Raw genomic sequence first — 144,179 nt, 5'->3', positions numbered from 1 at the left:
AAAGAACCGCCAGCACCTCACAGCGTCCTCATCCTCTGTAATAAGTTCAACTTCTTCACACTGGCCACACTCTCAGGAACAACACCTTGGCATGGCATACTTGTCATTTAATCTAATAGGCGCTGTGCCATCCTTAATCTTCAGTGGAAACAAACACTGATTGACGTAGTCAGACACCGACAGGCTGTCAGTGACAGCCGAGCCATCCTACCCTTCAAGCCGCAAACCGATGTCACCGGGGCAGGGCAAGAGGCCAGCGCACGTGCGACAGGAGTTTAATCTTTACCCTGCTAAATAATGTCACGGCAGCTCTCGCAATGACCTCCTTTGATCTGTCTGAAGAAGTCTTTGCTTGTCTTCACCTGGCCTAGTGAGACAAGAGGCAAAGATGTAATCCCCAAACAAAGTAGAATGCCACCCATCTTCTTCAGTACTGATTTGATTAAAAGGATCAGACAGGGAGACTATTGACAAGGGAAACTAAATTAGGTGTAACCGCATGCGCCAAGTGCTGCACTGTACAGTAGCTTTGGTGGCTCATTGCCAGAGCTACAAGAATGTACAGTATCATTCTTTCTCTTTCTTTCTTTGGATTAGCAATCAGAACTGGGCAACATTTTAATGTCACTGTCCTGGAAACGTTGCCAGGACAGAGGATCCAGTCATTGTTACTGACTCAGTGACTGGAAGGGACAATGGTGGGGGTCCCGTGTCCAAACAGCTGACTATGAACAAGCCTGTTAGTGTAAGAAGCAGCTTGTTGCTGCTAGCTCGTTAGGCTTAGCTTGTTAAGGAAAATCTCTTAGACTTAACTGTGTTCAGTGGGCACAGTTGTGTTTTATCCAATCGATACGCTGGCGCCAATACAACAGTGAAAGCCTCCGTGGCAACAGGGTCTGGTATATATTCAACACAACCAATCAAAAGGTCACAAGGAATTGTCAGATGAGGTATCTAGTCTACAATATATGTATTACATGTAGGCTACACACTGAAATCCAGATTGTTAGAATGTTAATAAAAATTATTTTGCACACCTACAAAGGTGACAGGTGCTCAGGAGAAGACCAGGCGGGAGCCTAAACAACAAGGAAAAAGCTTCAGCACACTGTATTCAAATGCAAGAAATTACTTGAATGGGAATATAACAACATTTCATCAGCCGTTTATCCTTACGATAACCTGCTGAAGGTCTAATAGACGAAAATGTTATATATTCCCATAGAAATGTGTTCTTGCAGTTGAAGACAATGTGCTGGAGCTGTGTCTGTTGTTAACTCTGACAATGTACAAATGGGCCCTTACAGGTCAATATAACACTCCACATGTTACTGTGTATTAAAAACCACTACCAACAGCTCAGCTGGGTTGAGGGTTCCCACACTGGGTTCACACACTTTCACTTTTTTTGCTTATAGTTGTCCATCGCAGTGAGTTCTTTAGTGGCTTTTCATGTATGCAAGCAGGGTGTCACAAGGGGGGGGGGGAATGGGACTGAGTTACTAGGGCCAAAGGTGGAGGGGCCTTAATTATTTTATACTTTAGCTATTGAAAAATAGCAGATCTACAAGCTCACAGTGTGGCACTGCAAGCTTGTAGATCTGCTATTTTTGAAAAGTCATAAAAATTTCTGCAAATCTAAATACTTTGAGATGGGGGTCCGTGGCCAAATGCATATCATTTTGGAGGTCCTTCAAATGAAAAGATTTGACCACCACTGACATTAGAAACATACGTTTTTCAAAAGAACCTTTGAAGGATTTGAAATATTCAAAGACTTTTGTGAGCTTGTATATCTGCTATTTTTCAATAGTTAAAGCACAAAATACCGGTAATGTGTTCCCAGTCTAAATGGGTTAAACCCCCTCCCCCTATGAAGAACATTCATGGGGGGCCCACAGTGAACCCTTGTACCCAGGGCCCAGAATTTGGTGGACACCCCTGTATGCAAGATACAAAGTAAAGGAGAGAATACAGAGAGACAGAAGAAGAGAGAGAGGGGTTGAAAGGGCAGAGAGAGGAAGCCAGAGGACCGCTATCCTGCATTGACATGAGCTGGCAGTGCAAATTGCTGTACTCACCACAGGCCTGGGTTTCCCTTGGCCGTTTCACAGAAGAAATGGTTGAAAAGGTCTCTGGAGTTGAAGTTGCTCAGCATGGTTGCAGAATGAGAACATGAAGCCTGTTGTCGGCCAACCCATGACTGTTGTAGGTAGGGAACCACTAATCCCCTGTCACATGATCCCACACACACCAATAATCCCCTCAGAGTCTCACAGCACCGGGTCCAAATGGGTCACAGGCCAAACAATGTGGATGGACACAGTCACCCTTAAGATGAAGGCGGCTCAGTCCATCCCTATTGGACTGAGATCTGTGGTTTGGAGCGACTCTCCCTAGGTTCCCACCATGAGAGGGCCAATCACGAGTAGGCATTTCAAGTGCACGCCTCTTCTCCACCATGTGAATCCAAAATGGGATGTGAGTGTGACATGATTTTTGACATGAGTTAACTATACGTGTACTGGTACAATGACTTTCATCAAATTCATCTGCTATCTTTATTATTCACCTGAATGACATTTAGCATGCTGTTTTCACACCTGAATTAAGAGCTACTTGAAGAGTGAAAAGTGTTACATTCTCACACACATTCATATACTGATGCCAACCATGCAAGATGCCAGCCTGCTCTAATGGGGTTTCATCTGCATGATGCCAGGAGGAGCAGGAATCAAACACCGAATTTTCTGATTCCTTAGACACCCACTCCGCCTCCAGAGTCGTTACCATCCACAAGATTACATCTACGTGTAAAACATACCTTGTATATACTGTACCTGTGTTTGAGATGTGCCTCCAGGTCGCAGCGGGGCATGTTGAGGGAGCAGGCCAGGCTTAAGGGGCAAGACACCGAGAGTTTATCCAGCAGCTTGTGGACCAGGATGCTGGACCTGCGACACAACTGCAACTGGAGGCGAGTCCTGTCCAGCGGGCAGAAGTCCCTCTCCTTCAAGAAGCTGCGGAGGCAGCGGGCGCAGAAGGTGTGCCCGCATGGCGTGTCCAGCGGCTGGACCAGAGGCTGTAGGCATATGTGGCACACCAGGTCGTCGTCCACGTCCAGGCGGTAGTTGTAGAGGTGGTTCTCCCAGGTCCGGTGGATCTGCCCACACTCAGGACACAGCACCTCCGACACAGGAGGCTCCACTGGCCCGGCAGGTCCCACCTCACAGCCTGGACTGCCCATCGCTGATCCTCCGACCCAAGATAGGCGTTTGGCACAAATGACTCCAGCGGGGGCTGTGGCTGTGGCGGGGCTGGGGAGGGAATGTTCTTCTATGCCATAAGCTTCAGAGGAAGAGCAGGTTACAGAGAGGACATCTGCCCCCCAGTGGTGGATGGCACATCACCCTGCGGGTCACAGGTAGAAGACACAGGGTTAAACAGCTGTATAAATAAAACATGGGTCTACCTTGTGCTTGTCTGTTAATTCATGGGGCAAATGCTGTGTGCATGTGCGTTTAAGTGTCTAGGTATGAATGAGTGCATTGGACATGGTGTGTGTAAATGGCAAAAGGTAAATGGTGCATTTATATAGCGCATTTATCCAAGGCGCTTCACAGAGATTGTGCATTACATTCACCTATATCACAAACACATTCATACACCGATGGCAGAGGAAACCATGCAAGGCACCAACCTGCTCACCGGGAGCAACTAGGGGTTCAGAGTCTTGCTCAAGGACTCTTCGACACTGACTCTGGAGGAGCCGAGATCGAACTGGGAACCCTTCGGGAACCCTCCGGTTTCCCTACCCCTGAGCCACTGCCGCTGTGTGTGTGCATTTGTGCATGTATGTGCGCATGCTTGGTATAAAGAGCGAGTTTGTTGAGATTAAGCATTGCTGCTCCTGACCACTAATCTGGCAAAATAATCTCCCTTTTGCTCTCAACTGCTGCAATCTTCCAATTCCACAGAGAAGGAATTATCTGGGATTGAGTTGAAGAGGGGATGCAGATCAAAGGAAGAGGGATTGGAAAAGCAAGGGAAAGAAAAAAAGCCTAATTCATAAATCATCACATGACATTGTGGCACTAGCCCAAAATAATTGATTGTCAAGCTAACAATTTTCAGCGAACGACAGGTAGAGTGGAGATGGGGTACAAAATGAGAAAGTTGATAGTGTGAGACACAGAGAGGAGGAGCTTGGCATAAAAGAAGGAAACATTAGAGATGGGGAAAGATAAAGGCAGCTACAGCCACCATGAAAGCAGTAATTGTTTAAATACTCTCCACCGACTCCACGGCAAACTATCCTCTGGTTTGACACTCTGAACACAATGAGGCAGGGCTGGCAACCATTCCTCAGCAGGGGAACATCGCTCACTGATCTTAGCTCATATAGCTCACTTAAACATAGCTCACACACTCCCTGGATGTGCCAATTCAGAACCTCTGACCCACACTTTTCAAATGGGCCTATTCTAGCGCCACCATGAGGCCGATGTTCGCAAAACACATTTCTGTACACTACTCTTACAGATTTTGCTATAACAGGCCGATTCGTGTTTTTACCTATAACTCCACCGATCAGTGTCAACGCTGTTTTTACGCACACTCCCTAGAGGCCAAAGAAAAACCTTTGCCCTGCATTATTCACATCATTCTTTTATGTAAAACACATTTTTGGAATTACTCCTTCAGATTTTATCCAAAAATAACACAAATCAGTACACACAATCTCTACAGTCATGTGATCAAGACGGATCTGTCCGATATTTCATATTCAATCCTGATTGGCTAAGATTGGCCTCCAAACTTTGCAGGATTGGTCCGTTTTAAACAAAATGCCTCAAATCATTAACGCAGCTTGCGCTTACCGTGAAACTTTGCATGCACATTCCCACTAGGTAGAGGAACAAATGCCACCCTTTCACATTGGCCTGTTATAGCGCCACCATCAGGTCGACCTTTTTAAACAAAATCATGCATGCAGCGTCCGTGAAACGGCCGTGAAAGACCTGGCACCATTTTCACGCCACCAGGAGGACAGAATAACCTTCCTGACCTGGTGGAGACCTGTGCTCAGAAGAGCACTGCTTCTAGTTCTACTTATTTTGTTTTAAGCGTCCTAATATCATTGTATAATTGTGTTTACTTTGCTTGATGTTCTGTGCAAAGAACAATGAATTGCCTCGTTGTTGAGAAGTGCTGCTATACAGATAAAACTGCCTTGCCATGCCTTGATCCCTCAGGCACAGCACCCAGATCCTGAGAGCTAATATATATTACGGTACAGACTGGTCACTTCCACTGTGCTTTCACGTGCAAAGCCATTTAAATCTGCACCCGCCTCCTAGTCCCTCTGGGGCTAATAAATAGCGATCAGCAGACAGTAGGGGGAGTGCTTAAGCACAGAAGCAGGCCAGTGACTACCTGCCTCTGTTCCACAGATGGAGGGTCTGCTCTTGTCTCCATGACGACCTGGAGCCTGTTCAGCGGGGCTTGACATTCAGAGTGTAGCTGCTGAAGGATGCAGCGGAGCCACACAACAGATGCACTTCCCTCTGCAGGTCACTCCTCTCTCTCTCTCTCTCTCTCTCTCTCTCTCTCTCTCTTAGAGCAGTGATTCCCAACTTGTGGGTCGGGCCCCGCTGGTGGGCCGTGTGGATATTGCACGTGGCCCCCAAATAATTACCAAAACACTAAGTTTTAATATAACATCAATATAAAAAATATATATATATATATTTGTGTTTTGGTAATGTGTTTTCTTTGTGATACTGATGTATAGGAACTCAAAGTATACTATGTTGGTTCCACTGATCCAAGCCGGAACACAATAGATCGATTGATCATTAATCGGCTGCCGTGTTAAGTGGTTATAGATGGGGTGGGCCAGGAATGCTTTGGAGATTTCCAAGTGGGCCCTGATCCAGATAAAGGTTGGGAACCGCTGTCTTACAGGCTGAAAGCTTGTCAGAGAGCAGACAGCACCAGAAGCCCTGCTTTTATTTATTGTATTTTTAACCCCTTCACCGCCTACCCTCTTGCTTTGACATGTGCCTTGAAAGTGCTTGTCTCTGCTGCGTCTACCCATCATTTCACTAACAACTTGTCTCTGTCTCCTCGACTAGCGGACCGGTAGTACTTATTGGAGTCTCCTTAAAGTACGTGATCCTGTCTCCGTGTGACTGGCTGCTTCTGTCTCTATCCCGCAGCTGGACATGAATTAATCATGAGGATACAAGGCTTCTCTGTTCCTGTAACAAAGCTCTGACATCACCACAACATGCACACACACACACACACACACACACACACACACACACACACACACGCACACACACACACACACACACACACACACACACACACACACACACACACACAGTTGCATGCTTGCATGCACGGATACATACATGGAAGACTATAAACATACATTCTTACAGCATCTGCACATACAGAGTGACTCAGTCTGTACACAATAAAGAGTGACTCTGTAAGTACCCAAAAGGCATCATGTGTGAGTCACACATGTTGCCTTTTGGGTACAAAACCTTGTGCATGCCAAAAAGGCTAAATCTTCATGTTCTCACTTCTCACTGTGCCTGCAATTTAGTTTGCCACCCACATACAGTACGCGCTTAAATCTATTTAAAAACCTTTTTGGAGCAACAGATTCCTGTACACACAGCACCATTTTAAGACGGGTAAATATTTAATAGCTCCCGGCCAGGACATAACGTCTTTCTTTTAATCCCAGAAGAGACTGTGTGCATGTGAGTGTGTCCAAGGCCACAGAGTTATGTCATTGCATTTATTGCCCCTTATTGCTCCCCTTGCTATTGAGAAATAACAGATATGGGCTGGTCCCCTTCAGCTTTTGTTGTTTGTGCTACATCAGTTATTTACATATGACACCAGTCGGTCCTAACAATATAAAATAAATGGAAAATGAAGCATGTAAAACTGACAGTTTTCTAGTAAAACAAAAACAGTGCTAAACCATGGATTCAGATTCTGGGGTGCTGTGCTGCTCTCTTTAGCCTACATTTGTATTGACCTCTTACTGTCTCCCATTTGAGCAACTGTTCACAAGGCTACTTGGATGAACATAGGCCTCCTTCACGAGGTCTGTTACAATAAGCTGATTTTTCAAAACAGTCAAAAAACATAATCAAAATCACATGTTTTATAAATATAATTGTAAATTGCAATATTTTTGTTCAACCCGCAGTTTGTCTTAGCTGTAGGCCTACTGTACCAACAAGCCCCCTGTTCTGCAGGCCTCAAAGAATATGTTTGATCATTAGACCAGTGGTTTTTAACCAGTGGTCCGGGGACCACCAGTGGTCCTTGGGGGGGTTCCAGGTGGTCCCCAGCTAAATGATGGAGAGTTGGTAACCAAATGGACCCTTGTAGATCTTTAACTGTGTGTAAAATGGGTCCATTTGGTTCCATTTTACGTTCTCAAGACTTACATTATTGTTAAACATCTGCATTACTTAAAAGAAATATTACAGAATGTAGAAGAATTCTTATTTTGATCAACGTTTGCCTGTCATCTCTCCTATGGCACCACATCAATAAGCATGGAATTGTGGACAAAATCCCTATCCAACGATAACGAAAATATTCTATATTTTGGGTAGAGTCTAAATCTCTTCAAATGGTGGTCCGTGGCTCAGATGCCCAATAAATAATAGACCTTGACGTGGTGACAAGGGTTTAAAACCACTGTTCTACACGCCGCTCAAAAACGTTCAATATGTTTGAATTACTAGGCGAAAAGCATATTTTTATCATCAGCCTGATGATTGCATCCCATGCAGCCCACCCTCCAGGAGCGGTGGACGGTGGGGGGGCAGTCAGTCAGTCAGATGAAGAAGCGACAATAGCCATCATTCCCATTCTAAGCCTAGACATGGTGTCACCGATGACGTGCAGAACAGAAACACATGCAATGTAATATTACCTATTTTTCGGCTTCTCCTTTGTGCACGGTGCACTCCGGCCCCGAGAGGGGACAATTAAAGCTAACGGGACCTCAATGATGATCATCACACATTCACCACCGCAACGGAGGAGCGTTCCATCCGCAGACACACGAAAACACACGGCACGCCCCCCGAGCCTTTAGCGGTGGAGGCCCGCCCACAGTGGTGGAAAAAGCACTCACATTCTTTAGTATCAAAAGTATCAATACTGTAATGTAGATGTACTCTCTGTTACAAGTAAAAATCCAGAATTCTAAATGCAAGCCTACTTGAATAAAAGTATGAAAGCGTTGGCATCAAAAAGAACTTAAAGTAGCTGTTGAAATAAGCTTAGTCTTTTCATGGATCTCCTTTTAGTAGACCTTGTACCAGTGAACTGTACCGTCATGAATCTGTACATTTTCCTATGCAAACTTCTAATAAAGCCTTCAATCAATCAATCAATAGCTACCAAATGTAAAAGTACAAAATGTTTGAAAATAGCAGATCTACAAGCTCACAACGCGTTGCGGTAATGTAGGCTATATTTTGTATACCGGTAATCAAAATCTAAAAAGTAACTTGTAAACTAAAGCTTTCAGATAATTGTAGGCCTACAATATTTGCCTCTGAGATGTAGTGGAGTAAAAGTAAAAGTGAGTACTGAACATTGGAAATACTCCAATAAAGTAAAAATACCTCAATTGTAAAGTACTTAAGTAAATGTACTTTAGTTACTTTCCACCACTGCCCGCCCACCGCTGTCCGTCGAAACAAAATGGGCGTGGCCAGGCTCTGTCAGGCCAAAGACAAGACGTGGGTGTTTCCTAAACTGCCTGACTGAAAAAAACACATGGACAGGGTGTTGATTTTTATTCGCAAGCAAAAAGAAGAAGGAAATCAAACAAACAAAACAAATCGAAATCCAACGTTTTTTCTTTCAAAGGCAGTTTTTCAACATGTCACGGAAATTGTTTTCAATAAGTCATCGGGCGTTGCTAAGGCTACACAATAACCGGGGTCCTTTTCTTGAAAGTCCCCGTGGAGATGTAAACAAAGATGTCACGTTAACTCTTAGGAGAATCACAATCAATCTTGTGTTTTATTTCATCACTCCGCGATGGCAGACGACAGTGAATTGGAGAAGTATGTTACTACTAATAATTAACATTATTATTGGGTATAGTAGGCTACACAGCTACTCGGCATCAAGTCTCTGTGAATCATCAAACTCTTCTCTTTAATCCCTTTCCCCTTCTATTTGAAGGAATGCTAAAATCTGCTGTAATTTGTCTTGTTTGCACATGCACCTAAATATGAGCGAGACATTGGTGGAAAAGTACTCAAATGTTTTACTTTAATTAAAAGTATCAATACTGCAATATAGAAATACAATTCATTCTAAATTTACTTGAGTAAAAGTATAACAACTAATAGTATCAGTATCAACATGTACTACTAATTGTATAAAGTACTCTTTATGCAGAATGTCTCATTTCAAGTTTTCATAGTGCAAACGTCTTTTGAAAAATGCTATGAGCTTGTAGATCGGCTATTTTCAAATGGCCGAAATGTGTATCTACAAGGTAATTAGTAATTCAAGTTGTCAAATAATTTTAGTGGAGTAAAAGTAGGCCTACAACATTTGCCACTGCGATGTAGTGGAGTAAAAGTACTGAAAACTGGAAATACTCCAATAAAGTAAGTACAGTACTTGAGTAAATGTACTAAGTTGCAGTGTTTTTATTGTAATTTTAAGTAGTAATACCATTACCACCTCCACCTGACCACACACCGGCGCAGTTCTTTGCTTTATATGTGGACAAAGGTCGACTAAAACGGTCTCTTCCACCGAGGCTGTGCTGAATCAGCAGCACAGGTCAAACCAGGACACACAAACACAAACTAATGATTCACCCTCCCTTCTCCTCCTCCTCCTCCCACTGCCTGTCTCTCTCACTCTGGTTTCTCTCACTTAATTAAATTATCCTCTCCAATTGGCTCTCTTCCTTTGCTCTTTGTGGCATCGCTATCCTCTGTTTCTCACTCATAGAGCCTACACACACACACTTTCTCTCCCTCTGTCTTTACTGTATTTCCTGCAGAGTTTTTGACTCATCAGTTGTTGTTTTTTTCTTTTCTTTCCTTTTCTTTTTTCCTGTCCCTACTCCCTAGGCGTGCAGTAGAAGAGCTCTTGAGGGAGACTAACAGAGCCAAGATGAGAGCTGAGACCATGGGCCCTACAGGATGGTGAGTGTGGCTGGATGATCAACCTGACTAACCTTTCCATTGGACCACCAGCTGCTAGTAAATAATACAGATATGCAATATGCAAAATATTACATTTGCTGGGGCAGAAATATAGAACCAATAGCTGACTTAATCTGCCCATGTAGGTTAATTTAATAATCGTGAAGCAGCATTTTGTATTTCTTATATTATATCAATGACAAGGAACAAATTCGAATAGATTTCTTCCCCCGCCCCGACTAAATCAATTAGTCTGATTAACAACTTGTAACCATTTGTATGATTAACCCTTTGTTGTACAGTGGTGGTCTAGGAAAACAAGCTCACACTATGCGTTGCGATACATTGTGAGCTTGTAGATCTGCTCTTTTCTTTTTTTTAATCTATTGTGTTTTTTTTGTAATTTTCAAATAGCAAGTAATCATACAAAAGGTGTGCCCCTTCCTCCACCCCCACTTTACCACCCTCACTTGCCTACAGCAGAGATGACACAAAAGTTAAAAATAACAATAAAATACAATTTAGGCATTTAGCAGACGCTCTTAATCCAGAGCGATGTACAATAAGCAAGGTAATACATCAACATCAATACATAAAATGCATAGAAATAGTAACATAGTTAGACCAAGCACCTATTTAGTCAAAACTATACAAATATACATATAATAAATGCTGTCTAAAAATGACATGTATGGTCATTGAGAGTAGGCAGGTGCTACGGTAAGTGCTATGGACTAAGGTGCATGGAGTCTGAAGAGGTGAGTCTTCAGACCATGGCGGAATGCTAGGGAGTGAGTCTGCATTTCTAATTGCACTAAATAATAATATAAATGAATGAAATAATAAGTAAACAGGGCAGACATCTATGGATGACCTTCAGAAAATCATCATTTTCATGGCAGGAAAATCAGTCTGTCAAAGGGAAAGAAATATATTAATAATTAGATAGATCTGCTATTTTCATGTTTGTTTTATAATAATTAATTTATTGTAATCAAGACAAACGTTTGAAATAAACTTGACATTGATTTGAAGTCATCGCCCAGCCCTATTGTGATATGTCCTAGTAGTTAGTTAAGTCAGGAGCCTATCTCTAGTTTCCATATAAGGCAGCTTGATGTACAGGACAATACACCCCCTGGACATCACGCTATAATATGTTACAGAGACTTGATGTGTGATGCTGCCATGTAACTCTGTTGAAAGGTTGTTATTCGCTGTTGTCTGCCAGGATGAAGTGTCCTCTTCGTGGCACCAATAAACGCTTCTTGCTCAACACACTACGCTCAACTGGCCTGCACCATGGCAACACAGCTGAAAACTCCACCACAAGAGGGCGTCCAGCAGGAACTGAGTCCCGTTCCCGCCACCGCAGCCGCAGCAGAACGCCTACCAGAGATCACAAGAGGAACGGAGACCACAGAGGAGGCCATAAATGTCACAGCAACAACCACAACGATAAGAGACCAGATAGGGACACGGATGCGAGGGATTGCCACAAAGACAGAGGCTCCAGAGACCAGAGACACAGAAAGGGTGCCCATAAGAGAGATGGCGAAAAGTTCAGATTCCAATCTAAAGACCACTCTCCACGTGAGGCACACACCTCCCCCCTAAGCCAATCTCTCTCCAAGGAATAATCCATATTCACACATTATGCTCTTAACTTCATATTAGGGGAGGGTCCCTCTGCGGGAAGAAGTAACCCAAATGGGTGCCGCGTGAATATGGTCGATGTGGTCAACACGCTCATGCCTCTTCTTCCAGCTGCTCCCCACCCACAGGACAATGGATGAGGTCACTTTTCCAGTGATGCAATAGGAACGTTCACACTCACCTTTCGGGGACACGCACTCTGCCACTGTAGGAGGAACCAGAAATGATTTCCTGGTTACTATCAAGGAGAATATTTAACAAGGAGATATACAGTAGATAACTCAAGAAAATGATATTGTCTAAAACAAGAGATCAGAAAAAAATGTTTGATATGTCTTCTTTTATTTTTCTGAATTGCTTGCTTTTCAAAGGTTGCAATAATTAAAACATGTTGTTTATTCATATGCATGTCCACTCGGTTCTCAGTGTGTTAATCGAACTTCCGGCTCCTCTTAGCATCCCAGTGCCTAAAACGTGTTCTGTGTGACCTCTCCTTGTTCAATATACTCCTTGGTTGTTTAACTTGTTTTATTACAAAGGCTGGCTCACAGTGAGTGGCTGTGGAAAAGAGGAGGAACACTGCTTCACAGGGAGGAGGGATAAAGGACAGTGTTTGTGTTGTTAAAGGTTTGACTTGAGTGTTTTCGGTTTGAGTTAAATCATCTTTTTCCACCCTCTTGTGTACCAGACTGTATAGCCTGACTTCCTGCCTGAATTGCCATTTGTAATTCAACCCTTGAATACCCCTTGAATTGCAGCAAAGATTGTTTTATTTTCTTATTTATAGCCATTGCTAGCAATTCAGGGGCTTTAGCCAGGCTAAGACTGTTAAGATATTATCTCTTAGTATAACTGCATTCCCGTTTGCTTGCCCTTGGACTTTGCTACAGTTTTTTGTATTTGAGAAAACAAATCATTTTGAAATCACACCCATATTTAAAAGTTTACAGATGTTTCAAGTACAAGTAGTCATTTACCTGTTCTTTGTACCGATAGCTAAAATAAACTTGTTTGTACCAAAACATATTACTCTTTCATGTAATACATTTCTGCTTGCAACTACACCAGATTTAAATTTGTGAATTATTTAGTTTAAATGTTAATTGTTATGACTCACGTAACAGTCGACCTCAGACCAGTATTGATTTTAGTTGGGGCTCTTGTGTGAACCATAACATACAACGTTGTTCTCTTCTCTCCCACACTGAGTGATTAATGCTGCATTTTTTCACCTAGTGGTGGTTTGATTCCAATTATAATGTCATTAGCATTCTTCTGTCATTACTATAGCTGCTGGTAATGTTTACATAAGCCATGCTGTCGCCACTGTGCAAGCACATTTTATCGTGTCTTAAACCTTTTGACATGTATATACCGCCTACCTGAAATAGCTTTGTTAGTGAAAGAAAGAAAATATAGTAGTGTTTCCGTGACACTCCTAGTTCTTGACAGCTCTTACAATACAGGCCCACTGGGCCTCTGCACAGAATTAGTGATAGCTTGTAACAATATAATGACACTTTTTTAATAGTAACAATAATGCAAAGCAAATTTAGAAATATTGTTAAATAATCATTGGTTACTTGTTTACACGTTTTTTGTATGTGTATGCTGTCTACCTGACACAAATCCTGATTGCTAAGTAGTTATTAGAGTTGTTGTTTTTTGTTTGATATGATATTGTTTGTCTATACTTCTCATTACATTCTCTTGGCACTGTACTTACTTACTTGACCGTTGTTGGTGCATGGTGTGAAATAATCTATGGAGATTGTGTGTCCCACTAAAAGATTTAGGGTATTTGTCATTCAGTAGCCAGTGAAAGGCTTGTATAGTCTTACTCTTAATTCATCATAGTCAGACTTATTTTTGGAAGATTTAGGAAATTCGGTTCAGTGTTTGTTGTTGATCACGGGGACTTCCAACAGCTGGACATTTGCTCAAGCGTCCTAAGTATCAACGTCGTGGTGAGGCTGTCTGTTCCATCTGCTGTTTATAGTCTACCTGTTGCTGGGTCCATTGTCCTTTATCCACGCATATTAAGCTTACCACTTTAGCAAGAGCCGTTAGAAACCTTGCCAATTGCCGGTGTTGTATCATTTTGTCTGTTTGGTCAGTATTGTATGATAACGCATTGGCATATTATTGCGTTAAAGTGTCACTTAAGCCATTATGTACGGCTGGAAAGTTGACCAAATATCATTTTACGCACATAACGCTTCATAACCCCCATGGTGAATCTCCACTTCGGTTGACCGTTTCTCTTTCAAAAAATTATCAGGTATAAACACCATTAAGTCACATTGTGTGTAATTTGTATAGAATTGGTTTACTTGAACTTTATTGCAGCGCTTATTGCCCCATTAAGATACTGTACATTGTGTACAATGTGCCATAACTGTTTTTGAAGAACTCCGCGCAAATAGTCTGTTGACTTATAGGCCTACTTTGGTGAAAGCAAAGGCACAGCTTTAGTTCAGCATTGCACACAAATGTCAGGTTGTTAACCACTTCAGTTCAGCCTTATATTACCAACACTTTTGTACCTTTACTCAAGTATGTTTTAATACTGGACTTTTACTTTCAACAGAGTATTTCCACATTGCAGTATTGATACTTTTACTTAAGTAAAACATTTGAGTACTTTTTCCACTTAAGGGCTGAGTGTGAAGACGTCCCACGCGCTCCGCTTGTTAATTGAGTTCTGTTCCTCACTCCAACATAATTGGTTTGCCAAGAGGAGTGCTGTTTAATGGGGCGAACGCATGTCTGCGTAATGGCCAGCAAACATGGCGAGAGTGCACATGGAGACGGAGAGGAGTTCCATTTTGGTTATTTGCAGGGACTCTTCGTGCGACCCAGCCCAGTGTTAAATGATGCATTTGCGGAGCTAGCCTATAGGCCTAATGCACTGTTTCCCAAACCATGGGTCGGGACCCATGATGTGTGGGTCACGGTCATGGACATGTTTTTATGGGTCCCTTTATCCCTACATATTTTTGAAGCGGTGAAAACCGCTTCCAATGAATGGCTTTGTGTGTATCACGCCCATATATGGTCATTTCAGTCCAGAATGAACAGGCTTTTTCAAAAACAGAATGTCCGTTTAATTACCATATATGGTGATGTCAGTCCAGAATGAACAGGGTTCTTCAAAAACACAAAGTATGTTACCTTATGTCCATATATGGTCACTCCAGGCCAGAATGAACAGGTTTTTCCTGTCCCACAGAATGTCCGTTTAATTACCATATATGGTGATCTCAGTCCAGAATGAACAGGGTTTTTCAAAAACACAAAGTATGTTACCTTATGTCCATATATGGTCACTCCAGGCCAGAATGAACAGGTTTTTCCTGTCCCGTACGTGTAAAATATTAGTCCAGAATGAATAGGCTTTTTCAAAAAGCAAAATGTGTGGTGTCCCTCCCGGTTAGATGAAATGGATACTTTGAGGATTGGTCAAGCTTCACATGATAATTTGGCCTTCAGGGTTTATCTGTCTTGTACACGCAGTATCTATTGCAGATTATCAAAACAGATGAAAAATACATTCAGAATAGAGGTTTTATCTGTCCACCGCTTCACTTCGAACCGAGGTTTGATTTTTAATTATTATTTCAAAACAATAATAAATAAATAAAACATTCCCAAAAAAGCAAAATCTTTCATGAATTAAAAACAAATTGATGATTTCTTCAGTAATTTAATGAAGAAAAAATCTGCTGTTTTCACTAGTTTGTGCATGGTGTTTGAGCTATAGTTTGAGAACAACTGCTATAATCGGTATAGGCTATACATTTTAAAAGTTTGCCGGTCCAATTGGGGAAAAAAGAAAAAAGCTTAGGAAGGCATGGTGTTAGAAATTAACCCCAGTTTCCTAGACAACTCTCCATCAAGGTAGCTCTCTTATCTCGGAGGTCAGTGAATGCTTTTGCCCATATAGGATATCGATTTCCCCATATCCTGTATTGCCACATATGTTGACAGAAGATATATATATAACCCATACCTATATAAATTGTCCATGTTGACCAATTTATAATGCGAATTTATTTATTTTTTGCGTATAATCTAGGACAGTGGTTCTTATAGCCCGCGGACCCCCATTTGAAAAGATGCCAAGGACCCCCATAGAGAACCATTTTCTCGACCATTTTAATTTCAAGGACCCCCAGTTTGACATGCATTATAGGCTACGGACGGACCCCCCATTTAATGGCATTTCTATCTCCACCCCATGTGTAAAATCAACAATTTAACTCCATTTGTACACTCTGAGTTATACACACTTATACATATAGGCCTACCTATAATAATTATAGTTCCTCATAACTATCATTTAGCTGGGGACCCCCTGGAACTCCCTCAAGGACCGGTGAGGGTCCCCAGACCCCACTTTGAGAAGCAATGATCTATAGGGCCTATAGGCCACAATCTGCTCATAATGTTTCTGTTCGCATATTCGCATTGCCATATATTTTCCCGCAAAGCATGGCACCTGTCCATTGTGCTGCCGTTGTGGCGAGGAGTGCAGGTGGAGCCAGGCAGTGCATTGCGGGGCAAACAGTGGGGCCTGTCTAGGCCTAGAGTAGCAGGGCTGTTTGCTGAGGGCATTGATTCGCGCACGGACGGCCAATTCCGTTCGATTACTGTAAAACCGAGACGCTTGCATTGCTTACCCAAGGCGAACATCCTACGTGGGACAGGCGCTGTAGTTTTTAAGTAAACAGTGAAACCAATGGCTTGGCCGCAGCAGGGTCACATGGTAAGTGTGTGACACACCTGCATGCGAAGCTGTGGGGTCTATAGTGGCGCCAGACGGAGCGGCCACAGGTAGGTTCACTCCGCAGGAGGAGGGCACAGGTACATGTGTGCGCACACCGCTCCTCCAGAGCCTCGGCCCCCGGCAGCCATGAACCGAGAAGAGCTTTATTACCCCTCAGCGCAGGTGTTTAAGGACTCCTGCGCCTACCAGAGATCACTACCAGAGATCAGAGATCAGGACTACAGCCACAGCCCGCCGCCCTGCCTCTACATGAGCAGACAGGTCCACTCCGTCTACAGCACGCCGTCCATGGGAGGCTTGGTGGAGCAGGCCGGCCTCAATCCTGACATTACCCCATACAGTATGCCTATGCGAGAAAACCCATCAGGCGGGTCACATCTCCAACATCCACAGGCGGCCATCCAGCAGCAGCTTCCACCTGCCGGAGGTTATGGAGGGGACGCGGGGGAGCTGACCCTGTGCGCCGATAGGAACAGGTACCACCTCCCCTTCCCCTGGATGAAAACAACCAAATCCCACGCGCACGCCTGGAAGGGGCAATGGGCAGGTAATTTATCTCTCAAAATTGTATATGCCTTCTTGTCAAACTAGAGAGCAAAAGCAGACTGAAGAACAGTTTATAGGCCTACCCCAGGCAAGACGAAGCCGAATTAAGAAGCGTTGACCTTTTAAACTGTTTTAGATACGTTTTGTATTGTTATAGGCTACTATTTTTATCCTGTATATTATGGAACACCCCCAACACTTGCCAGGCCTACTGACATCTTTGTGACAAACATCTTGAATCTATAGTAAAATATCTAAGAATCATATTATGAAGCCTTTTGCGGAACTACCGTATTAAGAAATCACATGAGTTTACAGCAGTCTTCTTTGTTTCCTTTAATCATTTTGGTATTTAAGTTCACAACTGTGTGAATTCCACACGTTAAAACAGTGCCTGCATACTAACATGTTAAGAAGATTGAATTGGCTCGTACTGAGGCCTATATGACATCATGTTCCGAACAATATTATTCTGGGTGTTTCAGTTTACAGTATCAGTCATTCTGGGCCGGGAAGGTCAATGCTTACTTTCTTCAACCCTCATTGTTCTATATGTATAGGCTACTATGTGCTGTTTTATATTACAAAGAACTCCCATAGGCTATGGCAACCGCAGGACCATAAGCTAATCTCTCGTGGGGTTGATGTAAAAAAAAACATTTGAATAACCTATTAAATCAATAATAGAAATTAAACTACCCATTGGGCATTATCGGTCATATAGGCTTTGTGATACAGCCACAGACCTCTAAACAACATCATTCTATTCAATTGTGCATGTTGTTGGGCATTTGGAGTCAACTTATTTTGTTTCTATTTAATGTGGTTTGACTCGTCGTTGCCTATAACCCCGTTTCTGATTAAGCTTAAAAGTTTACCTCAGCCAATCAATGCCTCATATTCTTAAATGTAGGCTACATGTTATACGATTTAAGTCAGCAATGTGGCCTAGGCTACTACGAAGTTGAGGCAGGTCATTTCTGTCAATTGGTCAGTTTTGAGTAGTCAGGTTATAGTAAGTCTATAGGCTCTAGCCTCTGTAGGCGATATATTCAAAGTCCAAACCAATGAAATTAATATATTTTTACATTGAGATTCTCTAGGCTACAAAAAAATGAATCGGTTATCAACATGTTTACTTTCTTAGGCCCACAGAGACAGAACAGCCACATAATGTGCATGCGTAAAATGCGCTATATTGAAATTGGACGGCATGGCATATTGTTACAATTATGCCAAATGAATGCATGTGAGCTATGATGACTAAACCTGATCTTGGGCTTTGAAAAAAGTTAGTTTCATTCCCCTCAAAGTTAATCAAGGCTATATGTTTTATAGGCTATACCGTAACAAACAAGCTGCATTTGGCATATTAAATATTATAAGAATAATGTAATAATAATTAAAATTGCCTTTAGTTTTATTTAGACATTAAGAATAAATTAAAAATTACACATTATTTATAGGAGTCATTTTAGATTTAGAAACTATTATCAAAATGTTATTGCCAAATTATTATTTATAATTTCAATCCGAGCGCGTTTGCTGTTTTTCTAAACTGTTGCTCTATATATAAAATGATCATACAACCAAACGTGTTAAAAGTTTCCTTTTTTCCTGCCAGGACCCTACATGATGGCAGAGGCCGAGGAGAACAAGCGCACGCGGACGGCCTACACGCGCGCGCAGCTGCTGGAGCTGGAGAAGGAGTTCCTGTTCAACCGCTACATCTCCAGGCCGCGGCGCGTGGAGCTGGCGCTGACGCTCAGCCTCACCGAGAGACACATCAAGATCTGGTTCCAGAACAGACGCATGAAGTGGAAGAAAGAGGAGGACCGGAGGAGGGTGCGGGGAGGAGGAGGAGCGGGTGATCACCCCGACCAGGACTCCTCCATCACCTCCGGGGATCACCTGAGAGACGAGACGGGTGGGGTCAGCTCCACGGCCACAGCGGGGTCGTCGACGGGAGGCGGAGGACCCCACGCTACACCACCCCTTTCTCCCATGCACGGCCACTCTCTCTCTGGCTCCAGGGAGCCCGCGTAAACCCTCTGAGGGATCAAGCAAGGGGAACATTATTCAGACTGTCCAAACCGCGGGCAGCTAAACTCACAGGACCGAAGGCCATGCAGGGACACTATGTGATGTTTAGTCTGCCATTTCTACCCAATGACAATGACACGAAAATAATCTGAGTGATGAGCCTATAGGCCTATGTGTGAGCATACTGGACCTCTACGTTTGCCACAAAGAGACATAGCCTACCTACATGGATTCAGTTCAGTCAGCGCACACCATCTTTCTTATAATAACCACAGAAAACATGCACTCTGGTTTCGTTTATTAATGTGTACACCTAAACGACCGGCAATAAGGTTATACAGCCTAACATCATATTGCTTAAAGATATAGACCCATTGATTCATAATAATGGATGGATTACTTTACAATAACACTATGCGTAATGCGTAATTGTGAATAGAGACCGTCCGTTTTTTCCATGGAGGTAGGTAGTGCATCAGCAACACAAGGGACAGAGGGTAGCATATTGTAAATTCCTAATTTTAGTCCCAATTTAGTATAGTTTATAATTTATTGACAGCGTCGGTGAGCACGAGGGCTTGGAGGCGCAAGTGGCAGATCTTTTTCACCTCCTCGACGGCGCGCGCCCTCTCCTCCGCGCGCTCGTTCCCCAGACGTCCGATCAGCTGCTGGAGGATGGTAGTCTTGTTGTTCATCCGCGCGCAGATGACGAACGGGAAGCCGAAGCGCTCCTTGTATTCCGAGTTGAGTCGGGCCATGCGCGACACCTCGGCGGCCTCCAGCGCGTCCAGGCCGGCCTGGCCCTGCTCCGCACGGGACTCTGTGGTCAGCGTGCCGCTCTGCAGGTCCCTGCCCGCCAGGTCCGGGTGACACCGGAGGATTCCCTCTTTGCCTTTAAAACACAACATCATCATGACAGGGTTCACTCATCAATATGTCCGTACACGGACAAATGTGTCCGAGGCAAAGACTTGTAGGCCTACTTGTTGTCTGTGTCAAATTTTAGATTTTCTGTTTTACACATCATTATAGGCCTAATGTTCTTTTTTTCAGAATATCTAGCCTTTATTACCACGACGCTATTGTATATGGCACAACATTAGACCTATGAGTCCACTAGTTACCAACGTTTTATTTGCAAGGAGGACCACCATAACTCTGAAAGTGTACAAAATGGAACCAAATGAGTTAATGGACCCATAACAAACCTGTTATTATAGTCTCTATGTTTGTGGTAATATTATTGCCAGCCAGGTCAAAAAGTCATTTTGACATAAATGTCCACTCCACATGATCACATCCACAAGCGAACGTGACGATTAACCAAAAACACTGATCATGGGGTGAACGGCTACACAATGCCGCCTCGGCCTTTGAAAAACATGACCCCACAACAACCTGACAGTTAAATCCACATGATTAATAGGCTACACAGATTAGATATGGAAATTAATTAAATAGGCTAATCCAGCACACACCATCGTCTATATGTTTTACATACCGGATTCTGGCAGAGCCTCGATGAATTCATTTATGGCTGCCTCTAGGGCTGTCAAATTCGCAAATGGACGGCTTGACCACACTGCGGCAGTTATAATTGGACATTTCTCCACTACATTACCGAGATAATCCACGAAATCCTCATATGAAAGAACATTTATTGTGTGAATGTCCATATTGCCAGTAGCAGAGACCCTCTCCAAAAATTGGACAGTCTGACCTTTGGACATTAATGCAGTGAAAAACAGGTGAATGCACTGTTGGCTAATAATGTGGTTTGACCGTGGTTCATATTCTTCCTCACGCTTTGACAGTTTTCTAATTATCCATTTTTTGTAAAAGTAACCAAATAGTTTTAAGGTGACTTTGGCTTACTATAAACACAAACAAAAATAGTCTATATGCAAATTTAGTTGGCAACATTTTCAGAATGCAAACTTTGGCCTCTGGCGTCATCTAGTGCACAAAGACTTAATGTACTGTAAATGTAGGCTACATAATTCTAAATACATCCATGATTCTATATGTTCGGTTAATCGGATCCTCCACACCATCCATTTTCCCCCTTATTTCAAGATGAAAACTCAAGAGGATTTGAAACACTTTATTGAAATTATAATCAGAAGAAAAAAATCATCACAAAGTAATATAAATCACATCTTTCAAAGTTATTAAATATATAATTTAGATATGAAATATGTGTGTTAAACATTGCAACCTGGCCTGAAGTTAGGTGCTGATTTAATTTTAGAAAACCCATGAAACACTGAAATTGAACTAAATGTTGTATTCCTATAAAGTGCTATAGGCGACAAGGCCTACTATAAATGAAATATAAAGAAAGAGAAGATTAATTGTGAAATAGAAAAATATAATGTATAATACAAGTCTACTTAGAATGACTTATCATGTTGCTTAACTTAAAAGTAGATTTAGTTCTACAGACAAAATTCAATCACTGTGTGTTTGTGTTATTGCAGTGATGTAAAATAAAACTTAAACTTAACTTAAAAATCAGTATGAATATAATATTAATATTTCATTTCAGTACACAACCCCAAAGGATACCTCGAGAATACTGACGTTTTATACATGATAAATAAAAGCAAGCACATTCTAAAGCCTCCACTGGGCAAGTGGAGATTAATATGAATAAAATGCCAAATAAATTGCATGAATATAAAAGCTCGATGAGACTTGTTTCCATGAACATATAGCTACATTTGGCGACCTCCATCGGTCATACAAATTACCCGGGTCTCAATTCCATCCTGGACTCTATAATCTCACTCTGACCCAGTGGGTTTTATGCATTCATCATCAGCTGCTGTGGACTGTGATGTGGGTGGTGGTTTCATTGCTTCAGTGCCATAGGCCAGACAGTACTGGTTTTGTGACTGATCATCATCCTTCTCTTTAGTCAAGGCTGAGATGTCCAACACAGCAGGCGCGTTCTGGTAGAGTGAATCACCTGAGTTCTGCTGCTCCAGTGTGTTATGATAGAGCTGAGAGAGGAGGGATCATATAGTTAGGAACTGATTTTGGATAAAATATTTCTGCTACTGTTGTGACCAATGGTGTTGTTGAAGGCCAGTGCTAATGTTAAATCAATTGTTACAACATCGTCAAATGAGTATATACTCTGCCCAAAATGTCTTCATGTACTGTTTGCCTGCAGCCAGTAGTTGCTATTCAGACAGCACAATGCTAAGTGTTAGTTTGAATCTTGAGGGTAAGATTCAAACTAACACTCAGGATAAAAAAATAAGTTACCACAGCCCTGTTTCTAAAATAGCAAACACAGTGGATCTACAAGCTCTCAACGCGTCACCAAAGTGAAACATTGAGAGCTTGTAGATCAACTATTTTGACTATTTGTTTTGGGTGTATTTCTTTTGAGAATGTTTTTTTTTTTTTTTCTTTTTTTTTAATGTTCACCTATAATGACATTTCCAAAATAGGGGTGCCACATTGAACGTGGTTAATAAATGAATGGTTGCAATAACGATAAAAAGGCTTATCTAAATTATAGCACGTGTCACATGTAGATGGGTATCAGATTAATCTGCTAATGCAATTCAGAGTTGGGAGACAAATGCATAAAATAACTGAATTTAAATGTGAACACTAGGGGATTGCCATCCCCTGATGACCCAAACGAGGCCCCAGCTCAGGATATTACTGATTTTCCTGTATGCTTTGAGTGAGTCTTCTGTAGAAAAGGCCTACCTTCTCTTCCATGGCCATTAGTTGGTCATCCATGAAGCTCACCAATTTGGAGAACGGCGGTCGATTGCAAGGCTCCAGGTCCCAGCACATGCACATCATCCCATACCTGGAACAGACAATGAATGACAATGAGCTCATGCATCGACATATCTTTGGGCATCTGTATCTGAAGAGCTATAATACCCTTGAGGTTAGTGGCTGCTAACATGCTTTTATCATATACGTAGCCATTTATTGATACGCCAGCACTCGGTCCATAACCTTGGACATATTCCTCACATATCCAGCCTTTCGTTCCCTGTTATCAGATACGTCATACTTCCCATTCTGCACAAGCTAAAATGCCACCGCACATTGGACTGTCACGATGAGTGATCTCGCTGTGTAAGGACCTCCTCAACATGTCAACCATGGACTCAAATTGGTCGCAAAGCACAGTTGCTGTGCCAGATGTAATTCAGGTGCAAAAGAACCAAAACAACAGAAGTGGAAATCTGTGAACGGCGACAGTTCCAAATATCAACAGTGGCAAGGCCAACAGCACCTGACCTGCCAAGTTCTCAGCCATCTCTTTCCCTACACTGTTGGGAAATACTAATACTGTACCTACCGGTAATACAAATACCTTTTCATTTGTGGGTGCAGTTCCTTGTTGACAGTAATGTTGATCTATTTATTAAATTAAAGTGGTGATCAAATGCTATCATCTTCTTGTATGGTGAATAAACAGGGCTATGGGTATGTGATAAACAAACTATCACCTGTCATTTGCCATATGCAACCTTTCGGCCTGGCTATATCATTAAGCTGGTCCTCGATTTTTGTATGTGTATTTATTTATCACATATCAGGGGCGTTTTCAGGAATTAGATTCAGGGTAGGCGAAATGCCAACCCCCCCTGAAATGCCAGCCGCAAGCAGACATTTGCATTCCTATGAGCGAGTGTCGCTCTATTGAATGGATGCGGTGGCTGCCTGCCCGTGAATGGACAAGGAACTGGACGACTCGGGACGAGCAACTTTTGTTGTCGAGTTGGGGATTTCTTACAGTGTTTTTGTAATTAAAGGACAACTTTGTTTTTTTTACAACAAGGGTTTATATTTTAGATAGTCATTAGAGAGAAAAATAAAATAAAAGTTTTCATTTACTGCTTTCTATCGTTTTAGTGATTTTAACGATTTTGATTTGCATGCATGCAAGTGGATAAATATGTATTTTAACTCATCTGGTGCCGATCCCGAACTAGTTCGGCTTTATATCAATCCAATACAATCTTTTTTTTATTAATTCACTTACCCCGAGCTGCTTGTAGAGTCGTGGGTGGTCCTGGCTCGCTAGCCGCTAGCCAGCTAGCCGTTCTACTCTGTCCGACGATATATTCCATTAAAAATGGTTTAAAATACATTTTTGAGCTCCCCAATGTTCACCCGATGTTCGGCGCCGCTTCCGATGAGTACACGAGTGTGCCGATCCCGAAGTAGTTCGGCTTTATTTAATTAAATGAATAAAATGATAAGAGGCCTTCTGAAGCCTGGCTTGATTTTTGTAGCTACTAGCCGAAAGCTAACAACGTCCCGGCCGGCCGTAATTTGCGAACGCAATCGCCAATCTCCGCCTAATCCAATGAAAGACCGCATCTTTAAAGGCTTATATCTCTTTTTTGTGTTTTAGGAAAGCGGCGCGAGGTTTATTTACGGCGAAATCGCCCAAAAATGATCTTTTAGATGACAAAATGGGAATAGCCATTCTGTTAGCATCTTCATCCGGGACATTTCCATGCCGTGCATGAACGTGAGGACGTCAGGTCCTGGAAGCTGAAGTCCTGGAAGCTAAAGCGCTCGCCTATGAGAGATGCGCTGGCATTCTTTGGCCCCTAGAGGGCGCTGGCGCTCAAAGAGTTAAGACAAAATAAGTCCATTCCCAAGATGCACCGCAATCTTTCATGGGCAGATGTGACTTATGGGGGTTGGTGTAAATAGTAACAAAGAAATTGCCAGCTTATTGTATCTAAAAAGACATATTTAGCCACTTGTACGCATGCCCCTACCCACTGAAATCAAAATACTAAAATCACTAAAACAATAGAAAGCAGTTAATGAAAACATTTTAACACTCATCTTATCATTTCTCTAATTTATTAAAATATGAACCCTTGTTGTAAAAAAAACGAAGTTGTCCTTTAAGGCGAGATCAGATCACACTTGGATAGGCGACCGCCTGTCCCTGGCTTATGCCCTCACATTTCTCTTTATATATTTTCGCTGTTATTATTCACTTTATCTTCCAAAAAGATAGCCAAGTTGTGACAATAGAATACATAGTTAATTATTAACAAATTAATTTGGGACAGATGGGTTACTTATGGATTGATAATACTTACACAGACTCATTGGCATAGTATGGACACTCCATCTTAAACCCTCTCTCAATCATGGAGTAGAATTTGTTGTCCACCTTTACACCAGGATATGGAGTGACACCTGAGATGGCCAGAGAAAAATATATGAATATATTATTATTTCTCCAAGTGTATGTTGTTGTAATCCACTTGGATACAAGTTTGTCTATGCTTGTATTTATTGTTCATGGATGCAGCTTGAGTCGTCTACCAAGAGAGAAGATTTCCCAGAGCAGTATTCCGTAGGCCCAGATGTCACTCTGCATGGTGTACATGCCCTGGAAGATACTTTCTGGAGCCATCCACTTCACTGGCAGACGCACCTAGAGAACAGCACATTTCACTCACACATAGGGATGTCACGATATGACATTTTACATGACGATTAATTGTCACTCAAATAATTGCCGATTAACGATTTAATTGTGTATTTGTCGTTGATAATTACATTTCTGTTTGGCTTTTAGGCTTTGAAGTTGCATAATAGATATGACACATAACCTAAATATACAAAATACATTACTGACATATTTGACAACTTATGTCAAATATGTAACTTAACTTACTACGGCTATTTCCATTGATAGTGGAAATAGCCGATCTACAAGCTCACAACGCGTCACGATGCGACGGGTTGTGAGCTTGTAGATCTGCTATTTCCACTATTTCTATCATTTTTCAATATTCACGATTATGACAAAATAATTGTGATAATGTCAAATAATCACGATTAGACGATTATGTAATAATTGTGACAGCCCTACTCACACATGCATAAGATTATTATTATGTTAAAGGACAACTTTGGGTTCATAATTTAGATAGTGATTAGAGAAAAGAAAAGATGAGTGTTAAAATGTTTTCATTTACTTCTTTATATCATTTGAGTGATTTTAACAATTTTGATTTGCATGCATGCCCCCAGGTTGTATTGGGGGCATGCATGCAAGTGGCTAAATATTAATTTTTAGACACAATAAGCCCATTCCCAAGATGCACCGCAATCTTTCATGGGCAGATGTGACTTATGGGCGCTGGTGTAAATAGTAACAAAGAAATTGCTGGCTTATTGTGTCTAAAAATACATATTTAGCCACTTGTACACATGCCCCCAACCACTGAAATCAAAATACTAAAATCGCTAAAACAATAGAAAGCAGTAAATGAAAACATTGTAACACTTATCTTTTCTTTTCACTAATTACAATCTAAAATATGAACCCTTGTTCTAAAAAAAAAGGTTGTCCTTTAAGCAAGAGATAAGAAGTCACTAACATTCCCTTTCACGACATAGTTGGAGTCATTGTCGATGTCCCGGGCCAGTCCAAAATCGGCAATCTTCACCAGTCTGCCCTTGGTCACCAAAATGTTCCGGGCTGCCAGGTCTCGATGGATACACTAACAGGAGCAATGAACCGTTATGTTTGTCAGTCGTGGCCCCCTTCATATAAAGGTTCAATATACACGTGTATGAAACACCATAATCTCACTGCCAGTTTTGTCTTTCATAGTGATTGTCTGAACTTCTTTTATAGGGACAACAACAATATATGACAGCTTAATATTAATTTATTTCGTGTACATACAGAATTTTACATGATACAGTATGTTATACTAGGGTTATTTACCTCTTGATTGTTTAAAACATATATAGAGATTGGATTAAAATGGTCTCTTTCAATTTACAACAAATAAACGAATGAATGAAAAAAGAATAAATGGTCAAATAGATTCGGAATCAACCTACAATATATGGGGCAGCAAATGCTAAATGCATTTGTGTGTGTGTGTGTGTGTGTGTGTGTGTGTGTGTGTGTGTGTGTGTGTGTGTGTGTGTGTGTGTGTGTGTGTGTGTGTGTGTGTGTGTGTGTGTGTCCTTATGAAAGGAGTGCTTACATTCTTAGAGGAGAGGAAATCCATGCCCTTGGCTACCTGGTAGGCAAAGTTCAGCAGATCATTGTATGTCAGGACATGTAAGTCTTCTGGCTGATCTTTTGACTCCTCATACAGCATGATGCTCTCTGGGTCTGAATACAAACAGGGATCAGTTGATTTATACAGCCTCTAACAGTCCTGCAATACATGGTTTCTCTGGTTTTGAGGTTCACACATTAACCAGGGTGTCCCTATTTTATGTATGTCATTATAGGTGAACGTAAAAAAGGAACATTCAATCAAAAATACAGCAACAATAGCAGAACTAAAAGCACACAACACTTCTCAATCACTATTTTAGAAAAAAAGTTTTAAGTGGGTAATTGTAAAATTACCATCACTCATGTTGTCCATGGGAGTAGAGTTGAGGTTGAGGAGAGCGAGGCTTTCCTGCCCCCTGGTGGTAGCGGGGTACATAGGAACATAATTTCCATCTGGTCTCTGGAATTCACTAGGAAAAGGCAAAGAGAGAGGTGTAAGCCAAGGTCTCTCAAACTTTAAAATGTCAAGGTCTCCCCATAACTCTGACGGTGTACAAATGGAACCTATTTGGTTCCATTTGTACAGCGATTACAGACTTGTATGGGTCAATTTAGACCCCCCTAAAGGAACCCACAGAGTTCCTGGAATCCATTTTGAGAACCACTGGTTTAGTCCATCCTATACTATAGATTAACTCTTTAATGGATAGATTCACCCAAGACCCCCAGGTTCGTACCCAGGGCTTTTCTCGGGCTGCAGGTTGTGGTAAAGGTTACTGAAACAGTCCTTGTTGAAGGCATCTGTCACAGACTTGTGGTAGAGGTCTCTGTTGTTCTTAAGGTAGTTCAACAGGTCTCCATAACAACAGTACTGGAAGATCAGGTATGCAGGCCCTATAAGAAAAGAAAAAGAAAAAAAGAAAGACATTCTGCATGTCATAACAAAGGAAACTTAACTTCCTTTACCTACCTGATAGATGTAATGAGAAATATATTTTAAATATTATTTTACTTATGCAAAGGCGTTTTGATTAATTATGTTGTAAGCTATTTAGAAGAAGATGGCGATTTATCAATAAGCTGCCAGTTCCAGAGCTGAGGAGTCATGTCAGCAAAGGCCTTTGTCCTCAGCCTGGACTCAGGAACAACCAGCTGGTTCTTGCGTGACAACGAGGCTCTTCATATAGCTTGAGCTGTAACTGTTTAATAACTCTAAAATGTAATTAAACCAGACCATGTAGTGCCTCAAAAGTAATAAGCAATCAAATCTAAAACGGGATTTAGTTTGAAGCCAAGGAGCAGTGTTGTGTACAATTAGGGGCTTATTCATTGTTTTTTTGTTGTTGTTGCTTATAAGACACGTGGAAAACACAGTTCAGAAATTGTATATATTTGTGCTGAAATTACTTCTATATACTTTCATGTGATTATCTATAATTTCATGGTATCCTGACCTGGATACCATGAACCTGTATGCTATTATTCAGGTATAAGTACAAAAATAAGCCATAACATATCTAAAAATATCATTTATCATCTACTGCATGACAACAACACATAAATCACAAAGGTGCTTTGCTTGTTCTTAAACACATTTGAAGAGCAGTCTGTTGAATTTTGTTTATGGTTCTGGTTGGCAGTTTCTCTTTGTAAACGAGTACATTTGTTGTGCCTATGTCTACACTACAGTAATTGGGTCTGGTACCTGAGCCAGTGCATGCCCCCAGCAGGTTGACAATGTTGCTATGGTTACCGATGTGAGTCAGCATCTTCAGTTCTGACATCAGAGCATCCTTCTCCTCTGCCTGATGTTTCTCTGCAGAACAAAGCGCCACATCGGTTTGACTTACTGTATTACAAAACGTTTTAAAAGGTTACACGTGGTATAGAGAGCATCCCAAACACTGACCTTTAAGCATCTTGACGGCCACCTGCTGTGAGACCCCAGGCTTGTTGATGCCATAGGCTGTAGCTTGGACCACCATGCCAAAGGCCCCAGAGCCCAGCTCCTTGCCTTGGTAACATAGACATACAGCATATCGTCGTTGTCAGGTGGAAACCTTGTATGACCAAAACTCTTCGTTTTGCATTTATTATTTTAAAAATGATTTAAACTGGTGAAAACAGCCGATCTACAAGCTACCTGTGCGACGGCCTTGTATGATGAAGCAGGGCTTTACTTCGCGAAAAGACGTACACATTTGAAACTTGGAGAATGGAGATACAAGGTTTCTGCCCGACAGTGACAATATGTGAGGCTGTTTCTAATGGACTCTAATACAAATGGTATATTCTTAAAATTAAGTGCTACGAACAGCTATGTGCTAATAGTACTAAGAGAAACAAAGAAAGGCAACTGTCATTATTGTATTTGTTGTATAACAAATCAGGGCAGACTTCATGCCTTTGCGGACTGCAGACTCCATTAGCCTGCATGCACACATCACCAGACAGCAAAGACTTTTGCATACATTAGGTTACTGAAACAGTCATACCCAATTCTAGGTTTTCCCTTGGAAACTCCCATTTCTGGTCATATTGAAAGTCCTTGAAGTTGATGTAGATGTAGTCATTGTCATTAGGCCCAACCATCTGGATCATCTGCAGCTGGCTCTGGTACTTAGGTTTCTATTGAGAAGGGTTTTGGTGTAATGAGTTTGTGTGTGTGTGTGTGTGTGTGTGTGTGTGTGTGTGTGTGTGTGTGTGTGTGTGTGTGTGTGTGTGTGTGTGTGTGTGTGTGTGTGTGTGTGTGTGTGTGTGTGTGTGTGTGTGTGTGTGTGTGTGTGCGTGCGTGCGTGCGTGCGTGCGTGCGTGCGTGCGTGCATGTAAATTGTATTTTTCTTTACAGGTGCATACCTTCTTCTTCACAAAGTACATGAGCACAATAGTCACTGCCATCAGAGCGACTAGCAGGAAAACACTGCAGGCTTTCAGGACAGAAGGGTTGTTGTCGACATTATCCGAACCTGAAAGAGTAAGCGCTACAGAACAGCGATTTATGACCATCACTTTCTAACAACACTCATCGTAGTAGCACATTAAATACATTATAAATTGCAATGCAAAACAGGGTCTCACCAATGGACTGCACCACTGGACAGTACAACTTATCACTGCACTGAGTGCCTACTGAATTGGTGAGGCAAAGCTTGACATAGTGGCCTTCATTCTCTACAGGTATGGTTAGAGAGATGCTCAGCTTCTTGTTGCACTGCAGATCCGAGTCTTTTTTAGTGGCATCTGGTATCTCTTTCCAGAGAGTGGATTCTGGCTGACAGCTGTAAGGAGACAAAGTAACGTTTTGTCATTTGGATTTGGTGGAGGGAGAGGACGTTATGAATCTATTTTCACTGACAGCCAGAAGGAAGAAGAAACAGAGAAGGAAGGAAATGCATGAGGTGGACACTAGGGGTGGATATTGGCAAGAATCCCGCGATGCAAAACGTATCACAATACTTGGGTCACGATGCAATAGTATCACGATATATTGTGAATCTTTGCGATACGATACTATTGCGATATATCAGCTTTAAAAGCTGAAGACGCTGCTCTAATGTTGTTTTTTCACCGTTCGCAACGATTTTCTCGAGACCTCACTTACTGAACCATGGGAAGGGGAAGTAGCTACTATAGTACAGCGACATCTAGAGGCAGCGGAGTGTCAGGACCGGACTTCTACCATTGGTTCCTATGCATGGGAACATATTTTATTTTCGTCAAAGTATCGCGATACTATGGCCTGAAGTATTGATACAGTATTGGCAAATAAACTATTGCGATGTATTGCCATATCGATTATATTGCCCACCCCTAGTGGACACACATCACACATTTTCTCACACATTTTTGATTGGTTGATAAGACGATCTATCGTCTTTTCAACCAAGAAACATATGCAACATTCTATGACAGTATCTGCGACAGGTGACGGTCTTCTGCGGCGCGTTTTTCAATTTGACATCTCGTATGACTCTTGTTGTGCACAACATAAATTGACCTCAAGCGTGTTATATCCCCTGCATGTTATTCCAGCAAAGTAATACCCTCTGACCTGGGTAGCACTGCGGACAAACCTACCTGTCATTGGCAGGAGGGCAGGACATCCAAGTCATGGTCGCTGGGACAGGACTTACAGCCTCACAGGAGCTGGTCATAGCATCCTGGTGACAATGGCAATTGATCCTTGATTCATCTGAAATTAAGGCAAAGTCACTGAATTGACTGACATATAATAGATACTGTATGCAGATTGTATTTGATCCATAAGAAAACATGCATGCACTCACGCACACATGCATACGCACGCACGCACATACACACGCACACACAGTCTCCATCTTACCTGCCACACACACTGACATGACCTTTGTTTCTGTTTTTCTTCCTGCCTTCAGGTGTAATTTATATTCTCCAGATTTGGTTTGATGACACAGCTTCAGAGTGCTGAGGAAAGAGCCAGCCATGTACACACACCCGTTTGATTATACAATCCATATCATCATTTGACATGACGGTTCTTATTCATTAGTTACTGTATGCAAAGCAACATATTGATTATGTATGTTTCTTTTATCATTATCCAGCCGTTCCCCCATCCATTCCTTCATTCTACAGTACACCTCAGGTGTCATATTTATTACACCTGTCCACATAGAATATAGGCCTACAGCCTTTTCTCAATTATACCTCATATTTATATAGTGCTTTTCTAAGTCTTCCAAGTTGCTTATATGAGGGCGGGGACCATAAAACTACGGGAACTGTACTTTACTTGCATCTCAGTAAGAAGCATTTTGATTTAATTACCTGTTGTTCTTCCATAACCTTGTGGGCCTGCCACAGTCAGTCTTGTTGTTTTCTGGGTCCTCCCAGGCACAATTCTGAAGTACAGGGTGAGAGCTGACATCGGCTTGTAAGCAGAAGGGTGTGTCCTTGACCACCGACATGGTTTTATTGTGCACCTGAACAAAGAGGAACTCCTCAGCTGAGGAAACATAAGAATAAGACTGTCAAATGGAAGAAGTAGTTCTATGACATCTTCAGGGATGATTTATATTCCATCTCTTTGTCTTGCACTGGCAAGGGATTGCATTCTCTGTATTGTCAACAAGGTGGGAAATGGATACCCGCCACCAACCAAATGCTGCATGGTTCATTTAGTCAGCGTTTGAGTTCTACATTGTAGAGTAGAATAAAGGGAATCTTGAAGCAAGTTCAACAACTTGAAGCGATGTTGAACTTTGGTAGAACCATGGGTTTTATACTGCAGCTACCTGGGCTATAACTAAGTTTAAACATTCATCGTCTTTTATCTGTTGATTATGTGCTCCAGGAACCAAAAGTAGTAATTCCCCCCCCCTTTCTCTGTTTACTTGAAACACTTCTCAAAATCACACTTTTTTGTGAAAACTAATGCATACAAATGCGAACAAAGCAGATTCTGCTGATATATATAAAAAAAATAGATAGCTGGCTGAGAAGGTAGTTGTTTTGTTTTTTCCAGATTTGTCTTATAAGAGAGTAAACACATGAATAGGTAATGACTACATATACACCAGTAAGTAAGTATGTATATACAGTATGCATATGAATTATACATTATATATATACATGTCTGAACTAAAACATACCATGACCATATGGCAAACGATAAGGGATCAAGTACTCAGTTACACAAAGACAAAGTCGTGACATCATGAAACAAGGAATGTATCTCTACAAACCCAGGACTTGAACACGGACAGCCTTGGTTTTGGCTTGTGTCTTGCAGGTATAGGTTCCACTGTGGTTTCCAGTAACCGAGTCAATGAACAGGTAGAGCATACTTCTGCTGTCATGGCTATCTTCGAATATGCAGATCTAAAGGGCAGAGATAGAGTTGCATTCAAAATGTAGGATTGGGAAATTGCCTTTTTTTGTCAGTGGTGCTCAAGCATTTTCATGTGAAGGACTCCCAAAATTATATGTATTTGGCCCACGGACCCCCATCTCAAAATATTAGTTTCAGGGACCCACCAGCAGCAAAATCTTAGTTACAAAAAGAAATACATATATTCAAGATTTGCACACATTTTCACAACTTTTCAAAAATAGAAGATCTAAAAGCTCGCAGCGCGGCACTGAGCTGTACTGTGAGCTTGTATATCTGCTATTTTTCAACCTTGGGCCCTTGTAACTCAGCCCCCCCCCCTTGTGACGCCCCTGTGGATTCTCCCCTCAGCAAATTGAACCATGTGTTCATGTGATGTGACAGAAGACCAGAGAAACTGCTGATACTGGTACTAGTTACTGTACCTCCTCCATGTTGTTCTCAAAACATTTAGCTGTGCTGATATTTATTATTTTACTGTCTCTATCGACTATTGGTGGTCGCCAGGCTTTGGTTTTGCAGCGAAGCAGCAGGGGTTGACCAGGGCTGAGAGTCAAACTCTCAGGCTCTTCATCTGGGCGCCAGTCACTATCCATGTCTGAAAGACAAGCAGCCAAGTAGCTCATGTCAAAAACAATCCATGTTATTCACAACTTTTCACTCAGTGTACTGCCGAGTATACAGTAGGTCCAATGTTTTTTCCTGTATAATGAAAACTAGATGTGGCCCAGAGTAAAATACTCACAAACCACTAGATCCAAATATACGGTATAATTATATGCTTTAGTTATTATACTGCATATGGACAAGTCGAATTGATTGTGCGTGTGTGTGCATGTGTGTGTGTATCTAGAGGTGATTGATTAAATGTATGTGAAAATGGATTAATCTTTATTTAAAAAAAAGAATTGCGTTTGGCATTTTGCAGGTAGAATTCTATGGTTATGGTCATTTTATTGACTATAATTGCATTACCATAGTCATACAGCTGGGAGCATACATTCCCCTCTGTGTTGTTGGCACAGCACATCACTGTTGTTTTGACATATTTTGTACTTTTAATGATGCTCTGTGCCTCGTTGTATGTGTCACGATTCGTCCCTTCAACACCACCGCTGTTGAATAAGGTACGTTTCATGGGTCATTATACGGGGGAGTGATGAAATATGAACATTTTCATTAAAAGATTAACATTGACAGAGAGACTACATTTTAAATCAATTAAAAACGATTTTGCGAGCAAATATTATGTGTGTTGCCTTTCCCAGACCTCTCCAAGTCGTTGAACCATTTTATTGTAGGCTTGGGGCAGCCGGATGAGACACACCGGAACTCCACAGAAAACCTAGGTTTAGGGGCTTTCAGTTTCAGCTTTGGTATGGTGGGGCTTTCTGGAAATAATCAGACAGGAAATGTTACATTACGGTAAAAGTTGTCTATCATAGGTTACTTTGTTTTCTTCCAGCATTCAAAACTCAAAATTTAAAATATGGTATTCTGACATGCTGTGTGCTTGCTGAGCAACAATATACCGTTTTTTTACATGGTAAATTTTAAGCCTTGGTGACACGGTATCATGTTATGTGAGCATATATTAGGCTTGAGAGACCTATGCGGTATACTTACTGTGCACATTGAGAACATTGAGATTTATAACCAGGGATGATTTGGTGCCATTGGTTGTTTCCCATTTCAAAGTATATTCCCCAGTATCCCTCTCCGACAGTTGTGGTAGGATATTTTCATAACTCCCATTGCTGCAAAGAGATGCCGTTGTCATAGCAGTCGAAGCATACGTCTATGCAGCACACACGCGTGTCGCGCGCGCGCACACACACACACACACACACACACACACACACACAAACTTACATTGTCAGTGCAGGATTCATTCCTTGGCTCCACTTGTAGGCAGGATCACCAGAGAAGTTTTGTAGGATGATTTTGAGATTCTTACCAGCACACACATCCAAATTGCCAGAGGAATTCGGATAAAGATACAGTACCTAAAATACAAGCGTCACCTGGTCATCATTCTACATTCATTATTATTCCGTGTGATTTTAGAATCCGATTCAATACTGTTGACGTGTCTGTTTTGCTATCTTTAGTGTTCACTGTATTTTAGCAAGCAACATAATAAACGGATGTTTGGCATTTTGTATTATTGAAAAGACTAACACAGAATTAAAGCTGCAAGAAGCAATGCCCGGGCCACACACCACAAAAGAGAATGCATCTGTAAGTGTTAACAATGATGGTATGTGGATTATAAAACTGTATTTTAGATATACAGTGAAATGACTGGTTGTGTCTATTTAAAAAAGGGGAAGTAAAGCTTGGACTAGTCTCAGTAAACCTAGTACAGTGTCAAAGGTTCTGCTTTCAAACATTAAGGCTACCTGTAGATATTCCTTATGTGAACTCTGACAGGCATAATGGTATAGATATCAATATGACCGCATTGTTTGTAGTTTCCTTTTATGTATGCTGCTGTTGAGGCCAGCTGTGTTCACAGCCTTCATGTATCTGAATTTTGTAGATATAATGTATAAACTTATAGAGTTAGAATTCCATGCTGTGCTTAACACCAAAACATTTTTTTTTTAAATATTTTTCCCCCATATCTCTGTCACTGCCAACCACTGTTGGTCTAGGGAGGGTGCGAAGACAATCATATGTCTCTTCTGGTATGGAGTTGTGAACTTCTAATAACTACTTATTCTTTTTTTTCCCTTCTTCTTTTTTGCTTCATCTATTTTATTCTGTCGATTGTGGTGGCTACTCAGTTCCATTAGGGCGGTACACCAGTACACCATACTTAGATGCCACAGACTCACATATTTCACAACATCTTTATCTGACTGTGAGGAACGGCAATTCGTTCAGCCGTATTCTTTCTATGTGTAAGAATTGCAATAAAATGTACTTAATTCCCCGCCCCCCGTTTATTTCTGTATAGGCCTATATACTGTATACTGTAAATGCTGCATACTGTATCTGTGACCAAAACATTGATCTGGAAGGTGGTTACCTGCTGGCAGGGTAAACAGGACAGGTTCTGGTCTGCATCTCCATCGTAGCCATCAACTGTGGCAGCGCACAGTAGCACAGCTTGAAAGACAGGAATACTTTATTTAATGGTCTTGAATATTTAGTTATGTTTAGGGTGTTGTTGTGTGCGCAAACACTTTTATAAAGTGAAACGCTCAATATGGCAAGTCAAAACTAATTTAGTTATAAGATGTTCTCCATAATGTTCTTTGTGTTGTGTATGTTTTTAATCTTATTCTAGGTTGAGACTAAAATGACTTAGGTTATGAGTTGAAGGACTCACTCCTATTCCAAACGGTTTCACTCTGCTAGTTGAACAGTTCAACTTCTTCTACGCAGTATTAAAAGTGGTTTCATTACTTTAACGGTGTACTAATACAGAAGTACAGTATACCATAATAGCAAATTCATGTGCTGTAGGTTACGTTTTGTATGTTAGTGTCATTGCTTCTAGTCTATGTATCTGTTCTGACTCTTTGTCTTTGGCATATATATCTATAGGTAGTATTACCCTTTCATCTTTGGAATATGTTTGCCATTATTGATATGTTCAAAACCTCAATGTTTTAATAATATATTTAATATATTATAGGTTAAAGTTATGGTAGTATATTAGTAGTAGTAGTAATAATAACATCAATAATAACAATAATAAACCAAATTCAAATAGCACCTTTAAAAACATTTTACTTTGACAGATAAAAGCAGGATAGGCCTACAAAGAAAGAAATAACAAGAGCCATATAAAAATTCAAGAACAAGTTAAAACAAGAACACAAAGCAAAAACACAGTAGAGAGAAAACAGAAGGATACTGATAGATTAAAATTGTGGAACAGATGAAAAATCTGCATTAATAAATGTAGATATAGACTACAAATACAAAAATAACTAAATAAAAAGACATAGTCTAATCAAATAAAGATTCAAACGACTCATACTGATTATATGCAAAGAGCCCTACTCAAATCAAGTCAACCATGCAGCACAATCATGCACTATTAATATTAATATAAATACAAATTCATTATGGAAAAGATGGTATATAGGTATACTGCTGAATCCAATTATAGATGTTAAATCAGGCTTTAAAGTTAGACGAAGTAATTTGCTATTAGGCTACAATTACAAATCAGCCATCACAGACATTCTCATCCACGACCCCCCAATGTAGGCTATCAGTTGCGTTCCTAATTATTGTTACTATTTGTACGCAGTAGGGTACCAAAGACCGGACTCACCGACGAATAGTGTCCCCTTTCCTCGCATTGCAAAAACTTCTGTCGCTTGCAAATTGTCACATAGCCTATCAGGATGGATGGGCCCTAAGAAATTATGAATATGATTGCGCGACGACGAATGATGAGTGGCGTCGAGAGTGCCTTTAAACAAGAGAAGTTGGCAATGCAATAGTGATGTCATCAAGTTAATTAGGCCTATGATTAGATAGCTACAACACTCTTATTACAACTCTATGGCTACAAAAGAAAAAAAAGAGACGTCACGTTATGAATGTGAAAGGGGAAACGGGAGTGAAATAAATTCAAAGCAATGGACATTCAATGCATTATTTTTCTTTTAAAATATCTGTAGGCCTATGTTTTTGTTTACAGGTTTGTAATTTCGAACCATTTGTTTTACTATTTCAAATGTATTATTTAAAATCTATAATATCTTCGATAATTTTGTATTACATCACTGATAGCCTAATTAAATGAGACTGTATTTTGATGCATGTGATAGTTTTATTTTATTTATGCTATATATCAGACGACGTCAAATGTAGCAGGTTCAAATAGAAGATGTTAACTTATGGATGATCTGTTTGACAGTTGGTTTTATTTCCCACCACAGCCTGCTGCAGTTTCTACAATGGCTACACAGCCCAGCAGGTGATCACAGCCTCACAGGACAGGAAGCCACACCATTCATTTAGGCTACTTTTAACCTCGCCTACCAGGCTTTCTCCCGGGAGGCTACTTTGTAAAGTTGCCTGACGTTCTCATATCCCAGAACAGGTGCAGACTTGCGCGCCAGGCACCATCTAATAGATGTCATATTTGTTTTCGTTCAGAAAAACTATGCTGTGGGTGCAAACTTGTGTTAATTATGCAATTTGTCAATGTAGATTGTTGTAGCCAATGCCAAGCATTGTAATTTGTGGCAAAATATATATATAGTATGCCCACAATGCAAAGCCAGTGGTGGAAAGTAACTAAGTAGATTTACTTAAGTACAACTTTGAGGTATTTGTATTTTACTTGAGTATTTCCAATTTCCAATAGGCCTACTTTTACGTCTACTAACTCCACTACATCCCAAGAGTCAAATAGTCTACTTTTACTCCACTACAATATTAACATTAGTTTAATACTAGTTACTTTGTAGATTTTGATTATTATTACAAAACATATTTTCAAAAGATTTTCATACATTTGAAAACCTGAAATGGGACATTCTGCACAATGAGTACTTTTACTTTTGGTACTTGTCTTTAAGTACATTATGATGCCAACACTTTCATACTTTTACACAAGTAGACTACATTTTGAATTCCGGAGTAGGCTATTTTTTTATATCGCAGTATTGATACTTTTACTTAGATAAAACATACGAGTACTTTTTCCCACCAGTGCACAATGCAAAGCCAATGCTAGCAGGGTAGCCTGCTGCTCTGCTCTGCACGGATCATAGAAAACAACAACAGCATGAGTTCAGCTCAACAACAGGCTACATCGTGAGGCCAGCTGCATGGATATAGCGACGACAACAACAACGACAACCACCAGGATCTCACACATGCAATGCCGTTTTTCCTCGAAAACTCGCGTTCTAGCCTTATAATGTGAGCACTAACAGTGTTGTAGCCATTTCTTTTGGACCATCCGAAGTCATATTAATCTGTTTTAGGTTTAGGGAAACCTGATTTCGAGAAGGGAGAGAGCCAGCAGCTAGCAGCTAGCTCGCTGGCTATCCGCTATCCCTCTATGTGTGAGGGTCTTCCGGAGGCAGAAGCGGCAGCCTCAGCGGCGGTGCCATGAACAGTGGACTCCCAGCTTCAGCTGCTCCGCTCGGGGGTGTCGGATCGGCGATCATACCCAACGTCAAGGTGAAGTTCTGCCGATACTACGCCAAGGACAAGACCTGCTTCTATGGGGACGAGTGTCAGTTCCTGCACGAGGATCCGTCCATGGCGAGCCTGTCGTCGCTGCACGGCGGCGGCGGCAGCCCCGTCCCGCTGTCATCGCTGACCGGGGGACCGGTGGCTCCGGCAGGGTATCCATCACTCAGCGGTCCCGCGGTGTCCTGTAGCGGCGGAGGAGGCGCGGGAGTCCCCGGCGTCTCCAAGAAGAACCAAGAGTCCATGCAGGGGCCTGCAGGCACGCCTCTAGAGGGACAGTTGTTGACCAGTGAGTGTGTTTATATTCATAAGTGTTTCTCAAACTTTCACCTTTTCAAACAAAGGTGTTCCCCTTAACTCTGCCAGTGTACAAATAGAACCAAATGATCCCGCCAGGGTTCATTTGGTTCCATTTGTTACACTGCCAGAGTTACAGACTTGTACGGGTCAATTTAGATCCACCTAAAGGAACCCACAGAGGACCGCTGATATTCAGTCTTCCAAGAAGTGCACCGGGACAAAGGCCCCAAACGCGGTCTGTGTACGCTCTGCACTCTACTTTAGTGGCCCCGTGTGTGGGCTTTGTCAAAATCGAGGTCGGGGATTTCAGCGAGGCCCTGGTCTCCTTTCTTTTCCTCCACGAAAACACAACGGCGCGTGGTGCATTTACTCGGCATTATGCGTATGTGTTCGGATAGGACATAATGCTCATTATGTGTGACTGGCTCTTGCATCTGTGATCTAAAGTTCTGTGATCTAAAGTTCTGGTTTATTAGCAAACGTTCATAGTTGGTGGGCTAGAATGAAGACGCCAAGGAGCCGTCAGTGACGACACCGTCACGCGGAAGTGTTTCCGACTCGACCGCTATTCCACGCCGTCCGGCGATGGGTTGTGACGTCACTAACGTGTCCTTGATGTCTAGGTGTTAACGTTAGCTGTTTTTGTACTAGCCTAACGCGAAGAAGGCCCGCAGTGTTTGACAGCTGTGACTGAGGGGGTGAGTGGGCAGAAATTGACCAGCTCCTTTTATAGCTAGCTTATAATCGGCTATGGTAGATGGTCGCTTAAATCGTAGCCGCTTGCTTTTTTGCTTTATTTTAGTCGGTTTTAGTTGGAGGAAAAAAGTGTGACCGAGACGAGCTGCAGCGTTAATGTGTCTGGAGTGTTGGCTAACCGCAGCTAGCGGCTAAGCTAGTCATGCACCAGGGCATTGTTGTTGCTTTGCTTCTATCCGTTTCAGAGTAAACATGTGGCTAACACCAACACGCAGCCAATAACAGTAAACATAGCCTAGTGTGAGCTGGAACATACAAATGTGACCTAAATATAAATGGGGAAAACTCGTGTTGCCTAGAAGTAGCATGCTTTGCTGCAGACCTGTTTATATTATACTCCCTTCCCAGTAAGCTCTGTGATTGGCCAGGCAGATCTCCGTATAGCTTTGGCATCAGCCGCGTTACTATTTTATTGTTTGTTTTGGAGTGGTTTGTTGCATGCATGCCAATCACGTTATGATGTAGTAGTAGTAGTAGTAGTTAAACTTTGCTTCCTCTCATCCACAGTCCCAGGGATGGAAGGCGGGACCTTAAATGATGCCAATTTGACCAACTCATACTTCAGCAGCAGCTTTATTGGGGTCAATGGGTTTGGAAGCCCCGCAGAGTCTAAATATTCTATGATGCAGGTACACTAAACACGTTAAAGTCAGATTAAGGGCACCATCTTGCACGCTGCCTTGCCCCGTATTATGCCTAAACGTTTTAAATAGTTCAAATAGCTGATAATACAAGCTCGGCTATTTACACTATTTTTTAAATATTCTTTCAAAATAGTAAAAAATGGCAAAAAACTCAAGTGGTATAAGGGGTAAGGCAGCACACAAGATAGGGCCCCCTGTCTACACCAGTGATTCTCAACACTTTTCATTTAAATGACCCACAATTTGATGTGCATTAGGCCATAGATGCCCATTTTAAAGGAAGTTTATTATTATCTCTGGGACACCAATCTAAGAACATTCTATATTGTTAGAGATGATTTGGTCCAATATGGTCAAATGGTCCATATACATTATTTGTATATAAAGAAGATTTAACTATCATTCATTTAGCTGGGGACACCCTCAAGGACTCCTGGGGGTCGAGGACCCCATGTTAAGAACCACTGGTCAACACATCAAATAGTTTTTTACATTTATAAATAATAATTGGTTTCGTTTATAATCTGTAACTTGTCTTGCGTATTCCTGCAATTTCTAGCGAATGACCACCAGCAGTAGTTCTCCCAGTCTCCTCAATGATGGTGCCAAGAACTTCAGCCACAGCACCCTTGGTAAGAATCATCCATTTGAGCTGAGGTTCTCTAAAGGCTAGTACACAAGATATTTGCTCAGATTATAATAATAATAATAATAAAGCTTTATTTGTATAGCACCTTTCATGACATGAAATGCAGCTCAAAGTGCTTTACAGAGCAGAAAATGAAGCACAGTTACTTAACAGAAAAAATAAAATACACATGAATACAATAAAGCAGAACAATAAAAACATAAAACATTGAAGAACAATTTCAGAACAGTGTGGACGTCAATAGCATCAAAGAGATAAAAAAAATAATTCAGCTAAAAGCAAGAGTAAAGAAATAGGTCTTTATGCTCTCGCAGACCATTTTTGGGGCTCGCCGACAAAACCCCCGTTCTGACGGAAGCTTGGGCTTTCGAGCAGAGGTTTTACTCACTGTGTGTGATAGCCCCTGCGAGAAGATAATTGTGCGATTCCAGCGCAAGGCGAGAGCTTCCTGAGCATATCTGAATATCCGTCAGGTTTGATATTTAGCTCTGTTTTGGACTGGGCTGCGATAAGCACTGCGAGGAGCGAGTAATCAGTTTCAACCAGTGAGATAACGGTACCAGCTAATCCCCTTTCCTTGGGTCCTTGTGTTATTTATTGTGTTGTACTTCAAAACCAAAACAAACAGCGGAGACGACAACAGCATGGCTCCAAAGAAAGCGACACAGAAAACAAAAAACACACAAAACACAATAACACATGGACCCAAGAAGAGGAGGATCGACTGGTTGACCTCTGGCAGAGACCTAATACTCACTTACTCAGTTTATAGTTCCAACTTTATTCTCTGGTTTCACAAACTCAAAGCAGCGCAATGAGCGCACACATAGATATAAAAAGCTAGATGCCTCAGTTCATTGGAGCGACGAGCAACAACTGGAGTGCGGACGTCTGTGATTTCCGGGGACCACACTGCCAGTCATGTGACTACTGGCCAATCACAACGCGTCTTTTCCATGACTTATCAATCCATCCACGGCTGTGTGGCTCAGCTGTTCTTACAGGCTGCGTACGTAAAGGCCTGCCCGACCTGCCTCTGATTGGCCTAGCAACTTCCGGTTTCTGTGATGCACTGCGATTCCCCAACACTCCCTCCCATGGGCCAGCTCTCGGCTACAACTTAGCTATGAATCCTATGCAATGTCCTGTAAGTGTGTGACTGTGATCCCTTTTCTGCGATCAAACGTGTAGTGAAAACCACAACGATATTATGACAGCCGATTTCAAGAAAGACACTCGTATAGAGTGAAATACTTAAACAATCTACAAGCTGTGAGCTTGTAGATTGGCTATGTGACACCGTCTGTGGTTAACTGAATTGTATGAGCTACTACTACAATATCTACTACTAGTAACGGTTACATTTTAAAACCATTAATATAGACTTATACCAGGCCCCCAGCTCGTGCCCTGACCCAAGTGTTGAAGTATCCCTGAGCAAGACACTTAACCCTGAACTGCTCCCTGGGCACGCATTTCTTCTAATAGTTAAGATGGGTATATGCAGATGACAGTTTTTAGGTATGTGCCTAAATGAATGTGGTAATAAGCATCTAGATCTTTGTCCACTGATTTATGGGAATATGGTCTGAAAAATCGACCTCACATTCTGGAAGTTTGAATCTGGAAAAAGTATGGAATTCTTGAATGGAAATTGTGTAGGAACCCTGGAAGGAGTTCCAGGGGGTCCCTAGCAAAATAAGTTAATATAACAAAATCACTTTAACCCTATACATCGCCTATCTTTAAAAAATGTGAACAATTTACTATATTGAAACATTTTAACAACACGAATCTTTTATGGATGGGGGTCCGTGGCACAAAATATTTTCAGGTTGGGTTCTGTGGCCAAATGCATATGACCTTTGTCAGCCTTCTGATTGGTCCCTGACTGGCCAACCAGAGAAATCATTCTCTTTTGCTACCGGGGGCGGAGTTATGCAGTGGGACAAAGTCCACATTCTTCCATTAATATTAATGGCGAGAGTGTAGTTTTAAATTGATATTTATTTATATTCATATTTTATTCTTTGCTTTGTCATGATAAATAGGAACATTTTGGAACAAAATGGAGTGAATACACAGTAAATATTTGTTGAAATGATAAAATAAATCGCTATGTGGATTACTAGTCTTGCATAGAAGTCTCCTGCTAGACACTGCATTGTGCGGTGATGCGCGGTACGGACACGATGCAGTACGGCGCGGTCATAGCGATTTCGATGAGTATAATGAATAAGCTTCAACAAACTAGTTCACATAAACGATATCGATGTAACTAAGAGATTCGATTGGTACATATATTTTAAATGGGCAGAATTACAATTAAAATCCATTTTATTTTGAGGGCGAGATTATAGTTCCACAACTTCCTGGTCATTGCGAGTCACCCAAGATGCACTGCGCTCTCTCTCTTCTCTGTCCTCTTCCTGTTTCAGAGGATTAAACTAATTAAAACATGCATTTTCGGGGGAAAAAACCCTGTTTTGCAATGTAACTACTGTACTTTTATGTTCCTTTTTTATTAATATCAGGTAGATGTTTTTCTTTTGGTACAGCAATAATGAGACTATGGAAACGACATGGGGTGGGACTTTTTTCCCATTCACTTCCATTATAAAAATATTCTTCCCTGGCTTTGTTGTCCCACCTAGTAACAGAACCACATGGGGTGGGACTTGACAAAGAGTGAATTTTGGGAGTCCTTGACATGAACATGTTTGAGATCATCTGCATTACAGCTTTTCCATGGAGCAGTCTTCATCCAAAAGAACTCCACCAAAACTCCACTCCTGACCTGCTGGGTCCTCCTGCAGATCCAGTGAACTCTCCGACATCATCACTGTTTAGTGATTTTGGTGCTCTTAGCATATCACAGAGGAGAAAGGTGAGATAATTTTGTCGCTGTCTGGTGGAAACCTCATATGCCCAAAACCGTTATGTAGTTATTACTTGGTCACAAGCTTCTTTTCATTGGTTCAGACATTACTGAGAGACTTAAAAAAGACTAACTAGTTTAAATAGCTGACACATAGTGAGCTTGTAGATCTACAATTTTTGCTCCTTATGTACAACATTCTTCCACAAAGTATGGCATTTGCAGCTTTGCATTATTATTATTGGCATTATCTTGTGAGGTAGTTGAATGAAACGCAATTCTTGATTCCAACCTGTGTGTCTTCCAGGCTCCAAACCCAGCGGCCAGTGAGTTTATCCCTAAGGGAGCTCCACGCATGGCCACCATGGTGCAGCCCAATATACCAGCCTTCCCCTCTCCTCTCTTCCCCCATCCTGGTCTCAGCAGCTCCACAGCTGCTGGCCTGGCCCCAGGTGAGGCTTTTGGATCAGTGCCGTCTCAGCTGGGAATACACCTCATTTGTGTTACCTTGGTACTTTCCACCACTATCAAAAATTATTAACATCTCTTTTTCATCTCTTAAGCCTAATTCAGACTAAATGTTTGCAATGAGCTAAGTTCAATCTTGCAACAATCTGGCTACAGAATTACCCAAACTGTGGTTGGAAACATTATGAAACTGGACTGTCCACATCAGAGGTGATGAACTGAGACGATTGCTTTTTCCACAGTCATTTCTCTTGTCATGTCACGTTAACCTACTTCCTTGATGCATTATCTCCAGCACAAACTTTCGTCCTATAGCTATTTCGTTATATATTGTAAATAATCAGCTTTATTCATATGATATTTCAGACAACCAACTACCAATCCTAGCACAGTCCGTTTAGGTTATGAGATATAAACAGTAGTCCCTACCGGGTTTGGGAACAACACCCAAAAATGTGTACGTGAAACATAATTTTGACAGTTTTTCTTGATAAGATATCAATGTGTTTTGGCTTGATGTATTGTTATCCTAAACACTAAATGGATTAAATGTGTTGTGATGCCATTTTGGAAATTCATCCCCACAGGATATGGGAACATAACTGTTACAATCTGGTATTACGTTATGAAACCTGTTCCTTGTGATTGAGGTTGATTCTCATGTAACTCAATGAGCCGGCATCAGCCAACCCTGCCGACGGGGTATTTCAGTGGTTCAAAATCTTTAGTCTGAACTAAGCTTTAGAAGTTCACCAGATTATACTATAATAATATAGCAATCTCCGAAATATTGTCCGCTCTTTGATTGGTCAATCACTTTCATTTGTGTTTTTATGTTTTTCTTTTTCTCTGGTGGTACCAAGTGTATCTAGGGATTCTTTGGACAGGATGGTATAAACAGAAAGACATGGAAGAGCAGATAGATGCGTACATAGGGGACATTGCAAGAGCCCGAATCAAACTCAGGTCCTTGTGACCCACAAGGAGTATATGGTCAGTGCACTAACTGGCCACACCACCAGTTAGAGCCATGTTGTATTTTGGGTTTCTGAACAATATGTGTTTTTCATCCCAACTTTAGGAATGTCTCTCTCTGCTGGCTCCTCTCCTCTCCATTCTCCCAAAATCACACCCCACACCTCACCTGCCCCTCGCCGACGCAGCCACACTCCCAACCCTGCCAACTACATGGTGCCCACCACTTCAGCCGAAGCCCACATCATCCAGAAGGAGACTGTGGGTGGGACCACCTACTTCTATACCGACAACACCCCTGCACCCTCTGTGGCCGGGATGGTACGTGCTGTTAGAAATATACTTTGGTAATTTCCCGGGGCATTGAAAAACAGCAGGTCATGAACAGAAAGCAAGTTTTGATTTACTCATAAATAGGAAGTTGTCTTGTGCTGTTTTCATCACAGGTGTTTCCTACCTACCACATCTATCCCCCTACGGCGCCTCATGTGGCCTACATGCAGCCCAAAGCCAATGCCCCATCCTTCTTCATGGCAGATGAACTCCGACAGGTAGCACTCACTACTACCTCCTCCTCCTCGCTTTATTTGACACATGATACCATTTCTTAGATGGTACCGATAAGCACAATTAAATTAAGACATTAAAAATATCATAAAATAGTCCTTTACCCCAAAGATTATAATTTCCAATAATTGGAAATTATTACAATATTAAGTAATGTAATCAGGATTATAATTAAAATAATTATCGTGCAGCCCTAATCTGATGTCACATCCTCTGGCTTCCCCCCCTCAGGAGCTGGTAAACAGACATCTGATGACAATGGCCCAGCTTGACCAATCAGAGAACCAAGGTAAAATATATCGACTTCGTTGCGATCAGATAATTGTTACATGATGTTCTTTGGGTTGTTTGTTTTTGTAAATGAATGTGCCCTACTTCATCATGCACAAGTGTTTCACAAAAGTAGTGAAAACAGCAGATCTACAAGATCTGCTATTCTTGAAATCTTTCGTTCCACCGAACAGTAATGGTTTTGGACATACTTTCCACCCGACAGCAACGATAGGGCCAATGGCGTTTGTTTAATTAATAATCTTTTATACTGTATTTTGTAATACAGTATAATGATCTTGACCTTTTCGACCCAAAAGTAAAAATCTCTTCTGGGCAGCTTCCTGACTATTAATTTCACTAGGAATGTTTGAGTTCTTGTTTTTCATGCATTTGGGCTTACACAATTAATCATTTTCATCACTACACAACTAAAAGTAGGACTAGGGGTTCTGTACAACACTACTATATTAACTTGTTTAAAAGGTTTGAAATGTGTTCCTCTTGACTGATACTGGTATTTTGTGGCGTTGGTTTCTTGCTTCCGACAGTTGACATATGTCGTGTGACTGTGAGGTGTTTGTGGTATTTGTGGGTCTTGCCCTCCAGTCTGAATCATCCTGAATCTTGTCTTCATCAGTCCATAGTTCATTCATGGGGAGGTTTGGTGGCATGTTTCAGGCAGACACAGATGGACTGTCGAATTAGGTTGTCAGCACTTTCAAATTTCAAATGTCAAAACAAAACGAGGCTTGGACAACGCTTTTTTTAAAAATATATATTCAAGAGCTATACAGCATGGGTCACAGGAGAAACCTAGTTACAGGATGTTTTATATTCTGCATGCATTTGTGGATTTAGTTTTCTATTCTGAGATTGGGTGTGCACATGCGCTTGCATTTGCCTTCTAACTGCTGCTGTGTCTGGCAGGTGTTCCAACCGAGGTGGACAGCTACCACAGCCTGTTCCCCCTGGAGCCCGTCCCCCCACCCAACCGCATGCAAAAGACCAGCAATTTCAGCTACATCACTTCCTGTTACAAGGCGGTCAACAGCAAGGATGACCTACCTTACTGCCTGAGGAGGATACATGGTGAGATGTGATGTGATGGTGTGATGTGGGCCGTGTTGAAAAGACGTATCCCTGCCCTGGGGTGGGGAACGGGACCTGTCTCTGCAACATCCTGTTGATTTTTCCCTTCCAATCATATGACGCCATTGGTTTCTTCTACAGATCATAAATCAAGCCTATTTTCCAGCGATTGCAAATCTGCCATATGTCTATAATAATAATAATGTATTTGTATAAAGCCTTTCGTGACACGAAATGCAGCCTAAAGTGGCTTCATTTCCAGCGACTGAAGTTTACCCCTTGCTTCCAATGCAGTGTTGAATAGCAAGAATCGGCCTCATGGTGGCGCTAGAAGAGGGGCATGTGAGAAATGAGGGGTTGTTGTGGGCATGTGAGAAATGAGGGATTGTGGTTTGGCAGCCAAGGAGTGTGTGTGCAATGGATAGGGGCAACGGTGGCGGAGATATGAGTAGGGGAAAAGTGTGACGTGACGTCATTGACTGACAGACAGCCGGTGGAGGCTTTGATAGTAACTGCGACCTGACGGTCGCAATTATGTCCATGTTTGTGGAGATTGTATAAATGAAACTAAAGTGTCTATTTGATTCCACACGTGCAGTATTTGTTGACACTTTTTAATACCAAAGATTTTGTCAACTTTCATCCTTCTTGCTGTGTAAATAAATTCAAAGTGGGCTGCCTGCATCGCTGAACATGATTTGTTCTCCTTTTAGATTTTTTTTTGGCAATTTTATGCGAGAGTGTAGAGAGACAGGAACCCAAGGGCAGAGAGAGAGAAGAGAGGCATGCAAGACAAGATGGTTGGATTTAAACCCGGGCTCACTAGGAGCATATTGTCTGTGCACCCGCTGGCTGAGCCACCGTTGTTTTTAGTTTTAGCTTTGCTATGCCTCTGTGTGTCCAGGGTTCCGTCTGGTGAACACCAAGTGCATGATGCTGGCGGACATGTGGAAGAAGATTCAGCACTCCAACTCCGTCACACTGAGGGAGGTCTTTACCACCAAGGCCTTTGGAGATCATTGTGAGTGTGTGTGTGCTGAAGTGTATATCTGTGACTTTGCTTTAATTGCAGTTGTGTTTATTTCCCTCCTAAATATCACGTTTTGGATTCTGTGCATGGTTTGCAAACTAAAAAATATGTTGGATGTTTCCCCCCCCCCCAGCGTTGGTGTTCTCCTATGACTTCCATGCGGGTGCAGAGACCATGTTCAGCAGACACTTCAGCGACCCCGCAGCAGACTCCTACTTCACCAAGAGGAAGTGGGGTCAGTTGGGCTTCTCATTATCTCCGTCTCTCTCTCTGCTTATGTCTCTCACGCTCTTATCTCTCAATCAATCTTCTAACATACACTTGCACATTCACACCCTTATAGATCACAGCCCTCACATCATCTGCTACAGTTCCTCTTATTAATCTGCCTACGTGCAGAAGTTGTACTGTGCGGTGTTGTTAAATGTGTGATTGCTTTCAGCCTTGAGCGTGGGTCTGTTTTTTGCGCAGTCTAACAAAGCTTGTTGCTCAAAATGCTCTCTGCATTATAGGTAATCCTCTTAATGGGAGCGATTTGCTGTTCAAAATCAATCTAATCTATATTAAGGCTGGGCAATATATCGAAAATATATCTATATCGAGGTATCAAATTCAACATGCAAGATATACATATCGACGAATGCGGCTTGAAATGAGGTATTGGTGTATGTGTCAAATTGATTAACAGACACAATATCCATGCACGTAGCACATGCTAAAAAGCAGTCCATCTGTAACCAGGTGTGGTTATTTCAATAAAACCATTGTTGGAAAATGGAAATAAGGCATTTAATGTATTTATTCTATGTGTACTGAGCTGTGTGCATGCAATGAATATGCTATTCATTATCTGGGTTAGGCAGGCAGTGGACCTAAGGCAGAAAACACATTAAAAACTATATAATGCAGTTTTTACTAATATCATGAGTAATATCGATATCGAGGTATTCAACAACATTATCGAATATCGAAGGTTTTCCTAATATCGCCCAGCCTTAATCTATATTCTACCAGTAAGACTCCCTAATCGGGAGATAAGCGACCGTAGGTCGCTTATCTCCACAAATAGGGCAAAAATGGGTTTTTCCAAAATCTTCCTGATCCATGTTGATGACATGTAGACATGCTGTGTAGTGATTTCCGTGATTTTAGGGCAAAATCTGTAGGAGCAGTGTCCAAAAATGTGTTTTTAAAAATCGACCTGAAGGTGGCGCTATATGGGACAGATTCATGTTGATGGGATGAGTGTAGACATACTGGCCCTCATTTATCAATGGAGTGTAAAAAATGGTCTATTTTTTTCACCAAATTTTGCGTAGGGCAACGTGTGCACGGCATTTATCATTGCTTCCTAAACAGACACACCTGGCGTACATTTGATCCCAGCGTTGATAAATGCGCAGGCTGAAATTTAAATAACACGCCCTTAATTATTCTCGAAACGCCCCAATTTTACGACCAGAACAACCCGAATACGACCTAACAACCAAAGAAAAGCCATGTCTGCGTCCCACACACACCACGCACACATGCACGCACGCACACACCTAACTAGGCTACTTGGAACAGCAGCATTTTGGTTTACACAGCAGTCTTTGACAGTGGAAACGTGGGATTAACCAACGGTACAATCTTTGACAAGGAGGCTATAGCACCGCAGCCGACATGAATGACACAAGTCACTGCCATGAATACTTTTGGATATTAATTTAAACCATTGCCTATACCCGTGCCGTGCGTGCGCAGACAGAGCGCGTTCATTTGGTTACAAGCAATCATAATTCCCCATGGCCATGATCTCAAGGCTCGCCACGTTGGGTTTCATCATTAACTCCAGCATAGTGTACAGTATCTACTGTATAAATTGAGAGACCCCACGGTAACGTTTTGGATATTAATTTAACCAAATTTCGGCGACGAGCGCAACGCACGTTTGAGTGCTTGAACTAGCGATCATGTACCGTTCCTGCGCGGGCTGGTCTTCTCCCAGGTGGGCCGTGGACCCCCAAATAAATCATCCGCAGCGTGCGTGCGCGGTTTGGAGCTTCGGGTTTTATCCATATTTTAAAGGACTCGCGTCACTGTATAAATTGGAGGGGCTCACGCCTCACATCACGGTAGATCACAGCGGCGCCGCGCTGGTCCCGAAAATGCTCTCGCATGCGTTCGTAGGCTATGTGCTTGTTCTGAGCCAGATCTGCAATCTTAAAATATAGACTGTTAAAGCACTTAACAGTAGATTGCTTCCATGTTGCTAGATTTTGATTGCTTGTCATTGTAACTTGGAAATACAATTGGCGTGCATGTCCATGATGTAGCTGGCTATAATATACTTTTATAAAATGTTATATTTTCACAGGATTATTTATTATTGTGTTGGATATACATTTTCGAGTGGATACATGTGTCCATTGCCTGTCAAATAGTTACACAATGCTGCTCCGCACGTCTACAATGGAACAAAGTGGTGTAGGATGAATCCTACACCACCTCTGGACTTGACGTGAGATTTGATCCTACCCTACGCCAACGTCAAAGTCAAGTTGAAATGATAAATGTCGAGACTTCCCTAAATTTCGGTGTACACCCAAATTTTGATCTGCACCACGTTGATAAATGAGGGCCACTGTGTAGCGATTTGCGTGATTTTAGGGCAAAAACTGTAGGAGCAGTGTCCAAAAATGTGTTTTAAAAATCGGCCTGCAGGTGGCGCTAAAAGAGGGCCATGTGAGAAATGAGGGGTGGGGTCTCCGCGTTGCCTTGGCGGACGAATAGGTACCGGCCCGGACGCTCCTAGCCCGAGTTACGGCATTTTATGTGAGCTGCAGTGGAGGAGGTCCTCCACTGGGGGCGCCACCACTTTTGCATCCGTTCTGGAGCACCAGGAGTGGGTGGTCCCCAGGAATTCCCCGTGAGCAGCCCCGTTGGGGTGGTCATTTGGTCATTTTTGCACATGTGGTCATTTTTTACACCTGGGGGTCCCCCAGGGACCTGGGGGTCCCTGGAGCTCCGGGGGTCCTTGGAGGTTGTAGTTTGCCAGGTAAGGAGTGTGTGTGCAAAATGTGGCATGGATGGGGGCAACGGTTGTGGAGATATGAGCAGGGCAAAAGTGTGACGTGTCACTCACGGAGGGACATTTTTTTACACCTGGGGGTCCCCCAGGTTACCTGGAGCTCTGGGGGTCCTTGGAGGTTGTAGTTTGGCAGGTAAGGAGTATGTGTGCAAAATTTGGCATGGATGGGGGCCGGTGGGGGTTTTGGTAGTAAATGCGACCTACGGTCGCAATAACATAGCCATTGCAGCAAATGCATATTTTGGACCAAGATGTTAAATATGTGTGTCTGTGGTAGATACATTTTTGTGTCTGTTTGTGTTTAGTGGTGTCTGCATGTTGCTCTGGTCTGGCAGTTGGCTTTTGTTACCATGTTGAAGAGAGAGCAAGCGAGACAAGAGCAGTTGAGAGGAAATTGTGGCTGAAAGTGATCCCCTGACAGGTGGTGTAGACTGTACAGACTACCTGCCAGGAACACGGTCAGAGGAAGCAAAACCTCTCAGACCTGCTCTGGCCTTTTCACAATCAACTGCAAATATCTCTTATCTCAGAGAAAGCAGTAGTGTAAAACACTCACCAATGTAAAACCACAGCATAGGAATTGAATGTTTTTTTTTTTCTTTTTTTTTTTCATCTTTGGGCTCTGTGATGCCATCTAAAATACCCAAACACTCAGCTAGAAATAAATAAAAACAAAATGTGTTTTTGTGTTGTAGTTTTTTTTGCTATTGTTTTCAGTGGCAACTAGTGGCATCTATTCTGCACTACATGTCCTGTTTTATAAAATACAAGTCCTCCCAATCAACACTGCAGTATGACTGTATTCTTTGTGAAATGTACATGGTTGTGAGGGGTGCAATTTCTAGGTTTTCTACTATTATTATACTTTGTGTGTTTTGTCTTTTTTGTCTTTTTCTTTTTTTTTTGCTATGGAGGTGGTTCTTGCACACAATAGCATGTAATGTCACCATAATAATGGCCGAAAGTCTTAGCTTTCCATTCCTGCCATCTAAACCTCAATTGTTCTGCTGTGTTGTGCGTGTGTACCTGTGTAGGCCAGCATGAGCCTCCGCCGCCTCGGCAACATGCAGGTTTGCTCCCAGAATCTCTGATCTGGGCCTACATTGTCCAGCTGAGCTCAGCCTTGCGCACCATTCACACTGCTGGCCTGGCCTGCCGAGTCATGGACCCAAGCAAGATTATCATCACTGGCAAGACCAGGTACAACGCATGTACAGTATATTCTATGTAAACACAAACACACACACACACACATATTTTGAGCAGGGTATTTATAAACATGTGGGTTTCTGAAAAGCAGCATGGGTTTCACTAAGTTGCACGCAATGCACTGGTGTTTACAGCGTTTATGGTCAATAAACTGAAAGCAGAAGTTCATTACAGGCTTCCTGCATTTTTTCTTTTTTCCAGAGAAGCTTCACATTTGTAGAAGTCAAAACCATGCACCCACAAGCAAGAGATATGTGCATGCACACACTGAATGATATTATTCTCTCTGCAGGTTACGAGTGAACTGTGGCGGAGTGTTTGATGTCTTAACGTTTGACAACAGTCAGACTAATCACCTTGCCCTTATGCCACAGTACCAGGTACTTTATGTAGTTTTCACATGGCTGCTTCTATATCTGTGCACCTACTGAAAACAAGAGCCATGTTATATCTGTTTTCATGTGTGGCTACTGATGTTTGTAATCATGGCTTGATCAAAAATATAGTTTTGTGTCTAATCATTTGGATCACAAGAAAGCATGGTGTGGTAGTCCAGGCTTTCTTACCACTTGGCGTTGTGTGTGTCTTGTGCAGCAAGCAGACCTAATCTCCTTGGGCAAGGTGGTGCTGGCATTGGCATGCAACTCCCTTGCTGGCATTCAAAGGGAGAATCTGCAGAAGGCCATGGAGCTCGTGTCAATCAACTACTCGTCAGACCTCAAGAACCTCATCTTGTAAGAACAATACCCCTCATGTCTTGGTTCGCAATGCAATCTGTTCAAATGCATGCTCCAGTCAAATTACTGGCCCATCCTCTGCTTATTTTAAAACGGTTTTAACACTTGGCTACATATTGGCAGTGCCAGGTAGATGAGACCTACCAGAGTAAAGTTATTTCACTGTTTATTTCTGGGATGTAGAATTGAGACTTATTTAGATTCCTGTGATCATGTGTGCCTAATTGGTTGGTAAAAAAGAGATATTATCATGTCACCATGAGGCTGCTTTGAAAGTTTTAGGTGCACAAAACATGAGCGTTTGACACTGACTGGTCAAGCAGTTTGCTAAATTTGCTCTGGAATCACGCACATAGATTGACAGAGTAACCTGAATAAAAAAAGATGAGATGATAAAGAATCCTTGGGTGAACATCGAAAGCTAATTTATCTCTCCAATTATGGTTATAATCTTTAAGCTGGGGGTTGGACCATGTGCTCCTTTTGAGTTGAAGGACCCAAGTTTGAATGTCACTCTTGGTTTTGTCTTGCATTTCTCTCCTCTCTCTGCCCTTGATTTCCTGTCTTTCTAGTCTCTACCTATGAAAATTGCAAAAACAAAAAAATGGAATAGACATGCCTCTGTCAACAAATATGTCATGTCAGGGGAAAGAAATATGTTACGGATAAATCGGAGTAAACAAAAAATTACTGGTTAAAGACTCCTACACTAATTCCATATGCTCACAGACAAATGTTCAACCTCCCATGTAAAGACAGCTCTAAATACAGGTACAGTACGTTTTCTAGTACACTTGTTTCATATTTTCTCTTTCCATATTTATAGTTGAGGTTCAAAGTTGTTCATTAACTTGGGTCAGATAGCAAGTTCAAATCTCTAAAAAGCAGTGCAGTTCTTTTCACACATGAAATGAAAGATAGAAACAACATGGTCAGAAATTTGATATAGTACAAGTGACAAAATGAATCAAGATGGCAGAGATCCATTAAAGGACAACTTTTGTTTTTTACAACAAGGGTTCATATTTTAGATTGTAATTAAAGAATATAAAAGATGAGTGTTAACATTATTTAATTTACTTCTTTCTATTGTTTTAGAGATTCTTATTTCAGTGGTTTGGGGCATGTGTACAAGTGGCTAAATATGTCATTTTACCCAGAATAAGCCCATTCTCAAGTTACAAGGCAACCTTTCATGGTTGGATGTGACTTATGGGGCTAGAAGAGTTACTGTAAATAGCAAAACTGCTGGCTTATTGTGTCTAAAAATACATATTTAGCCACTTGTACGCATGCCCCCATGCGTACGCATGCCCCACATTTTAGCACGGTAAACGTGATAAAACAATAGAACGAAGCAAATGAAAACATTTTAACACTCGCTTTTTCTTTTCTCTAATTACAATTTAAAATATGAACCCTTGTTGTAAAAAAACAAAGTTGTCCTTTAACAACAGGCCTACTCAGATTATGGTGCATACATGACCACACAACCCTCCAATTATCTGACTAATCCTTAACTGCAGTATGAAGACTCCCTACTAAGTATATAATGAAATGAATATAATTAGTGGTATTTTAATCACATTTGAGATTTTGAGTGCCAGTGTTCTGTTAATGGTGAGGTGTAAGGTGGAGGCCATTTGAGGAGTCTGAGGGCATAAGTTGATAAACACACACACACACACACACACACACACACACACACACACACACACACACACACGCAAGCATACACACAGACCTTATTGTTATCATGTGTGCAGGTACCTGCTGACTGAGCAGACTCGGCTGCGGAGCGTCAATGACATAATGCCTATGATCGGAGCCAGGTTCTACACACAACTGGATGCATCGCAGATGAGGAACGATGTCATTGAAGAGGACCTGGCCAAGGTATACAAATGTGTATACCTGCACGAACAAGAACATGGATGCACACACACAAAAGGGGGATGTTGCTATACATGCAATTCTGATCTGTTTTTGCTGACTGAAATTCATGGTTAACGGCTAAGAATCGCTCAGAAACACACAGGATGTTGTGCTATGTACTTCAGCCACTGCTGAACACCACAATCTCTATTTCTGTTTTTAGAGCTTAAATGTGTGAAAACACGGCTCCTCTGTTAGTGTATCGTCTTGTTCACATCCCTCTTGAGCTCATCTCCAACCACCCACTGTCATGTCTAACTCTAACACAAAGCTGAATTCAATTACTTATTGATGGTATCAAGTGACTTCATTACCCTTCTTTACCAAGAATGAAACGACTAACAACAAAATACATAATGACATAAAATTGTAGTTATACGATGGAGGGAGGGTTATAAGCTAAATACGTTTTTGCAACTGATCTAGACCTCAAGAGTCTTCTCCCCCATTAATTGTCTGTGGTTTGTGGTCGTCTCTGCTAGTGAGCACAGTGGTGATGTTTCCTACTGTTTACTATAGCTGCCCTTTTCGTTTTTGTCATCTAAAATAATTTTGGGTGCATGCCCACATAATGTGCCTATTAATCATGATGGGTTTTCATTTAATGTCTGAATGACAAAAAATAAATCTGATATGATGATTTTTACATCGGCTCCTTCCCAACTGGTATTTAGGTGTGTAGAGAGCAAGATATATAATCTTATATTTTCTGTATATACTGTACTGACTGCATCTCGTTAATTTCTAGACCTACAGCAAATTCAATCATACTTTCTACCAAAGATGTTCCCAACCAGAGCTTTCAAGCTATTTATTTGGCATCAACCTAAAGGAACTTCCCTCTTTAATTATGTATAAGATATGTTGGAAAGAGAATATTGGACAAGCATCGTTCAAGATCAGACTATAAGAGGTCTCTTGAGACCATAGATTGGTCTCCATGTTAAAAAGCACGGTGACAGACAATGCCTGGAGTGCTTTCAAGTCTATATTTTTAGCAGCTATAGACAAACATGCCCCCATCAAGGCTGTCGGGATTAAAGTCCGGACAGAACCCTGGATAGATGCAGAGATTTTAAACTCTTATCAAGGCAAGAGACAAAAGTCTTGGGCGTTTTAGAACATCTTTGGATGAGCATTTATTCAAGGAATATAAAAGATTGAGAAATAAACAAAGACCTTATTTTAATAATCACGTCATAACATAAAAACAACCCCAAAAAGCTTTGTCAGTCCTTAAAACAACTTGGTTGTTGCAATAAATAAAAAATCGCACCCGTGCGAAGTGAGCGGTGCAAACTAATTCCTGTAAGGGCGCCTGCGCGAATCAGTGTTGATAGGCATGCATGGCAATATTCTTTGTGTTGTGTATCATGTCAGTCTAGAGGTCTGCTCAGACTATATAAGGTTTTCGTGTGTCCTGACCTTTACACCATACAGAGGACGGAACCATCTCTGGACAGAACCAGCTCTGCCACCAGAGCCTGATGACTCTGGTGGTCGTCAGTTAGGCAACCAGGGACCTTATTTGCCTCTAGATTTTTGTTTATGACCCTATACTAATTATTTCGGCAAAGCCAAAGTATTTGAATTTCATACCACGATTATGTTGACCAAAGAATCATCCGTTATCCTGGGGCGGAACATTTGGTCTAGTTAACTCATGTTACCCTCATTAGTGACGGCATAATCTTTTTTTCCAAAAGCTGTTTATTTGTATTTTAAATTTTTTGGAACCACAGACCTTGCAGCAACAGCTGTACAACCAAGTACAACAGCTGTCAGCCAAGTTCAACAACTGTCAGCTATGTTCAAGACCACTGACTTGACTGAATCTTTCAAGAAGAGCTGGGCCCGAAGAGCCCGAAGAACTGGGATACCCAGTGGATATTGTGTTTATTTGTATTTTAAACTTGTATTAGTTGGCTATCATTTATAACCTGTAAGATCTTCCACAGTCTGTCTAAAAGTGTGGTTATTTTATCGCTTATAAGTGAATATTCATCTAATACAATTTTGAAATTCAAGGTTAGCACAGCTCAATAATTTTTTATGACGTATCTAGGCGGCCTAAACGCGTTAAGACGTATTTTACGCGGCCTAAACGCGTTCTAAATCAGAGTTAACCAATCGGGTGCCTATGTGACTATGACATCATGGACAGATCAACAGAATCGAAGTGTTTCATTGGTCTAGCGGACTCATGTCATCATCATTTGTGACATCATGGTTTTGGTAAAAAAGCGGTCTATAGGAGCGGTTGGCACCGCTCAAAAATCAAATAAGCAAAATCTCAATCTGGACATCAATGGCACTATCAAATCAAATAAACTCGAGGTGGCAAACAACCTAAATACATATTTCACAACTGTAGCCCAATAATTAGTAAGTAAACTGCCTAGTCGGTCAGGATGCTATGGTGAGAGCCATGTTAAGGCCTTCTACCACCAAAAGGGGATCCAAGCTCAAATTGGCTAGAGTAACACCCTTATTTAAGAAAGGTAATAAATTAGAACCCGGCAACTACCAGTTTCCATCTTGTGTGCAATATCAAAGATTATTGAAAAACTAATATATGAACAAATAAACACTTAAGTGACATCGCTCAATTTGCTGTTTGAATTTCAATCAGGTTTTTGAAGATCTCGTTCCACTGATACATGCCTGCTCTATCTTACAGATCATATCAGGAAAGAAATAGATTATGGAAAATACTGCGGATGGTCATGCTTGACCTCCAGAAAGCTTTTGACACTGTCAACCACAATATCCTTCTGAGCAAGCTTGGGGGCTTTGGGTTTCAATAGCACAGCCCTAAAATGTGTGAGATCATATTTGGGGGGGAGACAACAGGTAGTAGACATAAGTGGCACATTGTCCTCACCCCTAACACTCTCTTGCGGAGTTCCACAAAGGAGCATATTAGGTCCACTTTTCTTTTTATTATATATCAACGACATGAAATCAGCCTGTGACTGCAATTTGTTCCTTTTCGCAGATGACTCAGCTCTACTAGTCTCCCATGAGGACAAAGTACTAAGTGCAGAACTCGTAAAAATCAGCACATGGTTAAATGATAATAAATTGTCACTTAACCTTACGAAAACTAAGTCGGTACTCTTTGGGTCTAATCACAACCTAAATAACTCTCCCGGACTCAAGAGTGATGGTAGGCAACAATGAAGTTACAGCCAGGAAGGCAGTCACTTATTTAGGGTGCATATTAGACAATAAATTATCAGGAGAAAATAAGGCATGAAATCAAAAAGTGAAATTCCTTGCTAGAGTCTCGACTCCGGTAGATCAAAGAGCCCTGAAAATACTGGCATCAGCACTAGTTCAATGTAATTTCGACTATGCCTGCACAAAATTATTAGATTAATCCTTAACCCATTTAGAACGGGTACACATTTTGTGTATCATTATTTCATGCTTTAACTATTGAAAAATAGCAGATATACAAGCTCACAGCGCGGCACCGAGTGCCGCGCTGCGAGCTTGTAGATCTGCTATTTTTGAAAAGTCGTGAACATTAGAATTTTGACCCGATTCTATAAGTGTCTTTTGAATCCTTCTAATTCTAGGCCTAAATGGGTTAAACTGCATCCCAGAACCCATCTTCTCCCTGCACATTTTCGTAGCCTAAAGTGGCTTCGAGTCAAGGAGCGAGTATCGCACATGAAAATGTGTATGGTTCACAGAATTGTGAACCGTGAGGTATCCAAGTATCTAGTCAAGGAAAGTACTTTGTTAATGTTAGAGACTCACATTGGTATAACACCAGAGGTAACTCTACAGACTTTGTACCATACAAATTAAACAGCTGTAAGGGCAAGAGTAAGTTCCTATACTCAGCAGCTGTTACTGTATGTGGAATGGGCTTCCTAAAAGTCTTAAATCCAGAGTCTCAAAGGACAATTTTAAATCTGCGCACAAAAGATGGCTGAATGAAAACAGTACTTTTTCATAACTATGCCACTCTTGTAATGTGTATCGAAACATCTTTGAAGGGACCACGATGGAAATAAGCCTACAGGCTTTCTTGTGTTCATCCTTTTGGCTATTTGTATACACATGTTTTCATACGCTAATATGTCAATAAAGAAGTCAATCAATAAGAGGAATGTACAAAAATATAATTAAATGATGTGTCTATTTGCAGGAAGTGCAAAATGGACGTCTCTTCCGCCTTTTGGCCAAACTGGGCACCATCAACGAGAGGCCAGAGTAAGTTGTACTTGAAGATTTGGGATGTCCCAATCAAGTTACTTTGAGATCTTGGTAATCAATTATATTCAGGGTTTACTTTGAGTTCTAAACAATTATTAAATCAATTTAACCAACCTTAAAGTATAGAAAATTGTGAAATATGATTTTCTCATCTTAAACAGGTTGTTTATCAAATTACCCTGAATGTTAGCAACTTTGCATTGGCATTGCTATGACTTTTTCCACTCACAGTTAAGGTAAGGTAAACATTATTGTCCACAAGGGAAATTTTGCTTGGGCTTTCACCCCTGCTGCAGCCACACATAAAACATCAATGACAAAAGACATAATAGAAATACATACAGGGGGGACACAACATTACACAGTGCACAAAATGGTAGTTGATCTAATCTCACAATCAATGCTGTTTCAGAGCCTCGTTCAACATTTTAGTTGACGCTGGTACAAAGGATTTAAACCTAACATAGTTCCATGTAGGTTCACTATACCTTCTGCCAGAGGGCAGGAGTACAAATTCTCCATGTAAAACATGGGTAGCATCGCTAACTATTTTTTGAGCCTGTCTTAGCTCCTATGATCTTCCTGCAGTCTGAACCAATCTGAGCAATTTGGACCTCAGTTGCACTGAGAGATTACCAAACCAAACTGTGATGCCAAATCTGACCAGGCTTTCCAAAACCGCTCGATAGAACATAAACCTTTGGTCAACACCGTGAACCCTCAGTAGGCGGAGAAAGTGCAGTCTTTGCTGTAGTTTACTACAGAGACTGTCCACGTGTGTATTCCAAGTTAGTGAGTTCTCAATACAAATATTTAGATATTTGATATTCATTTTATCAGACACTCCCCATCCAGGGCCCATTCCAATACAAACCCTTAAAACTCCATTTTAACCATTATAGATTCATCAAAAACACCCGTCTTTTTTCTGGTGACTCATACCACCCTCCTGGTGCGTGAGCTGGCCGTGTTCTTTCGATAACATTTTGAATTTATTTTTAATAATCTTTTGGAAAAATGGAAAGAATGCAATACAATAAAACATTTTTTTTACAACAAGGCTTCATATTTTAGATTGTAATGAGAGAAAAGAAAAGATGAGTGTTAAAATGTTTTCATTTACTGCTTTCTATTGTTTTAGTGCTTCTTGGGAATGGGCTTATTGTGTCTAAAAATACATATTTAGTCACTTGCATGAATGCCCCAAACCTGGGGGCATGCATGCAAATCAAAACCGTTAAAATCACAAAAACCATAGAAGTAAATGAAAACATTTTAGCACTCATCTTTTCTTTTTTCTAATGACTATCTAAAATATGAACCCTTGTTGTAAAAAAACAACATGCCAAAACAAAATCTTTCTGATCTGATAGGGACATCCCGTTTCCCTTCTAAAAAGAGATACTACCTAGTGTGAGAATAATTTACCAACTGTGTGTGTTTGTGTTTGGTGTAGATTTCAGAAGGACCCAACGTGGTCCGAGACAGGCGACCGATACCTGTTGAAGCTGTTCCGGGACCACATCTTCCACCAAGTGACAGAAGCTGGGACCCCCTGGATTGACCTCAGCCATATCGTCTCCTGCCTCAACAAAGTCAGTCACACAAACGCACACATGCATGAATGTTCTCTCACTTGCGTTATTCCAATCTGTCTCCTTTTATCTCTGATGATTCTCCATGCTTGATTTATACAGTACTTGGTTATGTGTTGTCACAGATAAGATTATGCATCAATTCTCTGTTAAAAGTTTACAATATTATCCACATGACTTAAAGGGTTTTCTGCAAGTTAAAATGTATCCATGTATTTGGAGAGATTCAACCAAACCCCAATAATTATTTTCCTCCAAATTTGTTTAAGTGAACTCTGACCGATTCAAGTAGAGCAGGTCAGAATTAGTCATGCCTATTATGAGTAGATGGTCCTCTCAGTTGAACATCCTGTTTTAAAATGTATTATGAATGCTTGTTCCTTACACCTTCCCATCTTAACACAGTTCCTCCTTTCCGTCTCAGCCTTTTTGCTCATTTATGGCCACTTGCCCCGGTTTTTGTTTCTAGCCATGACAGATGTTTTTATTAATTTACAAATCTCGTGTGTGTGTGTGTGTGTGTGTGTGTGTGTGTGTGTGTGTGTGTGTGTGTGTGTGTGTGTGTGTGTGTGTGTGTGTGTGTGTGTGTGTGTGTGTGTGTGTGTGTGTGTGTGTGTGTGTGTGTGTGTGTGTGTGTGTGTGTTGTGTGCACATGGTCAGCTGGACGCGGGCGTGCCTGAGAAAATCAACTTGGTGTCGAGGGACGAGAAGAGTGTCCTGGTGGTGACTTACTCTGACCTGAAGCGTTGCTTTGACAGTACCTTCCAGGAGCTGCAGGCTACTGCTAACGGCCCTCTGTAGCGCACCTCCCCCCCCCCCCCCACATACCCTCACCCCCCACCCTCTCCGGGCCCAGTGGTGGGACTACTCGGACCCGGAGCACACAATTGCACTACAGCGGAGGACCAGGCTCAAAGAGATGACATCATCATCATCAGCGTGACAAAGGGCAAAGAGGGGCAGGGCTTGCTGAACCTCAGTCACATACACTGGCCCTGTCCACCAGGATGGCTTTTCTAAATTGTATTTTTTTAGTTTTCTTAAATCCCGCAGCTGCAAATTTGAAAAGAAGATAAAAAAAAAGAAAAAGAAGAAAAAAAAACATGGAAGCTGTGACAAACAAGGATGATGACATTTTTTTAGATTTGGGGAACAAAACATGAGATACAAACCATGTGGTTTTGAACTTTTTCCTGCTTTTATTGTTTATTTCTACATTTGGGGGTTATTTTTTTCTGAGGAGGATGCACTAAGATTTTAATTCTTTTGTTTCTTTTTTTTTTCTTTTCTTTTTTATGAATTAGTGTGAGTGGCCTACAGGGTGTACAGAGAGAGCTAAAGTCACACACACAGACATAAAAGCGATGGCAGACTAAGAATTAAAGACTAAAGATAATCCAGCTTTGTATTGACTGCATCTCTCGTCCTGCTGGAGACCACATCCCTTCATACCGTCGCACTAAGATGGGACACACCACTCCAGGCTTTCATAGAGGAGAGGGATATAACCCATTTCTGAAAAGGCCTTGGTTGTTGGTCCCACCCCTCCCTCAGAAAGGACAAACCACTTGGGTGATGGCTCTCATGGATACAGGCGGTCAAGGGTTGTGGAGCATTAGGCCAAATGGGTATGGGTAGGGTGGGCTACTACTGTAAGTTCACCGGGGATTTGGGATGGGACATTTAAACTGTGTGCTTTCTGTTGGCACTGAAGAAGAGGTGTATTCTCCGTTCTCCCGATGCTGTGCACCAAGTCCACAGTTATTGGTTTCATGGACGCTGTTGTGGAAATTGTCACACAAACTGTTGGGTATGGGTAATGTCAGTCCAGCACTAGGGTGTAGCCCATGGATTGGGCTCCTTGAGGCGGTGCCACAGCTGCCTCTTTGTGGAATGTCCTTATTTTGTTTCCCCATCTTTCTCTCTACTCTTTCTCTCTCACTCTCTCTCTCCCACCCTCCATCCCAAGCTTCCCTTCCTCTCAAGGGGTCCGAGCCCCTCTACATTTGAGAATAAGTTATGCTTTTTGTGATGAATTTCTTGCTGGTTTTCCTCTTTGCTCAACTGTTGTGCAGGGATGCATGATGGGATGTGGGAGTGCAATTTGTTTCGCCTCGATACAACTTTATTCTGTGGACCAATCTCAGCAGGGGTTGGGGTGGTTTGGGGAAAGGGGTGGGGGGGATAGTGGGCAGAAATAGGAACAGAGCGACAATGATTTGTTTTATTTGACTTTTAAGATCATGAGACACAAAATGTGCTTGAGACGAAGCAGTGACATGACAGAGCCCCAGGAGTTTCCCGTGGTGGTTTCGAGGTCCGGGGAAATGGGCTCTGGTCATCGTATTCACTCGGATGGCTTGGATTTCTCTCAGGATGACGGACAGCTGGAGGGGCCCAATGATTGAATGTGTTTGGCCGTCATTGGTTGCCCTCTTTCCAGTCAGATGGATGAGCTACGGTGGAGTGGGCGGGACGTCTTCAGATGTTGGGGGGGTGAAGGTAATGTGATCATGTTGTATTGTAAGGGATGGTGCGTTGCCCTTAAGCACAGTACCATATTCAGAGTATATTTTACCTTGTTGTCAGGGCAGGTTCTTCTTTTCATAAACATCAGCAGCACAGACCGGGCAGTAAATGTTGCAGTTGTGCGTTTGAAAGTGAACACACTTCGATACCTGCTGTGCCCAGGCGGAAAAGAATACAAGCTATGCCAAATTGCTTTTGTATGTTCCTATGGGCTCCACTTGTCTTTTTCATTTTTAGTCATTGGAAGTTGTGGTGTCAGCCTGTCAGGCCTTTTAACCTATAGGACAAAAAAACGGTCAAGGATGGACTAAGTTCTCAAATATGTGTGAAAGACAATGGGATATATGAACATTTGAGTAGCAGGTTTTGGCTTCAATTGGCAATTAGTTTACCTGCAAGAAATGTGCAGGAGAAATCTGTGGTCTGTACTTGAGGGCAACCTGCCTGCTGGGAGCAGACTATGTTAGATCATGTACTACTTCCTCTGTTTTAGTGAAATGAACAGACACAAACAACAACATATATGGTGAATGTGGTGCTTTAGAATACCCTCAAACACACAGACTTGCAGACGACACACACACAAACGCACACACACAAACGCACCTCTACTCAGTCCATACAGTGTCAGAACTCAAGTCACCATTTTCCACTTAATAACGCACACACTCCAGTGACATTAGTGGTTACCTTCAACCCCACATCCGTGCACACACCTACAATCACCATCTTAGTATGTTTTAAGCCCTTCTTGTGTTCATTGTCTCAAATTTTGCAATATTTGTGTGTACAGCAGTATTTTAATAAAGAATACCAAAAATGAGTGATAGGTTTTTTTTTCTTGCTAAATGTAGATCCAACCCCTCCACCACCTAATACCTTAATACCTCTAAAATGACAAATTAAAGATTGGCCAAATTGTCAAATATTAGAGGCAGAAACTGAAAATAGCCGATTGCGAGGCGTGAGCATGGATCTGCAATTTTCACAATAGATTAGAACCATGTACAAAATGTAATGCCTCAACTCTTAGTGCTCATCAGGGAGGGTGGGTCCCGAGTTAAAATGTGATTATTTTGGGGGTTGTGGCCTGAAAAGGTTGAGAACCACTGCCCTAGGGGGTAAGAGATATATTCTCTTAAAATAATTGTTAAATAGCTTTATATTCTGATTGCTGTAGAATGTTCAGTAACATGAGTCCTTGTCTCTAGTCTATAGTCTCTAGTCTGTTTAGCATCCATCCATCCATCTTCAACCACTTATCCGGAATCGGGTCACGGGGGTAACAGTTCCAACTGAGACCTCCAGATTTCCTTATCCCGAGCAACTTCCTCCACTCCCTCAGGGAGTATACAGAGGTGTTCCCAAGCCAGTTTGGAGATATAATCCCTCCATCTGGTCTTTGGTCTGCCACGGGGTCTCCTCCCAGTGGGACGTGCATCGAGGACCTTCCTAGGAAGGGTTAGGAGAAGCGGTTCTACTCCAAGTCTCTCTCGGGTGACTGAACTTCTCACCCTAACTCTAAGGGAGATACCAGCCACCCGTCTGAGGAAACCCATTTCGGCCACTTGCACCCGCGACCTTATACTTTCGGTCATGACCCACACTTCATGACCATAGGTGAGAGTAGGAACGAAGATTACTTGATAGACAGAGAGCTTTGCCTTCCGGATCAACTCTTTTTCTTTTCTTTTTTTCAAACAAAATGCATTTTCAGGTTGGGATACAAATTTGATCCAATCAGGAGAGAAAATTCATTCATCAGCTTAAATTTTTGTGTTCCAGTTGAACTTTTGTCTTATTCCTTAGTGTCATAACTTCCAATTTCCGTTGTTTAATCTGTATCCTATCTGTATTCCAACGGAAATTGGAAGTTATGACACTAAGGAATGAGAGGACAAAAGTTCAACTGGAACACTAAAATTTAAGCTGATGAATGGGTTCTCTCTCCTGATTGGCTGACATTGGCAACCCACTTGAAAATGAGTGTTCTGTTTATTAAAGAGCTGAAGAGATAGGGAGACCACTGTTAATGAACAAGCACTAGAGCAATGATGACTATCATAGTGCTTTAAAGGGATCCCTGACTAATACGACAAATATGCCTTAATACATTATAATTGTCCTCTATAATTACAATGTAAAATTAAAAACACCTTAAATATTTTATTTCTTCTAGAAATAGCTAATCTTTCACTCAATAGGGGAAATGCCTGTCGCAAGTTGATGTCATAAATGTAATTTGTGATCTATCCCTATGGAATTTATGGAATGCATGTGCAAATAAAAACAAACGTAATACTTCCTATGGTTAATATGAGCATCAAATCAATATTTCAAATGTGTTTGTGGTTTATTTTGCACATGCATGCCATAAATTAGACCACACAACATTTATGACATCATCAACTTGCAACAGGCATTTCCCCTATTGACTGAAAGATTAGCTATTTCTAGAAGAAATAAAATATTTGAGATGTTTTTAATTTTACATTGTAGTTATAGAGGACAATTATAATGTATTAAGGCATATTTGTCGTATTAGCCAGGGATCACTTGAACAAAGAAACAAATATATAACTTAACGTAATTGCACACTGCTGTGTTTTTTTGGCCGAATATAGGAGTATGCCCGTTTCGTATTTATTTTTGGACCACTGGGTCCCTTGCTCTCTATCTCTCTCCTTGCCCTGAAAAACGCATTTGTGCAACCAGCTTTAGTCCTGGTTTCGGTACAAACCAATTCAGTAGAATTTCTCACTGATCAATGATCATTGCCATCGAAATGGCCACTTTTGCTGTGTTCCAGTAAACAATATGATTTTATCAAAAACATACTTAAATCATGACAGAATTGTACACCTTTATAGATTTGCATGTAGGTTATAGATATTTTATAACCAACTAAATACATAATACAGTATATGAATATTTTGAAAACATTGTATTATTGCAAACTTTAGAATTAGGTCACATACAGGCAATATTGGCAAAAGATAGAGGTTCAAGTTACAGATATCCATGGGATGTACAGTACAGTAGCTTATAGAATTAAAATAAATATAAACCATGAATAATTTCTTCCAGCATATAAATGTATGAAATGAACCATCATTTCAAACAGCAGTGCTCCTCTTATACAGATACAGTGCACTAGGTACCAAAATAAAATTGTGCATTAAGCTGTGATAGATACTTGGTCAGTAGATACATTCTATGTATATGCTTGTGATAAATAGTATCGGGTATTAAAAAGCTGCTCTGTGAAGGGATTTCAGCTTGTGAGTGTCTTACGGTAAAGTCATGAAGGGTGTCGGGAGAACTATGCTGTGCTACTTACTACACAGCATAAACGATACACAGTTTAGGAGAGACAAGTCAAGAAAAAAGTTATTTGGAAGATATGGGTATGTATTTGGAAGATATGGGTATGGTCATCATGTGTAACAGAAGAACTTTTTTAGATCAAGGGAGGATCCACAAAATCAAACCACAAGTTAACCACTTGAGCACTAGCATCCCTATTCTGAAAATGGACGATCTACAAGCTCACCAAAAATCAACATTCAACATCAGAATCTACAAGCTCAGATCGGCTACTTTAGGCGAAGAGATTTGGTGTAGCCGGTGTAGAGCAGAAAAAAGAGCGCACCAAGTACAGTGCCAACTCGGATCCGTTTGACAAAAGTATGGAGGGTCTAAGTGGTTAATCTTTTTGTGAAAGAATGTTACAGACGGATGGAATTATAAGCTGCAGATATAATGAGGTAGAGCAGTGGTTCCAAACCAAGAACCTGGAGGTCCAATAATCCTGCTGGTCTTCTATCCTACTAGGTAGTAATTGCATTCATCCACAGTGTAAATTTGTCCCCGAGTGGACAATTACCAGAACTCCTGGGTTGAGAAGAATAGAAAGTCAGCAGCACAGTGGTTCTCAAACCTTTTAATTTGAAGGACACCCTGTAACTGAAAGTTACAGACCTGTAAGGATCCATTTGGAACCCCCTCAAGGAACCACCGAGGGTCCCTGGACCCTACTTTGAGAACCACTGCACCAGGGGACCCTAAGGTCAGGTCAGGAACCGTTGACAGCAGAGGGTGATGTTTACAGCAACAGAAATGACCAATGGTTAGAAGAAAGTTAATCTGAGTTCCCAGAAGCTCTTTTTTTGCCACTAGGGGGGAAGAAAGTTGGAACAGAAATGTTTGACTTGACTTTGACTCCAAATGTTTGGAGAACGATATATTCAACTGATAGACTCTGTCACAGAGTGGGAAGAACGTGTGGAGGGCTGATACTAGAGGGCAGGGTAGAGGAAGACAGAGTTATAGTTAGGAGGTGGAGAGCCTCCCTCCTCGGACTCCCAGTCGCTTGGCAGGACTGACGGCTCGTCATCATGGAGACCTGCGATGTCATTGCACGGGCAAGGAGTCTGTTTCTCCCTGCACTTACTGAAGGTGAAGAACCTACACACACACACACACACACACACACACACACACACACACACACACACACACACACACAAGGTAATAAAGTCATTGACTTGCTCATGATAAAACCGGATTAACAGTTCACTTAACACTTTGAGTTTAAAAAAAAACTTTGGTCATTTCATCGTCTAATCAGGCTTTTATGAACACCCTGGACAGATTTTAAGTTGCTTGATTCAATATTTAGATTTTTGATGTAAATGTTATCAGGCCCTCCTCCAGCTATCTGAGTTCCCAGACGTTCTTTTCTTCCTCCAGTGCTTCTCCCCATACACACCCCTTGTAACTTCAAACTCCATTTTAACCATGATAGATTCATTAAAAACACCCATTATTTTTTTCTGTTGACTCGTACTACCCTCCTAATACGTGAGTACAGGGATGGATTAACCCCCACGAGGGCCCCTGGCCAATACCTTTTTAGGCCCCCGACCTTCCTCCATAACCCCCCCTCCCTCCCGACGCGCACTACCCAGCTCGGATTTTAAGCCATGATGATCATCTGTGGGCCAAGAAAGCACCTGTTAGTCTAGTAATTCTTGGAAAAAAATCCACTCAGGTTGGAAAAAATTGTGTTATTTAGTTTCTCAACTGATTCTGACAGGAAATTAGGTCTACTAGCCAGGATAAAAAATCTACCATAATCTGCTCACTGCAAATACCCACAGTGGCCAAATCAAGTTGGGCTCCCATCGACTTTCTATACAGGAGGAAAATACCCAGAAAAAAATCTGCTTTAAGTAGGATGTGAGTGGTCTAACTAGGGGTTTGTCATGATGCTGAATCCATTGCAAGCATTTGTTTTGCACAAAAAACATTCCTTGGGCTAAAAATGGCCCAAGAAAATGATGGTTTAGTGATAAAAAGTGATGAGTCATCACTTTTCATCAGTTTTGTGGGCGTTTTCTGGGGCCAATGAATGTTTTTTGTGCAAAACAAATGCTTGCAATGGATACAGCATCATGACAAACCCTTAGTTAGACCCCTCACATCCTACTTAAAGCAGATTTTTTTCTGGGTATTTTCCTCCTGTATAGAAAGTCGATGGGAGCCCAACTTGATTTGGCCACTGTGGGTATTTGCAGTGAGCAGATTATGGTAGATTTTTTATCCTGGCTAGTAGACCTAATTTCCTGTCAGAATCAGTTGAAAAACTAAATAACACAATTTTTTCCAACCTCAGCTTTATTTTTACTTGACTATGTAGACAACAGAGGAGGGGCCCACACATTTGATATTTAAATAACGTATACATTTAATAGTAAATTGTCAATGACCACACAACCCTGTTCCCCCAAGGGCCCCTGATAGCCAAGGGCCCCTGGCAACGGCCCCACCGGCCCAATGGTTAATCCAGCCTGAGACCACTTTACTACCTGTCAGAAACTCAGGGCACAGCTCTCTTAGTGTTTTGAAGTGTTTTTTTTCCTTCTCCTATTTCTATTATTCTAGCCTTGAAAGAAAAAAGTAAAAGTTAAATAAGAGACATGTGCCAAGAGAGCCTGAGAGGTGGTATAGTGGTCTAATGATTAGTTCTTTGGCTCAGAGGTGCCATGTTCTAACCCCAGTCTTCCCATAGTTCAATGATGCACTACTTTGGAATTTTCTATACAACATATACATGTGTGACTCAAAATGTCTTTATGAATGCAATGGGCACTCACATATTCATTGTTATGGTAGCTCTGTTGGAAAAGCTCTTGACTCATTATCAGAAGGTCATAGGTTCAATTCTCAGCACCTGCACCTCTGCATCTGAGCAATTGACAGTGATGGCTTGCTTATTCTCTCCTTTAAAAGGCCATTGTCATTGACAATGCATTGGGCGCTTAAAGTTAAATATTTAAAAAAACTAATAAGAAATTCAAAGTAAAAATCTCAAGCATGCATGTATGTCCACAGTAAGGTGGAATGTTTTAATTGCGAATCAAGTTGCTCTGTTAAAGTATGTAGGAACAGCGAGGTGCCAAAGTTTTCAGATTCAAGTTTTAAAAGTTAAATATCTCCAAAACTACAAAACATTTCAAAGTAAAACTTTCAAGCATGTGTGTCGGCAGTTAGGTGAATTGTAAAAAGTATGAATGGAGTTTCTAGGTGAACGTGTTTTTTTTTGGCGCACAAATCTGCCATTGAGCCCCATGTTAATTTTTGCAAATTTTGTAAAGACTATATCTCTAAAACCAGGAAACATTTCAAATATTCATTTTCAGGCAAACATTTTCACAGTAAGCTGAACATGATAAAGTGTGAATGGTGTTTCTAGGTGTATGTTTGTAGCTCTAGTAGCCTGTCAAAGTTTGTACCTTTTCCATTGACAATGCATTGGGCGCTTAAAGTTAAATATTTCAAAAACTACAAATTATTTCAAAGTAAAAATCTCAACCATACATGTCAACAGTAAGGTGGCATTTTTGAATTTTGAATCAAGTCGCTAAGTTAAAGTATGAAGGAACAGCGAGGTGCCAAAGTTTTATCAGATGTGGGTTTTAAAAGTACATTATCTCCAAAAATACAAAATATTTCAAAGTAAAATCACACATTAAAATTGAACCTTACTGTGGACATGCATGCTTGAGACTTTTACTTTGAAATAATTTGTAGTTTTTGAAATATTTAACTTTAAGCGCCCAATGCATTGTCAATAGAAAAAGTACAAACTTTGGCAGGCTACTAGAGCTACAAACGTACACCTAGAAACACTGTTCAAACTTTATCGTGTTCAGCTTACTGTGGAAATAATTGCCTGAAAATGAATATTTGAAATGTTTCATGGTTTTAGAGATATAGTCTTTACAAAATTCGGAAAATTAACATGGGGCTCAATGGCAGATTTGTGTGCCTCAAAAAAACACGTTCACCTAGAAACTCCGTTCATACTTTTTATAATTCACCTAACTGTGGACACACATGCTTGAACGGTTTACTTTGAAATGTTTTGTAGTTTTGGAGATATTTAACTTGTAAAACTTAAATCTGAAAACTTTGGCACCTCGCTGTTAATACATACTTTAACCGAGCAACTTGATTCACAATTCAAAAATTCCACCTTACTGTGGACATACATGCTTGAGATTCTTACTTTAAAATAATGTGTAGTTTTTTAAATATTTAACTTGCATGACAATGGACATTTAAAGGTGAGAAAAATCAAACCATCAATGTCAATTGCTCAGATACAGAGGTGCCAGTGTTAGGATTTGATCCCATGACGTTTTGATGATGAGTCAAGAACTTTTCCAACTAAGCCACCCAAACACACATACTATGGGTGCCTAGTGCATTTTCAAAGACATTTTGAGTTACTCATGCATATCTTTACAAAGAACATTCCAAAGTACTCCATCATCAAACTACAGGTAGACTGGGGTTTGAATATGGAACCTCTCTGCTGAAAGTCAGATCATTAGACCACTCAGGGACGGATTAATCCCTGCGAGGGCCCCTGGTCGATAATAATTTAGGCCCCCCCCCCCCCCCACCCTCCACTATAACCCACCCCTCCCTCCCTTTCGACGCGCACTACCCAGCTCGGATTTTAAACCATGATGATCATCTGTGGGCCAAGAAAGCACCTGTAGACTAGCCTGGTTAATAAACCAGACCGCACAACACCACCCTGTGGTGTAGTGTGGTCTGGAGCCTCACAATTGAGAATCCATTTCCACCAGCCACCAGAAAGGGTTAGCCAATCAGGGCTGTAGGCTGTGTGGCCACATAAACATTCCCCCTCCCCTCTATGACAGGCATCAAAGAGGTAGTTGTCTTTGATGTTTCATTGATTAGAGAGAACACTAACGAGCTATTGACACTTGTATGGCTCAGTCAATTACTGTGGTTTACTTTCACTTTAAATTTTTCTTAAACCGCCCCTACCATTACGTCAATAGGCTTTAGCCCGCACCCAGAAAAATAATCTCTCCCCGAAATTGCAGACTCTCTTCCCAAAACGAAGTGTGTGATAGAGTCTGGTTTATTAACCAGGCAACCTGTAGACAACAGAGGAGGGGCCCACACATTTACTTTTTAATTAACATACCCATTTAATAGTAAATTGTCAATGACCATGTGGCCCCCATGTTCCCCCAAGGGCCCCTGAGAGCCAAGGGCCCCTGGCAACGGCCCCATCGGCCCAATGGTTAATCCAGCCCTGCGTGAGCAGGCAGTGTTTTTACATTTACGTTTTTTATTTCTTTATTCTTTATTGATTTTTTTATTTTTTATTTCCCAAATAATTATTAAAAACAAATGAAAAGGGTTATTGAAAAAACATGGCCTGCTCACGTATTAGGAGGGTAGTATGAGTCAACAGAAAAAATAATGTGTTTTTAATGAATCTATCTGAATCTATCTAAAATGGAGTTTGAAGTTACAATGGGTGTGTATGGGGAGAGGCTGGAGGTCCTAAATAACATTTACACCAAATATCTAAATATTGAATCAAGCAAATTAAAAACTGTTCAGGGTGTTCATTAAAGCCTGATTAGACGATAAAATGATCCAAAGTTTTTTTGAAAGTGAAATATCCCTTTAAAGGTGATACACCATGAAATTTCACTTTTCCTATTTTAAAACCTTTTTTTGGGGTCCCACAAGCACCTTCTATCCTCACAAAGTCCCATTTCTGACCGATGTGTCTTTCTCTGGTTTTGAGAAGGCGAAGGTTAAAAGTATCCCACGGGTTCTCAAAACAGGCTGTTCAGATTTGCTGCCGATTGTGACGTCATCTGCCGATTGTGACGTCATCACAAAAAAAAAAAAAAATCAAAAAATATTTTTTTTCAAAAAAATATTTTTTTCAAAAAAAAATTTTTTTCAAAAGGATTTTGGGGGGGGGGGGTGGCGCAGTTCAGGCCAAAGGTGGTACTGCAGCTGAAATGCTCTGAGAGCCATTCAAAAATGAGAGAGGCTCTCTATTCAGGAGTGGTAATTTAGCCTCAAACCTTTTGAAAAACGTTTTTGGGACATAAACAATATGACATAAATACTTTTTAAATGCATGGTGTATCACCTTTAAGTAAGAGGTCAAGAATTCCAGGTTGAATTACCTGTTGAGTTTCCAGCTGGTTGGGCTGGGGCTACTGCTCCATGTCAGGGGCTGCAGTTCCTCGGACGGTAGGACCATGCCACTGTCCCACTGCTCATCCTGATGCAATATACACCACATTAGAGGGCATCAGAGCGTGTCTCTGCACTTGTGAGAGTGTGTGAATGTGCATGTGTGACAGCACACGTGTACTGTATGCATTTCCTTACATCCGGACTGGCTGTCTCCTTGCAAGGTAGTTCCTCGAACGTCTGGAGTGTGGTCACACCCCTCATGTAACTGGAAGAATCGGGTCAAGATTAAAAACACTGATTAGACAAGTTCTGCCAAATGTTTTCTTCCTCTTCCTGACTACATTCATTGGTTTTTGTTTTCAGTTATTACTTTTTTTCTCCACCAACTCATTTATCTCATTCCCCATCTTCAGCCTACTGTATTAGTTGATTGGTTTGGTTTGATCCCCGGTTTGATCCCCGGCCGGGTCATACTAAAGACTCAGTGCCTCCCTGCTTGGCGCTTAACATCAAGGGTTGGATTGGGGGTCCCTTCGACATACTGGTGTCATGTCCAGAGGGTGTACTCATGATACAGAAACAGGAGAGACACATCTAGGATGCAATCCCTTTTATGCCCATATATGGAGATCCCTGCTCTGAGTATCTGACATCACTGTGATGTCACCTGTGATGTCACAGTGTCAGGTGATACCTGCCCATATATGGAGATCCCTAACAGAATCCCTTTTACACCCATATATGGAGATCCCTGCTCTGAGTATCTGACATCACTGTGATGTCACCTGTTTATGCCCATATATGGAGATCCCTAATCTGAGTATCTGCCACTGTGATGTCACCTGTGATGTCACAGTGATGTGTTGGGGGAAACACAGTGTCAGGCGTTCGGATACGGACAAGCTGTGTCGGTTCTGATAGTAAACTGCAACCTATGGTCGCAATAAAAAAGTCAACCTCACATTAAAATGAATTCATTTTCTCCTTTACTTTAATTACAAACTAAACTACATATATATATATATATAATACTTAATTAATAATGAATTATGTCAATCAACATTAGTTTAAATGTAGGTTATCTTTCCTTCATTTCTTCCTCTCTCTCTCTCTCTCTCTCTCTCTCTCTCTCTCTCTCTCTCCTCTCTCTCTCTCTCTCTCCCTCTCTCTCTCTCTCTCTCCCTCTCTCTCTCTTTCTCTCTCTCCCTCTCTCTCTCTCTCTCTCTCTCTCTCTCGTAATATCACCTGTCGTCCTTACCCCAGATTGGTGACTGCAAGTAGCTCACTGCTCTGTCTGTCTCCAGACATGAAAGACCCCAGAGGAATATAGTCCTTCCCATCCTGTTCAAGGGCAGAGGCAAGTAAGAAATCATCAGCGTTCCTAATATCACAGTATTATTAGTATATATATCATTTGGTGTGTGTGTGTGTGTGTGTGTGTGTGTGTGTGTGTGTGTGTGTGTGTGTGTGTGTGTGTGTGTGTGTGTGTGTGTGTGTGTGTGTGTGTGTGTGTGTGTGTGTGTGTGTGCCATGTCTGACCTGTTGAACCCTGGCCTGTAGCAGATCTCCCAGTGTTTCTACCAATTCAGTGAAGGTGGGTCGGTGTGAAGGGTTGGCCTCCCAACAAGTCAGCATGGTGCTATAACTATGTGCAAGGATACCCTGTTATCAATGCCATTACAGTATGATGACATCATAATATAATGGCCAAATGGTAATTTCATGTTTTTTTGTTTTTTTTGTCATAATAACACATACAAATGGAGAGAGATGCTTATAATTATTAATTGCAGTTTCAAACTGGGGTTTAGAGTGTCATGAAAACTACAAAGAAAAACCCACATCTCGGGTGTGCTGTGCTCTGGAGCCCGCATCCTTGTACCATCCTTCAGTCTGTGGCAGAATTCCTCGTCTATGTGAAGACCAGGGTATGGAGAGGCTCCTGATGGACAGATACACACAGAGGATGACATCACAGACTTACACACACTTCTGCGCACAGACAATGCCCTTAAACAGGGGCGTCACAAGGGGGGGAAAAGTGGGACTGAGTTACTAGGGCCCAAATGGAGGGGCCTGGAATTATTTTATACTTTAGCTATTGAAAAATAGCATATATACAAGCTCACAGCGCAGCACCAAGTGCCGCGCTTACGAGCTTGTAGATCTTCTATTTTTGAAAAGTCGTGAAAATGTGTGCAAATCTTTGAATATACTGTATGTATTCTTTTAAGCAAACATTTGTGACTCAATTTTGCTTCTGGCGGTCCTTGGAACTAAATATTTTGAGATGGGGGTCCGTGGCCAAAATGCCAAATACATATTTTGGGGGTCCTTCACATGAAAAAGTTAAAGCAACACTGACATAGAAACATAGGTTTTTCAAAAAACCTTAGAAGGATTTGAAATATTCAAAGACTGTGAGCTTGTATATCTGTTATTTTTCAATAGTTAAAGCACCCAGGGCCCAGAATTTGGTGCGACACCCCTGCCCTTAAACACACACATTCTCTCAACCACTCTAATATAAAGTCCTCAATACAACTCACTATCTTCTCATATACTGAATACTGTATTGTACTTTCCACCACTGCATGTACATTTACTCAACTTCTACAACTTTACCTGAGTATCTCAGATTTTTACTATTGTTTGAAAACGTTAGTTTCTAGTCAATCTGGAAACCTGAGATTAGTTTCTATCCACCTGTTTCTGCGAGAATTTACTGTAGCATTATCTGTGGGACACTTCCGGAGAACAGCAGACATACAAGCTCATCGCATATGCAACCGCTGTGAGCTTGTAGATCACACTCCGCTGCGGCACCGGAAGCTGCCGCACAACTTCTGCGCAATGCACGATGGGACGTTGGAAAGTTGTGGATAGTTACTTCGGCTATTTTTTAATTAATGAAAAACATAAATTGGGAAATTAGCCATTCATAATTCATCCATTTGGTACTTTAAAGTATATTTTGACACCAATACCTTTGTACTTTTACTACTACTAGTAACAGAGTATTTCTACATTGTGTTATCGTTACTTTTACTTACATACACTGGAGTACTTCCTCCACCACTGTGTTCATGTACATGTTACCAGTGCAGGGTTTCCTGCAGGAAAAAGTCTTGACCAGGGGGGGATCTCGAAGCCCCTGCGCCGATTTTTTTTGATAATTAATTAATTAATTCGAGTAATTCATTCACTTAATTTTTAATATTAATTATTATTTTTGCCCTATAAAAAACACATGAATGTGCCCATGATGACGGAAAACACAACTACATGCTATCATCCACATTTATTCAACATTGAATAAATACGTTTTTCACAGGACAGTGTAACTTGTTTTTTTCCCCCAGGTTAATCAACCAAAAACTTTTGAAAAAAAAAGAAAAAAAAAAAAACATTTTTTTTTTTTTTTTTTTTAAGACCCTTGGGGGGGGCGGGGGGTTTTCTGGCCGGGCGAGGCGCCTGGCCTGTAAAGTGCTGCAGGAAACCCTGCAGTGAAACTATGAGAGCGTACCTAGAGAGAAAATCTCCCACAGCAGAACTCCATAGGACCACACGTCACTCTGGGTGGTGAACACCTTGTCAAAGATAGACTCTGGAGACATCCACTTCAGAGGGAGTCTGGCCTGCTCAGACAATCACAGTACAGGGTAGACGGTCAACAAAGTGCAAGAAGTTTGAACATGCTTGGTTAAAATGTTTGGTTTGAGTCATCAATAATAAAATAATTATCTTAAACAGCAGAGGATATCAGTAGAGAGAGAGAGAGAGAGAGAGAGAGAGAGAGAGAGAGAGAGAGAGAGAGAGCGAGAGAGAGAGAGAGGAGACATATTATAATAGAAGCTATGTGCAACGTTTAAATCCATGATGTTGCAAGTAGGTCTGTCTGTGCCTATTTACTATGGTTACTTTCTAAATTAATCACATTTTAACTCACACAACCTCTGCTTTAAGAAGCACATATTAACCACTGCACCAATGTAGTGTGGGGCCTTAAGGGGAGCAAATGCAAATTTTGTGCAAATTTGTCTTAAAGCGCCAAATTTTGCACAGATGTCCCCGAAGTTTGCGACCTTCGGGGTCGCCACAGCGGCCAAATCAAGTTGGGCTCCCATCGACTTTCTATATAGGAAAATACCCAGAAAAACTTTTTTTTTTTGGATATTTAACTAGGATGTGAGAGGTCTAACTAGGGTTTTGTCATGATGCTGAATCCATTGCAAGCATTTGTTTTGCACAAAAAACATTCCTTGGGCTACAAATGGCCCCAGAAAACGCCCACAAAACTGTGATTAGTGATGAAAAGTGATGAGTCATCACTTTTCATCACTAAACCATCGTTTTCTGGGGCCATTTGTAGCCCAAGGAATGTTTTTTGTGCAAAACAAATGCTTGCAATGGATTCAGCATCATGACAAACCCCTAGTTAGACCACTCACATCCTACTTAAAGCTATACTGTGTAAGTTGCTCAACTAGTGGTCAGTAGCTCTATAGCAAACCGCGGTCGCGTCCGCGTCTTTCGGCCGTGTTTCGCCGCGGACCGGGCCTCACACCCCCGCGTCTGCCTCCACCTCGCCGAGATCTATCTTTAGAGGGGTCCCTGGTTCCTGTGCGTTCAGGCATTCCGGAGAAACGGACTCCTTCACCCGAGTATAGACACACGGGCGCCTACAAATATGGCCGCCCTATTGTGATAGCGACCCCACTTCAAGATGCGCTGTGATTGGCCGGCAGTGTATAACCCTCGCTGTGATTGGCCGGTAGTGTATGATGACGTACTTTTCCGCGAAAACCGGGCCCCGGTCAGGATCATAGAAAACATATAAAGAGAAGGCTTTAGAAGCTGAAAATAACGGAGTGGGTGTTCTAAAACTTTAGCGATTTAACAGTTAGGACAATTTTAAGATTTGTTTTATAAAAAAAAGTTACATGGTATAACTTTAAATACCCAGAAAAAAAAGATTCTGGGTATTTTCTTCCTGTATAGAAAGTCGATGGGAGCACAACTTGATTTGGCCGCTGTGGCGACCCCGAAGGTCGCAAACACGGACGCCCTAGCTAAATCATTAGAGCATGCCCTGGGCTACATCTGTGCAAAATTTGGCGCTTTAAGACAAATTTGCACGAAATTAGCATTTGCTCCCCTAAGGCCCCACACTAATGTGTTCTGTTATGCTCTTTGTAATGTAGGACAGATTGCTCTCTTTAACTTTAGCTGGATGGAAAGGTGTGACCACTGTGCATTAGCAGGGAGGTCTTCAGTCTTCTCTTCAAGGATGTTTATTTGCAAAAAAATGGTTCCTACTATTAATCTAAGATTTCCCTTTGGGATTTCCAATGAAAAAAAACAAAAAAGTGACCCAGGTATGGTGCTTCCTATGGTGCTTCCTTGTCAACTATGGTGCTTCCTATGGTGCTTCCTTGTCAACTATGGTGCTTCCTATGGTGCTTCCTGTCAACTATGGTGCTTCCTATGGTGCTTCCTTGTCAACTATGGTGCTTCCTATGGTGCTTCCTTGTCAACTATGGTGCTTCCTATAGTGCTTTCCTGTCCCCCAGAGTGATTACAGTGACAGTAATGGTGTCCCTTGCCAAAAACACCACCGTGACAAGTTGTTGGCTTGTAGATGTGTTTTTTTTTTGGCAAGCAACACGCCATAACAACAGAGTAAGAAAATGGCTTCATGCTTCCACATGTATGAGCACTTACGAAACTAATTACTACATGAGATACTTCAATGGTTTCCTGTGGAAATAAGCCAAGTGCTTTTCTAGGATCTCCTTTTAGTTGACCTTGTACCAGTGAACTGTACCGTCATGAAACTGTACCTTTTCCTATGCAAACTTCTAATAAAGTCACTCTTCAATCAATCAATCAATCAATCAATCAATCAATCAATCAATCAATCAACCAATCAATCAATCAATCAACCTTCCATCATCATCCCTGTTGAGAAACATTATGCTATATACTGTAGTTAGAATAATCAGTGTTGCATACACACACGCACCCATGGTGAGTTTGTTTGCGTGCATGAAGGCAAGTGTGAACTCACATCTCCCTTGCGGACATAGTCAGGGTCTTTGTTCAGGTCACGGGCCAGGCCGAAGTCACAGATCTTCACTACTTTGTTCTCAGACAGCAGAATATTCCTGGCAGCCAGGTCCCGGTGAATACACTGATATACGGGTAAGTACACGGAGAGACGGCACAGCAGAAATCAATGACATACACTGTCTGCAAACGCACACACACTTGCAGTATGCAGCAGTGGTGTACCCAGTGGTGTAAAGTAACTAAGTTAATTTACTTACTAAGTAATGTACTTTCCAATACTTTTACTTCTGCTCCACTACATCTCGGATCCAAATTTTGTACTTTCACTCCACTACATTTATTTGAAAACTTTAGTTATTAGTTACATTGCAGATATAAATTATAATATTATAAAACATACATAAACCACTTTAGCTCTATTTTATACCTTGGCTATTTGAAAATAGCTGATCTACATGCTCACAACGCGTCGCGATGCGACGCGTTGTGAGCTTGTAGATCTGCTATTTTCAAACATTTTGTACTTTTACTTTTGGTACTTTAAGTACATTTTGATGCCAACACTTTCATACTTTTACTCAAGTACATTTTGAATTCCGGACTTTTACTTGTAACTGAGTATATCTATATTGCAGTATTGATACTTTTACTTAAGTAAAATATATGAGTACTTTTTCCACCACTGGGTGTACCATACCTTGCGAGAGGCCAGGAATTCCATTCCCCGTGCAACCTGGAAGCTGAAGGAGATGAGGTCCCCCAAGAACAAGGGAGAAACAGGGGCGCCTGAAGACACAAGTGGCAAACCTAAAGTTATCTGATCTAACATTTCCTAAGAGGGAGATTATACAACAACACTATTGAGCAGTGTGTGGATATCTAAAATGAGGCACATTTTGTGTTCATGTTATACCTCACCTTGGTCAGGGTCTTTCTTGTCACCCTTATCCTCGAACCCTGAGCTGATGCTACTGTGGCTGTTGGACACGTTGCTCACCCTGCCCTTCCCTTGATCCTCCCTTCCAACCAACTGAAAGAGACATGATAATAATACACTTTAACTGGGATATTTCACTTTCAAACATGTTTGGTGTATTCCTGACCCCCGAAAAATTATAAAAATAAATGGAAAGTGTAATTGAAAAGAAGGGCCATATTAGTCACCAGAACCAAAGACGGTGGTTAAAATGGAGTTTGAAGTTATGGGTCGATCTATTAAGTGTAAAAGTGTAAAATCAGGCATTACGATGCCATCAAGGCCTGCCAAAATACATGTGTAGACAAAAAAACTTTAGTCGACTAAAATCTTGATATGATGATGATATCAACTAAAACTAGACAAAAACCAAAACTTTTCAGATGACTAAAATATGACTAAAACTATACACATTTTTATTCGAAAGAATAAATCAAAATTTGCTGTCAAAATGAACAGTGAGTTGAACCCAAGGTCACAAACTATCCATGCTGACCTGCTGAGACTATCATTTCTGAGTTTCATGACAGTAAACAACATGCGAAAAATAGGAAATGGGCCTCTTGATTCCGGGCAGATAATATCTTGGTACCTCAAACAGAGCGCAGAAGTGAAGCTGTGAGATCACACCTTTTAATGAGAAGAAGCTAGATGTGAGATATGTAGTAATGCCCTCTACAGTTGATAAAAATACTCTGCACGCAAGGCCTGGATTAGTGGTTAAGAACGTACGGTATGCGTGTCTGTGTACATGTGAAGTGTGTGCATGCGTGCGTACGCGCGGGCTGTGTGTGTGTGTGTGTGTGTGTGTGTGTGTGTGTGTGTGTGTGTGTGTGTGTGTGTGTGTGTGTGTGTGTGTGCGTGCGTGCGTGCGTGTGTGTGTGTATGTGAAACATTCTCACTATCTGTCAGTATTTGACTGGGCATGTGGCAACATTTAAACTTGCTGAACTCACCCTGTCGTGCATAAAGACCTCTCTCTTGCTCTTCAAATAGGTGGAGAGATTTCCATATTGACAGTACTCCACTATGACCATCAGCGGTCCTACACACACACACACACACACACACACACACACACACACACACACACACACACACACACACACACACACACACACACACACACACACACACACACACACAGGGGAGAATCATGCCTAGTTTAGTTTAGTTTTAAAGTATTTGTTGGAAACAAGTACAGTCTCAAATTTGACTTTTAAGAAGCACATCAAGAAGGTGTCTAACACAATTAAATTCAATCTGCAAACTTTTAAACTAATCAGGCCATTCTTAACAACTGCTAAAACATATCTCTTGTTTGCTGGTGCCTCAGTCCTCAAACCAAAAGAACAGCTTTTTAAGAGAACCATAAAGGTACTTAAAGGGGAAGACCACCCATTTTCAATATTGAACCATGTCATTAATATACCTTAGAGGAGTTGTGTGGAAATAGAAAAAAAGTTCCCCCCCTTCTGTGTTGCCTAGAACTGGAGGAATGATTTTGGGGTTTGTATTGTAAAGTACAACTTGATGACATCACACCGTGGGGGGGGGACTTTCTTTCTATTTCCACACAACCCCTCTAAGGTATATTAATGACATAATTCAATATTGAAAATGGGTGGTCTTCCCCTTTAAGTAACCATACTCGTACCACCACTGTAGCATACCGGGGGAAAAAATAATATATAGGCTATATATATATATATATATATATATATATATATATATATATATATATATATATATATTTTTTTTTAACGTTTTATTTATATACAAATGTATACACTTGCACACACACGCGCACACACACACACACACACACACACACACGCACGCACGCATGCACGCACACGCACACACACACACACACACACACACACACACACACACACACACACACACACACACCTCCAGGCTTGGTGCAGGCTCCCAGCAAGTTTACAACATTCACGTGGTGTCCGATGTGATTGAGGATCTTCAGCTCAGTCATCAGAGCCTTCTGCTCGCTGGGTGTGGCGCCCTCTGGTGGATACAACGCAACAACACAACCACTGACTGAGACTCAATGAAGTGATGAATGGGGAAATATGTCTTCATCATGGAGCAAGATGCATGTTTCTGACATTATGTAAATACAAGAGAATTCAATGCAACAAAAAAAAGTACTTTATCTTAATGGAAGGTCTAGCAATGCATATAAGCGCCTGTCAATGCTGTACCTTTGAGCATCTTAACAGCCACGGTCCTGCAGCTTGTGGAGTTGTCTATGCCAAAGGCTGATGCCTGCATGACCTTCCCAAAGGCGCCACGACCTAAAGGCTTCTCTGAAGTGAAAGGGGGAGAGAATAAATGAGAATAAACTGCAACTATGTCGGACAGAGTGAGAGAGAGAGAGAGAGAGAGAGAGAGAGAGAGAGAGAGAGAGAGAGAGAGTGAGCAGAAGGGGGTTGGGTTTGCAATTAAAATATTTAGAGAAAGAGATGTGCGTGTTTGGTTTAAGCAGCTTCATTAACTGCAGTCAATTATAGATATTATGAGATGATTAGAAAGGACATCACACAGCTTATCTGCGCAATCATAAGTGATTTTCAGCTGTCGGCGGGTTTCAGTGGAGTGCATCCAGTCACTCAGATCCCACCCAGGACAGTGAGAGCTGATTAGTAACAGTAAACATAGTTCACACACCCCTGGCAGGGTTGATTAGCTCACCACAGACCAGACACGCAGACACAAACTCTGATTAATGAAATGAGAGGCACTCCCAATAATATATGATAAGACCTATGAGAAAGTAACCTCATCTGTTTGGAGATCTTAAATAAATTCTCTCTCCCCTCTCAGACACATTTTTCAGATCTGTATCTCTTTCCCTCGTTCATTCCCAGGGGCGTCACAAGGGGGGGGGGGGGGGGGGGGAGTGGGACTGAGTTACTAGGAATGTAGGTGGAGGGGCCTTAATTATTTTATACTCTAGCTATTGAAAAATAGCAGATATACAAGCTCACAGCGCGGCACTCAGCTTGTAGACCTGCTATTTATTTTAAAGTAACTCAAATTTTGCTTCAGGGGGGTCCCTGGAACTAAATATTTTGAGATACAAATACAAATCATTTTGGGGGTCCTTCACATGAAAAAGTTTGAGCACCAATGACATAGAAACATGTAGAAGCTAGAAGCAGTGAGCAAATCCTTTTTTTTTTGGGGGGGGGGGGGGGGGGGGGACCTAAGACTTTTCACGATTAAAAAAAAAATGCAGATCTACAAGCTTGCAGCCGCGCTGTGAGATTGTATATGTGCTATTTTTCAATAGTTAAAGCACAAAATAATGCGTAATAATGCGTTCCCAGTCCAAATGGGTTAAACCCCCTCCCCCTATGAAGAACATTCATGGGGGGCCCGCAGTGAATCCTTGTACCCAGGGCCCAGAATTTGGTGCGACACCCCTGTTCATTCCTCTCAGTTTGCACAGTCATCAAGCTCTGAATCCCAGAGCTGGACCACCAGTGGTTAACAGTGGAATAACATCCGTTTCAGCTGAACTCTCATTGGCCGTTCACCATGAAGTATACCTAGCTTGAGCCGCTCCCTGGGGAACTCCCATTGGCTGGGGTCGTACTGAAGCCTATCACACTGCTCCTCCGCTGGCCCCTCCCCCGTGTCCAGGATGATTGACAGGTATCCCGGCTTGGAGCTGGAGCGTTTGGGCTGGGAGGAAGAGAGAGAAACAGGAAACATGTAGGAGAAATGTTTAAGATATTTTTGGGGCCTTTATTGATAGTACAGTAGCAGGTAGACAGGAAACAGGGGAGAGACGGAGAGTGACATGCAGCAGGACTCGAACCCGCGACACGCTGTCAGGAATCAGATGTGGTAATGGTATGTGCCTGGACCGCTGTGAGATGAGAGTTTACAATATTTTAGGCACCTCAACACTTAGCCTTTCGGAACAACGTTTATTTATTGGCTACCAAAACTTAATTTTGTCCAGCAAGATCTTTGTCAGGTAACACAAAAACGAGACAAAACAAAGTTAATAGCCTACAGATAGTAGCTACACGAGGATGTTCGAAAAGCTCATGTTCGACGGCTTTATGGCGCAAAACTGTTCATGTATCTTCATGATGAGGAAACGACTAAAAAACAGTTGAATTCCGCATTGACAAATATTCACAATTGGGAATTACACAATGGTTTCCGTGGGTTTCACAAGCCCAAGATTAATACTCAGCACATTAGGGTTAGAATAACAAAATGTTTTCCTGTTCGCATTTATCCAAAATAAGAGAAAGTTCACACTACTCCATTCAAAGCATACCAAAGGCTGCTCAATATAGTTTCTTCTCATTAATAAAGCAGTCAACACCCAGTCTTCAGTTCCGTCACTATACTTACTCACTTTCAATATGGCATGTTTATGTTTTGAACATGCCATTTGTTCTTCATGTTTTAATTTCCCAAAAATTATAAATATTTTTGCGACATGTTGTGTCCTTGTAGATGGGGCGGCTGTAGCTCAGTAGGTAGAGCAGGTTGGCCAATGATCCGTCGGAGGTTCAAATCCCGGCTACTCCTGTCTACATGTCGAAGTGTCCTTGGGCAAGACACTGAACCCCGAGTTGCTCCCGGTGAGCTGGTTGGTGCCTTGCATGGTTTCCACTGCCACCGGTGTATGAATGTGCGTGTGAATGGGTGAATGTAATGCACAATGTAAAGCGATTTGGATAAAAGCGCTATATAAATGCACCATTTACCGTCGTATGACAAAGTAATAGGGCTGAAGTGGTTAACAGTGAAGTGTGCACTATAACATCCTATGGATTGTACAGTGTGTGTGGTAGCTACACAGTATACTTCATCTCCTCACCTGCTTCAGTTTGTGTATGAAGAGAGTGAGCAGCAGCCAGAATATTGTAGCCACCACGCAGGTACAGGTGAGGGTGGGGATCTCCAGGGGGGACCTCTCTGAGGAGCCTACAGGAACACATGGCCACACAACATGAAAAATGAAAAACCTCCTTTCCTTCTCCCACATGTTGTCGAAACCAATAAATCATTAACACCCATATGGCACCCATTCATCTGGAGCTGGACCCCTCTTGTTTTTTTGGGTGAATTGTAGAAATAGATTATAATAGACACACAACACAGACACTCTTCTCTCCAGGGCCAGGCTGCGAAGGGACCGCTGCTGCACAGGGGTCCAAGGACCAGGTGGCTTTCTTCTATGGGATCTGGATGCTTGTGCTTGTGTGTGTGTGTGTGTGTGTGTGTGTGTGTGTGTGTGTGTGTGTCATTGTGTACTGTATAACCAGATTACGGCATGTAAAATTAGGTTTATTGTGTTAAGTAGTGAATGAACAATGAGGATTTACTTTCTATATTTGGCATCATGCTCTGATAGTGCTAACAGCATTTAACACACTGTATAGCTCACAATAAAGACCCTATAGATCTTAAAACAATACCACATAAGAAAGACTGAGACCTACTGACGAGTAGTTTAAGAAACACAGGATTAGATTGATTGACTCAATATCTATTTCCAGAACATGGAACAATGGACAGGCAGCCATCAGTATACCCATATATGGAAGAGCCCCTTCCATAGGGGTCCAGGTTAAACACAGCCAATGGAAGGCGATCACAGTTCAAAACTCTATCGGACAGGAAGTGCTTACTGTTGACCCATATATAGGCAGAGCTCTCCACAGATCCCCTCTCATTGGTGGCTTGGCATGTGTAGAGACCCTCGTCCTCTGCTGTGATTCGATCAATGTGGAGGGCCCCACCCTCTGGCGCTACCACAATGCCTGGTGGTGAGAAATTACAATTTAGGCATTTAGCAGACGCTCTTAATCCAGAGCGATATACAATAAGCAAGGTAATACATCAATAAATGATAAATGGTGCATTTATATAGCGCCTTTATCCAAGGCGCTTTACAGAGATTGTGCATTACATTCACCCACCGATGGCAGAAGAAACCATACAAGGCAACCAACCTGCTCACCGGGAGCAACTAGGGATTTCAGAGTCTTGCTCAAGGACTCTTCAACACTAACTCTGGGTGAGCCCGGGATCGAACTGGAAACCCTTCGGGAACCCTCTGTGTTCTAATGACGGTTTCTCTACCCCTGAGCCACTGCTGCTCAATACATCAAACGCATAGAAATACTTATCAAACATAGGTAGACCAAGCACCTTTATAAAAATCACACCCGTGTGAACTGAGCGGTGGTTTACCCCCCCCCCCCCCTGTGTGTGTGTGTGTGTGTGTGTGCGTGCGTGTGTGTGTGTGTGTGCCTGGTCTGGCCTGGCCTGAACAACAGCGCCCCTCCCTTAACATGTGTGGTCATAAAAGGAACTGCAGGCCTGCAGGCTACATACAGACACACACACACGCACACACGCACACACACACGCATACACACACGGCCACGTATAGGAGACGGTGTAACCACCGCTCAAAAACAAAAAACATAAAAAATGCTATCTAAATGACATGTATGGTCATTGAGGGTAGGCAAGTGCTATGGGAAGTGCTATGGGCTAAGGTGGAGTCTGAAGAGGTGAGTCTTCAAACCGCGGTGGAAGCTAGGGAGTGAGTCTGCAGTCCTAGGTGTTTATTCCACAGTTCGGGGGCCAGGAGGGCCAAGAGAAATGGCGGAAATTGGACAAACACTCTCGTGAGTGATTGATGTTGATGTTGAGCCAACATCAACATGTTCCTTGTTGATGTTGGCTCGCCCATGTGTTCTCACCTGATCCCTGGGACAGCGGGCGTTGGTTTTTGTACCAGGTGATGGTTGGCAGAGGGATGCCATGGGCGGCACAGCTGAGGGTGACTGAGCTGCTTACATTCACACTGGAGTCTGTCAGGTTTCGCAGCAGCTCCGGAGGCTCTAGAACTGCAGGCAGAGGCAAGGAGACAAACATATCGTCACTGTCGTTCAGAAACCTCGTATCTCCAAGTTTCAATTTGTATGTTTTTTCGCGAAGTAAAGCCCTGCTTCATCAGGCAAGGCGGTCGCACAATAGTAGTGAAAACAGCAGATCTACAAGCACACAACGCCTCACGGTGCGAGGCTTGTGTGCTTGTAGATCGGCTGTTTTCACTAGTCGTTGTTTCACCGACAACGACGATAGCACTCGCATGTTTTGTATGAGACAGAGGAGAGAGACTCAACACAAAGTGTACATGCGTTGAGCAGAAAGAATATAACTGCTCACAAATGTGGCTGTGTGAAATATAAAGTGTTATTACCTCACCAACTACACACAAGCATATTTGTCCTAATACAAAAGTGTTTCTATGAATAGACTAAAATACATTGTTCTCCTTTGGGTAGTTTCTCCGTGAATTGAGATCAGAGCTACCCCCCCTCTCTCTCTCTTTGGAACTGTGCCATTCTGGTACAATAAAACATGCTGCTAGTAACACATATCTGTGTGAGAGTGGCCTTGGTTTCAACTTGTGAGTCAGCTGACATTTGGATACTCTCGGGTCTCTTAGTCACCTCAAAATACCCCGTAACACAAACCCATTTCCTAAGAACCTCGACAATGCGGTATTTCATCATCCCGACTGGTATTAGCTTGTGAATGGACACAATGAGACACAGAACATTTCCCAATTTCGCACAACCACAGGCTATAATTAGACAAAAATGGCCCCCGGCCCCTCTGACTCATGCTCCTTTAATACTACGAACGTCTCTCCCCAATTTTGTCACCTTTCCCTCCCCCTCCCCCATCTCTCCATTCTGTCTTTTTTTCCCAACTTCGTCTCTTTCTGCATCCCCATTCAGGTAATGTCCCTGCAGGGGCTCCCTGGGGAGGAAGTGAATGTATTGGGCTCTGATTGTATGCAGAACAGCAGTAAAAGACATGAAGAAAAGTCACTTAAAGCAAGGGGACTGATTGTTGTTTTCCACTATCTTCCTCCCCGGACAACAATTGATGATTGTCCGCGGGGCTGGGGCCTGACAGTGTCTGATTGGCTGATTGTTCCGCTGGCCCTGCGTATGGGGCCTGTAAATGTGGCATTGTGGGAAGTACCATTGTGTGCTCTTCCTCCAGAGCAGAGCTCATTCCCACGTGAAAGAAAGGTGCTGAGCTTGAGCGCGATCGAGAGCAAAGGCTGGGTGGGGCTCCAGGAAGCCCCAGGAACCCAATTCCCAAGCTCTTATTTATTTATTTTTAATTTAATTTATTTTAAATTGTTGGCCTATAATCGCGCCGTAAACTTGGCACACCGGGCTTATGGTTGTTCAAATGTATTGATTTGGAAATGCAGTTAATCTGTTTAGTCACCAACAGATGGGTTAACCCTAACCCTAACCCTAACCCTAACCGTTCAGGAGAAATCTCCTGAAATAGGTAGGTGTATGTGTTTGTGGATACATGTGCACCAGTAGTGTGTAAACAGTAATACTGACTAATAACGACACTGAGCGTCGCCACCCATTTCATGATGACGAGGTGAAGAAGGAAGCCCTAGATCAGTGGTTATCAAACATTTTCATGTCAAGGACCCCCTATTAATTAGGGGGGCCTTAATTATTAATTTGGGGCCCCTAATTAAGATGCATTTGGCCGAGGACCCCCATCAGAAAATAGTGTGTGCCAGAGACCCCCATACAAGATTTGAGTTTAATGTTTCAAGAGTTGAAAATAGCAGATCTACAAGCGCAGGACTTATTGCAATGCGACGCGTTGTGAGATTGTTTTCAAATAGTCGACCAAATCAAGTAATTAAACTGGTTTTGATGCTACAGTGTATATTAACTAATATTATGTAATTATTTCCCCTGGACGCCACATTGAGAACCACTGGCCTATACAGTAGATCAGGGGTCTTCAACAGGGGGTCCGGGACCCCTAGGGGGTCCTCAGAGTAGAGGAGTAGAGGTAAAAAAGAGTAGACAAAGTACAGAGTGAATGGTTAAGTTTACAAAGTATCGACAATTTAAGATTTTAAGTGGTTATTAGTTATGTGTCGTTCATGAGTGATTCGTTCATAAGATTCGAATCATTAGCATGACTCGTGAACGATTTGTTCAAATCCCTGAAATGGGTCGTTCACACTTTCGTTCACACCCCCGCCCCTCCACCTAAAAGCCCCGGCCGGCCGGCAGACAGGACGCGACGGCGGGCTGTACTCGCGACGTAATAAAAACGCTCCCGCGATTGTGTTTTTCACGGGACGATCGCGCTATGAACGAATCATTTGAACGAATCTTCTGAACGGATCATTACCGTGAACATGAACGAAATGATCCGTTCACTGAAATGAACGGGATTGCCCATCACTAGTGGTTATGTGTCAAACAAGTCTATGAATCTTTCAATGAAATCGATGAGAATCTCCATCACACATTTATACAATATGTAGAGGGGGTCCCTGCGTCATCTCTCTCTCTGCTAAGGGGTCCTTGGCCTGAACACGTTGAAGACCCCTGCAGTACATCATATGACAGACAATAATAAAATGTGCAAATTAATTTGCGGGCTGACCTTTGACCAGCACCTGTGTGTCCAGGTGCGTCTGCTGTCCTGAGAGCAGGTGTCGGGCGCAGCAGCGGTACGTTCCAGAATCGCCGGCTGTCAGGTTGCCAAGCGACAGCGACAGAGAGTAGGAGAATTGCCCGGCGGTGAGCTGACCGCTCGGCGAGGGGCTCCCAGGCCATGCGTCATGCTCTTTATGCCTCATCCGTTGCCATGACAGCGATGTATACAGGTACTTATTGGCCATGCAGGTGAGCACGCAGTCTCCGCCCTCTCTTGGCTCCGGCCCTTGGCTCACACTGAAGCCCCCGGGGATGTCTAATAATGAGGCCAAAACAGAGGGAGGAAGAGAGAGAGAGAGAGAGAGAGAGAGAGAGAGAGAGAGAGAGAGGGAGAGAGGGAGAGAGAGTGTGAATGGGGGGAGGGGAGTAGGGAAGAAGAGAAGGAAAGGGAGGATAGATGGAGGGAAGCACAGAGGGAGCGTGGGATGGGGAGAGTGAGACAGAGGAAGGGAATGAAGGGATAGAGGGAAGGAGGTGGGGGTGGGATGAGAATAAGTATCCAGGATTGGAGCGATGGACTTTTCCAGAGTGCATCCAGCTATTTTACGCCCACTAGACTCCTGCTTTCAGCAGTAATCTCTCCCAGTTTCCCGCATTATGCCAAGAGCCTGGCGTCCACCTTATTAATGGTGAATTAAAGAAGCCGCCGTTTTCAACATTTGATGACAATGTTGAATGGCCATTGTAGGGTAAAAACGGAGCTCATGGAATACAGTGAACAGGCTTTTTATTTACTTTAGCCATTTGAAACTTCCCGTGGAAACGGCTTGAGGGTTTCCTGATGGCAGATAGTGTTTATCTTTCTCGAACACCCCCAGGCCTCCCGAAATAAAGAGGGGCCGTCAGTCCAAGGAAGTGCACCGCATGGGGAAGTGCAATGATAAGACTTGCAGGTTCCTGTTTCGACCTAGCTCACACACTCTTGCAGTTTGTGCACACATGTACTGTACACCTACGTACACACTGACTCAGGCGTGCTCACGAACACACACACACACACACACGCACGCACGCACGCACGCACGCACGCGCGCACACACCTGTGCACAGGTGCACATACGGTATACACACTTTTACATATAAATATACTTTTAAATATGTATAGTAACTTTTTTCCTAAGCATCTGCATATTGAGCACCAAACAAAATGCATACTGTAAATGTAAACAAAAAAAATACATAATTGCTTCTTTGTATTTGAGGTCTTAAGAAATCCTCTTGCTCTATGGAACACCTCTGAACAAATTGGATTAGAACAAATGGACAAAAACAGCTGTTAGCTGAGATTAAACAGGAGAATATTTCATTATTAAATTAACGCTGTAGGTTTATTTAATGTAATTATGTGAACTTTTCCTTGCTGTAATGCTCTAGTGGCTACGGCTATGCTATCGTGCTGGAGTACAAGATATCTTCAGCCCAATATGGCCAAGCCCTGATGTCTGGTTCATGTCCACAGCAGCGCTACAATCAGGCAACCACCTATCCCATGCCCTGACCTGCCCATTCGCTCTAACCGACCTTGACTGCTCTCTATCCTGGCTTCCCAGGGGAGTAATGACCTCTCCCCGGTCAGGTAAGGACATCTGAGTCACTCTATCAAACTATGTTCTGCTGTGATCTGAAACGTTTCTCTCTTCCAGACACTGTGCACACCCGCCTTTCCACACCCAAAATCACACTTCCTTCTCTTTCAAATCTCCTCAACTTGTTCTTTCCCTAGTATGTTCATTTCATATGAACATAGAGGATGAGAAATCTGGTAGCAATGTTTTGACAAAGATTCTCACAATTTCTCAGCTCAGAATACATATTTGAAAAAAGAAGAAGATTTTAACGGTTTTATTTGTATTATTACTTTACCAAACACATTAATAATGGTGAATTTGCAAGATATAGTTTGCAAGATATAGTTTGACTTTGAGTCAAGGTTTTGAGTTTCTTCCTACCCGGGCCCCTTATTATATAATATATACTAGAAATCAATATATTTATAGAACAATAGTTGTAATTAAATGCAACAAATTGTTCTCAGGAATCTATATCCAGAATCCTATCCTAGAATTAATTGCCTTTGAATAGACCAAATCAATGTTAAGATGTTCCCAATATTTGAACCTATAGGTTCAAACTCATGGAGGAGAAACTGATATGGTGATCAACTGATGATCGTGGGATCATGTAAAATGTCTCCAGAGTTCATACTGAAAGGTTTTCCACTCAAATATTAGTAGCAGAAGAGAGATGAAAGGCTCCTTCACACTGTGGTTGGAAATCAAGTGTTTTGGCTCAGTGTTAGAGATGTTCTCTAGATGTTCCCAATATCAAAGGATCAACCCTACCAAGGTCATCAGTTCACTAACCCAATCCCCCTTACGGGAGAGATTGAAAAACTTTCTGTGTGCCGAGGGGTCTTAAGTCTTAGTCAAACATTAGTCAAAATCATGTTATGCATAATTCATACAGAAAACACAATAACACAGGGATCGCATCAAATTAATGTAAGTTGGGGAAACAAGGGAAAGGGAAAACAAAACTGCCTTTACTCAGTGGGAGAGAGTGGGTGATGATTCCAGGACCATGGACAGTTCCTAAGCACTCAAACAAAATAACACCACAGTTCAACCTGATCCTGACAACAACAAAAACAAATCCAATATATATATTTATCCACCTGTTTCCGCGAGAATTGACTGTAGAATTATGTGTGGAACACATCCGGAGAACAGCAGACATGCAAGCTCACGTCGCGTCGCAGATGCAACCGTTGGGAGCTTGTAGATCGCTCTCGGCTGCGATGCCGGAAGTGCCGCTCACCTTCTGCGCAATGCACGATGGGACGTTGGAAACTTGTGGATACTACAACTACTACTACTACTACTACCAGTAAGACGCCCTAAGGTCGAAAAGTGACCTCGCCCTAAAGGGCGAGCCCTGCGCCGTTTAAACTTGGTGGGCCTATTCATGGCTGCCAGTTCCCACCTGATGCTGTGTGGAAGTTCAGACCACTTCAGACCGTACAGAATAACCACTAGCTTACATAAAGTCTTCAGACCGTACAGAATAACCACTAGCTTACATAAAGTCTTCAGACCGTACAGAATAACCACTAGCTTACATAAAGTCTTCAGACTGGGACTCAAGTCTAAAGCAAGGTTTTAACCGCACCGAATCGGCCATGAATCGGCGGCGGAAAGCGTCTGCTGCCAACCGGGAGCCATCGGCAACTTGTCGGCAAGAGGCGCTTGCCGTCGATAGGGCTGTCGGAACCCGTCGATCGAAAACCGAACCTGCTCAGTCTTTTGCAATCGGTCGGTAGGATTGAGGCGACTTGATACTCCTGTATAATGGACATTAGTTTGCTGCAGCTGCAGAAACAAAGCCTAAATAAGCCAGAGACATTTTCTCGTGGCACATTTTAACTAAATACCATATTCTCAATCTCAACTCTCAATTCCTATACAAATCAACTCAAAAGCAACGCTAGTAATAGTGCTGTGTGTTGTTTTGGTGAGAGGAGAAAAAACACTGCACAGAAAGAATCTCTGCATCTACCCTCCGGTTGCCAGATTCTGTGAGTGAAACAAGCGACCAGGTCTATGGAAACAAGCCCAAAAGAAGCGACCAGTTTCACCTATTGAGCTCTATTACATTAGCTATTCTAAAAGAATGTTGAAAGCAAGGCCAAATAAGCAACTACACTTCAGAAACAAGCCCAAACGAAAAAAAAATCCTTGCGGGGATTCTGTGTGTGTGATACACAATACACATTACCTGTGACATAGAAGCGGATGTACAGTTCATCCATGCCTGCAGAATTGGAGGCTATGCAGCGATACACTCCAGACACAAAGGCCTCTCCAACAGTCAGGACCCCCACGGTCTGTGGAAAGCACACGCAAACATCCACTATGAATAACACCACACTTATAGCACACTCTGCAAAACAGGCACGCACGCACGCACGCACGCACGCACGCACGCACGCACGCACGCACGCACGCACGCACGCACGCACACACACACACACACACACACACACACACACACACACTCATTACCTCTGCCACTGATAGCTGGGCTCATATTTTCCATGGGCCCATTGAGTAGACAATGGGGATCTCTGCGCCAAAGCTCCTGCCTACTTCCAGCCCGGAGGGCAACTCCGCACACAATTTCTCAATTAGTAGTGTGTGTGTGTGTGTGTGTGTGTGCGTGCGTGCGTGCGTGCGTGCGTGCGTGCGTGCGTGCGTGCGTGCGTGCGTGCGTGCGTGTGTGTGCTGTGTGTGTGTGTAGTGAAAGCAGGATACATGCAGTAATAATAAAGTGTGGAGATTTGTATTAGGTCGCATTTCTTATATTTTTGAGTGGTGTTAACCGCTCCTGGCTTTCAATGTTAAATCTACAACACATCCTGTTTTTAGCAGCTACCCTTGCTGTGCTGACTATGACATTGTTCAGTGCATTTATGGCAAAATGACTTAAATATGTGACCCAGTCACAGTACAGTAAGTATAGATGGTCATCCCATAGCACTTTACATCAAGCCACAAAGGAAACTTCCCCTATGGGTGGAAGTCAATGGCTCTGCATTGTTTTGAGGCCCCTCATTGTGTGATTCATATTTGGGGTTGATCATCAAACACTGCTGTTTATGATTTGTGGCATTTCTTGCAAAACAGGCCCTTACCACGGAATCTAGAAGAGATAAATCTACTTATACATCTTGATCACATTACTGAAGACATATTACCAATAGCTAAATCTACTAAACCTTTGATTGTACAACATATAAACAGACACTTGTTTTAAATGCTTACAGTCACTAGGTGTGCTAAGTGCTAAAATAGACCTAACTGTCCTCCATCCTGATGAAAACACATACAGTAGATCAGCAATTTTAGCTATTTTGAAATTGGATTTAAGTGACGGTCTCGGGTTTGGGTTTTTGAAGATATGATCACCCTAAAGAATAGGCTATAACTCCTAGTACCCACGACATTGTCATGTGTGTGTGTGTGTGTGTGTGCGTGCGTGCGTGCGTGCGTGCGTGCGTGCGTGCGTGCGTGCGTGTGTGTGAGACAGTTAAATGATCGATAATTTAGGACAGCGCGTAACTGTTCCTCCCACCTTATTCCTCCCTTGAAGCACTTCCTGACGGTGGGAGACACTCAGGACGTGGTTGTGTGTGGACGTGCCGGGAACTCTCTCTCTCACAGGGCTCCAGAGCGAGGAGGACGCTGGACACACACACCTTAAAGGAAGACACAGACAGGGACCCTCAGCTGTGTTGACACAGTAGACTCCACTACACCACTGCCAGGTGTGTTTCTGCAATACAGACAGTTCAGTCCACAGCTGTGCGCCGCAGGAGGAAGACTGGGACACAGTTACCTTAATTGTTGTGACGTTCTCTTCATCTCACTTCCTCGCAGCGATCGCTATCCAAAATAAATCTTTATCATTATTATCCAGTGGTGGGCTCATAATAACCATTACCCATGCATTATGTTATGCGCGTCGGTTGGACACCTGGCAATAGTGAATCTTTGGAGCGCTACGTAATCCCTGATTGTTCGTGTCATGTTATTAGGGATGCAGATCGGTGTTATTGTCATCCTGTATCAGCTTCCTTCCATTCTTAACAAATCATCCCACCAGGGGTGTCCCACCTGGGACACACGAGGTGTCCCATTCAACACAATGACTCTCTCTCACAAGTTAGGAATCCATAGATTACACATGACAGGGCCTGCTATGGGAACTGGTGTGTGTTTGTTTGTTCTGTGAGAGGTCGCGCTGCCTGGGGGATATTCTACACCAGGGGTCTTCAACGTTTTCAGGCCAAGGAAGGACCCCTTAGTTGAGAAACAGATGAAGCAGGGACCCCCAGTCCCCCACAACCTTTGCATAGATTCCATATAGTTTCATTGTTTGACAGCACAATCATCAGTGTATTTTGGATTCATGTCAATTTGTGTTCTCAGATATTTAACCACTTGAACCATCCATACTTAATAAACTTGACCTTTCACTCTGTACTTAGTCTGCTCTTTCTCCCCTCTACACCAAACCTCTTTGCCAAAAATAGCAGACCTACAAGCTCACAACAAGCCCATAAATTTGGAGCAATCTGCAAAAGGACATGGCTATCAACTGATTACTTTAAAACTGTGACTGTGATTATTTTAATTTTTTTTAAACTTTTTTATCCCACAATTTTGTAACCCATTTTTCACCTGATGTCGATTATCTAATGTAATCCTGGGCGCTACACTCCCTCTGCCAACCTGGGGAGACAACGGACTGACCTCATGCTTCCTTCTATGCATGAGGAGTCCAAGTTGCTTGACCGGGGGGAGATTCCCTGGTTGGACATAGCGTGTGGAAGGAACACGTTATCCGCCCCTCCATCAAGCGCCCTGGCTGGCCAGGGGGAAGCAGTATAGAGACCAGGATTACCGCATGTTTTTTTGTGAGGGTACCTAGTACCTACCCTAGGAGACACGGGGAGAACATGCAAACAGCACACAGGAAGGCCCTTTTGCCAATCCCACCTAGGGGGTGGGCGCTGATGACGCGGAGGATAAAACACCCCCCCCAGCGCCCACAGCGTCCCCGGCAATAATCGAACCCAGGACCTTCTAGCTGTGAGGCGACAGCACTACTGACTGCACCACCGTGCCCCCCATTGATCGATCGATCGATTGATTTTTTTATATTCATTTTTATCAACCATTTAGAAGTTTGTTTATGCCTGTTTCATAAATTGTGTTACAATATATGTTTTGTATTTTGCTATGCTGTCTATATGTGATTTCACTGGTTACAGTAAATAAAGCAAACTCCCTCTGATTACAACTTTGTATGTGGACAGTACCATCCATATTAAAGAGGAATGATTGACTGTATCGTCTGTCTAGAGATATTCCCTAAGACAGCTGTATGGTATCTTTAATTTTTCCATCAAAGTGACATTTATAGTAGCCACTATCGCTCATTTATCACTCCAACTGGTTTCCTGAAAAAGTATTAGAACTGTCAAAATAGCTACAGTACATACGTCTGTCTGTTTTTCAGGTGTATTGCACTGGGGGAATTACATCAAATACATGATACGTACGTTTTTGATTCATCTGTGGTTCATACACCACAATTGCATGATTCATACACTAAATTTGATTCATACACCACAACTGCATGGGAGTAATCTGCCCAATTCCTATCAATAGAGGAATGAAACTCCCACATGAAGCCACACTGACTTGAAGCCAAATAGAACTTGGTGGAATCTTGGATTGTATTTACCTGGGCGTGGTTTAATATCATAAACCTGAGATTTTGAGACCCTTCCTCCTCCAAGTGTCACTACATACAGAATGTGTTTTGATCAACATGTGCCCGATATCTCTCCTATGGTACCAACATCAATACAGCATGGAATTGTGGACAAAATCTCATCCAACGATAACAAAATATTCATATGTTTTGGGTCTGAGAGGCTAAATCTCATCAAATGGTGGTCCGTGGCTCAAATTGAGAATTAATAATGGACCTTGATATGGAAACATTTTGAAAACCATTGCTCTATGTTGATATCATGTCCATTTTAAATGTGTTTGGTTTTTCTCTCCCTGTATGCTCCCTCTCTGCTTGCCTGCGCTCCTTTACCTGTCACCCATCATGTCTCTCGCGTGGCCATCAGGCACCCTGCCTGCCTGTCTAGTGTTTCTGTCTGTCCTCAGACTGTGATGTTACCCCTCCCTGACGTGGACACCTCCCCCTCCCATCCTCCTCTGCCCTGTCTCTCTGATTGCTCTTCCTCTTGGCAGAGATTAGCGTGTGGCTGTGTCCTGTAGGAGCGGCGCACCCTGCCTGTGCATGACACCGAGGGCCCTGGCACTCGCACAGGCACGTACCGTGGAGCGACATACAGCAGAACATGCTCCCATGCACACACACTGGCACACACAACCACACGCACACACCCTGACCAGTTAATGCTCCCACGCTGCCCAGGAAAAGCTCTTTCTCGCACACGCACGCACTTAAGCTGGTTGCACACTGCACTGCGTGTTTTCCTTGCGTTTTGGAAATCCGAAATCCAGAGGCCAGGGAGAGAGAGAGAGAGCAAGGGAAAAAAATCAACCCTGGTCCGAAAATAAATACGAAACGGGCGGCAGTGTGCAAACTTGATTAACATAAGGTCAGGTTGATTTTTTTATTTGCACGCTCCGAAATTCACTCCGATATTCAGCCCGAAAAACGCTGTTATACTGTTTTCTTTTTGTATAACAAAATATAAAGTTATAAGAAGCGTGCCGTTGTTGCGTGACGACAATAGCAGATCCGCAAGCTTACAACGTGTCGACCCACTGACAAGATTGTAGATCAGCTATTTTCAGCACAATACTTGGGCACAACTAAATAAATCAGACTTAACACAGTCAGAGAGAGAGAGAGCGAGAGAGAGAGACAGACATACGGGTATTCATGTGGTTAGTATAGCATGTGGACATGAACAAAGTTAGAAAGCAGAGCAGAACACGTAACGTCTTCACAGTCATACAAGGCTCACATTCACACGTTCAGTCATACAGTGTGTGACTGGTGACAGGGTGAGCGGCCGCCTGTTTGATGTGATGCAGAGTAACTGTGAATGACTGAGCATCCTGACACATGTTTCAGTGGGGATCATCTCCTGCTCATGTCTTCCTGTCCTGCCCCCGTCGCCTAAAATACACCTAAGCACTGTCCCTGTCGGTTCCCGTCCCAAACCCCCAAATAAACATACGCACGCCAACGTAAGACAAATTTAATGTACAAACACCCAAAGATTGTATAACACATAGATAACAAAATACATCTTCATTTTCATACACATCAATTATTGTCATTTATCATATGTAAGTTAGTCTTATAAAATTATTAAATATTAGATTCATATATTACTCATGGATCATCTGTATACAAGGGTTCAATCACATTGGGAAAGACCCGTAGAATGGGACACTTCGCGCAAACACACACACACAAGCTTGCACACACGTGTACGCACACCGCACACGCACGCACGCACGCACGCACGCAAGCACGCACGCACGCGCGCGCGCACGCGCACACACACACACACACACACACACACACACACACACACACACACACACACACACACACACACACACACGCACTTATATTCTTATGCATGCATACTCATGCTCACATAATATACTCACTTGTACTAATTACACACATGGCACTAAGATGGCTTTCTGTATCACATATGCACAGTGTTGATCTGAGGGAATTTTCATTATGAAGGTGACAAAAAATGATTTGACACACAGACAGATATGACAAAGTGACACTGAATGACATTGAAGAACATACAATGATGCAGGGTAGTCAGTAGTCTCTGGTAAGGGGACAACTCCTACATGGTAGGTGTTTGTCCACCGTTGAAGTCTTTTTGTAGAGAACTCTAGGTATCCCATAGTGAACAAAACACAAAATGTCCTTTCTCCTGTCTGCCTGTCCAAAGTGTGCATGTCAGAACTACAACTCGTGGCTAAGATTGAGAACGGAACTCACAGCTTTTGTGGATGTCGTAATTAGGTCAGGGTGGCAGGGCTTTTTGGACAGGAACGGTTCATGCCCCCATTATAGTACCACTCTAGGACACAAATAAAGCAGCTCCAGAAATGTGGCTTGTGTGACGGATGGAATTGCACTTTCTTTTCTGGCTCAAAACGTCTGAGAAAAAAAGTTAGCGTAGAAGCTTAAAAATAAAAGACAAGCACAGGGTGGCCGTGTGGGCTGGGGGAGCTTATTACAAAGTTTGGACAAAGTGAGAAATAAATAAATAACAAAGATTAAAAAAATAATAATAAGCAGACATCCTTTATATCCTCAGTGCTGTGGCATTTGCTTTTACTCCTTTTCCTCGTTATTCCTTGTATTTCCATGCAACTTCTGGTCATCACCGCTCAGCAGTGGTCCGAGTCAATTTCCTACCCCAATGGGTGCCCAACACCAGTTTGGGGTCACAGGGTTGTCACATGGGGCTATAGTGGTGCCACTGAGAGTTCTGGCTTCCATGGAAACAGCATTGATGGGGTTTTGTGGAAGGGGTGGGTGGCTGGATGCTGAGGGGTGGTGGTGATAGGAGATGCATTGGGGTGAGGGGGGCTACTGATGAGGACAGGTGGAGCGTGGTGGGTTGCGGATGGAGGGCAGAGCGGGCGAGGGACGGGGATGAAAAGGTATGCGCAGGGATCAGCACGCAGTGTGTGGAGGCAGGGTGGGTGTTGGTCTGGGGGGGGGGGCGGGCGGGGGGGGTCTGAGAGGGTCTCAAGAATAGATCAAGCTCTTGAGGAAGCGGACTGTGCCACGTTTGAAGACGAAGGGACAATCACGCTGCTGGGAAGCGTCTCGTGTCGGGGAGGAAGCCAAACAACGAGAGGAAAAGCGCTCTGATTTTCGCACAGGAAGCCCAGTGCGCCTCCTGCCCGGGCCAGATAAGAGCACTGCGGTTCCCAGGGCCAGACAGAGGGGTGGACCCAGGACTTGGAGACCCTAGGCCCCCTTCAGCTTGGCCCGGCCTGGCCCGCCGTTCCTGGGCCTCCTCCGGCACGCTGTCAGGCTTGCGGTGCAGCCGAGCTGCAAAGAACAAGGGCCTGGGTGAGGATCCAGCTATAGTCACTCTCAATTACCAAAGTCTAACGTGACTACATTTCATACACTCATTGAACCAGAACCAGAACAGAGCTTTCCAGAGGACCCTCCATGATATCGGCTTAACGTAATCTGTAGGGGCTTCATATTGATCATAATCTTAAACATACATACAGTACTGGCCTTTGGGACAGAAAAACAGAGCCAAAGTAAACCGGCAACTACAACCCTCCGACTTTCCTAATTGCACAATGAATAACAGAGTTAAACTTTATGTGTGGCAGTAGACGTGGTGTAAATGAAGTTTTGAACACAAGCATTTCTACAAAGTTTGTGTTATTGAAGCGATTATAATAATGGGATTTTCAATTGAATAATTACTATTACAAGCCTCCCAGAACGACTCAATCACATTTGTTCCAAACGCCTGCTTGTGTGTGCGCGCGCGTGTAATTCAGTGTGTATGCGTGTGTGTTTGGCTAAACGTGTGTGTAACCCTAAATATATGGAGATTTATATATAGTGCGTGGGTCAAATATATGAAAAAAAAGCATCACAGGATGCCGTGTGCAATCAAAATAATAAGCAGACCTCTCACCCTGCGTCTTCCACGGGAAGTTCATTAAATCATAGCGTTTGATTTGGAAACTAACGAATGGAGACATGAGAGCACGGAACTGGCATCGATTGAAGTGTGTTTTTTTTTCTTCCCTTTCAAGTCTGAGATGTCAGTGGATGCAAACGCACACGCACACACTCACACACATGCAGACACACACAAACATATATACTTGACAAACATATAGGAAATGGCACATGGAGAGTAAGGGAACAAACATATGGGGAAAGAGTCACATAAAAGCACCTGCATGGACACAAACATGATGAAATGCATACACACAGGGGCGTCACAAGGGGTAGGAAAGTGGGACTGAGTTACTGGGGCCCAAGGTGGAGGGGCCCTAATAACGTTATCTATTGAAAAATAGCAGATATACAAGCTCACAGCGCGGCACCGAGTGCCGCGCTGCGAGCTTGTAGATCTGCTATTTTTGAAAAGTTGTGAAAATGTGTGAAAATCTTTGAATATATGTATTTTTTAAGCGAACATTTCTAACTCAAATTTTGCTTCTGGGGGTCCCTGGAACTAAATATTTTGAGATCGGGGTCCGTGGCCAAATACATATCATCTTGGGGGTCCTTGACATAGGTTTCTTGCACACATTTTCACGATTTTTCAAAAATAGCAGATCTACAAGCTCGCAGCGCGGCACTCGGTGCCGCGCTGTGAGCTTGTATATCTGCTATTTTTCAATAGTTAACATTCATGGGGGGCCCGCAGTGAATCCTTGTACTCAGGGCCCAGAATTTGGTGTGACGCCCCTGCATACACATGTAGACCCATTTACACATGCACACTCCCACACTTGAAAGGCCCCCAAAGGCATCTGTTCTGGTTGCAGAGGAAACCCTGTCTGGACCCACGCTGAAATAGACAAAACATGTCTCCATTTTCAAGCACGCGCACGCGCGCGCACACGCATGCACACACACACACATGCACATACTGTACACATAAGAAGATACATCATTGTTTTGTGGTGCATATCAGCCGGCTGAAACCAGCATGTAATATATGACCTAGTTGTTCGACTTAAATGGGTGACAATAATATTATTATTATACAAATGTATATAGTGCCAATTTAAAATGTTTAAAATGGAACAGTTTGACAGGAGGTACGGTATGGAACACAACGGAGTAAGCTCTTGCCTAACGTGATGAGAATAGTATTGTGAATCCTGATTGAGATCTGCTTTCAATGGTTTTTAATTTATTTAATACAATTTAGACACAATTTGGATATGAGATGCATGTGAATGCCGGGTGAAAAAGGGGAGCCTAATAAATGTGTGTTAGGGCTACGTACAGGCCTTTGGATGGACAGGGATGCCAGCGCCACTCGATCTTTGGATGGGGCACTCCACTAGATGTGCAGTGTAGCGCGTGCCTGCTCCCACTTGGTACAGTGCCTGGGTCCTGTACCGACACTGCCTTCTCCCCTATTTGTGGACTAACTGTAAGGCCACACACACACACACACACACACACACACACACACACACACACACACACACACACACACACACACACACACACACACACACACACACACACACACACACACACACACACACACACACACACACACACACACCACTTACAGTAAGCCCTACAGTATATACTTTGCCACAAAATGAATAGGTAGAATAGCCGATCTACAAGCTCAAAATGTAACACTCATAATATACATGAGCTATTTTAGCCAGCCAGGAAAATATTTGAAGATTCTTTCTTATGACATGCCCAAAATATGAATGCTAGGTTGAAAGTTAATTGTGTACTTGTGTACTGTATCAAAGAATAAAGGAATAATAATGCTTGAAGAAGCTGCCTGAACGAATAATACTGGTTTATTATACTATGCATCAGGGCTATTCAACTAAATTGTTCAGGGGGCCACATTGTCAGAAACCTTTTAGAATTCTCCCACTGAATAGTCCTGCTATACATGCATAAACTCCACTGGTTGCAAAGATTTTATTCAGGTGTGCAAAAGACTGGATTCCATTACTGTGTAACTTGCAGAGCTAAACATGTGCAGTGACAGAGGCCATCAAATGAATTCAACCCCATATTCTTACCATTGACCACAAGTGTAAGTGTGAGATTCTGGTAGAGCTCATATTTTTGGATTCGGACCAGGACAGTGTACTCCCCCGCATCCTCCTCTGCCACGTCCCGGATGACCAGGGAGCTGCCCTCCACACGGTACCGGGAACACTGATCTGCTGCCACCGTACCGTCCTTCAGCCTGGCAGGACAAAACACACACAGCCATGAGACTCAAGAGCAGGCGCCACGTGCACACATAGACATCAAAGGGGGCTTGAGGCTTGAGGTGAAAGAAATGCAAATGCCTCTTTTGCGCTGCGACGCGTTGTGAGCTTGGAGGTCTGCTATTTTTGATATTTCCACCAAATGTCCTTTTAAAAATGTCCCTGCCTCTCTAACATTCTCTGCACGTCCCTGCTCAGGGGAGAGATGGAGTGAGATGTCGATGCCGATAGTACTGTGGTTTAAGCTTTAAATTGTTAATGTAAGGTCTTATGACATCACATTTACATTTTATTTTATTTTTTTTGCTTTGGTTTCCTGACCTCAATTACACCAGAAAAATCTGACCTTTCAACATTCAGTGGTTTTTCTGTTATCTGTAGTTTTTTGAATAATTAGGCTCAGAAAGGTGAGTTAATTTGTATCATCACCCAGGGGAGGGTGTATCACCTTTGCTGTTACTTTACATTTGGTTGTTCAGTTCACCCTCTCCCCTACAACCACACCCTCCCCTGGATGATGATGCGTACGTCCAGAGGCAAATTCTAATTGATGTCATAAGACCTTTAATGTATGAGCATGTTTTTTTTATTGGCCTAAAATGTTGTGTATATATATACATTCATGAAACCACCTGCTGACCGCCTGTCAGCATTGAGCAATATTTTTATAGGGCGTATAAGTTTGGGCCCATCCACTTACTATACACTATACTATAAAGGACAAAATACACCCCAAAATATCTGCTTTAAGTAGCATGTGAGGGGTCAAACTAGTTTTTTTTTTATTATTCTGAATCCATTGCAAGTATTGGTTTTGCATGAAAAACATTCCCTGGGCTAAAAATGCCCCCCACAACATTGTGAAAAGTGATGACTCATCACTAAACCATAGGTTTCTGGGCTGTTTTTAGCCCAAGGAATGTTTTTCATACTACGCAGACTGCGTAAGGCCCCCGCCGACCAAAAAGGCCCCCACCGCCCCCTCCTCGGCAGAAAAGAACTTTATTTGCTTCCACGCATCGCCACACGCTGAAAGTGAAAGTGAATTTGGCACAGTGGCCACTGTGCAGGACTCTGCCACAGCGTGGGAACTAGGGGTGCTGCAGGTGTTCCAGCACCCCATGGGGAAGTTTTCATTTTTTTATTTAAATAAGAAAAGAACAAATCAAACATAGCAAAAATACGTTGCCTGTTGTTGTCGTTTTTTATTTATTCATTTATTGCGACCTACCCTGAAAAACCTTGTCACTTGAGTGACCTTCCTTCCTTCCGTAACCTTCCTTCTGTAACCTTCCTTCTGTACAGGGAGTGATGTCAGTGTGATGTCAGCGAGTTGTGACATCACTTCCTGTACGGGGCGGCTACACAAAAGACTAAAAAAAGAGAAGGATACACAAGACTAAGAAAGACAAAAAAAGAGAAGAATAAAAAAGAAAAAAAAGGAGGAGGAGGATAAAGATACCAAAAGGAGAGAGAAGAAAGGGTGGATGAGGTACAATGTGTCTCAGAAAAGAAAATGTAACAAGGAGGTGGCAACGGGGCAGCTAGATAAAGTTATTAGGCCTGGATCCGACATTAAGTCGACGCACAGGATTCCAGAAGTGTAGGGCTTATTCGCTCTTGTATCAAACTGGTACTCGAAACGTTCTTAGAATTTAATATATATTTTCTAAAGTAAATATGGGGGCGGCTGTGAAAAAAAGAGAAGAATAAAAAAGAAAAAAAGGAGGAGGAGGATAAAGATACCAAAAGGAGAGAGAAGAAAGGGTGGATGAGGTACAATGTGCGGTATCCTCCTTGTCAAGCTCGACGTTGGGCATTTGGACCTATACATGGAGAAATGGAGCGAACCTGTTTGGCCTAAACATGGAGATGTGGTACAGAATGACTCATATATGGGCATAAAAAGTATGTCATGTGACATCACTTCCTGTACAGACAGTCAGACAGACAGACAGACAGACAGACAGACAGCCATTGACTCCGGCCTAACAATGGCTACTGTCTATGACGGTAGTCCCATATGACATGATGGACTGGACTATCTCCATATATAGTGTTCTCCACACCTCCATGTTTAGGCCCTATCGCTCACACCCTAGGTGGGGTTGGCGATAGGGCCTTTCTGTGTGGGGTTTGCATGTTCTCCCGTGTCTCTTAGGGTTGATACCCTCACAAAACATGAACAAACTCCCCCCAGAATGACAACAACTAGAATCGTCAGAGAAACGCTGTGGTTGGCCAGATAGTCAAGAATTGGCGCGACCTCACCCTTTAGGGCGAGGTCGCATGTCACCCTGAGGTCGCATTCCACCCTCAGGTGTCTTACTAGTATATATATATATATTTCCATTATAAAATGGATAAAAAAATGATAAAAGAATATTAGGCCTATTATTTTTTCGCAGGAAGGCCCTATAGCAGAATCATGCTTAGGGCCCCCATGGGCCCAGAAACGGCTCTGGATATGATGGTGAGATAATTGTTGCACTAACTAGCATTGACTGTTATGGTCACTTTGATTTGGGCACTGTATTATATTGATAGTTGTGCTTTAGGACACTTTATGTATATATATATATATATATATATATATATATATATATATATATATATATATATATTTATATATATTATTTGTTCCCTTTCTTGATGTACCTTGCTCTTACTGTACTTACTGTACTGTACTCTGTTCTTGTTTTTTCTTTTATCTTTTTCATACTTCTCTGTAACTTTGTAAATACCGTAACCTTATACTGCTGTGCTGCCTCTGGGCAACTGATTTTCCCCCTTGGGATATTATCCTAGATAAAGTACTATGTTCTATCCGTCTGTCTTTCAATGTTATATGAGATACTTAAAGTGTGGTTCCTGTGGAAATAAGCCTCGGCTTTCTAGGATCTCCTTTTAGTTGACCTTGTACCAGTGATTTGTACTGTCATGAAACTGTACTTTTTTCTATTGCAAACTTCTAATAAATTCTTCAATCAATCAATCAAAAAAACTCATTCTCCTGCTATACCGCTAAAATGTGGAACTGGAAATGTGTAAATCCCTAACTTCCTTTAAAACCGCTCTGAAAAGCCACTTACAGGAGGCTGCTACTCAAAACTGGTAACAGTAAACTTAGCCTAACCCTACCTCCCCCTGACCTTTCTATTGTAAATACCATTTATTTTTGCATTGTGTTTTCACAACATTTTTTTTCAGTCTTTCTTTCTGCAAAGTACTATCTTCTATCTGTCTGTCATTCAATGTTATGAGTTACAAAATGGATCTCAAAGTAAATAAACCATGTGCTTTCCTGAGCGTATCCTTTTAGTTGACCTTGTACCAGTGAGCTGTACTGTCATGAAACTGTACCTTTTCCTATAAGGAAATATCTAATACAATTCTTCAATCAATCAATCAATCAATCAATCAATCAATCAATCAATCAATCAATCAATCAATCAATCAATCAATCAATCCTAAATACAAAAGTCTTGCAATACATTGGCTTCAATAATTATGGGGCTTGGTTCAGATGTTCTGAAATTGTTCAATGAGCTAGATCACAAAGTGGTTCAATTTAAATATCATTGGATGACAGGAGCTCTTACCAGATCACTTCTGGAGCAGGAAAGGCTCTGAGTTTGGGAGAGAGACGGTAGGACTTCTGTCCTGCATGTACCTCCAATAAGGATCCATTTCTGGCCTTTAGACGAATAAATGGTCGATCTAGAAGGGAGGGCACACAGATAGATGCATGCACACACACACACACACACGCACGCACGCACGCACGCACGCACGCACGCACGCACGCACGCACGCACGCACGCACGCACGCACGCACGCACGCAAACACACACACACACACACACACACACACACACACACACACACACACACACACACACACACACACACACACACACACACACACACACAGACACAGACATACACACACAGACATACACACACACACAGACATACACACACACACAGCCACGCACATATTTTGCTTATATTAGTGAAATGAGACACGATTTCTCAAGGTCGTAGAGGAATGTGATACTGTCTGTACATCTTGGGTTACAGGTGCAGCAGTTATTGTCTGCCACAGACAGTGATTCAGACTCTGTTACTGGAATGTACAACAGCTGTAAGGACCATTGTCAGTATACTCATGGATGGGGTGTGATTAATTATGTATTTGGCCCGACACATTCCATTTTATGGTGTGTCACCAAGGAGGATGCTCACCATAGACCACAACGTCGACACTGCTATCTCGCCGGATCTTGTCGCCACTGCGGACTTGACAAGTGTAGCGGCCTCTGTTTGAACGCTGTAGCTTGGGGACAGTGAGGATACTGTAGAACAGCATGTGGGTTCGAAGGTCAAGGATCCGCTTGCTAAATGAGCCAGTGCCATTTTCCTGAGGGTGGACAGATGGATCAAGTTTCACATCGCGAGACAATTTGTAATAAGGCATTTCCACTAACTTTGTGTGTGGTATCACAGTCATTTCAATAACCAAACTGGAGCAAATATATACGTATCAGTTGTAGGAGACGTTTGGCAGTAGGCTACCCTTTATCAATGCCACCATGTTCAAAGTTTACGGTATAATCACAACTGAATTATTCTTTGTTTTAGAGGTCTTCACTGGTCTACCTGAACCAAAAATACTCGACAATGCGCAATACCTTTTCGGGATCGGATCTGTGTTTTATTACGGTCAATCGGGTCTGGACTGGGTGGGTTGAGATTCTATTAACTCAGTGCCCACTGCCCATGTCTGTTTATTATTATTATAATAATAATACCTGTTTAATAATGTGTAATACCCTTTTGGATCCGAGGAGACCCGTGCAATGAAGTGCTGCGTGATGATTAGGCTGACCTGGGATCAGATTACTGCAGCACATCAAGTAAGCCCGAAATTAGAAGCAATTATAATTATTAGATTTGTCAGGTCCCACCCAACAGTCGGGTGGGTTCTTTAATATCTTGGAACAAATCGGATCTTGGAACAAATTTCACTGGTTCGATTAGCGTTGGGGTCCAAAACAATGTTAGTCCTAATCGGATCTCTGAGCTAATTTAACAGGTCCATTGGGTTCAAGCTCTGAACTAATTTCACTGGTAATTTTGGACCTGTGAAGCCCCCTTCTACTTCTGTTGCACTGCAGTCTCCCAAAAAGCTGAATTCCCATAAGACTGCACTATACCAGGCAAACAAAACCAAACTGGTTTTCAAATACATGAGCACTGTCAATGGTTATTAAACCATGTAAACCAAACAGTGCTTCACAGGTGGACCTAACAGCTCCAAAGATATGAGTGTGGTTCTGACCATTCCTGGGTAGTGCCAGCTGATGTTGACTCTGGTGTTCAGCTCTCCTGTAGCGGTGCAGTTCAGGGTCAGTCTCTCTCCCTTCAACGCCTGCACCGGCTCACTGGCGTTCAGATACACATCCATGATTTTGCTCACTGTGACAGGAGGGACAGAGACGAAAATCTAAATATATAAATATAAAAGATGCATAATTCTAGACAGTAATAATATACCTCCATATATTATTATGTTTGCGAACGTAGGTCGCATTTAGTATGAAAACCTGCAGATCATGTCTGTCCGTCCGTCCGTCCGTCCGTGCGTGCATGCGTGCGTTCCTCACGCCTCATGTCACGCTCCATATACGGCCAAGACATCTCCATATATGGAGCTGGCCAATACCTCTACATCTGACCTCACGGACGCCTCATGCCCTTTAGGGCGAGGTCACTTATCGCCATTAGGGTGTCTTACTGGTATTATTGTATGTCAAAATTGTATTGTTGAGTAAATTATTAGTATTAATACAAAGAAAATTGCAGCATAAAACATTAATTAAATTCAAATATATACCTTAAAACATATTTGAAATATAAATATATATACAGTCAATTAATGAACTTAAGGAATGTGTATCTTTGGGAGTGGATCATGTATGGCTGCAGACAGCACACTGACCTGGTCGGTGGATGAAGTAGATGTGCGAGGAGTGTGTGACATCATCAACAGTGGTCACGCAGAAGAAGAGGCCGATATAAAAGTACGTAGGACTGCGGATGGTGAAGCCCTGCTTGCTCTTCCAGATAATGTTCCGCTGGTCTGGGATCAGTTTGTGGCTAGGGTACTGTGGGGAACAAGGCAACAGTCAACAGCCATTCCTTCACAACCACCACAGCCATTAACACAACAGTCTGAGATTGTCCTAAAACCACAATCTACTGTAAGGAGCATTATGAACTCAGAATAACCTTGCTGCTATTAGTTAATTAAAAACAACTGACAAAGATCCATTGTCAAATACAACCATCCACCACAAACCACAATGTTGTGAGACAAAAACCTGACAGGATAGTGCCAGGAGAACAACCTGGCTCTCTCAACAAGACCAAAGAGCTGATTGTGGACTATACCGGAAGACAGGCAGAGAGCACATAAAAATCACACCCGTGTGAACTGAGCGGTGGTCGTGGTGTGTGTGCGCGTGTGTGTGTGTGTGTGTGTGTGTGTGTGTGTGTGTGTGTGTGTGTGTGTGTGTGTGTGTGTGTGTGACCCCTCCCTCCCCTCCCTGTGTGTGTGTGTGTGTGTGTGTGTGTGTGTGTGTGTGTGTGTGTGTGTGTGTGTGTGTGTGTGTGTGTGTGTGTGTGTGTGTGTGTGTGTGTGTGTGTGTGTGTGTGAGAGAGAGAGAGAGAGAGAGAGAGAGAGTATTGCAGTTGATGCTCAGACTAGACTCAACAACACCCTCTCTGGTCACTGAGTGGTAGTTCAGGCTACATACACACACGGACGGATACATACACGGATACACACTCGGCCATGCTATGGAGCGGTCTACCACCGCTCAAAAAGCGATGCAATGGAGAGGGTCAGCGAGTGCGAATTCTTGGGAGTGCACATCGCTGAGAAACTCACCTGGGACATACACACTGAACTGGTGGAGATAAGGGCACAAGAACGCCTCTACTTTCTCGGACGACTGAAGTTCAGTATGGGCCCCAAGATCCTAAAGAGGCACCACTGAAAGCAACCTGACTGGTTGTATCACTGCTTGGTGATCGTCCCTCTATCCAAGACTTATAAGGTGAACGCTGTGTCAGCAAAGCTCACAGAATCATCAGAGATCATAGTCCCCCCAACTACAGACTGTTTCAGATGATGTCACATGGAAAGTGGCTCATGTAGCTACAAGGCCACTGGTAGTAGTCTGCTACCAGTGGCCCCAGGTCACATGAACACGCTATGAACGCCACGTTCCCAGCCAAGCTGTGTGATGGAAACAGGGGCGTCACAAGGGGTAGGAAAGTGGGACTGAGTTACCGGGGCCCAAGGTGGAGGGGCCCTAGTAACTTTATCTATTGAAAAATAGCAGATATACAAGCTCACAGCGCGGCACCGAGTGCCGCGCTGCGAGCTTGTAGATCTGCTATTTTTGAAAAGTCGTGAAAATGTGCGCAAATCTTTGAATATATGTATTTTTTAAGTGAACATTTGTAACTCAAATTTTGCTTCTGGGGGTCCCTGGAACTAAATATTTTGAGATGGGGGGGGGGTCCTTCACATGAAAACATTTGAGCATCACTGACATGGAAACATAGGTTTCTTGGCACACATTTTCACGATTTTTCAAAAATAGCAGATCTACAAGCTCGCAGCGCGGCACTCGGTGCCGCGCTGTGAGCTTGTATATCTGCTATTTTTCAATAGTTAACATTCATGGGGGGCCCACAGTGAATCCTTGTACCCAGGGCCCAGAATTTGGTGTGACGCCCCTGGATGGAAACAGCCAAGGACACTGGCACAGGGGTCACTTTACAGTATCTGCATGATCATAATAATGTTTACATTAGCTGTTGATAACCTGTTGATACTAATAGCAAAAAAGTGCACAGCACACCAGTCCTTGTGAGGTGCCGGCCAACGGGACAAATACTAACAAAAAAGAGTAGAGCTGCACACTCGTAGCTAGCCGATGCACATTCATTAAAGGACGACACAGAATAAGAAACCAACGTTTCGACAGACAAGCTGCCTTCTTCAGGGTTATACGAGCAATGGTCAAGAAGACAATAAATATACACGAAAGGCACCATGGCCGATCTGGGGGAGTGACACTCAATCAGACCGTGCATATGGAAAAGTACTGGATTGAGAAGGAGCGCACTCACAGGTGAGGGATATGCATTACATCCATAGTAAATAAATCTCTAATTCGAATGGCCAAATAAAGTTATACATACATGTATCAAAGGCCTAAACGAATAAATTGCCGAAGCAAAATAGTAAATAAGGAAAAGAAACAAAATGAATAATAATACAGTGCCAAATACACCACAGTGATAAATGCAGTGTAGCAATAAACAAATTAGTATACACAAATCATATAGGCTATAGAGGGCCTTGGCCTGGTTCAGTTAATGGATAACCTGTTGATAACAGAACTTTCACCTTTATTGAGTGTTTTTCTTTTTTTTCTTCTTCTTCTTTTTAAGATTGAAAATGTGTCTTCTCTCAGTGACACAGTTTATGTGTCAAGTCACAATGCCCTCTACTGGCAACATTTGCAGTATATAGAGGTTTGCTTTTAGATTTCTTTCTATTATTGCAAGGCGACAAAAAGCCAGCTACTGCAGGAGACATCAGCCGCTTCCCAATCCAAGGGATCTGCACTACACTAGCACCAGGGGCGTCACAAGGGGTAGGAAAGTTGGACTGAGTTACCAGGGCCCAAGGTGGAGGGGCCCTAGTAACTGTAGCTATTGAAAAATAGCAGATCTACAAGCTCACAGCGCGGCACCGAGTGCCGCGCTGCGAGCTTGTAGATCTGCTATTTTTGAAAAGTCGTGAAAATGTGTGCAAATCTTTGAATATGTATTTTTTAAGCGAACATTTGTAACTAAAAGTTTGCTTCCGGGGAGGTCCCTGGAACTAAATATTTTGAGATGGGGGTCCGTGGCCAAATTCATATCATTTTGGGGGTCCTTCACATGAAAAGGTTTGAGCACCACTGACATGGAAACATGGGTTTCTTGCACACATTTTCACGATTTTTCAAAAATAGCAGATATACAAGCTCGCAGCGCGGCACTCGGTGCCGCGCTGTGAGCTTGTATGTCTGCTATTTTTCAATTGTTAACATTCATGGGGGGCCCACAGTGAATCCTTGTACCCAGGGCCCAGAATTTGGTGTGACGCCCCTGCTAGCACTACCCTAGCTAGGGCTACACTACGAATGGCGCACACTCTGAATTGGGAAGCGGCTATTGACATAAGATGTCCTAGCTGTGACCAGAGGCATTCTCAGTGACTTGTTTGTAAAGGTACTGTCGGGTTCCGCTGGACTCCCTAAACATGGATGCTTGTGTAACCCTGTTGTTTTCTTGGCGACAGAGTCGAGGAAATGTTTACTAGAGTTTCTGTGACACAGTGGAAGACTCCCACCCACTCTCCAGGGAACAGGTAGACCCCCAAATACACACACACACACACACACACACACACACACACACACACACACACACACACACACACACACACACACACACACACACACACACACACACACACACACACCTCTGGCAGCAGTAGGGGTGCAGGTCTCATCACAACAAGCAAGGAATTTTCTCAAGAGTGGTCATCAATAATATCATCAATGGCTTGAATGATACCATAGAGTTGCTTAAGATCACTTAAAAACAAACACATTAACATGCCCACATGCTTAAAGGACAACTCCGCCCTAAATCACTTCTAGGCTAATTTTCCTACTTATATTCATCCCAAAAGACTGTCCATGGGGTCTATTAGGCAGAAATGCCCCTGTTGTCCAGTTTCCCCAGCAGAACCCAGTAGCATAGAGTGGAGCCTATAAGCCTATCACTTTTACACTATTTGTTGTGGTCAAAAGTGATTTTCTTTTTCATGAATGTGTTATTAGTTGTCATTACAAACACATCCATGCCTTGGTTGTCCCACACAGGCCACCACAATCTCATAAATAATGTTTTGGGGTGAGCATTACTGGCCAATCACAGGTCATCTTTTCCGGGACTTGGCAAAACAAATAAAAGCATAACATCTGTTAAGCAGAGTGTGATGGCTTGTGTGGGACAATGATGGCATGGATGTGTTTGTAATGACAACTAGTAACACATTCATGAAAAATAAAAATACTTTTGACCACAACAGATAGAGTAAAAGCGATAGGCTTATAGGCTGCTGGGTTCTGCAGGGGAACTGGACAACAGGGGCATTTCTGCCTAATAGACCCCATGGACAGTAATTTTGGATCAATTGGGGAAAAATTAGCCTAGAAGTGATTTAGGGCGGAGTTGTCCTTTAACTGCGGGTCTTACAAGCATTGACATTTACATGAATTCAAATAATTTGAGAAATAAAATTAGAAAAAATGCAATGACCACTGTAGGGGCTTGCAAGACACACAAGGCTACTGTATGTACTTACTGTATGTAAGTTAACTAAACGCTATTTAGACCATTTTGGTTTGTATTTAATGTTAACGATTGATTCGTTAAAAAAATACATATTGCAGATTTAATATGGAGAATGATCGCTCGGTATGATGCTTATGGCAACAGTCAGAAATAACATAACGTGAGGTTGTTTTTTTTATTCACGCACTCCGAAAATTCACTCCGATATTCGGCCCGAAAAACGCAGCAGTGTGCAAAGACCTTTACACCCCTTTAAAGTGGACATTTGGGACCCCCATTGGAACCCCCAAGGAACCATGGGGGTCCCTGGAACACACTTTGAGACCCACTGGCGTTTCCAATGAGCCAACATGCAAAATATCAGTACCCTGACTCTGTTTGACCAGAATGGAACCTAGCCTTCATTAGTATTATTGGTAACACCTGTGAAGGAAGTGAGAAGAGACTCAACCTATCTCCAAAATGGCTGCTGTGCATAATAGCCTATTCACTTGAGGTGGTAAAGAGTAAACTAAAGACAACTGATAAAATGTTTGAACCCTTCATTCTTTTCTTATTATATCTGACACAGGATGAGCCTATATAGTTCAGTGACTATAGCCGAGACTCACTCACACTGAAGATGCATGCAACAGCAACTCTAGCCTCAGCCTGGCATGGCCAGACCAATATCACTGCGTCTGGAATCTATGGAAACTGCATTTTCAATGGGTGTATAAAAATGCCTAAACCTGCCCCATATTTGCATACTGGGCCCTGATTGGTCCCAATCACAACTGAGTGGTGCCAGACCAAATCTGACGAGGGCATTTATTTGTAATTATTTTGCAATGGCAGAATTCGTCTGGTTTCCAGGCTACTCTCTTTATCCATCTCACTGAGGGCCTCCATCGGTGCACGGTTTCTTTTCCAACCTGGGAACTGACTGGAGATGAGGCGCTAAGGAGGTGGTAGAAGAACTGACTGGAGATGAGGCGCTAAGGAGGTGGTAGAAGAACTGACTGGAGATGAGGCGCTAAGGAGGTGGTAGAAGAACTGACTGGAGATGAGGCGCTAAGGAGGAGGTAGAAGAACTGACTGGAGATGAGGCGCTAAGGAGGAGGTAGAAGAACTGACTGGAGATGAGGCGCTAAGGAGGAGGTAGAAGAACTGACTGGAGATGAGGCGCTAAGGAGGAGGTAGAAGAACTGACTGGAGATGAGGCGCTAAGGAGGAGGTAGAAGAACTGACTGGAGATGAGGCGCTAAGGAGGAGGTAGAAGAACTGACTGGAGATGAGGCGCTAAGGAGGAGGTAGAAGTCAGCATAGGCGGGGATACGGTGGGTGCCCAATTACAATGGCCAGCTCACACTCCGCCGGCTGAGTGTGTGTCGGCTTTAGCACCCAATTGAATACAGAAAAATTAGTGCCCATGGAAGTCAGGATGTAAGAAACGTGACTCCAGTCCATCTCCTCACATCCTGTTACTACAGGATACGGACACTTTGACTGGACAAACCCCATCCCCCCCCCCCCCCCCCCATCCCCAGGTCACAACCCCCCCACCACCGCCATCTGCCCCCAACCCCCGGATCTCCTCGACATCCCGGTCACTTTCGCATCCTACGCAAGCGAGGAGGGCCTCTCCTGGGTATTGTCTCTAGCGAGAAGGGTCAGATTAGAGATCCAGGCGAGTGCAAAATCCTTCCAGGAAAAAAACACTCCAGAGTGTGTGAGTGAGTGGATTCCTGGTTCAGAAACAGGCCCAGTGGAGGTGGGTGGGAGTTGAAGGAAGAGAAGGAGTATTTTTAGAATAATTACCTTGGTGGCTCCAGGATTTTGAGGATATGGGAGTAGGACATAAACATTGTTTGTAAATAGGAGTACTCTTTGTGTGTGAGCGTGTGAGCATGCATGTGTGTGTGTGTGTGTGTGTGTGTGTGTGTGTGTGTGTGTGTGTGTGCGTGTGCGTGTGCGTGTGCGTGTGCGTGCGTGTCCGTGTCCAGGTCACTGCTTTGGGGTCTTTCTTTTTCCTTCCTGGAATGTGAGACCTGATGTCTTGTGCTCTTGAGGATTTTCCCTAACATTCATTCATCAATGTCTAATCCTATTTTATTCATATGTTATGTTATGTTATATGTATGTACTTCCTACAGTACGTAACCCCACCAAAGGGGGAAGATTCCCAAAAAGGTAATAGTCCAAAATGTTAAACAAAAAGAAGAAAATTACGAGGGAGGTCATTGTGTAATCCAATACAACAATTATGTATTAGAAATATTTGTATAGCACATCTTAATTTTACTTTTTTGTGGTCTGGATATAATGTCTAAAAACGTGTACTTGAATGGGCTGTTTGAATTGCTCTCCAATATGATGCCATCATTATGGAGCTCCACCCACCATGAAAATATTGATTTCTAAGCCAGTCTCTTACGGGAGCGTGTCGCTGTTACTACATGTCATCTTTTCGACACCCGACTCTAACCCTCACCCTAACCCTAACCTCCGTGGAGTGAGTCGCTAAACCTCTGGTCGAAATGATGGTCGTTCGAAAGAGCGCGATTTTGCCGTCTCTTACACCAGCATTGGTATAACTAACACCATTGTGAAGAATTTTGTTTGTATGTTTAAGGATCAAACTAAGCAACGTCAAACCGGAAGTCACACGCAGGGGAAGTCTTTGCCACACAAACGTTTCAATGAAGGTAAAGTGAAGCTTTTCACACTGTCAGGGATATTGTGGGGAAAACTTTACCGTGTTTGGATAAAGCTAATACCACAGTGTGGCAAACAGAAATGTGATAACGCCCCCAGCATCCAGAACAGGTCATGTATCATTTCAAAGCTGAGCCAAGTCATCATAAACTTTACAACATTTTGTTAAGCTTCGTTTTCAAACAACAATGCTGGCTATACATGCAGACCACCGTGCAATGTGAAGCAAGTGTTGACTCTTCTTCCTCAGGCAGCAATTCAGGCACCATACTGATCTGCTGTGTCTGTACCACAGCAGAGCCAGCTTAGGGCTAACGTATACACACCGTCAAACGCCTCTGGCTGTTTTAACTTTCAACTGGAAATCGGTCATTCAACAAAGTAAAATGTATTTATACTTATTCATGACCAGCACTGCTTATATCAGACAAACTAATTGATAGATGATGATTAATCTTGTGTGCCGTGGCACAGGGCAAAAATGTAGCTGCACTGGCAGACATGGCCCTCATCTATCAATGGAATGTAAAAAACAGTGTATTTTTTTCCCCAAATTTTGATTAGGGCAACGTTCACGTGACATTTACGAACACGTCCTAAACAGACACACCTGGCGTACATTTGATCCCAGCCTTGATAAATGTGCAGGCTAAAATTTAAATAACACGCCCTTAATTATTCTGCAAACGCCCCGATTTTACGACTAGAACAACCCGAATACGACCTAACAACGAAAGGAAAGCCAATAGAAGAGAGTTTACTCCCATGTCCAGTCCCACACAGACCACGCACACATGCACGCATGCATGCATGCACGCACACACCACCAAGACCAGCAGCATTTTGGTTCACTGTGGAACCTTATTACCATTTATTTTGTATAGTAAGCTTGCAGCCTACATGAGTGACACCATGACACCACACCAGTCATTGTCACAACTCACGAATGGAATATATTAATTTAACTCAATATCGGCGACGGCGCAGTGCGCGTTTGAGTGGTTAAAAAATTAAGAAAAAAAGCAAAATCATGTAGCCTATTCCCCATAAACCACGGGCTGCCGTGGCGTGCATGCGATGTTACTGAGAGATACTGACAAGGAGGCAGTCATAATCTGAAGGTTTGAAGCGTCGGGTGGGTTTTATCCTTAATACATAACTCCATATAGGACACACTTGTATAATAGTTGGATAACTCACGGTCCACGAAAAGAAGCAGTGCCGCGCCGCTCCGCTTCCGTCTCCTCGATCAAAATGCTCGAGTCTCGCATAAGCGGTCGTATCCTGACCTATAAGCTTCTTCTGAGCCAGATCGGCAATTTTATCTGAATGACTGTTAAAGCACTTGTGTTAGATTGCTTCCATATCACTAGATTATAATTGCTTGTCATTGAACTTGGAAATAAAATCTGCGTGTGTAGCCTATATATTTTCACAGGGATTATTTATTATTGTGTTAAATATACATTTTGGAGTGGATACATGAGTCAGACAGACAATGCTGCTCCGCATGTCTACAATGGAATACGAGGTGTAAGATGAATCCTACGCCACCTCAGAACCTGACGTGAGTTTTGATCCTACCCTACGCCAATGTCAAAGTCACGTTGAAATGATAAATGTCGAGACTTGCCTACATTTCGGTGTACGCCCAAATTTTGATCTGCACCACGTTGATAAATGAGGGCCATGGTGCTTACAGCCTTACGCCATCCCTGTTTCCTGCAACAGGCGTACCAGCTGCTGAAGGCATTAAGGGGACATTGGCAGCCAGGGTTTCTACTGGGGAGCGAGGGAGGGGGCTGCCACAGGGCTATAGGGGCAGGCCAGACCTCACGTCCTGTCTCCGGGGGTAGAAACAGTGCCAACAGGACATTGTGGGCGCCGCTCACTCGGAAATTGGTCGTAAAAGAAAAGGAGCATCTTGAAGACATAAACAGACATGACATTCTCTCTCTCTCTCTCACTCACACGCACGCACGCACGCACGCACGCACGCACGCACACACGCACGATGCACAGAGCACATGCACAGAGCACATGCACAGAGCACATGCACAGAGCTGCACGTTCGGAGACAACAAGCACTCTAATGCACTTTGTTGCACTTAAAAACAGTCTCCACTCTCTCCCTCACTCATCACTTCAAGCAACTAACACTCACAAACATATCCGCACACACTTTCACACATATCCGCACACTGACACGCGCACACACACACGCACAAGCACACACACACGCCCGCCCGCCCGCCCGCCCGCATGCGCGAGCGCACACACACACACACACACACACACACACACACACACACACACACACACACACACACACACACACACACACACACACACACACACACGCCATAGCAGAGCTGCTGCCAAGATAAGAACAATGTTGTGAATGATCTGGAGAGGGAGAAAGGACAGTATTGTGGTCTGTGTGATTGCGTACATGCATGCATAAATATGTGCTGAAAGGGATGATGTACTAGACCCAGTGTCCCAGAGAGAAGTGAATATGACAGGTGAAGGCCAATAATTCACTGGACAACCACATTGTACGATAAAAATGAGTGTTGACATGCCGCGTCAAGTCTTTTTTCGGTTGAAAATACGTCATTCAGTTTTTTAATTATTTTAAGTCTTTTGTTTTAGGAACTATAAAACAGCCTCCAAACATAGACACAAAGTTGATTCTTGCACTAACCTTGACCAGAGTGGCTGTAACGTTAGGGTGCGTGGCCCGACAGGGGATGAGTAGAGGCTGTCGCTCCTTCATGTACAGCACAGCTGGGCTCTTACCCCGCACTTCTACAAATGGCCGCCGGCTGTCTGAAACCCAAACACTGTGGTCAGGGACACACACATTACAATACAGATAATTAACCATATTCACACAGCGGCCGTTTTACTCTTATGTCATACCCGGACGGCCGCCGTGTAAGCAAAACGGCCTTAATTAATGTGAATAATATTTTGTATTTCATTGTTCTAATTTGGTTGTTTACGGTTTACATTTATGTGCTTGGTCAATAAGCACACATAATGGTAAAAAGTATAAAAATAGCACCCTTCATGTCAGAACAATGTCACACATACCGTAAATTACAATACAACAATTACAAACACACAGTCAAAAACATAGAGAACATGGGTTATAAAAAAGCACATGTACTGTATGAGTGGGTATATATGTGGGGGTACGCACACGCACACACGCACGCACACACACACACACACACACACACACACACACACACACACACACACACACGCATGTGCGCGCGCACACACACACACACACACACACACACACACACACACACACACACACACACACACACACACACACACACACACACACACAGATTGTACACAGAGTGCACACAGAACCCCACACCCAGTCACTGAATACCCATTCAGCAAATAACTTGCCTGCAGTCAACAATAAACACACAGATTGTTTGGAGCAATCAAACGGCCTCTCCATGTTTTCTCCGCCCAGCTTGGCTACTGTAATATTTCTGTGCCATTGAAAGGTGTGGTTGTTACTCCCCTGCATTGTTTGTTACCGCAGGGTGTTATTCAAGGAAAGCAAATCTCTGAACATTCAAACAAAAGTACCCCAAGGACTAGTGAGGGCCGAGGGCTTCCTTCTCCTGCTTGCTTTGATTCCATATCGAGGACTGGTGGTTGGGGGTGTGGGTGGGTGGGAGGGAGGGAGGGAGGGAGGGGAGCGCAAGCCAAATACGAGGCTTAATGGATGTGGCGACCAGAGCGATTGATGACTCCCTGGGGTCCTGTTGGCCAAACAGTAGCCTGCTCTGTGACCCTGGCCACCGGCCCAGCTCGGTGCCCTGTCCGGCCCGGGCCCAGACAGTGACACCCCGAGGACAGGGAGGGGACGATGGTGCAGACACCATGCCTCCCCTGCCCCTGGATGGCCCTGTGATGCCATCCTACTCAGCTCTCTCTCACACACACACACACACACACACACACACACACACACACACACACACACACACACACACACACACACACACACACACACACACACACAAACAAACAAACACACATGCGGGCACGCACACACTCACATATCAAAACCACTCCAACACACGTCCCTACCACCACCTTGTACAGAGACAGCGACATCCCCCCTCCTGCTTGGAGACACAGCACCCCCCATCCCTCCCCCAGCACAGGATGCTGCGAGCAGGGCTGAAGAGAGCAGATAAGGCTTATGCCCTGGGAAACTCTGCCCGGGCCTGAGCCTTTCAGCAGCTGGGCTATTCCTGGCCTGGAGGTAGCACGTAAACGAAAGTAAAAAGGGTTTATATATAGACGAAGAGAAGGAGGAGAGTCCAGGACTGGAGAAAAAAAAAAAAAGAGGTGGAAGAGTGGATGCGTGGTGTAGGGGGTGAACCGTAGCCAGAGTCATCTAGAAGGATGTGTTGTTGGGACAAACAGTGTTTAGATATAATTGGCTCTCTGGCACTGGTCTGTATTTAGCACCCACGGCATCCTGTTTAACCTGAGGATATAAACAATGAGAGTATTGGAGGGGGGCTATTCATTCAGTAGGAGTAAGGGAGAGGGGGTGAGGGAGTGAGAGATCAAGAAAAAGGCGGAAGGAGTGTGAGAGATTGTGGAAGGTAGAGAAAGGAAAAAGAATAAATAATACAGAAAGCTATATTTAGAAATCTTTTTCTCCTCTTGAAATACTTAATAGCCAATAACGTCTCAGGGAATACCTGATGATTCTGTTAAAACATTTTTACACCAGTCTTTCAGCAGACTGCCGGTCTCTATACCCCCTAGCAGCGGCATCTTACCTGTGACGAAGACATAGACGGAGGTTTGCCTGGAAGTGCGGTGCCGATAGCGGCAGCGGAACGAGCCGGTGTGCTGTGCGAGGGCCGGGCTGACAGCCAGGCGGCTGCAGTACTGCTGGCCCGTCCTGCCGCAGCGAGACTCCTCAACCACCACACTCTGGTGATCTCTGGGTAGACCCGCAGGGAACGCCCACGCCAGCTCCCAGCGGCCCCTGAAAGGTCAACAGAATGTAATGGGCTGAAGGTCTGCGCGCAAATGTCGGATTGCTTAATATGCTACACTGGTAAATCAGAAAACATTTAATTTGTGCGGCATCATCGGTGCTTGCAAACCTTGATAACGGTTGTTTCCATTTAGTTATTACAAAATAAAGTTGGTTTATTGAATCTCAAAAATGTGGAAGGCACATCCAATAAGCGAAAAAAGTAGCCTACACATCACTATTTACTGTGCCACAAGCTGATTTGTTTAGTCTCTTATTCAGAGTGTCTTAGTTCATTGTTATATTAATTATGTTTATCAATGCAACAATTAATATACGTTTATTAAAGGTGTATTGGTTTCCATGTAACACGATAATGGATGAATATGGAAATAAAAGTCAAGTGCAAAGAATCTATAGTTTATTGGTATCTGTCTTGTATTTACTTCGATGTTGCTATGACAACAACATTTCTCTTGCGGGATCAATAAAGGTCTATTTATCTACCAGTATAGACCTATATTGGATTAATTATGTTCATTATTAAAGCAAAAACGTATTTATTTTAACATGTTATCCCTTAAAATGTCCACAGTTGTCTTAATCAATACATCAATCCATTGATCAATTGATCCATTCAATGCACACATGTACTGTACTTTAACTCTGACTTGGGGCATTATAGCGGAGTTTTGTGTAAATTCTAAACTCTTCAAAAATAGCAGATCTACAAGTTCACATTGTGCTGCAGCCTGATGTGTTGTGAGCTTGTAGATTGTGTTTTTGAAAATAGGGCTAAACAATTAAACAATCTACCAGACACCCACCTGCAGTTGAGTTGTAGAGTCTGATTGGCCTCCAGGACAAGCTGCCGAGCCTTCACGTCTAGAGATGGAACACTGTATTTCCCCTTTGGCTCCTTTTCTGTAGACACTGGGAATGGAAGGGATGAATGAATGAATGGCAGGGAAGGAACAGTTCTACCAACCTACTGTATCAACACAGCCATAACATGCAATAAAATTTATCAGAGCTTTGAACTAATAAGTAAGGCTCATGGGCTATCCACTGCCAAAGTCATACACTAAGAAGGTACCTGAATTTGACTGTGAGAATATCAAAATACTCCCAACTCAGAGCCTACATCTCACCCCACCCACCAGAAAATGTTTTGAAGGAATACAAATTCACCCTCTGATTAATATTTACAGTTGGAACATAGAGTACACCTTCCTTTAATAAGTGATGTCAAAATGTGATCCACACTAATCCAAACAATATGGCCGTCCGACAACACACAAAACCAATGTCTCAGGACCAGTTTCGGTGCATCACAGTTCCCTCACCCCCACCCTCACCCTCACTCCCACCCTCACCCCCACCCCCACCCAGGTCAGAATACCAGTGACTCCCTCTTCACATCCCCTTTTCTCAAGCCCACCAGGGCCACTTGACAACCTCTATGGAAATGCGTAAGCAGTGTCCCTTTTGTTTATCAAACGAAAGCATTGCTCCGCTGCATCTCTGAGGCTTATTAATGAGAGATAAAGACCACAGTCTGTCCACCCTTCCTTCCTCCAACTACAGGGGGAAACATCATTCAGAAGAGTCCGTTCTTGAGTCCAGCTCCTCCGTGCAGGATCATGGACAAATGCATGTCCACACCAGCTCCAATCATGCAGCACATTCGGCACGTCGATACACTTTTTCACTGTAAACAGTGAAAACATTTGGCTGTCATTTGACTGAGTTCACCGCAATACCAGCCTCTCTGGGTGAATTTATGGCACAAGCTCCATTATTGCCATTCATTGTCGTTATTATTGTTCCCAGTAGATGTCCCATTGAGAAGGTCCTAGATATACTCACACTGCTTGCACTTCCTAAACTATTTCCTTAGTTTTTACACACACAATGTGTGAGTAGGTGAGTCACACAGAAACAGAAAGACATGGCTTTCTCTCTCTTGCACCCGTGTGCGCGCGCACCACACACACGCACGCACGCACGCACGCACGCACACGCGCACGCACGCGCACACACACACACACACACACACACACACACACACACACACACACACACACGACACACACGGTGTGCAAGGTCTGAAGTGTTTATAAACCCTGTTCATATTACACATTGGAATCAAAATACTAATAATAGACTAGTGACTAATAGATAGACTACTGCTTTGACAAATGATTTGTCAAAGAGAAACTGTAGATGATGCGTAGGCTACATGACCTCATCTTAAACACATGCGAAAAAGAGAGACCATGAATGTAGCTCTCAACTCGAAACTGGTAAAAAAGACAACGCCTATCCTTTCCTTTTTAATGTAAATACCTTTTTTTCTTTTTTTCCCCCGACTTATGTTTTATTTTTGCATAGTACTGTGTTTTATTTGGTTGTCATTTAATGTTGTATGAATTGAGTAGGCCTACAAAGGGACCCCAATTTAAACAAGCCAACAAGCTTTCTTTTGGTCTTTATCATTTTAGTTTACCTTGTATCAGTGAACTGCATGTACTGTCCTGTACCTTTCCCATGCAAACGTCTAATAAAGTATTCAATCAATCAATATTCAATCAATCAATGATGACAGAGACGATTTTAAAATTGCATGAGATCAGTGATCATGTTGTAATTTCGTTCTGAGGTATTAGACCTACTGCTTTATAAGAGCAACATGGAACAGAATATCAGCTATAATGGCCTCAACCTCAACATAATGCACATGCATCAACAGCACCTTTTGTGCAGCATGCATTTCTGGCAATTGTAGCATACTGAATAAAATTATATTAAATTAATTCAGGCCTAGAGTACATTGAATTAAATTATATTATATTCACAAAATATGTATTTATTTCCCTTCTTTTTGGAACCTTTGCACATGCACACACCGGGAGTCATAAAGTTAAAAAATAAAAATAAATAAAAAAGAATATAAAGAAAAGAAAAAATAAAGAATAACGGTGACCAGGCCTACAGATATGCCATCTTAAACAAGAGGCTATGGCCTATACAAAAGTAATAATAGCTAAAGGATGTAGGCCTATTATAGGCCTATATGTTATACAGTTAAATACACTACTGTCTGTTTTGCAGTAAGAAAAAATAATTTCAGTTTTTTTTATGGCAATCACCCGAAATTAACCAACCAATTACACCCATGAGACTATTTGGGCGCACTCACAGAGATACCTCCACCCCAGGCTCTGTTTTAGCAACAAGCACTGATTAGCCTCAGTTCCTGAGCATAGAATGTTTCCTTGAGCTGTAGCTTACAGTACATGAGCTCTTGGACATTTTATTAGAACTTCCATTTCATAAACTCATCAGGCTCAGGAAACGCAACGCCCTGCGTGCGTGTCGATCAACCAAGCGCTCCAAGCGCGAATAGAGCCGTGGTTTGCCAAGCCAGGCCGCAGAGGTCCATATTATCCAAACAGTGTCCCGTAGGATAGGGCTTATCTCACTGAAAACACACAGTGTTTTAATAGACGTTTACAAGTCGCACGCCACACGACCATGCAGATATCTCCACATTTCAAAAGGCCAGAAAATGAATGCAACGTGCGGCGTGCCAAGAGAGCGCATGTCTACTGGAGGCCTAAAATCCCTTTTATAAATAAGGAGCGCGGAATGGCAGGGAGCCAGGGACCGTCTGACAGTGACAGCTGACTGGTCCTTATGTTCCACTTCCAACTTTTAGAGCAATTAATCCAGAGACTTGCGGTTGCAAATGTATATCAGAGCGTAAAGAAACCTTGGACCTTAATGGCACATTTTATGTAGGCTAGTAAAGATAATTTGAGGAGTGCTTTCTATGTCCGTTTTATTTCGCTTTGTAACTTAAATTTCAATTCAATCAATTAATAACATAAAACAGTTAATTACACATATAGGCTACAGTTCTGTAGGCCTATCGGTTACATCAGCCAAAAAAAGCTGCAAGTTAGGCTACTCACCTTTTGCGTACACCCCACACGACGATCCAAATATTATACAGAAGAAAATTAACTTCATGTTGCCTCACGACTCCTGGTGTGTGCCGAGAACGTTTTAAAGATGAAAAAGACAAACACGTTTATGTTTAATCCTGCGTGTCTGCCCAGTAGACTACAGCAAACCTGGCCCAGTACAGTTCAGCATGAGTGGCGAGGTGAGTGGAAATGGAGGAATGGTGGGTTTCCTGAGGAGAGTTATACAGGAGATCAACAGAACACTAAACAAGCATGAACTCCAGTGGAACTTTTTCCCACCGAATTCGATAGTGGCACCGATTTATACGGTTCCCACAGTCAGCCACCGGATAACGGACTTCCGACCGTGACGTCCATTGCCACACGCCCACACCCATGGCGCGGACCCGCAGCTGTGTAGCCTACTGTTGGTTAATGAAGTTTCGCTAGATTGCCAAAAATAATACAAAAAAAATCCAGTTTGGACTTCTGACTCTGAGGGTCCTTGTTTGACCTACAATTAAGCCCACGTATTCGGCCCAAGGAAGACGTTTATGCGTTAAACACTATCATTCATGATGAGGGAAGATCTGTGCGTAAAGACGCACAGTGCGTAATCTTGTTAGACATGATGCTGATGTGTGCTGTGGCACGTAGGCTGCAGGGATTCCCTTTTTATCATTTAAAAAGCAAAGAAAAGGGGAAGGATACATTTGTGGAACATAGGCTGCACATTCCAAAGCTAAATGAAAAAAAGTAAAAAATATCTCACATTGCTGATTCAGATAAACTGTGATTCCAAGAAGGAATACAAGTGTTAATAACTCTGTATTCCTTCTTGAAATCACAATCATGTCCATGTATGTCAGACAATGGGACACTAGGCTTTTGGTTGACATATCAGAGAGAAATATGATTTTTATTATGTAATCATATTTCAAATGTATAGATGCCCACAGGGATCTCAGTCTAGCCTGGAAGGCATGCATAGGTCTACTATTGATAGTCTTTTTCACAATCCATTATCCAAGTCATGGAACTCATCAAAATATGAAAAAATGTGGCAAATAAAATATCAAGAACCAAATCTCATTGAAGACTCAGTGAAGATTCAACATGAGATGCACACACTGATAACACCGGGACATGCTGCCACTGATAATAGTGTCTTTAATATGAATCCAAATTCCTCTCATTATCTTAAACAATAATGTACAAACAAGTTGTATTTCAAAACCAAAGGATGATTTGAATGGAGCTTTTATCACTCCTTCAAGACAAAGAGGATCGAGGTGATGCTAAAGATTGGCCACTGGGCGGTGATATCAGCTGCCTGAAGGCAGATGCCATGGGGAGGGGCTGCTCAAGTGTCCCATTGGATGAGGGCTCTTTCACTGTGGCTCATAAACAGTGGTACTTTGCAGTCATTCAGAAAGTTTACAAAAGCATGCACATCCCAACAATGAACACAGGTGGTCCACAGAAGAACACATGAAAAAGAAAAATAGAGTGCACACACTGGATAATGCTCCCATGAACATTTATTGGATTACCACCAACTTAAGTGATAGTTTGAGCAGCAAGCTCTTCTTCAGACATTAGCATCATACAGACCTGTCAGGTGACCTGACCAAGTAGTGTCATGTAAAGGCGTGTCTCTATATGACACAACTGTGACATTGTAATTTCATGAAATGACTTAAGAGCGGAAAAATTTGACCAATTTTCGAAAATAAGACAAAATATGTTTTTACCATTTTGGGGGAAAAAATTACATTTTATTTATTTTGCATGTAATGACATGCCAACTGAAAATCGGATTAATCAAAAAAGAAAAGGAAAAAAAAACAGATGAAGGAAATATGAACAAAACACCTGCATTTTGAGGATACATGGGAAAGTCCCCTGGAACCCCAAATGATGCCTCTGCACATGATACAGTACAGTAAGTGTCTTACTTGATGGTAATTCTAACCATTTTCTGTGGAGTGCCGCTTTGGGGCCCGATCCAAACTGGCATCACCACCAAGGCAAGCAGGAGAGTATTACAGCACAAAAGAAAGCACTGAGCACTGGGTCAAGTGTTCGATGGAAGGTATGTGCCCGTTAACATTCTCAATCAACTTGACACCTGGGCTCATTGTCAGTGTGCTGACAGCTTGTTTGCAGCTCAAAAAGTGCCTCTGTTGTTGGTTTTGGTCAGCACACTTCACAGTTCATGGGAGCATTGTCCAGTGTGTGGACGGTATTTTCCACTTTGCAGTCATTCACATGGATCTTGGCCTCTGTCCCGGAAGGAGGAAGCCCATGGGAAGATTTAGTCTTCATTACACCATGGTCTTTCTGGAACTGACCTTCAAAACCAGACTTCTGGTTGTATTTTAAGAAGTGTCATTACAAACTGGCAGGAGAGGAGGTAAAGTGGACAGCATATAAAACGAAAATAGCAAAGTATACAATTCATTCCCTACCTGGGCCTTGCTCACTACTAATATAATATTTAAAAAGGAACCTATGACTCAAATAAACATTTGATATTCAAATACACATACATACAATACATGTTTATAGATGCATACAATGAGTCATGAACACACACATACAGTACATGAAGTGTAAATGAGGACAAAACCGTATGGCTACATACTTACAGGGAGAGAACTCTTCCCACATGCAATTAAAGAAGCGAACTGGCTTTTTTTGACCTGTGTGCGATACGTGCCACGCTCACCGTCTCCTCACTGAACGTGAACGATACAGCTGAGAGAAAAGGTGCCAGAATTTGCGGGAGAAAGAGGGAGAACAGCTGTAGTGCTGAGCTATAGGAGAGAAGGACATCACAGGACAGAGAGGGCGAGGACACGCACGGAATCAGTGTCCATTTATTTTTTATTTTTTTGAATGGCGCCAGACTAGAGGCAATCGTAAAGAAAACTCGGCCAGTCTGGGGAAGTAAGAGCACCTGCCATGTTTCGCCTTGTGACGGCCGTACTCCCGGAACCCCCTAAAAGTAGCGGGGACCCCTGACTGAATGTGTCCTTATGAATACCATCCTTTAGTCTGAGCATGGATTCCGGTTCTAAACCATTAGAAGTTTGGTCTGTGTCTGTCCCTCTGTGTGTCTGTCATTCAGTCAGTCAGTCAGTCAGTCGGTCGGTCAGACCTGTCCTTTCGTCTGCTGGTGGATCCAGTCTGCGAACTTGACCAGCTGCGTGTAGACTCCGGGGCGGTTCTGCCTGGCACAGCCCTCGCCCCAGCTCACGATACCTGCCAGGAACCACCGCTTGCCCCGCTCCAGGCACACCAGAGGACCCCCTGAGTCCCCCTACACACACACACACACACACACACACACACACACACACACACACACACACACACACACACACACACACACACACACACACACACACACACACACACACACACACACACACACACACGAAAATACACAAAGAAGTACATGAAAGACAAGTATGTTATATCACAAAATAAACAGAGAAGATACACTTAAAAATACACATACACACCTGACAAGCATCTACCCCTCCATTCAGGTTCCCAGCACAGAGCATCCTGGGAGTGACAGCATCATCATATAGCTTGTTACATGTGTTCCTGCTGATGATCCTCACTGAGGCCTCTTGCAAGAGAGATGCCAGCTCACCTATAATGTCATATCAGCACTTTAATTAATATTAATCACAGGCACACACTCACAGATGAGTGCAAGTAAATATGGTACGTGGGAAAAGGGCATGGAAATGACAACTGCATCGGTTATAAACACGCCGTTTTGCGCTGGGTGTAATAATAATAATAATAATAATACATTTTATTTATAAGGCACCTTTCAAGTCACTCAAGGTCGCTGAACAACAAATTAAAAACAACAGTTAATACAAGATCACAATTTAAAAACAAAAACAGAGTAATTTGCAGCAGAGCAATGGAACTCGATGAGGCTAGTCATATGCCTGCCTAAACAGGTGGGTTTTGAGATGGGTTTGAAATGTGGTGATTGAGTTGCAGTTTCTGATGTCAGGGGGGAGGGAGTTCCAGAGGTGATTGACTGAAGGCTCGTAACCCCATGGTGGAGACACAGGCTGACGGTTTGTCAGGGGGGGTCAGTTGAATGGAGGAGGCGGACCTGAGAGTGTAAGATAGGACCCTCTATTTTGTTTACTTTTCTAGTTCTTGGGACGACTAGTAAGGTTCACCAGCTCTCACCATCCTCCATAAGCACTCCCCAGCCTGTGACGAAACAGCTGGTCCCTGTGGTGAAGGAATGTGTGGGCGCGGGGACACACACAGGCTGAACCATTTCATTGAAGAAGATGGGAACGCTGAGCTCCAGGAGGGCGATGTCGTAGTCAGAGGTGAACTGGTCATACTGCGGGTGAAGCAGGATGCGACGGATCGGCCTGGTAGCTGCTCCATTGTTACCCGCGGTCATCACACGCATGCCCATGTACGCACGCCACGCACGGGCATCCGAGTATCTGTAGGCACAAAGGCAAGGAACCTCTAATGCATGTGAACATGAGGTGGCATTTTATTAGACATCAATTATCATTAGAGCATTATACAGACAACTGATGTCATATGTAAAAATTAACACATTATTACTCATTCTAAATTAATATATTTCCATTTTTTTCCTTTGGTTTATGCATGCAGAATTGCGGATATGTGTCTATAACATTCTTGATTTTCAAAGCTTGGAGCAGGTGCGCCCCTCAGAGCTGACCCGCGCATCATTAGCGGCGACTGTTTATGATCACTGGTGGTTTTTCTTTTTCTCACTTTATGGCCTCTGAGTCCTGGAAGCAGTGTGCAGCCGAGATGAGCCAGCGGTTGGAGACAAGCGAGGCCCCACACACGTGGCCATAGCGATCCATCTGGAGGCTCACCTGCCAGGGCCACGAGCCGGCCCCCGCATCAGACCCTCCCACTATCTTAGTACGCTTCTTAGGCCTCGTACCACAACCTGGTAGGGGGGTATAGAACAGGACGGAGGGTTAGGGGGCAGGCAAAATCCTCTTTCTTCCCCAAGGAAACAGCTGGGTTTTATTTGTTTTTGTTTTCCTATCACAGAAATGAATGGTCAGGTGTGCAAAGAAATGTACTGCTCACCACATCGCAGCTCATCAGAGCCGTCATAGCAGTCTTTGTATCCGTCGCATTCAGGGTTGATCTTACTCACACACTTTCCATTGGCACATTTGTAGGAGGATGGAGTGCAGCCTTTCTGGACTAAAGAGAATGAATGTTCTCAGTAAGAGGAAAGGATAGAGCAGGTGTCATACATACAATACATCAATCATTGTGGGCTCGCTGCGAGCACACGTATGTTATCTTCATTATTTATCTATCAAGTTCTCCTCGACGGTACAAAGGCAGGGCCCTTAGCCAATGAGGTGCAGCCAAAGAGTAAATTTTTGTGCCCATACATGGTGTTACATGTGAGCCCACACTGTTTCGTAGGAACAGTATTTCTAGTTATATCATATTATTCTTGTAGTTGCTTCCATTAGGAGATTCCATACAGTATCCCATAGCATCCACTTAAACACTATATATACTTTGGCTATTAGAAAATAGCAGATCTACTGCATGCTAAAGCAACTTTATGCTATTGGCAATAGCCCAACAGTTTACCAGTATACAGTAAATCACTTTTTAATGTCTTGGATGGCAGGAAAAAAGGACAACCTGTTATGGTAGATGAATGAAAGAATACTCACATGCTCTTGTGCAGTTGATTTCATCACTACGGTCTCTGCAGTCTATGATGCCATCACACACCGAAGACTTTGGCAAACACACCTTGTTGGGACACATGTGGTAGCATTTACCTGTAGAAAACACAGCAAACACCAGCATTCATCACAGACATGCTTCACGTGTGTGCCATGATTATGTATACACCCACTTTCTTTCACGTGTGCACAACACATTGTTGCTTGATCTTTCGGGGGAAATTCCTTCAATGTTTTTGCCAATAATTATGTTCCCAAAATAGGTATACCAGGTTGAAAGTGGATAATTGTGATGCATTCTGAGCTTGTATATCTGCTCTTGTCAGAAAGCAACACAATTGTATGATGGCATATAAATGAGGCTTTACTCACCAGCACCGCAGTCGCTCTCTTCACTGCTGTCTGAACAGGAGCTTTGACCATTACACAGGCTGCCATGTGGCTTGCACTGACCACTGCCACATGACACTTCTCCTGGCTTGCAGAGCGCTACATACAAGACATGCACAGTTGCGCGCACACACACACACACACACACACACACACACACACACACACACACACACACACACACACACACACACACACACACACACACACGGCCTCAATTTATCATTAGCAATCATTTGTTTTTGGTTCAATTAGTAATTAATAATTTTGCAGTTTGAAAGCATATGCACTGTGGCTAAAATGTAATGTGTAAAACCTGATCATAAGAAGCTTAGAAAATATACATAATTGAAGCTTAGATTTGTTTGCGCTCATGATCTAAAAATACACAATCTTGGGTGAAACAATATTAGCAAAGGGTACACTACTAGTTTGATTTACTGTACAGTACAGATAGTCTATGTGAGCTGCTGTTGGACCTGCCGAGCTTACAACATCCACAAACTTACAACATCTAGCTTCATCCCGGCCATCTGAGCAGTCTTTTGTACCATCACACACCTTCCTCAGAGGGATACAGCGTCCATCACCACATCGGAACTGTCGAGGACAGGCTAGAGGAGACACACATGAAAGAAACATCACTGAGAAATGTTCTCACAGTTGCAGCAATTAACCTGCAGTTTGAAAAGTGTGCCTCTGGGCTGTGACCTAAAACACCTCCTCTGTCTGAGAGCATTTGGGAGAGGAGATTCATTGGCAACACTATCCTCTGAAAAAAGCCTTGAAAAGCCTTTGAGCAATCCTCAGTGCATAACTGTAATGCATATGTACTGTGCCCTGGTCTGCAGCCCCTAAAGCCAATGCATTGAGTTGGGCCTGGCAATGGGGCCAGGGTTTTGAGCTAAACTGGCTTGGGAATCGCAATTATGCTGCTGTGATATTAGGAAAGCAGAAGCAATTGGACTTACTGCTGTCAGGATTGAAGGCCCGGTAGAGGAGATAGAAGCCCTTGTGAGTGAGTGACTCATCGGAGTGGAAGTGGAGGGAAACAGGAGAAGAGTATACACGCTTCTTGTAGCTGTCTGGCAGTGGATTACATAATCTGGAAAATGAAAGTAATGAAGTATGAAATGAAACTCATACCACCAAGTGTACAAAAGCATTGTGACAATATTTTCTGTTCCTGTTTGTGCCATATAACAGCATAAATATAGGCTAATCCATAATTCTTTCCCTTTCCAAAAGTATTATAAAATATAAAAGAAATTACTCATCATAGAATGTTCTCAAAGGAAAACACACACACACACACACACACACACACACACACACACACACACACACACACACACACACACACACACACACACACACACACACACACACACACACACACACACACACACACACACACACACACACACACACACACACACACACACACACACCACACCTGATCTTTGGCGCCACGCCCAAAGGGGGCACGGACCACCGCTCTAGACGGTCACGCCTCAGTATACTTACTTGACCCCTGCGATGTCCAGCCAGTCCTTCTCACAGCCGTCTGAGGACGCGTCCTGAATGTCCAACGTCACGATCGTCAAGGAGATCTGGTATCCTGGCAGTGGCGCCTGGAATATGACACCACATAGGAGCAGGGTTCACATGTTGGAATGTGGAGAGGCAACAGAACAAAGGTACCATCCTCTCTCCCTCTCTCTTTCTCTTGATCTTTATCTTTGCCTTTCACTTATAATCTCTCTCTCTCTAGCCGTCTATCACACATACATTGATACATGCGCATACACGCATGCACGCACGCACGCACACGCACACGCACACACACAGGGGCATCACAAGGGGGGGAAAAGTGGGACTGAGTTACTAGGGCCCAAGGTGGAGGGGACTTAATTATTTTATACTTTAGCCATTGAAAAATAGCAGATATACAAGCTCACTGCCACGCTGCGAACTTGTAGATTTTTGAAAAGTCGTGAAAATGTGTGCAAATCTTTGAATATTATGTATTTTTTAACATTTGTAACTAAAATGTTGCTTCTGGGGGGGTTCCTGGAACTAAATATTTTGAGATGGGGGTTCCGTGGCCAAATACATATCATTTTGGGGGTCCTTCACATGGAAAGGTTTGAGCACCACTGACATAGAAACATATATATATATATATATATATATATATATATATATATATATATATATATATATATAATGTTTTTACTTAGCAAAAAAAAAATAGCAGTGCCGTGCTGTGAGCTTGTATATCTGCTATTTTTCAACAGTTAAAGCACAAAATGCCCACAAAAATCCTACCAGTCTAAATGGGTTAAACCCACTCCCCCTATGAAGAACATTCATGGGGGCCCGCAGTGAATCCCAGTACCCAGGGCTCAGAATTTGGTGCGACACCCCTGCACACACAGCTCACCCTCAGTGTCCAGCTGCAGTCCACATTGGGAGGGTAGTAGGATGGGTAGTAAGGTGAGGCCAGAGAGCCATTCCAGGAGGAGACGGAGCCTCCACAACCTGCAGGGGGAGACATTACACACAGAGAAAAATAACCCAGTGTTCAAAAACAACACCAAGTCAAACTTGTTTTATGTCATGTGATGTGACATATCTAGCTGAGTGTGTGTGTGTGTGTGTGTGTGTGTGTGTGTGTGTGTGTGTGTGTGTGTGTGTGTGTGTCTGTGTGTGTGTGTGTGTGTGTGTGTGTGTGTGTGTGTGTGTGTGTGTGTGTGTGTGTGTGTGTGTGTGTGTGTGTGTGTGTGTGAGTGGTGTGTGTGTGTGTGTGTGTGTGTGTGTGTGTGTGTGAGTGCGTGTGTGCGTTAGCAGTCAGACCTGCTTTGGGGATGGCCTGGAAGAAGGCTTTGAAAACGGCTCCCTCCCGCTGCCTACTGAAGGAGAAGGTGACCAGCATAACATTCCCAGAAGACGTTAGCTTCATGACTGGAGACGAGCCAGGCGCAGGTGGGCCAGACACAGGCAGACCACACCACCTGGGACAGGCACATACCTTCAGCATAATATGCAGAGTGTGTATAGCTTGGAGGCTCATGGTCATTGGTACTGTAGGTCAGCATATAAAGTGGGAAACTCAAGTCACATATTTTTGTTCAATACAACATAGGCCTACTAAGTACGTCACTGTACTGTATGTAATATGCAGTCTGGTATGTAGTTGTGGTCTTCAAAGAAGCCAGACTTTTTACATGCGTCCTGTTTTTTGAAAGTTCTATGGAATTCTATGGAAAATCCTGCAGTACTACTGCACGTCGTATGCCAGGTACTGAAATATGTGAAATATGAAATAAGTACCACATCCATGTTCAAGAGTGGAACCCAAAGGGACTCCATAGCTCCTTGTCTCTAAAGATATGGAGACCCTGCCCCATCTCCAGTCTCTGCTGACCTGGAGATTGGAGACCCCCATCCAAAGATATGGAGAGCCTCCACCCCCCCACTCTCCACAAACCATAAAAAAATAACCATGAATAGAAATGTACAAATACCTGGCAATGATCTTGTTCTGTAAAGGCAGCAGGAAATCGTAAGCAGACAGTTTGTGGGCAGAGCAGCTTCCGGGCGTGGCTCCATGCAGGGTGAGGACAACCAGTCTCACAACGTGACCCGAGGGGACCCGCAGACGCCACTGGTAGTACGGCTTCTTGGGGTTCACCAGACTCAGGGTGCGGTTGTTGCCATATTTGGCATAGAGGTCAAAGGACATGGCTACACAAGGAGAATGATGGTGTCATTTATGTATCTTCTATTAGAGCAAGTAATGGACATACAGTACATCATGGACGAAGTGGTGTCGCAGACAAACAGTATTGAGCAATCAATGTACTACAAGAGCAAGAACACGTTACAAGAAAAGTGCAAAGTAACACATTTAAATGCTTAAAAGGCATTAGTCCAGTAATGATCAGGATCAGAGCACAAGCCCAAAATCAATCAAGCTAAATAATGCATTGCAATGCATTGACAGCTTCTGATTAACTCTGCCTTGTGTTGGGATGTTCACACAGGATGTGGATAGACATCAATCACATAGCCTATATGGCAGGCAGCAACTCAATGCACTTGTACACATTGAATGTACAGGTCAAGATGGTCTGCTACAGTTGAAACCGATCATCAAATCGGGAAGAAAGGTGATTTAAATTACTTTGGGAACATGGCATTGTTGTTGGTAAAACTTTATTGTCACATCACAGGTTTACAGGTGTAAAACAGTGGGTGAAATTCGTTTTTGTGCAAGCTCTAGGGTTTACTGAGAATTAGTTAGGTAAAGTTAGCCGAAAGTTAAACCAATCTGGGAACTAAATCAAAATCAATATCTTTCTTCACAAATGTGTTCATAAAGGTGTCAACTATCACCTCTGAACTTTCTCAATCACAACTCCCTTGGGGGGCTTTGTGGGAACCGATAAAAGTTGGGGGTATCCCGTGGGCCTGGGATTAAAGGGGGGGAAATAAAAAATGGCCAATATGAGCGTATGAGGTGTGTAATTAGGGTATTTGAGGGCTGCTGAATCCATTCCAACCATTAGTTATCAGTAAAAATGACTCCTTGGCCATAAAATAGGCCACAACAAACTACCTTTTTGTGTCCACAAGACATAATATTGTCAATAAAAAAATGGTTGGAGTAGGGTTTGAATTCATGAAATCTATTCAAGATCAGGTGGGTAAGCGCACATCATGACACACATGATAACATGATACAATCTGACAAGGAACACTCAAAAGGGTTTAAAGCATAGGGACTAACAGGACACAGGTGAACTCGAATGACATGATTGGCTAAGCCTTAGCCAATTAGGCCTATTTTATGGCCAAGGAGTCATTTAAACTGAAAACGAATGGTTGGAATGGATTCAGCAGCCCAAAAATACCCTAATTACACACCCCATATGCTCATATTGGCATTTTTTTCATTTTATCCCCTTTAATCCCAGGCCCAGGTATCCCGATACCCCCAACTTTTATCGGTTCCCACAAAGTCCCCCAAGGGAGTTGTGATTGAGAAAGTTCAGAGGTGATAGTTGACACCTTTATGAACACATTTGTGAAGAAAGATATTGATTTTGATTTAGTTCCCAGATTGGTTTAACTTTTGGCTAACTTTACCTAACTAAATGGTCCGTCCGAAAATTAGAAAATATCCAGTGAGCAGCCGTTCTGTGGGAAATAACCGCTCGCTACAACCAAGAGCAGTTCATAGCATCTCTGAACGCACAACAACGCAAACCTTAAGGCAGATGGACTACACAAGCAGAAGAACACATCGGGTGCCTCCTGTCAGCTGTCAAGAAGTTAACTGAGGCAAGAAATGTACACAGGATCGCCAAAATTGGACAATAGAATATTGGAAAATGTAGATAATGCTTCCCTTACCTTGGAAACCCAGCTGCCATTTCCCACTCTGGATGTTATTTGGGTTTTTAATCTTGTCTGTCTTGTCATCTGAGTCAAAGTCATCAGGGTCCAAACCTACACAGGCACACAAGAAATGTCATCATACATAAAAACTATATGCAAATCCTACCTATACAACAAACATTTATACGGTAACATTGTGGTGTGTGTGTGAGTGTGTGTGTGTGTGTGTGTGTGTGTGTGTGTGTGTGTGTGTGTGTGTGTGTGTGTGTGTGTGTTATAAAAAGGAATAAGTGTTAAGTAGATATATATTTCCATGGTAATCATTGTTCAGCAACAAGGGTCTTCCTATTGCTCCTCTTTAGTAAACAGAAAATTCATTTTCAGGTTGGTATACCAATTTTATACAATCAGGAGAGCGATCTCATACAGGATAAACAAGTGAAATGGAAGAGATGAAACAAATAAATGAACAGACAAAGTTGGGGGCGCCTGCTGGGGGAATTTTCCCAGAGTATAATTTGTCAGGATTCCTTGTTACCTGTTGTCTCATTCTGAATGATGTGAAATAAGGGTTATTTGTGTTTTGTTCACACCTGACAAAAGACCATTGATATTAAATATTGATGATGATAGTTAAATAAAAATCTTTTAAATGCGATGCATATGTATGTGACTTTGTTATGGTCCAACCAAAAGTACATTATGTCAGGAAATATAGTGTTATAGTGTTTTAATATTTTCTAATGTGGCCCCCTTTTAAAAAAGTTTGGACACCCCTGATTTAACCTGTTAACCTGTCTGAATCAACAGGGCAGCCATGAAATTAGGACACACTCCTTCTCTTTTCCTTCTGTTATCAGGAGATGGCAGAAGGAGATCGTCTTTTTTTTGGCGTGCAATGCCAGTGTGTCAAGTTCAACTAAGTATAAATCACCCTTAAATCAGCACTATGTAGTTTGGGGTCCCTGCAAGCATGTCCGGTGAGGACACGCAGTGATTGGCCAGTCTTCGCTTTGACTAGCAGTTCTGCCTTGATGCCTTGGCAAATGTCAGTTGTCTCCCCTATATAGACGAATACACGTAGCGCTGCCGTGTATTTGCGGTGTCGCGGTGCGTAGCTGTGGCTGTTGACACCGCAGTTATGATTCAGGGACGTCCTGAGTCTGTACATTTATGGAAGGATGATTGTTATTGCTTAAACATGTAACTTTATAATTTTGTGGGACATAATATGCTACAAAAGTTACATAGTGACACTTTAATGTTGACAGCAGGGGGCCTGTGTCATCAGGAGATGACAGAAGAAAAAGGTGCTGATATTGTTCTTTAAAGGTGTGTGATTTGTGACTGACTCAACCACTTACAGTAGTACTTAAAACACATTTGCGACATCGCGTACTGTACATGTCCAGCTCATGAACTGTGTTGACTTGCTATTGCTTTGCTATATTAGTTTAATAGTAGAGAACTTTTTATTCCTGCGACTTGCATCAGGCACCATTAAAGTCAGCCAGTTAGCTGCCTCTCCTATAGTATGTACCTGTCACCAGCCAACAACAGTAGGCTATCTTAATGGTGTGTGTCGTAGAGTTTATGTTATCATGATTGATTAAGTAACGTCAATAACAGTAGTAGATATTATATTATCATGATTGATTATGAGTGACGTTAGTAAGAGTAGATTATGCTGTATCATGCATTGAAGACAACATGATGTTCTGTAAGATGTTTTCCTAGGTTGATAGATATTGTTTATGTTACAGCTTGTCCTTGCAATGCCATGTATATCTAGGGTTTGATTTCCTTTGCTGAGGCAGAATCTCGGTACCACAGGCCTGTGGTACTTCTATTTACACAATCACTTGTACTATCCATTGTATTAAACCACCACCACCACCTTATGCCTTTGCCTCTGACACTTCTTTATTTACGTCTTACTGACAGAACGTGAATTCCACCACAGTGTGCAACAGGCTCAATGTTTTTGAAATAATCTTTAGAAAGAACCATAATCAAATTATGCACATGATATTTAGATGCTGGGTTCACAGGAACACTTTGTAGAACCTGCACACTAGGCTCAAAATACTCCTTTAATATTTATTTTGAAATTATGACTATACTTCAACCTGAAATGGCTCTTCATCAGGTCTCCATATGAATGAATATCACTCCAAATCATTACCACTATTAAGATCCAATTCAGGCTGAAATGTCATATCTTCTTTTGCAGCATAGAGGTCTATATTTGCAACAAATGGGCCACTCTACCGAGCAAGCTGAGCAAGTCCATGTCTCTGTTCATGTAGTAGCGCTGCTCGTTACGACTGTCCAGCAGCTTGTTGGTGCCCGGGAGTCTCCTCTGCAGCCGTTCGGGACCCCGCCTCCGGATCTCCATGGCAACGTTGTCCGGGGCGGAGAATTTACTCCAGTAGAAGACATTGAGGCCCTGCGTTCCTTCACTGTCACACACATGGTTTACAATGTTGCTATTCTAAAGGGCCTGTTACACTCGGTTGTGCACCAGTGTCGTGCACCAAAAATAGCTGATCTACAAGCTCACAACGCATCACAGAATGGTGCATTGTGAGCTTCTATGTCAGCTATTTCTGGTGAGTGACACCGGTGAGCAACTAAGTATAAATCACCCTTAAGGGCCATTCACACTGAGCACTCTAACTGTAAATATAAATACTGTATATAGTTTTAAAAATCGTTCAAAGTCAAGTGGATGGCAGAGTTCATACCAACTAATACTATATTAAAAACAAAATACAATGGTGAACAATATAGTTAAAGTTATAGTTATAGTGCTCATTGTGAACGGTTCTTTAATATCGACAGTGCAGGACTTGTTGGGCATGCATGAATGTCACACAGTACAATCCTGAGTGTTCATAAAATAAATGAGCATTTTACATTCAGAGTTAAATCTACACTCAGGATTGTGTTTTTGCATATAATAGTTTTAGAATGTGACTTACCTGAAGGCAATAATTCCTGAGTGTAGGTAATAGGAGCTCCACGGGGATGACTCATAGAGTTGTGAGAACTGTTTTTCAAAATGCACAGAGGACAGAGAGAAGGGGAATCAGTCAGGGCAATGGCATACATTGCACACTTTGACACAATAGACGTTACATCACATCACATAACCGCTTGTGAGGTCACTTCACTGGGCCGGCAGTGTCTCGGGTGGCAGAATGGCGTGGCTGCTTGGGAAGTTCCCGGTTCGATCCCAGGCTCCCCTGGGTTAGTGTCATTGGGCAAGACACTGAACCCCTAAATGCTCCTGATGAGCAGGTTGGTGCCTTGCATGGTCTCCTCCTCCGTCATTGTTTGAATGTGTGTGCGAATGATTGAATGTAATGCACATTGTAAAGCCTTTGGATAAAGACACTTTACGAATGCACCATTTACCTTTTACTTCACCAATGTATGACACACAAGCGCACCTGGTGGTTGAGTTCTTGTGTGTGAGAGAATCCAAATGTGTGTATGTACCTATATGTGCATGAGAGTGTGCACAGAAAAATCATCTGTGTCAGTTTAACTCAGTGTGTAAAAAAAGGACCCAAATGGTCGGGCCCATTTTTACACTCTCAGAGTTAAACTAACACTGAGGATTTTACTGTGTGTGTGTGTGTGCGTGTGTGTTGATTTGGAGCAGCACAGAGGTCCTTTTGTGTCCCTCTCACCTGCCAGCCTTGTAGAAGCAGACCCTGGGTGGTATGGGCTGCTGGCCCCGGGTTCACCTGCTCTATAATGAACAGATGGCCATGCAGATACTATGACCACCTGACTAGCCCACTGACTCACCCACAGGGCTGATTACTAGGAAATTAGAGTAAATTGCCGAGGACCTAACAAGGGGAAATGTTCACCCATTATCAATCAAGCGTGTCCTATGTAATCAACCTGATCATATAGGTGCAGTTCCCTCCCTGCCCTCTCTCACAAATGCAAGGTTCCCGATTCCCCTTATTGGAGCCTGATGGATCCCCGCAGACTCCATCCAGGCCCTTAGTCCCTCTTTCCCCACCCTGCCCTACTGCCCCGTCTCTCTCAACCCCTGCCTGGAGTTGTGGTCCTCTCTCCCTCTGCATCGAGGGGCACAGAGTGGCTGATTGTGTGAAGGGCAACACAGACAATGTTTTTATTGAGGGGCTGCTCGTCCTCTCACTCTTGCTGCCTGGGCCTTCGCCGGGGCTCACAAATGCCAGGCTTGTCTTCGGCCCTGAAAAGGGCCCTGTCTCTGGGGGTCCCAGGACTCACGCACACACTGGACCAGGGTCCTGTTACAGCAGCTTTACATTTAACACCACCAGAGAGAGAGGGAGAGGAGAGAGCGAGGGAGAAGAGAGAGAGGGAGAGGCTTCAGTGGAAGAAAGAGGAAAGAAAGAGGACAGAAAGGAGAGGAGGGCCACTAAAAAGAATACAAATTCAAGAGAGACACTTGGACAGAGAATAAAGCGCGGGAAGAGGGCTGCAGCGCTTTGCAAACGCGAAAGGTGAAAAAGACAGAAGCAAGTAGGTTACTGTAGGGAGCCAGGTCACAGACGGAGCATCAAGATCAGTTTGAGCCAGGAATAGGAAGGGTCAAGCAGCACTCAAGAATGGCTTTCAGGGAAGACACAGTGAGGCGATCATCACTCGCTTGCTGCTCTTACACTCACATAATGGTTCAAAGCCTGAGCCTGTCGGCGGAACTCTGGCGAGGTGGAGTTAGCCAGGTCCAATGAGAAGTTCAGGCTGGGGAACTCTACGCTGCCGCCAAGGTAGAACACTGAGGGAGGCGGAGCTTAGAAAAATAAAATAAAATAAATTGCAGGGATTTGAGATTGGTATGAGTTCAGAGGTCAGAATGTTTCAAAACAGGCTTTGAAGACTTTTATGTTGAATATGAGGATGCAGACTGTTATCTCTGACAAACACGGATAACACTGTACTCACATGTTAAGAAGTGTAGAGTCAGTGCAACAGCAGCAGTGAAAGGGAAGAAGGGCAGGATGCCTAACGTCCATCTCCTCCATGAGCCACAGGGTGGTGCTTGGTCCACCTCAAGCTTCTCATCTGCCTCAACCTCCAGCTTCATGGGGTGGCTCTGTAACTGGGTGGGCTCCTTTGAGACCCCCTCTCCCTTCCAGAGACAAACATAACTCACACATCATACTACTTGATATATCTATGCTTCTCTTGTGGCTAATTTCTTTACAGTGTGACTACAGAACGAGATGAATAAAGAACAAATGCGGAAAGCTAATTGACCTTTGTACAAAATCTGTGCACCGACCTGCATCCTAACGTTGCGCGCATACTTAAGCAACACTGATTTATTGAGAGCAACGGTGAACATCTTTTCCAGTGAAAGGATCTTCTAAAACATTTAACGGTTTGGCAAAATTCCCTGGGGGGAAACACAAAGCGTGGCAAGAGGGGTCTGCTTTCCCACGGCCTGGCGCTGTGGTGTCAGCACTCCATCAAGTAGCGCACTCTGACATGGACATTCATGAGAAAGAGAACCAGATACCCATAGAGACGGATTTTACAATTAAGATGAGCCATGGCTGAGTGGACTAAGCTGATGAACTGCCGAGATCGTTCAGCCGCCTTCCTCTGATGAGGGGAAATCCTGGTCTATCAAAAACCGAAGGGGAGAAACACTTTACAAACACGCTTTTTAAAATGATATAGCCAAACCTGGCATTAACATAATACGTTACTTGCAATGAGAGATGGTCTGTTTTGCTTCATTTTCTCTTTGTCCTGGGATCAGACAGATGAAAAAGAGCGATAGGCTACTGAAGCCATGTCTCTTACCTGGGCAGCAGGCTGGCTGGCAGCAGAACAACTATGTCCATGGCCACAGACGCTGTAAACTTCGCAGGTTTTGCTTTTGGGGTGAGTCCTCATGGCACGGTCCCGTTGAGCTCCGGAGAGGCGATATACAACAATACCTCAGGCATAGAAATGATGGAGAGAGGAAACCCCTGCTATCGCTTCTTTGAAAAAAGTGCAGAAACCCGACCTGAGCGGCTTGGATGCGGCGGGCATTCACTGCACTGCCGTATACCTGGACGGCAGGTGTCACACAGAGCCCCACAATGCAGTGCGGGACAATGGGTCCACTATGAAAGGGTACAATCCACACAACCATCCGTGCGACAGATATTGTGGGCAACATCCTCGTTGTGTATGTGGAGGAAAGTTGGTCGGACAAAAGACTGTTTTGAGAGGAACGTGCGCAAGGCATTAGGATAATAGGAACTTGGCTGACATGCCCTTGGATCTTCCACAGGGGCACAAAACAAGATAGAAGCTACAATTATACACTGTGGATGATACAGGAGATAAAATGGTCTTATTGGCAGAAAAACAGAAT

The 144,179-nt window shown here is 42.7% G+C and overlaps 8 protein-coding genes across 10 annotated transcripts in view; 3 read left to right on the top strand and 5 right to left on the bottom strand.

Annotated features, from left to right (window-relative positions):
* lnx2a (ligand of numb-protein X 2a) overlaps positions 1–7,989 on the bottom strand; it is a gene marked incomplete at its 3' end in the record, with an annotated part of 24,342 nt that extends 16,353 nt beyond the window's left edge. The window contains exons 1-2 of the mRNA XM_080751625.1: positions 7,979–7,989; positions 2,841–3,411 (exon numbers count right to left, since the gene is read on the bottom strand). Coding sequence (XP_080607751.1) covers positions 2,841–3,247 — 407 coding nt within the window. The 5' untranslated portion in view covers positions 3,248–3,411; positions 7,979–7,989. The remainder of the gene's footprint in view (positions 1–2,840; positions 3,412–7,978) is intronic.
* Positions 7,990–9,002: 1,013 nt separating this feature from the next.
* On the top strand, positions 9,003–12,838 carry LOC308306482 (uncharacterized protein). Its single transcript, XM_080751498.1, has 3 exons — positions 9,003–9,125; positions 10,155–10,229; positions 11,461–12,838. The coding sequence occupies exons 1-3, from the start codon at positions 9,100–9,102 to the stop codon at positions 11,867–11,869; spliced, it is 510 nt and encodes a 169-aa protein (XP_080607624.1). The 5' UTR covers positions 9,003–9,099; the 3' UTR covers positions 11,870–12,838.
* A 3,917-nt stretch (positions 12,839–16,755) lies between these two features.
* Positions 16,756–19,415, top strand: pdx1 (pancreatic and duodenal homeobox 1; the record flags this gene model as incomplete). The annotated part of the gene is made up of 2 exons (XM_080751962.1): positions 16,756–17,221; positions 18,845–19,415. The coding sequence occupies 2 exons, from the start codon at positions 16,756–16,758 to the stop codon at positions 19,264–19,266; spliced, it is 888 nt and encodes a 295-aa protein (XP_080608088.1). The 3' UTR covers positions 19,267–19,415.
* A 135-nt stretch (positions 19,416–19,550) lies between these two features.
* On the bottom strand, positions 19,551–20,990 carry urad (ureidoimidazoline (2-oxo-4-hydroxy-4-carboxy-5-) decarboxylase). Its single transcript, XM_080752021.1, has 2 exons — positions 20,765–20,990; positions 19,551–20,155 (listed from the first exon to the last, which is right to left on the bottom strand). The coding sequence occupies exons 1-2, from the start codon at positions 20,937–20,939 to the stop codon at positions 19,806–19,808; spliced, it is 525 nt and encodes a 174-aa protein (XP_080608147.1). The 5' UTR covers positions 20,940–20,990; the 3' UTR covers positions 19,551–19,805.
* Positions 20,991–21,490: 500 nt separating this feature from the next.
* LOC308306697 (receptor-type tyrosine-protein kinase FLT3-like) lies at positions 21,491–37,740 on the bottom strand. Its single transcript, XM_080751740.1, has 24 exons — positions 37,471–37,740; positions 36,211–36,290; positions 35,049–35,182; positions 34,803–34,933; positions 34,447–34,567; positions 34,152–34,291; positions 33,602–33,774; positions 33,031–33,166; positions 32,114–32,291; positions 31,650–31,750; positions 31,385–31,499; positions 30,386–30,585; positions 30,164–30,288; positions 29,803–29,935; positions 29,217–29,321; positions 29,013–29,123; positions 28,045–28,201; positions 27,662–27,777; positions 27,288–27,418; positions 26,667–26,789; positions 25,603–25,714; positions 25,374–25,473; positions 22,993–23,098; positions 21,491–22,268 (listed from the first exon to the last, which is right to left on the bottom strand). The coding sequence occupies exons 1-24, from the start codon at positions 37,649–37,651 to the stop codon at positions 22,050–22,052; spliced, it is 3,228 nt and encodes a 1,075-aa protein (XP_080607866.1). The 5' UTR covers positions 37,652–37,740; the 3' UTR covers positions 21,491–22,049.
* Positions 37,741–38,782: 1,042 nt separating this feature from the next.
* On the top strand, positions 38,783–63,900 carry pan3 (poly(A) specific ribonuclease subunit PAN3). 3 transcript variants are annotated; one of them, XM_080752131.1, is made up of 18 exons: positions 38,783–39,639; positions 40,914–41,035; positions 41,610–41,682; positions 44,441–44,586; positions 44,885–45,029; positions 46,127–46,341; positions 46,467–46,571; positions 46,819–46,876; positions 47,788–47,949; positions 48,854–48,970; positions 49,113–49,214; positions 53,087–53,252; positions 53,554–53,641; positions 53,856–53,995; positions 55,765–55,894; positions 60,096–60,160; positions 61,620–61,758; positions 62,419–63,900. In XM_080752131.1, the coding sequence occupies exons 1-18, from the start codon at positions 39,267–39,269 to the stop codon at positions 62,557–62,559; spliced, it is 2,487 nt and encodes an 828-aa protein (XP_080608257.1). In that variant the 5' UTR covers positions 38,783–39,266; the 3' UTR covers positions 62,560–63,900. The 3 variants fall into 3 exon arrangements, with proteins under 3 accessions (XP_080608257.1, XP_080608258.1, XP_080608259.1); XM_080752132.1 differs by lacking the exon at positions 38,783–39,639 and adding an exon at positions 39,869–39,946; XM_080752133.1 differs by lacking the exon at positions 38,783–39,639 and adding an exon at positions 40,268–40,348.
* Positions 63,901–68,585: 4,685 nt separating this feature from the next.
* On the bottom strand, positions 68,586–126,373 carry flt1 (fms related receptor tyrosine kinase 1; the record flags this gene model as incomplete). The annotated part of the gene is made up of 30 exons (XM_080751570.1): positions 126,246–126,373; positions 123,096–123,201; positions 122,066–122,277; positions 119,935–120,059; positions 110,041–110,206; positions 109,381–109,517; positions 108,285–108,459; positions 107,639–107,756; positions 103,842–104,011; positions 103,067–103,214; positions 95,593–95,716; positions 94,237–94,345; positions 90,410–90,718; positions 87,655–87,801; positions 86,572–86,703; positions 85,758–85,864; positions 84,463–84,598; positions 83,113–83,217; positions 82,802–82,915; positions 81,844–81,932; positions 80,830–80,941; positions 80,609–80,697; positions 79,910–80,032; positions 77,366–77,477; positions 75,682–75,781; positions 75,379–75,484; positions 75,098–75,180; positions 74,035–74,104; positions 73,827–73,924; positions 68,586–68,754 (listed from the first exon to the last, which is right to left on the bottom strand). Exons 1-30 carry the CDS (start codon positions 126,301–126,303, stop codon positions 68,586–68,588), a joined length of 3,849 nt encoding a protein of 1,282 aa, XP_080607696.1. The 5' UTR covers positions 126,304–126,373.
* Positions 126,374–129,396: 3,023 nt separating this feature from the next.
* LOC308307121 (suppressor of tumorigenicity 14 protein homolog) lies at positions 129,397–143,749 on the bottom strand (the record flags this gene model as incomplete). The annotated part of the gene is made up of 19 exons (XM_080752272.1): positions 143,618–143,749; positions 142,751–142,937; positions 142,474–142,598; positions 140,782–140,849; positions 140,069–140,259; positions 137,813–137,908; positions 135,922–136,141; positions 135,251–135,408; positions 134,838–134,935; positions 133,919–134,025; positions 133,363–133,496; positions 132,901–133,005; positions 132,374–132,490; positions 131,987–132,097; positions 131,376–131,495; positions 131,046–131,229; positions 130,470–130,741; positions 129,770–129,906; positions 129,397–129,564 (listed from the first exon to the last, which is right to left on the bottom strand). Exons 1-19 carry the CDS (start codon positions 143,708–143,710, stop codon positions 129,397–129,399), a joined length of 2,691 nt encoding a protein of 896 aa, XP_080608398.1. The 5' UTR covers positions 143,711–143,749.
* Between the last annotated feature and the right edge of the window lie 430 nt (positions 143,750–144,179).

The sequence above is a fragment of the Nannobrachium achirus genome (assembly GCF_963921795.1).
Source record: "Nannobrachium achirus genome assembly, chromosome: 21".
NCBI classification, from domain to species: domain Eukaryota; kingdom Metazoa; phylum Chordata; class Actinopteri; order Myctophiformes; family Myctophidae; genus Nannobrachium; species Nannobrachium achirus.
The sequence above is the reverse complement of the archived record's forward strand: the minus strand, read 5'-3'. Positions and strand labels throughout refer to the sequence as shown.

Bases quoted from the DNA above. Each gene is read 5' to 3' on its own strand.
- LOC308306482 (XM_080751498.1), top strand. From the start codon at position 9,100: ATGGCAGACGACAGTGAATTGGAGAA. The intron at 9,126-10,154 runs GTATGTTACTAC...CCTACTCCCTAG, and splicing joins GACGACAGTGAATTGGAGAA to GCGTGCAGTAGAAGAGCTCT. The intron at 10,230-11,460 runs GTGAGTGTGGCT...GTTGTCTGCCAG, and splicing joins ACCATGGGCCCTACAGGATG to GATGAAGTGTCCTCTTCGTG.
- urad (XM_080752021.1), bottom strand. From the start codon at position 20,939: ATGGACATTCACACAATAAATGTTCTTTCATATGAGGATTTCGTGGAT. The intron at 20,156-20,764 runs GTATGTAAAACA...TGTGTTTTAAAG, and splicing joins CGAGGCTCTGCCAGAATCCG to GCAAAGAGGGAATCCTCCGG.
- LOC308306697 (XM_080751740.1), bottom strand. From the start codon at position 37,651: ATGACATCACTATTGCATTGCCAACTTCTCTTGTTTAAAGGCACTCTC. The intron at 32,292-33,030 runs GTTTGTAGAGAT...ATGTTTCCTCAG, and splicing joins TGTCCGTGTTCAAGTCCTGG to CTGAGGAGTTCCTCTTTGTT. The intron at 29,936-30,163 runs GTATGCACCTGT...CCTTCTCAATAG, and splicing joins TGTACTTTGTGAAGAAGAAG to AAACCTAAGTACCAGAGCCA.
- pan3 (XM_080752131.1), top strand. From the start codon at position 39,267: ATGAACAGTGGACTCCCAGCTTCAGCTGCTCCGCTCGGGGGTGTCGGA. The intron at 46,342-46,466 runs GTACGTGCTGTT...TTTTCATCACAG, and splicing joins CACCCTCTGTGGCCGGGATG to GTGTTTCCTACCTACCACAT. The intron at 46,877-47,787 runs GTAAAATATATC...TGTGTCTGGCAG, and splicing joins TGACCAATCAGAGAACCAAG to GTGTTCCAACCGAGGTGGAC.